Source organism: Oncorhynchus mykiss, chromosome 19 (genome assembly GCF_013265735.2).
Source record: "Oncorhynchus mykiss isolate Arlee chromosome 19, USDA_OmykA_1.1, whole genome shotgun sequence".
Lineage (NCBI taxonomy): Eukaryota > Metazoa > Chordata > Actinopteri > Salmoniformes > Salmonidae > Oncorhynchus > Oncorhynchus mykiss.
The window spans coordinates 38,351,368-38,459,461 of record NC_048583.1 but is presented as its reverse complement, the minus strand read 5'-3'; the positions used below and the strand labels follow the sequence as shown (position 1 = coordinate 38,459,461).

The following is a 108,094-nucleotide window of genomic DNA, read 5'->3' as shown; positions in this document are numbered from 1 at the left end:
GAAGAAGGGTCCTTTAACAAAATGTGAGGGTTGGGTTTATACAAGTCACAGAAAGCTGATCATCTATACATCAACACTAGCAACATAACAAAGTTGTTTTTTGTCCATTTTATTTTGTACAAAGTGGGGAGTCTTACAAGCGAGCATCATCGTCTGCACTGTAGAGTACACAAGTGAGAGTTAAGGCAGATTTTCTGTTCACGTTTGAAAAGTGACATGAGAAATGTCATGTTTTTGTTTAGTTTAGTATTTCTACTCTCTATCAAGATTTTGAATAGGAAGTTGTCATTGCATATCTTAGGCTGTTGACCTAGCCTATTTAATTCCATTAAATGGGTGCTGGATTTTTGCTTTTATTCTTCATCTCTCCCCAATGAAATAGACAGATGAAGTTATTTCCACTTCATTCCTTTAAGTAGCATTTGCAAGACTGACGATGCTGGCACTGGAGGGGTGAATTGGCCTTTCGGTCACAACGATGAAGGCGATATTAAGGTGTGTGTGTGTGTGGTATTGTCGGTATGTTAGGGTGAGGGGGACTATGCGTCAGGGCCACTATGCGTCAAAGGTCTGTGGAAGTGCTTCAAAAATCATAGTTGTGAGTATTTTCAGTTCAACTGTGTTCGCAGCAAAGAATACCTACCCTGACACCTAGTGGCAATTCTTAGCTCCACACAGTTATTTATATTTTACTGAGACGCCTCCAGTCCAACAGACAATTGCAGCAGTGGTCGGCTGAAATCAGTTGAACACACACATGCACACACAGACCCAGACACACATTTCTGCTGTCAGACAGAAGCCCGGCCTGTTTCATTGTCTCAGTTTCAACTGTCTCCAACATCTGTCAAGAACCGCAGACACTACAAGCTTCCAGTTTCAAGGCTATATTTGTCGAAGTATCTCTGGTTCGCATTACATATGGTGATGAGGTCAAGTAAAAGTGAATGAAAGAATGGAAATTATTCCTCATTATCTCTGTTTCCTATGTGATCTCTAATTTTGGTTGAAATCATTGAGGATTAGTCAGTGCAAAATATATTTGTTTGCAAATTAACTGCTACTCTTTGAGTGTGCAGTAGGATGACTGCAAAAGGCTAGGTTGCTGAGTCTGGATAAAATTAAAAAATATATATATACAGTACCAGTCAAAGGTTTGGACATACCTACTCATTCAAGGGTTTTTAAAAAACAATTTTCTACATTGTAGAATATAATAGTGAAGACATCAAAACTATGAAATAACACATATGGAATCATGTAGTAACCAAAAAAGTGTTTAACAAATCAAAACAATGCCTTGATGACAGCTTTGCACACTCTTGGCATTCTCTCAACCAGGTTCATGATGAATGCTTTTACAACAGTCTTGAAGGAGTTCCCACATATGCTGAGCACTTGTTGGCTGCTTTTCCTTCACTCTGTGGTCCAATTCATTCCAAACCGTCTCAATTGGGTTGAGGTCAGGTGATTGTGGAGGCCAGGTCATCTACTCTCCTTGATCAAATAGCCCTTACACAGCCTGGAGATGTATTAGGTCATTGTCCTGTTGAAAAACAAATGATAGTCCCACTAAGCCAAAACTAAATGGGATGGCATATCGCTGCATAATGCTGTGGTAGCCATGCTGGTTAAGTGTGCCTTGAATTCTAAATAAATCACAGACAGTGTCACAAGCAAAGCACACCCACACTATCACACCTCCTCCATGCTTCACGGTGGGAATCACACATGCGGATATCATCCGTTGACCTACTCTGCATCTCACAAAGACATGGTCGGTTGGAACCAAAAATCTCACATTTGGACTCAGACCTAAGGACAGATTTACACCGGTCTCATGTCCATTGCTTGTGTTTTTTGGCCCAAGCAAGTCACTTCTTATTATTGGTGTGCTTTAGTAGTGGTTTCTTTGCAGAAATTCGACCATGAAGGTCTGATTCACACAGTCTTCTCTGAACAGTTGATGTTGAGATGTGTCTGTTACTTGAGCTCTGTGAAGCATTTATTTGGGCTCCAATCTGACATGCAGTTAACTCTAATGGACTTATCCTATGCAACAGAGGTAACTCTGGGTCTTCCTTTCCTGTGGCGGACCTCATGAGAGTCAGTTTCATCATAGCGCTTGATGGTTTTTGCGACTGTACTTGAAGAAATATTCAAAGTTCTTGAAATTTTCCCGATTGACTGATCTTCTGTAATGGACTGTCATTTCTCTTTGCTTACTTGAGCTGTTCTTGCCATGAAATGGACTTGGTCTTTTAACAAATATGGCTTTCTTCTGTATACCACCCCTACATTGTCACAACACAACTGATTGGCTCAAATGCATTAAGAATGAAAGAAATTCCACAAATTAACAGAAACACCTGTTAATTGAAATGCATTCCAGGTGACTACCTACATTTTTTATCCTTTATTTAACTAGGCAAGTCAGTTAAGAAAAAAATTCTTATTTACAATGACGGCCTAGGAACACTGGGTTAACTGCCTTGTTCAAGGGCAGAATGACAGATTTTTACTTTGTCAGCTCGATTTGATCTATAAACCTTTTGGTTACTGGCCCAACGTCTAACCACCAGGCTACCTGCCACTAATGAAGCTGGTAGAGATAATTCCAAGAGTGTGCAAAGCTGTCATCGAGGCGAAGGGCAGCTACTTTTGAAGAATCTCAAATAAAAAATATTTTTTGATTTGTTTAACACTTTTTTGGTTACCAAATGATTCCATATGTGTACCTTCATAGTTTTGATATCTTCACTATTATTCTACAATGTAGAAAATAGTAAAAAAAATGAAGAAAAACCCTTGAATGTGTAGGTGTGTCGAAACCTTTGACTGGTACAGTATATATATTTATTTTTAAGACTGGAAATTCAAGAAAATAATTACTGTGACACAGAATCCTAGTCTTGGCACAGGACAGGCAAAGCCTAAATGCCTGACTACCATGCGGCAGATTGTATTGCAGTGCTTACTTTGAGTCAACAGTCTCTAATCTGAACATTGGTCTCTGGTTCCACCTGCTTGGCATACACAGACACTGGCAAACACTACTGTCATCGGGGAGGAAGTCAAGATAGAGCAGTTGGAACCATACATGGAAGGAGAGAGAATGAATCTCTAAACATCATTTTAGTCAGTGTGTGTGCATGTGCGTGTGTGAGAGAGTACATCATGGAGGGTGGTGAGTCGTTGCTGTGCGTGTCTGCAAATTAAATTTCATGTGTGTGTATGTTTATGTGTGTAACTCTCCCATTTTTGTAATTAAACATGCAACCCATAGCTCTGGCTGGTGTGTGGAATTACACTTCCCATCTGCGTTCAGAGGAAGAGAAAGAGGGTTCAGACCCAAAGGGAAATGGGAGAGATGGAAAAAGAAGTTGGCAAAGAAGCTGGAGATTTTGGCTGGACAGATAAAGCATGAAAATCGAAAGAGCAAATTTTATGTCGACAGAAGTCTATAGGGAGAAATCTTTGCACCAAAAGAAATACTTTTATTTGAACCTGACAAGCAACATGATGCTTTCTAATTTTTCTGTGCAACTGACAAACTTAGAGCCTTTTTGACACCCCCATGTGGTACACTACCCACCAATTTGGCAACATGTACTGTAAGTGCAACTCATTTTGGGTAATAATACATAAGGTTCGTCATTATGTCCCTCAATAGACTCTCAGTCTTTCAGATCACCGAGCACCAACTAGTGTGTGTGGGGGGGGTCTGTTAGTGTCTACCGGCAATATAGACTAGAATGAAGCTAAATATACACTGCCAAAATGTTATAATGCAGACAGATTAACACTTGCAAATGACAACATTTTGAACAGGGTGAAGGACAGGGAAGTGAGATGATTCCCCATATCATAATGTAAATATGACAAAATCTTTGACTCATTAAAGAATTGATTAATTTGTTTCAGTAGTTTGACTTTACAAATAGTTCTACAGTACGTTTGGACCAGTGTTTCCAGAGAATTATCTATGACTGACAAGCAAATTTGATTTAAGAGAGCCAGCTTCCCTTGTCAATGATAAATCCTAGTGCAACATTACGACCCTGAGCACTAGTGACGAAACAATGCTAATGGCTGTGGTCTCAACTCTCGATTGACGCAATCCCTTTGTGGTGTGATAAGCAGCAGTCATATTTTTGCTTCCATGATGAAAGTCACATCATTACCATAACCTTACTGTACACATCAGAGATGTGGCTGAAGATATATCATTATCATCAATATCATTGCGGTATTAAAAATGTAAATACAGCCGTGATGATTACAATTAGAACTACACATCTGATTTTGTCTGACCAGGGGCTTGCAGAGAAGCAAAATAGCCTCCACGTTGGCAGAGATTGCACATTGTCCACAGTTACCCCCCGTCGTTTGCTGGTGAGGTCTCTACCCTGTTGTCCACAAATCAGTGAGTGAGGATAAACTTGAAAATTCTTGTCTTTTATGACCATGAAACCCACTGAAGATGAGCAGTCCAATAGTGCCAAGGTCTCCTTTTATTGTGGAGATATCCCCACTGCTCCACAAGAGAAAGGTTCTGTGACGCAAAGGGGCCCCTGGTATCTCCAGGAATAGAGTGTGCTACAGTCAGAACACAAGGATCTCACCGCTCCTCTTTCTCTTGTTATTATTCCTCAACCTGTGAGGCTCAGAAAATGTCTCCCTCTGATTGTTACCTTCCATTATGAGATGTCTCTTTTTGGTTTCCAGTTCAAAACAAATGTCCTGTCACCCTCAATGGTGGGATGGGGGTTGGAGGTTAGCATTTTGTGCTGGTTATGATCATGCAAAGGTGGGGGGCGGGTGGGGATGACTTTAGCCTGACTTTCTTGCCACATAAAAATGCTACACCTTTCACTTTGGAACAGATTGGCTAGAAATGCTACCTTAGGCCTCTTCCAGCAAACACAAAACTGCTGGTAAATCTATTGGCTTAGCATTGTGGCTTATCAGTCTGACAGTAGAGATCTGACAGAGCATTTGCTTTGGAAGGAAGGGAGAGAGGGGCAGTGTGGGCTAAAGGAATGTGTCTCAAGAGAAAATAACACGTCTGGTCTGGGTTAAAGGTGAATGCCTCCAAGTCCCACTTCCACTGGTCCAGGGGTTATTGTGGTCAGCCTGTGCCGAGTTGTTAAGATTAGGGTGACAAGGCTAGAATTTGGAGTGCTTGTTGGCTGGGAGAGAGGTTCATGGAGTGGAGGAGCGAGGGGCGGATAGTGGAAGGCTAGTGTTGTCAAGAGCTTCAACAGCATACCTCATTCTGTAGGGGAGTTACTGCCATCTGTCTGAGCTGAAATCTGTCTGAGCTGAAAAGGAGAAAGAGGATCCAGAATTAGACATGTTAGATCAGACAAAGGGAATCCCCATTCTACAGATCTATTTTTCAACCAGACATCTCTTTCGCTCAGATCCAATAGATTTACTGCTGCACGCTTGACTAAAGTAACATTAGCGTGTTATCAACCCTGACATCAAGAGTATATCTTCCTTCATGGTTGTACATTTCTGTCAGCACCCTCTCTCAGATCAGGTCAAAAGCTATGGCAGTGGTGAGGGAAACATTGCATCTATGCTGACAAAAAAGGTCATTTTATGTTTGATGAAGAAAAGTCTGTATATTTAAACAATATGATCAAACAGTGCAATTGCCTGCATCAAAATATGCTGCAAAGCAGCACAAACACAAAATACCCTACACAGAGTTAAACCGGACATCTTCATGTTTTCAAGGGCTTTTTGAAAAACTGTCAGACTGTTTGATATTTTTGTGATATTTCCACACCACCCTTAGGGACAGGTACAGGGCAGAGATGATGGGAGGGGGACCACCTTGAGTCCTCAGTAGAGGGCGCCATGAGACCAACCTTTTCTGCCTCATTTGTTCTGATTGCGTATTCGCAGGCACCTCCTCTTTAGCGGCGGCTCCAGCTCAGGGCTCCCTGCCCCTGCTGCCAGGGGAGCGCTGATGCTGCATGACACGATGTCCGTCTTGTCGCTGGGCTTTGGCAGGGGCTGGATGACACAGCCAGCCTTGGGCAGCAGCAGTGCATAGGCGTGGTCGTCATCATCGTCCAGATCCATAAGATTGCCGTTGGCTTCCAGCTTGCCTTCCCAAGTGCCCCCCTGCACTGCCTCCTCACTTGGGCACCTCTTACCTGGTTCCCACTCTGGCACCAAGCAGCTGTTTTCCTTCAGCGCCTCCAGCTCCAGCTCGCAGTTGGCTGGTTCGCCGCAACCTCCCCCTCCTCTCCGGCCAGGGTCAGACAGAGGTGTGGGTAGTGTGCTCCGGCTGGGGCCGTCTGTGTGTTGACTGCTGCCATTTACTATGACATCACAGGGGGCAGGTGGGCTGCAGGGCTGGGTCCGTGGTGTGCCAGGGTGATTTGTTAGCTGGCTATTGTAGGAGTTTTGGTTTGGCTGTGGGGATGGTGATGTGGCCTGGCTACAAGGCAGGAAGCCTGGCTCCAGAGAGTCACTAATGGCCTCCCTGACCTCCTGGCTCATGTCCTCTAGGCTGCTGTCCCCCTTCCCCTGCCCAGATGCATTCAGAGGGGATGGTCCAGAAGGTGGGGGGCTGGTTGAGTCCCCATCTCGTTCCACCTTTACCTGGACACTGGGCACCACCCGCTGGATGACCTGCTGCAGCCGTGATCGCCGGCCCAGAGTCAGGTCGATCACGCCCTCTGGAAGGGAGGCCGTGGTGGAGGCACACCCCGGACTCTCAGTCTTCACGGTCAGGTCCACCACGTCAGTCCTACTCCTCTCAGAGCCAAAGCGGGCCAGATTGTAGCCAGAGAAGCACGGGGAGTGCACCCCGGAACTGGAGGGCCCAAACTTGTGATCCCCTCTGGAGGAACCAGGGGAGAAGGGCCTGTGGTCCTCCCCTGATGCACTGGGAATGGGGTTGTTGTTGTTGCTGGGTTTGTCCTTGGAGGTCTTGGGGTTGAAGGGGAAGGGTATGGGGATAGGGATGGGCACCGGCAGGGGCACGATTACAGGGTAAGGGACCAGCAGGGTTGGCGGGGGAACCAGAGGGGCGAGGGAAGGCATACCAAAATTCATCATGGGTGGCATAAGCATGGGCCCGTTTGGCATCATGTTGGAGTGGAAGGGAAAACCGGGTATGTGTAGGCCTGGATGTGGTGGCATCATCCCTGGGGGGTTCCCTCCCAGGTTGGGGTTGTTAGAGGGATGGTGGTGGGGTGAGAACTGTGTCCTGTGCATAGGGCTGGATGGTGGACCCAGGTTTCTCGGCAGGGGTGGTGGTGGTCCGATGCCAGGGATCATGGGGTTGGACAGGGGGCTATTAGGGCCTGGGCCGTGGGGAGGTGGGCGGAGGAAAGGTGGCCGCATCTGCTGCATCATCTGGTGCTCCATGAAGAAGGGCAGGGGCACTGGTCCCCGGGGCGTCATCACCATTGGGGGGCTACCCAAGGGGACTCCCATGGGAGAGTGCAGAGAGGGGTGTGAGGGAGGGGGTAAGGTGGGGCTCTCGTGGGGTCTGGGCGTGGGGTTTTTGGAGGAAGGGGAGCAGACAGTGCCTGTCTCAGAGGGAGAGGCAGCGGTGGAGCTGGAGGGGACTGGCACAGAGGGGTTTCCCCCAGGGGAAGGGGCTTTGCGACGTAAGTCACCCAAGGGCGTGCCCCAGGACTCGGGGGTGAGGAGCTGCGCCCCGGTGCTGCTCTCCGACTTGCCCTCCACAGGTCCGTGTCCTGGGTTACACAGGCCCCCTGGCAGCGCCGCCTGAGTCTCTTTGTAAAAGATATCCATCTTGTACTGGTTCAGGCATTTGGCACTACAGAACTGCAGCCTCCGTTCACCAGCACCAAAGTCCAGGTACTCCTTGGTGTGGCGGATGTGTTTGCACCAGTCACACACCTGTAACACAAAACACAAGACAAAAGACATCATCAGGTAGAATGCATTAGAGATACAACACATAAGCAGTTAAAAAAAGTCAGTAACATTGCCCTTTTGTCATGTGGTTATTCAAACAACTTTGGTAAGCAGAATGTAATCTCTCAGCCTCATACAGTATCTGCAGATTAGGTACACTAAAACCTGGATTGTAATTAAATTAACTGGTCAAATTTTGTTTTGTTACACCAAGTAAATAAAAGTACATCTGCATGGCATGTTTGTATCCGCATTACTGAAAACCCATCTGTATTTTTGTGCTTCCATTGCATAATGGCACATATATAGTCTATATGTAGTGAGGGAGACAGAGAGATTTTCATACTAACTTCACACTGCTATGACCCTTCAGGTACAGGTAATGTACAACACATGGTAACATCTTGATGAATGATTACAACTTGAGGAAGAAGTAGCTTTCAACTGGCTTTAAACGTGAGTGCAAATCTGGATCGGCGTACTTAAAGCTTTTGAATGAAAAACACTTTGTCCAGACATGTAATTCACATTTACACCTGCCATGGGGTTTCCACCTCTTAAACTTCCTTCATAAGGAGGAACCACTCCGATAAACCTGAATCCACTGAGCCGTGTGTGACAGTGGCCACAGGCACAGCCGCAGGACATAACAGCCTCAAGTAAAAGGTTTTCCCTGTAAGGAATGATCATAAGTGGGGGTAGATGAATGTGGTGGCTGGGTGAGATGGACAGACGGAGACAAGAGAACAAGCTGCCAGTAGGGGGCACGGAAGTGAGAGTGACAGCTGGGTGGAGTTTTACATGTTCTGGTGAAAATGGCTGCTGAGAACCACCTAGGTGGGTGCTATGATGCATCGCTATTTACTACTGGTGTGCAACTTTAATATGAGTGTTTTGGATATTTTTATTGCATAAAAAATATTCTGATTAATGAATTGACTGCATTAAAATGGACATGACTGCATTCAAGTAGAATTGAATGCATTAAAGTGGAATTGACTGTGTTTAAATGGAATGTGATTATCGAACACTACCCCGGGGGCATTACACACAGGGCAGAGGAGCAGCCTGGCACAGCTTGTCAACACTGTGGGATGCCAGGGCCTTGTGATGCCAGGATATTTTTCACTGGCTACAAAAGTTTCCAAAATGCTCACTGTGAATGTTCAATCATCATGTGGCTGTTCGTTTCTATACGGTTAGTTTCATTAGTGTACCTGAGATAATGAACATGACCCTGGTGAGTGGATGGCAATGGGTGGGCCAGGGAGATGGGTACAGCCCGGGCACACAACTCACTCTCCCAGCTCAGAAGGACGTGACAGCGACTCACTGAAGATAATTAAAGCATTAATCAGCTGTCAGACCCACGAACGACGTCCATCCATCACACACACCATAATCCCCCTTGTTGAATGCTAATAAATTGTGGGATGCTACTGGAAGACGATTAGGTTCGGCTCACAGACATACATGTACTGTATGATCCTTATGATCCTAACCATTTGATGTTTCAGAGCTCACATATATGCCTGCCACACTTGAGTCAAAATTAGATTTGAACACGCACACAAGCACGCAAACACACACACGTCATGGCAACTTCAGATTTGGAACGGTCATGGAACCCTCATAATAATATGCTACTCTTGTGTCATCCTCCTCTGAACCCTGGCCTGATTCATTGATTTGTACCTAATTTTTCACTAAACTAGATTTTCCATAAAGTACTTAGATCTCAGTTGATAGGCCACCCTGATTCATTCACTCTTCTTTAATCTCTCTTTTCCATCTCTTCCCGTCTCTCAACTGACAGATCACACATGTCAAAGAGATGGACAAATCAGTCAATGACAATCTCATCCATAATTTGATTTTAATGTTAAACAGAGGTCTCCTCCATCACTAGATTTCAGTCAAATGGCCACTGTTAGAAAGGCTGTCATAATGTAGATATGACCATCAGAGACCATCTCTGTAGTGCTCTTTACTGTTATAGTGGCGCAGCATTACAGGACCAAAGACTAGTGTTCCATATACTGTCAGCCTGGTTTCATAGACTAGACGTAACATAGTAAACAAAAATCTGGTACACTCAAATTAGTATGATATGTTAAGTTTGGTATAGGTACATAAGACAGAAGGTTACCTGTTCAAATCTCATCACAGACAACTTTAGCATTTTAGCAAATTAGAAACTTCGCAACTACTCACTTTGTTTCTCTATATATCATACGAAATGGATAATGGATATCCACAAATTAATGTTACGTCTAGCCCTGAGTCCAGGTTGATACTGTAGCTCGGTACTCGTACAGGTGAGTGATCAATAGTCAGCCCTTTAGCCTTGATATCAGTAGTCTTCTTTTTAAACTGTCCATTTAGTACACAATGAGCCATATATTTTTTTTTAAGTCTGAAAAGTGCTCTGAGAGTTGGGTTCAATGATGGTAAGCCTGGATATTTTAAATTATAAATGTGTTGACATTTTCTTGGGCTAAAAAAGAAGACAGATGGAGAGCAATTAACGACTTTCTGCACTGTGAGTGAAATTTCACTGTGCATTACCCTAATGGAGTTATTTTTTCTCTCTCTCTACTCACTTCCTCTCCTGCACAAAGATGTTTGCAGTTTAATGTAATTATGGTCATTTATTTCAACCACAGCCATCATACTGGCGGTCGCTCTGGCTCGGTTTAACCATTTGCTTTGCTGTAGGTAATACCAAGCTACCTGGGCCTCCCGAGTGGTGCAGTTGTCTAAGGCACTACATTGCAGTGCTAGCTATGCCACTAAAGATTCTGGGTTTGAGTCCAGGCTCTGTCCCAGCTGGCTGTGACCGGGAGACCCATGGGGTGGCGCACAATTGACCCAGCGGTGTCTGGTTAGGGGAGGGTTTGGCCGGGAGGGATGTCCTCACCACAGCGACCCCTGTGGTAGGCTGGGTGCAATGCATGCTGACACGGTTGCCAGGTGTATGGTGTTTCCTTTGACACAATGGTGCAGCTGGCTTCTGGGTTAAGTGGGCATTGTGTCAACAAGCAGTGCGGCTTGGTTGGGTTGTAATACTGATTTCTAGTTTGTCTAGAGAATTTAGGCGTTTTTGAAAACCTGTCCATCTCGCTAACCATCTGGTTAAACACTTAACAAAGTGATCAGCAAGGGAACAGTTTCTGATACTGTGTGTGATAGTATGTGCTGGAGGAACAATATCTGATGGGGTGGAATGTATTATTCAGTAAATTATATTATGGGGACCAGTATCTTGGGGCGGCAGGGTAGTCTAGTGGTTAGAGTGTTGGACTAGTAACCGGAAGGTTGCAAGTTCAAACCCCTGAGCTAACTGCCCTGAACAGGCAGTTAACCCACTGTATCTAGGCCGTCATTGAAAATAAGAATTTGTTCTTAACTGACTTGCCTGGTTAAAAATTATTTTTTTTTAAAAATCTGCTGGGGGTACAATATCTGGATCATGATGATCTTATGAAGCTTGCAAAACAAAGTGTGTATATTCCATCACAAATGCATTCATTGAACCTGATAGGATTCAAATAGCCAATGTTGTAGAGCTGATCTTTACATGTGAACCGCATGTAAAATTCTATTACTGGATTGAAATGTATTGAAATGTCACCAAAAACAATGGTCAAGATAAAATTGGCAGAAAATTCCTCATTATGGATCTATGAAGAGAGAACACAACATCTGAATCTAACACAATGCAAAATGAAAATGAGAAAATAAAACAATTTGAATGAAAAAAGTATGTGATTCACTTTAAATCAATGTAATTGTTTTATACATAACTAAAGTACATTCTCTAAAACCAAACCTCTTTACATTATTCAACACATCAAACAGTCATTAATATCAAAATATGTCATTACATTTCTAGCCATCAAAAACTTAAACTCTATCTTTGTTAAACGTTTTAGTCCTTACAAGCACATCGCTGTTTGTCTTGAAGACAAGCCTGGGCGTATCCTTAGAATAGCTGTGCTGGGGTAATTTCTCACCACGGCCGTCTTCGTCTCTCGCCTGAGGGGAGAAATAACGGCCTCTTTTTACGAACGGACAAAATAAACAGGTGGACAGAAAAGAAGAAGGGAAAACAACAACAAACTTATGAATGGAAAGACACTGACAAAGGTAAAATGGTGAACATGCATTTGGGTTGTGGAATTATATGCAGGTTCTCAGCATCATAAAACAAAGCCATGTGGAAAGTGTGTGTGTGTGTGTGTGTGTGTGTGTGTGTTTGTGTGTAGTAACTATAGTTAATGATTCACATTGACAGCTAAAGAGCCTAGATGTTATGAACTGTGAAAGAGGGGAATTCTATGAGATTGCACATTAATCTAAACATTGTTATCCGGGGAGTAAATGCTGCATTAATCCTATTTAAAGACTTCTAAGGAGAAACAACTGTTTAACAATATCACAAGCAACGTCCCAGTAATAAAGGTTAAAGGAAAGAGGATATGGGATTTAAAATTCACCAGCACCACTGGGTTGACGGGATGCTCTCTCTTTTTACATTGGCACTAGACACTGTGCAGTCTATAAGCATTGAAATTTACACACACACACACACACACACACGCACGCACGCAAGCACACACACACACACACACACACACACACACACACACACACACACACACACACACACACACACACACACACACACACACACACACACACACACACACACACACACACACACACACACACAGATGTGTCATTGTGTCATTATCCAGTCTCCATTTTGTGCTGTGACCCTCTGGTCTGCTGCCAATTCATTTACATATAGTGCTAATGAGGTGCTGGCACAGTGAACGAGGCATGAGGGGCACACACACACATACACAAACAGAGAGAGGGAGAGAGAGAGCGATGGAGAGAGAGATCAACCAGCACCAGACATAGTGTTGGGTGACAGTACAGTCATACAATGGGGACACCACGTCCTTTACTGGGAATCAGGCACAACTGTGTTGTATGACGAGACTGAGAGTATGAAGTAAAACCGACTACCTGGTGATAAACCCACACATTGGCTATGAAAGTGCCTACCCGCCATGGGTAAAACATTTGTCCATCCAGAGAAGTCAAGCTGCATTTTGAAACAACTTTCCTTCCAAAAAATCATATAATCATTGGCCATCATTTCTAATCATCTGTTGCAGTGATTATGGGTGACGATGTCCCACTCTCCACTATTTGGAAGGAAAGCTGTTTCAAAAGTTACTCTTCCTCAAAATACTCCTTGGCTATTAGAAATGTTATTTACGTAAATATTACCAGAGCTTATTCCCCTGGAAAATCCAGTAACACTTTTTATCACAGTCTTATTGTTGGAAACTCTATGACAACTAAATACAGCTGCAGTCTGGCTAAAGTGTCCGGTGTAAACATGGCATCACAGTTCCACACCACCGGTATCTGTGCCCATTGGTGACTAAGATGCCCAGAGGCAGTGGCACACCAGCTGTCACTGTGCAAGCCTCCATCTGGGCATCAGTGCCTGCCCAGGTGTGTGTGCTTTTCACCTGTCAAGAGGTGTGTTTCCCAAAAGGTATACCCTCACATATATACACACACACACATAACCACAGCAACGAGAAACAGACAATCATGGAGACGTCCCATCGCACAAATACACACACATACACACTCACACATTCTCAAACACATCTAGCACAAATTCACAACTTTCCACCCACCTGGGACAACTCACATCTTTGGGCCAACCCCCTCCTTCTGTCCTCTCATTAGATTAACCAGCTAACGGGAAATGTTCCTTGAACATTCTCTTTTGCTCATGTTTGGTTGTGGGATAACAAGCTTGTTAAAGCTTGTCAAGTAACCTATGTACTGCTGTTGTAAAAGTGATCTTCATGTCATTTTACAACGATCTAGAAAGTGAGTGTTTATTTATCTGACTAACATTTGTTCTGTCGGTAGGTGCGCTGATTGGTCCAGCCAGGCCTCTTTGTTGTGATTTCTAATGATCATCAACCTTTACCTAAAAAAGAAATACAAAATCTAAGCCCGAAGCTATCTTAGCAGGGATAGTTAGACTTTGAGAGGAAGAGAGAGCATGATATGACCATGTCTGTGTAGTGCAAGTTCAAGTTCCAGTTTCTTCCCTCAAACTACTCTCTAACTACTCTCCCTTTCCTTTTTTTTTGTATTAATCGCTGTCAGCCATGAAATAATCACCTCCCTCACGAGGCTCTCCTGCTGCGACATGGGGACCTATAGGTTCCCTAGCCAGGACTGAATCACAACGAGGACAGGTAACACACTTCATCAAACACACACACACACACATCTTATTCAGTGTGTCTTCCTTGATACTGGATCCAGATGGTAAAGTAAATTGCAGAGTGTGTCAGAGCAGTGCAGGCAACCGACAGCCTGTGTATAAAAATGTGTGTCTGTTTGAGGTGATGTGACATTACTGGGGTTACGTAAAGAAGCACTTGCCTGGAGGGACCTCAGAGACAAAGACAGAGATGGAATTTTACAGGTCTCTAGAGGTGTAAGGAAAGATTCCTGAGCCATGAAAAAAGATAGACGTATTACATCAGAAATGGGCTGTAAAATACAAGCTAGGGCCTCTTCACTTGGACTTTACCCTCTCTAGTGCTTTTACATGATGTGAGGGGAGGCCTGAGAGTGAGAGTGTGTGTCTATGTTGAATGTCTATGTGAAATAAACCAGACTAGTCATTAGATGAGCTCAAAACTGGATCAAAACTCTTCTACCCCCAGCCACCCTATCACATGGCTGAATGTTGGTATTACTCCTGGTGCACGGGATGGATGGTGTTGTGCAGTGGCAATGGAAGAAACTGAATCCTCCTCACCCGCGCTCGCCATAAGAGGAGATTGGATTACGCGGACGAAGCAGCTGTAGATATTTAGCGAAACATGATGCGTCTCCACTGCCCACCCCTACGCCACCCTACTCGCTATGTCCTGGCTCCCCTTTCAGACACAAACAGACAACATACGTTTTCAGCCATGCCATTTTTTTTTGTTGGAAAAACTGGAAGGTTTGGAGTTGTGGCCAATCTTGTGGGTGCATGAAAAAAGAAACATGTGGATATCACTTACACAAATGGCCTGCATGAATGTGAGAGTGTGAGACATAATATAGAATCTGCACCACCTCAGCAGACAAGGACTTAATGTGCTCTAGCCATGTCTGTTTTCCTAACGTGGGAATTCTGTCCCTGGATAGCTCTTCACATAGGTCCTTACTCACTGAAATACAATATCACTTCAGTTGTTCTTTTGTTTATATATCCACATACAGCACTCAATAAACTTAGACTTTAGTGTGAACTTTCTCTTTAGGACTAGCAATACTTAACACATGTGGGAGAAACCACAGCAGGTACAAGGCAACTCATGCTATGAAAATTGATAATGTGAACAGAAAAAACTGGATTCCCGTACAGTATCTTAAATTATCAGACATACAGTGCCTTGCGAAAATATTCGGCCCCCTTGAACTTTGCGACCTTTTGCCACATTTCAGGCTTCAAACATAAAGATATAAAACTGTATTTTTTTGTGAAAAATCAACAACAAGTGGGACACAATCATGAAGTGGAATGACATTTATTGGATATTTCAAACTTTTTTAACAAATCAAAAACTGAAAAATTGGGCGTGCAAAATTATTCAGCCCCTTTACTTTCAGTGCAGCAAACTCTCTCCAGAAGTTCAGTGAGGATCTCTGAATGATCCAATGTTGACCTAAATGACTAATGATGATAAATACAATCCACCTGTGTGTAATCAAGTCTCCGTATAAATGCACCTGCACTGTGATAGTCTCAGAGGTCCGTCAAAAGCGCAGAGAGCATCATGAAGAACAAGGAACACACCAGGCAGGTCCGAGATACTGTTGTGAAGAAGTTTAAAGCCGGATTTGGATACAAAAAGATTTCCCAAGCTTTAAACATCCCAAAGAGCACTGTGCAAGCGATAATATTGAAATGGAAGGAGTATCAGACCACTGCAAATCTACCAAGACCTGGCCGTCCCTCTAAACTTTCAGCTCATACAAGGAGAGGACTGATCAGAGATGCAGCCAAGAGGCCCATGATCACTCTGGATGAACTGCAGAGATCTACAGCTGAGGTGGGAGACTCTGTCCATAGGACAACAATCAGTCGTATATTGCACAAATCTGGCCTTTATGGAAGAGTGGCAAGAAGAAAGCCGTTTCTTAAAGATATCCATAAAAAGTGTTGTTTAAAGTTTGCCACAAGCCACCTGGGAGACACACCAAACCTGTGGAAGAAGGTGCTCTGGTCAGATGAAACCAAAATTGAACTTTTTGGCAACAATGCAAAACGTTATGTTTGGTGTAAAAGCAACACAGCTCATCACCCTGAACACACCATCCCCACTGTCAAACATGGTGGTGGCAGCATCATGGTTTGGGCCTGCTTTTCTTCAGCAGGGACAGGGAAGATGGTTAAAATTGATGGGAAGATGGATGGACCCAAATACAGGACCATTCTGGAAGAAAACCTGATGGAGTCTGCAAAAGACCTGAGACTGGGAGACACACCTGCGCCACCCGGGAGGCTGTACTGCAGCGCCAGCTGTGTCATCAGAGTCCCTGGGTTCGCGCCCAGGCTCTGTCGTAACCGGGAGGTCCGTGGGGCGCCGCACAATTGGCCTAGCGTCGTCCGGGTTAAGGAGGGATTGGTCGGTAGGGATCTCCTTGTCTCATTGCGCACCAGCGACTCCTGTGGTGGGCCGGGCGCAGTGCGCGCTAGCCAAGGTTGCCAGCCTCCGACACATTGGTGCGGCTGGCTTCCGGGTTGGATGCGCGCTGTGTTAAGAAGCAGTACGGCTGGTTGGGTTGTGTATCGGAGGAAGCATGACATTCAGCCTTCGTCTCTCCCGAGCCCGTACGGGAGTTGTAGCAATGAGACAAGATAGTAGCTACTACAACAATTGGATACCACGAAATTGGGGAGAAAAAGGGGTAAAAAAAAAAAAGACCTGAGACTGGGACAGAGATTTGTCTTCCAACAAGACAATGATCCAAAACATAAAGCAAAATCTACAATGGAATGGTTCAAAAATAAACATATCCAGGTGTTAGAATGGCCAAGTCAAAGTCCAGACCTGAATCCAATCGAGAATCTGTGGAAAGAACTGAAAACTGCTGTTCACAAATGCTCTCCATCCAACCTCACTGAGCTCGAGCTGTTTTGCAAGGAGGAATGGGAAAAAATGTCAGTCTCTCGATGTGCAAAACTGATAGAGACCCAAGCGACTTACAGCTGTAATCGCAGCAAAAGGTGGCGCTACAAAGTATTAACTTAAGGGGGCTGAATAATTTTGCACGCCCAATTTTTCAGTTTTTGATTTGTTAAAAAAGTTTGAAATATCCAATAAATGTCGTTCCACTTCATGATTGTGTCCCACTTGTTGTTGATTCTTCACAAAAAAATACAGTTTTATATCTTTATGTTTGAAGCCTGAAATGTTGCAAAAGGTCGCAAAGTTCAAGGGGGCCGAATACTTTCGCAAGGCACTGTATGTATACTTCCAATTCAACAGCCGGTAGCATACAGAGCTATGCTAAGTGATTATGTTTTGATGAAAAAAGGGAAAGGAATAAAGACATAAATAAAAACATAGCATACTTACACTGTAATTCCTTACATATCCAAGCTTAGGTATAAGAAAGAAAGCAGAATGTTTAACTTCAGAAATCAGGACAAATTAAAACACTATTTACTTTATGGTCTGTCTTTGGAAATATATACTGATAATTGGAACCAATGCATGTTTGAAAGTCAACTGCATAGGGTATGACTGAAACCGTGTTTCTGCATGTTCAATGATGAAACCACAAGCCAAGGATGGATATTAGTTTTGTGTTATTCTACTACAATGGGTACTCAAAAGAAAGGCCAAACTCAGGAGCGAAATATCCAAAGTACCTAAGCTTCTGGGCTCCTCACCCAGCCATCTAGTGGAGATATTGTACAAAGTTGAAAGTTGGTCAATACAATTCCTAAGGACTGACAAGTGTCCTACAGCATCTTAATCTGAGAAATCAGGAAGAGTGGATGTAGGGAGGAAGTGATGTATGTCAGTACATGTATGTACCACATGGTCTCGTGTGCACTTGCATAATTGGTTCATTAATGAGATAGGAGTGTTAAGAAGGAGTTTACCTTGTTTCTCTTGAAGTAGGCTCGGCGGCAGGCGGCAAAGCACTTCTCACTGCAGAAGCTCTTCAGCTCAGTGCCCATGTTGAGGGAATAGCGTTTGACGCCAACCTTCTGACACCATGCACACATGATCTGGACGTTAGACACATCCTCGTCTGGGGGACCACAAACACAAACAGACACAATGTGAGGATAACTGGAGAACACTCCAGCCACCCCCCCCCCCCCTCCTCCACCCACCCAAACAATCTGACAGCCACCTGTCAAATCTCATCATGTGAATGAGTCGAACAACAATGCATCCTGACAGTATTCCCCTTCCAGGCAAAAGAGGACAGTGCTTCCCACCCCAAGGGTTTTTTGCTGCAGTCATGAAGGCAGTTAGAGACATTCTAACTAGACAGAGATGCCCTAAGAAATCGCTGTGGACAAAAATTGTTTGTCGATTTTAAAATGCTTCAGCTGAAGTCTACCTAATTAAATTGCAGAGGGCTTCATTGGAGATTCATTAGAACATGGAAACTAAACACCCTCCATGACATCAAATGGGTCTCTCATCTTAAACAAGGGTTGCTGGGTAATTTACATTGCTTTTTTAGCCCCTCAGTGTTGTACTATGTGGAGAGACTTCTTCCTGGGAGACTCACAATTATCACATTATGACTAAGTGTGTGCAAAGGTGAAAAGAAATGTGCCCATTAGTCTTTCACCTCCCTTATCACACTGTGGTGGGTACTGGGAAGGCTTTTTCCCTCTTGTTAAGCTTAATAGATCTATAGTGCAAATCTGTTTTAAAGGAAGGACATTTTCAATTAAGGGGAATAACTCCCGGGAGGCCCAAAGATAGCACCGTGGCCACAGCATGCATATTTTATGCTCCTTTATGCTCCTGCTGCATGGCCCATATTGAGAGATCTCTGTAGAGGTAGGTGTGAATGGGGGGGTAGAAAATATTCTTGGGGAAGTTGCCCCTCTACATCCCTCCATTATTGCATTGTTTTAGAAAATCTATGTCTAAAGTCCCATGGCAACCTGGCAGTAATTAAATAAAATATTTGGCAACAACAAACAAGTTGAAGTGTGGCAGGTAGCCTGGCGGTTAAGAGCGTTGGGCCAGTAACCGAAAGGTTGCTAGTTCGACTCTAGATGACTAGGTGAAAAATCTGTCGATGTGCTCTTGAGCAAGGCACTTAACCCTAATTGCTCCTGTAATTCGCTCTGGATAAGAGTGTCTACTAAAATGTAAAGTGTTCATTTGAAAGCATCTAATTATTTTTCATACAAAAAGGTCACTTGACGTGGTATGTTTGCATTCAGAATTTTCTGGCCTTTTTCTCGGCTCTCGTTATGCGTTTCCTTATTAATGAAGTCACATCTGCTGGGAGAGAGCCTTGTACTGTAATTATGCAGCGCCCATATTAAATACCTCTATCATCCAGTGTACCTGCACCTCAAAAGCCCCTCTATTGCTCTTGCAGGGCATATGAATAATTCAAAAGGGGTACAAGTTGGATGGGCCAGTGGGAGGGGGAGGGGGAGGGGGAGTGGGGGCGGTTGGTGTTGAGCTGTGAGAGAGGGACCATACCATCTGTTTTTCACCCTGTGCTGTGTGAGGCTGTGAGGCCGCCTCTAGGGTGATGCCATGGCACTCTCCTCTCCCCATGCAGGCTGATGAGCCTCTTGAGTATCACGGCACACTTATGGTTCAATGAAGCCCTCTGTCCATGTACATTTCCACTGAGTTGACCAGGTGATACTGACACTTAAACAGTTGGAGGAGGGGAACCTGGGGTGTCTGTCTATGTATTTACAGACCTTTGTTCCTCATTTATCAAGTGATTGTAAAACTGACAGTGGAGTTGAGCACTGAAATGGCAGTGATTCGTTAGAATCGTACTACACTGTTATGTATACTTGGGATTCGATTGTAGGATCCATTCTGATAGTCTTTAAAGTGCAAGCTTAAACACATGCAGTATGTTTGTTGATTTTTAGGTGTGTGTGAAGTGTTTTACCTGCTGGTGGCTTGATCATGGGGGGTGGGATCAGTGGAACTATGATGGGCATGTTCCCATGCTCCCTGGTGCTGGGTGTGGAGGTGGACGGGGTGGTGGAGGACTCTGTCACTCCGTTCCTCAATGTCGGTGTAGAGTGGGTGCTATTGGCTTGGTTTGGGGAGACATCACTATTCTCCCCCGATCCTCCTGGGATTTTTGGTAAAGAGTTTTCTGAGGGAGACAGAGTGAGTGTGCTGGTCTTTGTGGACTTGCTGTATGTAAAGCAACAGAAATGGACATCATTGATCACTTCAATGAATCCAAACAAATATGCTTTTGACGCAAGATGGGTGTCCTTTGTGTTACCCTGGAAACCATGTTGGCATCTTTGATTAGATAAGGCCCTACTGTATGCTTGCTCAATGCCTGATGTGAATTTCTACAATTTTATCCAACATTATAATCAGGGATCACCATGTAGAGATTCCAGAGACACTTGTTTAATCACCAATAGGAAAGCAAAGTGCAGTTTTCTGCTGAAACATAACTACACCATAATGACTGGATGATGCAACTACAGCAGATTTTGAACTGGATAGCCTAACTGAATTGCCTCATCAATCATGATAAACTACTGCCAAGTTGCAGCAGTACTTTCCCCAGCCTCTGTCCCTGACCCTGCAGAGGGAATTTGCAACTCAGCATAGACAGTAAATGTCACATTTTGCATCAATTGTAATACCACTTGCAAAACCATATTTTTAGATGAAGAAGTATGCTCCTGTGCACAGAACATAGCTTTTTCAATGAATCAACAACTGCAATGACCAGATAAATGAATATCTGTCTCCATGGTTATGCTCACCTTTCAGGACAGAGATGTGTGGATGTGTCTCTCCATCTGGGTAGTTCCGTATGTCGATGTTGTCCTGGTCTCTCAGGTCCACCTTGTCATAGCCATACCAGCCAAGCAGCTCATTCATGGTGTTCTCCGCAAAACTCTGCAAGACAAGAGACACAATATTTGTCATTAGGATTAACAAGCATGAACTCTGTTTCACTATTACATCACGGGGTAATGAGGGGAGCGGTGAGGGATAAAAGGGGTTGTTTGCATATGAACAAGGTTTCCACCCCCAAAACACACAATAAAGGAAATGCTTGTTATATGAAACAAATCTACATGTTTTTTGAATGGGTTGCTCCAATTTCCTGCAATAAGGCTTAATATATTCACAGTAGCAATTATTCACTGATGGAAGGATCCTAACTAGAGATACATGCACACGTATTGGATCAGGACAACTTGACAGCTGACTTATCCCAGACTAGTTTGATCAAGGCCTCAATTTACCAGCACACAATCTAATAGTTTGATCATAGCTTTTTACAGTTAATTTCGAGAAGCAATCCACATGAGTAGCATGTAACATGTCTATACTGATCACAGCACAACAATTCCACATTGTCTACGTATCATACGTTATACAGAATTCCCAACCCATTAAACCATGACTGAGCACGACCGCAGAACATTTTCACTGCACTTCCACTGCAAATCTACACAGGCAGTAATATCCAGTCAACCCCACCTCACATCCTTACATGTAAGGAGCACAATAGTGTTATTCTATTAAGACAGAACCTCTGCCCCTCATACATTAAACTTGAACATCTCAAGACACTCTCATAGTAGAATCGTATGTAGACAGAGTTTGGTCATCTTTAGTGGTGCTACTGTATGTTTGTGTTGAATTTCTAACAGTGCAATTAGCTACCTAATTAGTGAATGCTACATGCTGACCAGATCGGACACGTAGCATGCGCGAGCGTCGTAATTCAATTATTGCACCCACACTGCTCGCGCGCGCCAACGAGCGTCTGCGATGCCAAGGGCTAAAATAGAACTCCTTTCTATTTCTGACGCAGATCGCCCTGAAAGTCCTGCCTCTCCCATCTCCTCATTGGTTTATAGAAGCAGGTGCCCACGTGCCATCTTCTCATTGGTTATACCCAAGTCGGTAATTGAAAGACAAACTGCTTTGCCGGTCGTCGTGGTAATACTATGAAAGTTTAGATGTCGATCACCATATAAGTTCAAAGATGAAAAAGCCTGGAAGGAGGAGAGATGACTAGAAACGATTCGGTTGGCCGTTTTATTTGTGGATTAATTGTCGGAGTAGAGGACCTTGTGCATTTCAGGTAAAATAACAACTCAATGTTTATATCCCATGACAAATTAGTTTGCAACAACAAGCTAGCTAAATAGGACAAATTAGCTAGCAAGTGCAAGCTAACTAGACAAATTGCCATACATGTTTAATGCTTTTCGACCTGTCCCCAAATTATGATGAGAGAAACTATATCTCTCTCATCATTACTCAATGCCTAGGTTTACCTCCAATGTACTCTCTTCCTACCATACCTTTGTCTGTACATTATTCCTTGAATCTATGCTATCGTATCCAAAAACCTGATCCTTTTACTCTCTGTTCCGAACGTGCTAGATGGCCAGTTCTTATAGCCTTTAGCCGTACCCTTATCCTACTTCTCCTCTGGTGATGTAGAGGTTAATCCAGGACCTGCAGTGCCTAGCTCCACTCCTACTCCCCAGGTGCTCTCATTTGTTGACTTCTGTAACCGTAAAAGCCTTGGTTTCATGCATGTTAACATTAGAAGCCTACACCCTAAGTTTGCTTTATTCACTGCTTTAGCACATTCTGCCAACCCGGTTGTCTTAGCCGTGTCTGAATCCTGGCTTAGAAAAACCACCAAAAACCCTGAAATTTCCATCCCTAACTATAAAATTTTCCTACAAGATAGAACTGCCAAAGGGGGCGGAGTTGCAATCTGCAATCTCAGAAAATAGTTATGTCTTACTATCCAGGTCTGTACCAAAACAATTTGAGCTTCTACTTCTAAAAATTCACCTTTCCAGAAAAAAGTCTCTCACTGTTGCCGCTTGCTATAGACCACCCTCTGCCCCCAGCTGTGCCCTGGACACCATATGCGAATTGATTTCCCCCATCTATCTTATGAGCTCGTGCTGCTAGGTGACCTAAACTGGGACATGCTTAACACCCCGAAAGGTTGCAAGATCGAATCCCTGAGCCGACAAGGTACAAATCTGTCGTTCTGCCCCTGAACAAGGCAGTTAACCCACTGTTCCTAGGCCGTCATTGAAAATAAGAATTTGTTCTTAACTGACTTGCCTAGTTAAAAAAAGGTTTTAAAAACGGCCTTCCTATAATCTAAGCTTGATGCCAACAATCTCACACAAATTATCAATGAAACTACCAGGTACAACACCAAATCGGTAAACACGGGCACCCTCATAGATATCATCCTAACTAACTCGCCCTCCAAATACACCTCTGCTGTTTTCAAGATCTCAGCAATCACTGCCTCATTGCCTACATCCGTAATGGGTCTGCGGTCAAACGGCCACCCCTCATCACTGTCAAACACTCCCTAAAACACTTCAGCGAACAGGTCTTTCTAATCGACCTGGCCGGGGTATCCTGGAATGCCATTGACCTCATCCCGTCAGTAGAGGATGCCTGGTTATTCTTTAAAAGTGTCTTCCTCAGCATCTTAAATAAGCATGCTCCATTCAAAACATTTTGAACCAGGAATAGATATAGCCCTTGGTTCACTCCAGACCTGTCTGCCCTTGATCAGCACAAAAACATCCTGTGGCGTACTGCATTAGCATCGAATATCCCCCATGATACGCAACTTTTCAGGGAAGTTAGGAACCAATATACACAGGCAGTTAGGAAAGCAAAGGCTAACTTTTTCAAACAGAAATTTGCATCCTGTAGTACAAACTCAAAAAAGTCCTGGGACACTGTAAAGTCCATGGAGAATAAGAGCACTTCCTCCCAGCTGCCCACTGCACTGAGGCTAGGAAACACTGTCACTACCGATAAATCCACAATAATTGAGAATTTCAATAAGCATTTTTCTACGGCTGGCCATGCTTTCCACCTGGCTACCTCTACCCCGGTCAACAGCTCTGCGCTCCCCACAGCAATTCACCCAAACCTTCCCCACTTCTCCTTCACCTAAATCCAGATTGCTGATCTGGACCCCTACAAATCAGCCGGTCTAGACAATCTGGACCCTCTCTTTCTAAAATGATCTGACGAAATAGTTGCAACACCTAATACTAGCCTGTTCAACCTCTCTTTTGTATCGTCTGAGATTCCCATAGATTGGAAAGCTGCCGCAGTCATTCCCCTCTTCAAAGGGGGAGACACAATAGACCCAAACTGCTACAGACCTATATCTATTCTACCCTGCCTTTCTAGGGTCTTCGAAAGCCAAGTTAACAAACAGATTACCGACCATTTCGAATCTCACCGTACCTTCTCCGCTATGCAATCTGGTTTCAGAGCTGGTCATGGGTGCATCTCAGCCACGCTCAAGGTCCTAAACAATATCATGACCGCCATCGCTAAGAGGCATTACTGTGCAGCCGTATTCATCGACCTGGCTAGGGCTTTCGACTCCGTCAATCACAACATTCTTATCGGCAGACTCAACAGTCTTGGTTTCTCAAATGATTGCCTTGATTGGTTCACCAACTACTTCTCCGATAGAGTTCAGTATGTCAAATCGGAGGGCTTGTTGTCCGGACCTCTGGCAGTCTCTATGGGGGTTCCACAGGGTTCAATTCTCGGGCCGACTCTCTTCTCTGTATACATCAATGATGTCGCTCTCGCTGCTGGTGATTCTTTGATCCACCTCTACGCAGATGACACCATTCTGTATACCTCTGGCCCTTCTTTGGACACTGTGTTAACTAACCTCCAGATGAGCTTCAATGCTATACAACTCTCCTTCCGTGGCCTCCAACTGCTCTTAAATTCAAGTAAAACTAAATGCATGTTCTTCAACCGTTCGCTGCCCGCTCCTGCCCGCCCGTCCAGTATCACTACTCTGGACGGTTCTGACTTAGAATATGTGGACAACTACAAATACCTAGGTGTCTAGTTAGACTGTAAACTCTCCTTCCAGACTCACATTAAACATCTCCAATCCAAAATTAAATCTAGAATCGGCTTCCTATTTCGCAACAAAGCATCCTTCACTCATGCTTCACTCATGCTGCCAAAGCTCATGCTACCCTCGTAAAACTGACCATCCAACCGATCCTCGACTTCGGCGATGTCATTTACAAAATAGCCTCCAACACTCTACTCAACAAATTGGATGCAGTCTATCACAGTGCCATCCGTTTTGTTACCAAAGCCCCATATACTACCCACCACTGCGACCTGTATGCTCTAGTTGGCTGGCCCTCGCTTCATACTCGTCGCCAAACCCACTGGCTCCAGGTCATCTACAAGTCTCTGCTAGGTAAAGCCCCGCCTTATCTCAGCTCACTGGTCACCATAGCAGCACCTACCCATAGCACGCGCTCCAGAAGGTATATCTCACTTGTCACCCCCAAAGCCAATTCTTCCTTTGGCTGCCTCTCCTTCCAGTTCTCTGCTGCCAATGACTGGAACGAACTGCAAAAATCTCTGAAGCTGGAGACTCTTACCTCCCTCACTAGCTTTAAGCACCAGCTGTCAGAGCAGCTCACAGATCACTGCACCTGTACATAGTTCATCTGTAAATAGCCCATCCAATCTACCTCATCCCCATACTGTATTTATTTATTTGTATTGCTCCTTTGCACCCCAGTATCTCTACTTGCACATTCATTTTCTGCACACCCTACCATTCCAGTGTTTAATTGCTATATTGTAATTACTTCGCCACCATGGCCTATTTATTGCCTTACCTCTCTCATCCTACTTAATTTGCACACACTGTATATAGATTTTTCTACTGTATTTTTGACTGTATGTTTTTTTATTCCATGTGTAACTCTGTGTTGATGTATGTGTCGAACAGCTTTGTTTTTATCTTGGCCAGGTGTCAGTTGCAAATGAGAACTTGTTCTCAAGTAGCCTACCTGGTTAAATAAAGGAGAAATAAAAATAAATAAATAAATACATATATATATGGCTCAGAGTAGCACTATTGTCTCGCACGGACAAGGGGGCTCACCATGGAGTAGGGCGGGTTGCCATGGAGATCACCCGCCTTGCCTGCCCATGGGTGGGCCCGCTCAGCCCGAACCTGATGAGACACGAGTCATTTCATTACATTCTGGCATTGAACTGTCAATCAAATAGTACTCAATCAAGCATTTAATTGTCAATTACGGGCTGCCCTGTCAATACCACTGGATCAGGGAGGTAATTTCATTACATGAAAGCGTAATCAACATCAGTTATAACATCAGCTCGGAATCAAAAACTGCAGACGTGGAATCACAAGGCATGACATACAAGTAACATTTAGCCAAAGAAAAAAAGCAATGTTTTAGAAATACAAGCACTGGTAAACTTATATCTTACACCAAGAACAGACTGAGACAAGACTGGGCTAGCTGCTTCACATGCCGATCATGTATATATTCATACCACATCTACTAAAGTGAACATCATGTCAAATCAATAATAATTTTCTTTTCATTATGACATTTGTAATCTATGCCCTAACCGATAAATTGCTTTTCAAAAGTTGCCTAAGTATCCATTGATATTACTGCCAGTCTTTAGCAGGGATGACCGGACCCTTAAGTGAGGTTATTCATAACAATCAGTTGGTCCAACACATTGGTTCAGGGTGAGGTGAGTTACCCCAACATCAAATCGGAGTGCAGCTGCACGAGACCCGATGGTAATGCCTGTGGTAAATTTGGGTTGACTTTGAATATCCCTATGGGGCTAGTTAGGGACCATCTGTAAATTACACAAAGTACATGTTCAAATTCCAATAGCTCCAAATTTCAATGTCTTAACCACCCCCCCAGGACTGAGTTTGGGAAACCCTGTCTTAAAATACCAAATCTAAAATAAGTCAAAATCAGCCGTCCTTAAAAAAATGTTTGCCTTCTGCCCCTCTAGAGCAGTTGAATATTCCAGGCACTGGGTGTCACTAAGGACGCTGAGAGGCATACCCACCACTTCACTGAGACTTCTTAGTCACTACACTCACAACAACATAACATGACAAGACACAATGTCTGAGTTTCATCACCAGTCAATGCTAATACTCATGGAGATCAAAAGATATAAACACATCAATAGTTTGTGAAAACAAAATCTAAGAAATCATGACATCAAACACAAAAGGTCAATTGAAGTTTGCCTGTGACAGGTTCAATGAAAGAGTTTGTAGTCCCTACTATTGTCTCGGTTCGATTCTGCTGCGCTACTTCTTTCAACAACTTCTGAGGTTTTTACATGTTACAGAAGAACATTGACTCTTGCTTGCCCATTGACTAAGTGCGTGTTTGACTCAGATGTGACTGGATCACATTACTCAAACAAAATGAAAGGGTATAAAGCCAGCAACGGTCATCTGTCTATCTCTCTCCGTCATCAAGAAAGTTTGCCCACGTCTTTGCTCCCTGTCCCCTCTGTCACCCTGCCACTTCCAGAAAGAGGGAGTGGTAAAGTGAGTGGAACCCAATCTGTATGGCAGGTCATGAAAGCAGCACACAGGCTTGATGAGGAGGGAGGCAGTGCTATGGTGCTGTCTGGTCACTGATAGTCAACTGTTTATTACAAATGTGCAAACTCTCTGGACTGTACTAAGCCTCTTCTATGGCTATCCAATTTATCAGGCTTGTCCTACAGAGTGTCCTTCAACCCTGGTCCTACAGGACTTTGTTTCTGCCCAGGACTAACACACCTGATTCAACTAATCATCAACCTCTTAATCAGTTGAATCAACAGAGATCAAAAGTGATCAATGTAGAAACAGAAGTATGAACAAACTTTAATATAAGAAATGGTTGCAAAATACCACCATTCAACCCCAATCACAGCTCTGCGAAACACTGACTTGCTGCCAATGCTCAACATTGAACAGAAAAACTTTAGCAGTTTAGAATAATGATATTATTTTAATACAAAAGCTTGTTTCCTTCAGTTAGTAAGAAGTGAAAAGTAGGGGCGAGCAGGGGGAATCCGATACCTTGGGCAGAAACCAGAGTAGGTCACAGTACACCATAATAAAAGTCTCATTGAGTGGGCCCTCCTTCACTCTCCTAGCCCAGACTTTCTCCCACTGCTCCGATTTCATTTCCCCCTACCTTCCTTGATATGTGATCCTGTGCAGACGCTCAGGTTTCAGTTTTTACAGCTTAGGCAGCCTATTGCTGTATACATTCCTTTCTCCCCTGCTCTTACCCTGCACTATCCCCTATTCCACCAAGTATCTCCTTGATTACTTACTGTGGCTTATTTTACCATGGTGCACATTAAAGCAGCACAAGATGAAGGAAACACTGTCAGACTTAGATTTTCTGAGGTATGATCTCTCACAAGGGCACATTGTGTGGTGTTTTTTTCTTTCTTTCTTTTTCAAGCAGACGAGAGACAGAGACGAGGGAGAAAAGAAAGAACGAAAAGTTAAAATGTTTAAAGTAGCAAACAGGCCTTCAGTTTATGGTCAAGGGAGAGAGTTAAACTGTATTATGTTTGGCAGAGAATGTTTAAGATAGTGGCTTTTGAGATAAATACTGTATCTTATGGAAACATGGAACTTGGGCTACTTTTTCATCTGTATCCGCTAGTCTTATTAGTCTTTGTTTAGCAGTAACAATTTTGTCACACTGTGACATACATTGCCTTCAGAAAGTATTCACACCCCCTTGACTTTTTCCACATTGTGTTGTGTTACAGTGTGAATTTAAATGTATTACATTGAAATTTTGTGACACTGGCCTATACACAATACCCCATAATGTCAAAATTGAATTATATATAGTGTACCAGTCGAAAGTGTTGATGGGACTACTCATTTAACTTTTTTTCTTTATTTTTTACTATTTTCTACACCGTAGAATAATATTGAAGACATCAAAACTATGAAATAACACATATGGAATCATGTAGTAACCATATTTTAGATTCTTCAAAGTAGCCACCCTTTGCCTTGATGACAGCTTTGCAAACTCTTGGCATTATCTTAACCAGCTTCACCTGGAATGCTTTTCCAACAGTCTTGAAGGAGTTCCCACATATGCTGAGCACTTGTTGGCTGCTTTTCCTTCACTCTGTGGTCCAACTCATCCCAAACCATTTCAATTGGGTTGAGGTCAGGGGATTGTGGAGGCCAGGTCATCTGATGCAGCACTCCATCACTCTCCTTCTTGGTCAAATAGCCCTTACACAGCCTGAAGGTGTTGGATCATTGTACTGTTGAAAAACAAATGATAGTCCCACTAAGTTCAAACCAGATGAGATGGCGTATTGCTGCAGAATGCTGTGGTAGCCATGCTGGTGAAGTGTGCATTCAATTCTAAATAAATCACAGACAATGTCACCAGCAAAGCGCCCCCACACCATCACACCTCCTCCTCCTTGCGTCATAGTGGGAACCACACATGCAGAGATCATCCATTCACCTACTCTGCATCTCACAGTGGTTGGAACCAAAAATCTCAAATTTGGATTCATCAGACCAAAGGACAGATTTCCACCGATCTCATGTCCATTGCTTGTGTCTCTTGGCCCAAGCAAGTCTATTCTTATTATTGGTTTGCTTTAGTAGTGGTTCCTTTGCAGCAATTCGACCATGAAGGCCTGATTCATGCAGTCTCCTTGGAACAGTTGATTTTGAGATGTGTCTGTTACTGGAACTCTGTGAAGCATTTATTTGGGCTGAAATTTCTGAGGCTGATAACTCTAATGAACTTATCCTCTGCAGCAGAGGTAACTCTGTGTCTTCCTTTCCTGTGGCGATCCTCATGAGAGCCAGTTTAATCATTGCGCTTTATGGTTTTTGCGACTGCACTTGAATAAACTTTCAAAGTGCTTGAAATGTTCCGCATTGACTGACGTTGATGTCTTAAAGTAATGATGGGACTGTTATTTCTCTTTGCTTATTTGAGCTGTTCTTGACATAATATGGACTTAACTTTTAACAAGGCACACCTGTTCATTGAAATACCTCATGAAGCTGGTTGAGAGAATGCCAAGAGTATGCAAAGCTATCATCAAGGCAAAGGGTAGCTACTTTGAAGAATCTCAAATATAAAATAAATACAAATTGTTTAACACTTTTTTGGTTACTACATGATTCCATATGTGTTATTCCATATTGTTGATGTCTTCACTATTATTCTACAATGTAGAAAATAGTACAAAATAAACAAAAACCCTTGAATAAATGAGTAGCTGTGTCCAGACTTTTGACTGGTACTGTATACAGTATATATAGATATATATTTTTTAAATTAAATAATAAAACATGAAAAGATGAAATGTCTTGAGTCAATAAGTATTCAGCCCCTTCGTTACGGCAAGCCGGAATAAGTTCAGGAGTAAAAATGTGCTTAACAAGCCACATAATAAGTTGCATGGACTCACTCTGTGTGCAGTAATAGTGTTTAACATGATATTTGAATAACTACCTCATCTCTGTACCCCACACATACAATTATCTGTAAGGTTCCTCAATCGAGCAGTGAATTTCAAACACAGATTCGACCACAAAGACCAGTGAGGTTTTCCGATGCCTCGCAAGAAGGGCACCTATTGGTAGAAAATTTAAAAACAGACATTGAATATCCCTTTGAGCATGTTGAAGTTATTCATTACACTTTGGATGGTGTATTATTTTTATTTCACCTTTATTTAACCAGGTAGGCCAGTTGAGAACAAGTTCTCATTCACAACTGCGACCTGGCCAATATAAAGCAAAGCAATGCAACAAAAACAACAACACAGAGTTACACATGGGTTAAACAAACCGTAGAAAAATGCTTATTGAGATTCTCGATTATTGTGGATTTATCGGTGGTGACAGTGTTTCCTAGCTTCAGTGCAGTGGGCAGCTGGGAGGAGGTGCTCTTATTCTCTATGGACTTGACAGTGTCCCAAAGTTTTGGGGAATTAGTGCTACAGGATGCAAATTTCTGTTTGAAAAACCTAGCCTTTGCTTTCCTAACTGACTGTGTATATTGGTTCCTGACTTCCCTGAAAAGTTGCATATCGTGGGGGCTATTCAATGCTAATGCAGTACGCCACAGGATGTTTTTGTGCTAGTCAAGAGCAGTCAAGTCTGGAGTGAACCAAGGGCTATATCTGTTCTTAGTTCTACATTTTTTGAACACTTATTTAAGATGGAGAGGAAAGCACTTTTAAAGAACAACTAGGCATCCTCTACTGACGGGATGAGGTCAATATCCTTCCAGGATACCCAGGCCAGGTCGAGTAGAAAGGCATGCTCGCTGAAGTGTTTTAGGGAGTGTTTAACCTTGATGAGGGGTGGTCGTTTGACCGCGGGCCCATTACGGACGCAGGCAATGAGGCAGTGATCACTGAGATCCTGGTTGAAGACAGCAGAGGTCTATTTAGAGGGCAAGTTGGTCAGAATGATATCTATGAAGGTGCCCATGTTTACCGATTTAGGGTTGTACCTGGTAGGTTCCTTGATAATTTGTGTGAGATTGAGGGCATCTAGTTTAGATTGTAAGACGGACGGGGTGTTAAGCATATCCCAGTTTGGGTCACCTAACAGTACGAACTCTGAAGATAGATGGGGGGCAAACAATTAACATTTGGTGTCCAGGGCACAGCTGGGGGCTGAGGGGGGTCTATAACAAGCGGCAACAGTGAGAGACTTATTTCTGGAAAGGAAATACTGTTCCTAGGCCGTCATTGAAAATAAGAATTTGTTCTTAACTGACTTGCCTAGTTAAATAAAGGTAAAATAAAAAAAATACATTAAAAAATAAATAGGCCATAGTGGCAAAATAATTACAATTTAGCATTGACACTGGAGTGAAAGATGTGCAGATGATAATGTGCAAGTAGAGATACTGGGGTGCAAAAGAGCAACAACAACATAAATAACAATATAGGGATGAGGTAGTTGGGTGGGCTATTTACAGATGGGCTGTGTACAGGTACAGTGATCGGTAAGCTGCTCGGACAGCTGATGCTTAAAGTTAGTGCTGGAGATATAAGTCTCCAGCTTCAGTGATTTTTGCAATTCGTTCCAGTCATTGGCAGCAGAGAACTGGAAGGAAAGGCAGCCAAAGGAGGTGTTGGCTTTGGGGATGACCAGTGAAATATAACTGCTGGAGCGCGTGGGTGTTGCTATGGTGACCAGTGAGCTGAGATAAGGTGGGGCTTTACCTAGCAAAGACTTAGAGATGACCTGAAGCCAGTGGGTTTGGCGACGAATATGTAGTGAAAGCCAGCCAAAGAGGGCATACAGGTCGCAGTGGTGGGTAGTATATGAGGCTTTGGTGACAAAACGAATGGCACTGTGATAGACTACATTCAATTTGCTGAGTAGAGTGAGTAGAGTGTATCAATACATCCAGTCACTACAAAGGTACGGGTGTCCATCCTAACTCAATTTCCAGAGCGGAAAGAAACCTCTCAGGGATTTTACCATGAGGCCAATGTTGACTTTAAAACAGTTACAGAGTTTATTGGCTGTGACGGAAGAAAACAGAGGATGGATCAACAACGTTGTAGTTACTCCACAATACTAACCTAAATGACAGAGTGAAAAGAAGAAACTCTGCACAGGATAAAAATATTCCAAAACATGCATCCTGTTTGCAATAAGGCACTAAAGTTAAACTGCCAAAGAAGGTGGCAAAGAAATAAACGTTAAGTCCTGAATACAAAGTGTTATGTTTGGGGCAAATCCAACATAACACATCACTGAGTACCACTTTTCATATTTTCAAGCTTGGTGGTGGCTGCATCATGTTATGTGTGCGCTTGTCATCGGCAAGGACTAAGGAGTTTTTTAGGATAAAAATAATCTAAGCACAGGCAAAATCCAAGAGGAAAACCTGGTTCAGTGTACTTTCCAACGGACACTGGGAGACAAATTCACCTTTCAGCAAGACAAAAACCTAAAACACAAGGCCAAATATACACTGGAATTTCTTACCTAGTTTTGACTTAAATCAGCTTGAAAGTCTATGGCAAGACTTGAAAATGGCTGTCCAGTAATGATCAACAACCAACTTTCAGAGCTTTACGAATTTTTTAAAGAATGCAAATATTGTACAATCAAGGTGTACAAAGCCCTTAGAGACTTACCCAGAAAGACTCACAGCTGTAATTGCTGCCAAAGGTGATTCTAACGTGTATTGACTCTGGTGTATAAATACTTACGTAAATTAGATATTTCTGTATTTAATTTTCAATAAATTTTCTAAAAACAGATTTCCACTTTGTCATTATTGCATTGTGTGTAGGAGGGTGAGATAATTAATTTTGAAGTCAAGCTGTAACACAACAAAATGTGGAATAAGTCAAGGGGTATGAATACTTTCTGAATGCACTGTAAATGGCATACAAAATAAAAATCCATGAACACTTTCATTTAGTACCAGGTGCAAAGTTTAAACCTTGTTTTTCCAGATGGAATTACTGCCTCTCAGTCAGCATAAAGCCAATTGTAATTGTGGCCCCATAAGAGTCTTGATGGTCAGGAACAGCTTGTTGACACTACAGGACATCCTATAGCCACAAACGGGCTAGGAATGCTATTGGATCAGTCTCTAATTCTATTGCCACTTGATAATCACTTATCTGTTAAGGCTGACATAGAACTGGAATTCACAGTAGTAAGTGAAAGATGTACATTGTACTTGATGTAGATTTTTGCTGTTTTCTGGCTACCATCAGCTCTGAATTGGAACTGTGTTCTTCAATGTTGAAGGATTATCAGTTAATCTTATATTTGGTTGTACGGAGACATCCAGAATTCTCTACATATGCTGATAATTATACTGTAGATGTGGCACCAGGCTGACATAGAACTGGAATTCACAGTAGTAAGTGAAAGATGTACATTGTACTTGATGTAGACTTTTGCTGTTTTCTGGCTACCATCAGCTCTGAATTGGAACTGTGTTCTTCAATGCTGAAGGATAATCAGTTAATCTTATATTTGGTTGTACGGAGACATCCAGAATTCTCTACATATGCTGATAATTATACTGTAGATGTGGCACCTTACACACTTTAAACTAAGCTAATTGCTTTAAACTAAGCTCATTGATGAGGAGATGGAACAGAAGGATATGGCAGCTTTGCTCTGAGTAGTTTTTTTACAACTGATGTAAGTCAGTCACTTCAGAGAATGAATATGACGATTGAGTCATTTTCCCAACAGTGCAGACAACTTTGTCTGTCTGACACTATGAAATTAATTAAACACTTGGACAGCATTTCATAATTTGATTGATGGAGACAAAGAAACAAAATCAAATCCACAGAATACCATTATGTGCTTGTCAAAATAATTCCCATTTAGAATGCTTGTTGGTCCATTGTCTCCCACTGGGCACACAACAGTTGAATTGACGTTGTTCTCACGTAATTTACGTTGATATGCCACTCATTTTGTAGAAATTAAAATGAATCAATAAATAAATATGGCATCTTAAATGCAATAGGGATGAATGTAGCACGCATGAGACCAATATTCAAATCCAAATATTGTATGTAGCATGCCTCCACACAATTCACAGCAAGAGAAAAAGGGGTGTTTCTCTGAAACCCAGTACACACACCTCTTAGACGAGAAGAGACATGATGCACACCAAAACGTCTGTAGGCTTTTCTGACAATCTTTGTTCATAATTCCTCTAAATCAATATATACAAAATAAAACCCACACTCTAACAATAAGCCTATATCTGAATATGCGTTGGGAATTATTCTGTATTGGAAATTATTTTTCTCAACCCAGGCATAGAATGTGTACAAACAATGAACACATGATGAAACCCTGAGACAAAGCAGCGATAGGTTCCCTGCATGCCATGCCCTCTTCACGTTTTTTCCCACAATGTACGACAATTCCATCACAGCATGAAAATCTATCTTACTGTTAAATATTTAGATCAATACATGGCATGCATAAGTGTACCATTAGGTAGGCTTATAATGTATGCAGAACAGTATAACGCACGATAAACAATGTGATCTTGTCCGGCGTCTGTAGACACACATCTGGAAGCACACCTCTAGCGCTTCGGCTCGTCCACAGCTGGAAAGGACAGATGTCGTTTGGCTTGAGTTCACGATGCCGTCTAGAGACGATGTCTAGCGTTAATAATTTGCAGTAAGTCAATTTCCTTTCATTGATCAAGATAGTCTCCCCGCGATGTTTTATTTTAAATGCGTAGGCTACGCTCAGTGTTGTTTCTGCGGGAGTAGCGGTAGTAATAGTATAGTGGCACTGTTGACGCCTTGACTGACGCACTGGATTTACCATTTACTTCAATGGAACCATGTGGGCCAAGGAAAACCACACAAATTACTATAATGGGGTCCTAATTCTCCAGAATATGTTTTCCCATTCATTGCCAAAAAGTAAATGTGGGCTACTGGTAGGCCTATGTGGAACAACAAAGACGGTGTAGCCTAGGCTGTATTATAACGCATGGCAAGACATTCTACCCTATCCATTTTTATTCAACCTGCTGTGGACTATGAATGGGTTTAATTAATTCCCAAAAATGTATATGACATTGAACTTATTCGCTATTCATCCAATAAATTGCATCAATGAATCAGGTCTGCTCTAAAATGTGAGAGGATGCTCGCTTTACGCATCCACATATATCACGCGTTTTAATGAGTGCTCTGTTTCCATGCGTAATCACAACCAAGTGGTCCAATGTCGATCACTTACCTTCATTTCTTCGTTGATTTCCCTTTTCACGGGGTGAGCCGGTTTTCTGCTTCTTTTATTTTCGGGGGGTCTGCCCTCTTTTTCCATCTCTGCCATTTTTTATAATAGCTCTGTCAATATTTGCGATTGGGGTAGAGTGGACAAGTGCGAGGCGGGGCCGCTTTAAAGTTGCCCAAAGGCTAATGTCAAGCTGGGGAACAGCCCGGGTGAAGTTGATGATGCCGTTGAGGGCTTGCGTTGCCCTGTTAAGTCAGCCATCTTCTGCCCCTATTTTTCCACGGTCTGTGTGCAAGTTGGTGTGTGTGAGCTGCCTCTGAATCAAATGAGAGGTTGAGTGAGAAAAAAAATCTAGACAGGGGGAGGAGCGTCCCCTGTAACATAATATGACGCTGTTGATCAGAGGTGGGCTATTTCCTCTCGATTTTCCGTAACGTTTTAACTTTGGGCCCTCCTCACCTCACACATGCAATCTTACAACCTAGTCTGTCTGGTAGGCTCTCCCACTTCATGAAGATATTTGCGCCCTATCCTGTCTGCCACTGCGGTACAGTTGTTGGTTATCTGTAGCCATTACAGATTTACAATAGAAATTGTTCAAGCCTCTGACAGGTGGTCCCAGGCAAGTTCTTGACCTCTTCCGTGTGATAGAACCAAGGAGTTTAGGTAGAACTCAGTTGCAACAAAGGCAAAGCTCTAACACACTTGCACAATTTTATGGTGAGAAGAGGCAGATGCCCTCCTACTTAACATATTAGCTCCATGACTTTCCACAGGGTGTATCTACTGTAAGGTGGCTTCCTTCCTTCCTGGTAGGCTATAATACTAACCTCAATGCAGATGAAGGAAAGGAGAGGCATCATCATTAATCCACAGAGGAGTCCCAAAAATGGGAGCTCCTTGTTCTAAAAGAAAATGTCCTTGAAATAATATCCCTGTCTAGTCTCTGTTCAAAAGCAGATAGTGTAACTCAATGAGTGCATTGTCCCGCATATGCATGTGCAAACAGACAGACAGACACACACACAGCCTGCAGTTCGATTTTGTTACATGAATTGAAACATAATAATTATGTTTTTCCTGTAGAATAGTCAACACAAAATGTAATGTAGCACAGCTCCTTCCACTCAACCAGACCCTCCAGACATCTGCAATTGGTAGTTGTGTTATTACACAGGTAGGCTTATATGAGCAACTTGGTATAAAGTGTTATCAAAATATTTAATTAAAGTAAACACATATTTAATGAAATTAACAGTCATATTTAACAGATGTATATTTTTTTCCTGGAGTCCATGCTCAACGGCTGCATTTACACAGGCAGCCCAATTCTGCTCTTTTTTCCAACAATTTTGTCTTTTGAGGTATCAGATTGGACAGTAGATTGGAATTGGGATGTCTGTGTAAACACAGCTAAAGATGCTCTAAGGCTGCATTTACACAGGCAGCCCAATTCTAATTGATGTTTTGTCCAATCAGATCAGCTCTTTTGCCAATAATTGGCCAAAATATCAGAATTGTGCTGCCTGTATAAATGCAGCCAAAGTTCCCTGAATATGAGTGAATTTACAAATGTGACCCATGGTGAAGATCCCACTCTTATAGAGTATGACTTAGATGTAAAAAGTAAACAGCATAGTGGGTCAATTTCCGCAACAACTAACAGCATTGAAGCGCGAAGCTACAACTTCTCCCCTGTTTTGGTGCCCTGGCTACCATGCTGCCAACAACATGTAGCGAACTCGTGCACATGTGCAGATACTGTGTGTGACTGTGAAAGAGCCAAGTCTTGCGTCTCGCTCATCTCAATATCTGCGGTGCTTCTCGTGGCAACGTCATTTCGCGGAGTCTACCTTTAATTAGGCAAACTTTTGGTAGTACACTGGTGCTCCCAACTTTTAAAAGTTAGGAGCACCAAACAATATTTAGGAGAACCAGAAAAATAGTTGAAAACTGAGCTGGTTGAGCATAGGCCTAACTTGAAATGTTTTGCCAATTTCATTTTTTTTGTTGCTTACAATTGCCCTTCCCTGTTGCACACAACAAGCTTCCATTCCCCATGTCACAAGAGGATTTATGGCTGATTTTAGATTAAATCGTAAACCCTTATTTGGCACTTAATAGGCACAAGTATTTTGTTTCTCTTGAGATGTGAAAACGTGTTTTTTATTAAGTTGAACATGTGTTCTGTATGACAGAATGTTAAAATGAGGTGAAATCAACGTTTTTTGTTGTTGAAAAGTCACCAATTGGTGGAACGACCCAAATAGGGCTAAGCAATTTGATAGGCTATAATATATCGACTTAGCTCGCCGCTGATACAAATGTAACAGCAGCAGGAGCGCACCAGACACAAACACAAATGGACAAATTCTAGCCTACATGGTGGTATCATGTCAGCTTAGTTATTCTAAATGACTTTTCAATAATCATATTATATCAAATACACTTCTTCTGAAGGATATCCAAAATCTGAAGAAAAAAAAGCATGTTTTTTATTTCACCGAATGTTGGATCCTTCTCAGTTAGTAAAATTAAACAATGTTTTATGTTTTGTTTTGTCAAGCCTAATATTTTTTTGCTAAATTGCGTGACGGTTTGTACTGAATGACGCGTTTCCCCAAAAACATTCTTCAACGTTCTCGAACAGATTTTGAGGTAGGTTTCTCCGTTAGGTGGGTGTCGCGGGTGTGGCTTGAAGATATCAGTGCCTTATTCAAAGGCCAAACACCACCCATTTCTACAATGTATCTTCTTAAAACCTGTTTTTAAACCTATCCCTAACATTAACCACAACGCTAAGCGTATGCCTAAAATAATATTAAATTAAGACCATAAAGCAAATGTTTGTTCTCATACATACATTTATTTACGATATAGCTAATCGTGGATGTGCTATCTAGTGGAAACATTTTTTCGCACTGAGCGCAGCCCAGGGCACATCAATCAATAACTGTTGTAACGTTTTTGCGACATACCGTATTGCGTTTCGTCAAGATGGCGGCCTCCTGTGTCAATGTTTAACATTTTAGGTCGCGTGTTACGGTATATTTACTGGACATTTTATAGGATACATCAAAGGGTATAAGTATTAAATTAAGTAGGGTGATAACACTATGCATAATACTTATTTTAGTTAATGTGACTGTCGACAGCGAGGATGATATCCATCATAATAACATTAGATTATGTAAATATGGATGGATAGCTAGTTAAGTTACATATCTAATTTAATCGGTTAATGTAATTTTCCTGTCACCGTTTAGTTTATTTATTTAATCGACTTAGCTATATATACTAGCTTGTGTCAAGCTTGGATATAGACCTCTCAAGGGGTTGCTTGATATTTGTTTAAACTTGAATTAGTAAAAGACCTTCAGCTGTAAAGATGACAGTAATTTGGTCTCGGCTCTCGTGCATTGTTTTGCTAAACCGTGGACAGAGGAACATAAGTCTTTTCTCCAACACAACGCCTTCTAATTGGAATAAAGTGGTCTCGGATGCAGAGAAAATCGTGGGTTATCCGACTTCTTTTATGAGCCTACGCTGCTTGCTGAGTGATGAACTAAGTAATGTAGCAATGCACGTGAGGAAACTGGTTGGAACAAAACACCCGTTACTCAACACTGCAAGGTATGGTTTACACACGATCATCTAGTATTGCATACATTACATCATGTTTGTAATGCAAATGTAAAATCTTCCAATACACAATTTCATTATACACAATGCAACTCTATATTGCCTGTAGTTTTAGAAGACCTGATTTTATGTACCTGTCATGGCTATGACGTCAATCATCAGCTTTTTTTTATTTTTTATTTATTTCACCTTTATTTAACCAGGTAGGCCAGTTGAGAACAAGTTCTCATTTACAACTGCGACCTGACCAAGATAAAGCAAAGCAGTGTGACACAAACAACAACACAGAGTTACACATGGAATAAACAAACGTACAGTCAATAACACAATAGAGAAGTCTATATACAGTGTGTGCAAATCTCATAAGGAGGTAAGGCAATAAATAGGCCATAGTAGCGAAGTAATTACAATTCAACAAGTTAACACTGGAGTGATAGATGTGCAAGTAGAAATGCTGGCAATACTGGTGTGCAAAAAGTAAATAAAACAATATGGGGATTAGGTAGGTAGTTGGATGGGCTATTTACAGATGGGCTGTGTACAGCTGCATCGATCGGTAAACTACACAGATAGCTGATTGTTAAAGTTAGTGAGTCTCCAACTTCAGTGATTTTTTTTTTTTTTTTTTGCAAATCTTTCCAGTCATTGGTAGCAGAGAACTGGAAGGAAAGGTGGCCAAATGGGGTGTTTGCTTTTGGGGTGACCAGTGAAATATTCCTGCTGGAGTGGGTGCTACGGGTGGGTGTTGTAATGGTGACCAGTGAGCTGAGATAAGGTGGATCTTTACCTAGCAGAGACTTATAGATGACCTGGAGCCAGCGGCGAATATGTAGGGGGCCAGCTGGCGAGAGCATACAGGTTGCAGTGGTGGGTGGTATATGGGGCTTTGGTGACAAAACGGTTGGCACTGTGATAGACTGCATCTAGTTTTCTGAGTAGAGTGTTGGAGGCTATTTTGTATATGACATCGCCGAAGACTAGGATCGGTTTTAGGGTATGAGGGTATGTTTGGCAGCGTGAGTGAAGGAAGCTTTGTTGTGAAATAGGAAGCTGATTCTAGATTTAATTTTGGATTGGAGATGTTTAATATGAGTCTGGAAGGAGAGTTTACAGTCTAGCCAGACACATAGGTGTTTATTTTTTAGAATTTTTTTTACCCCCTTTTTCTCCCCAATTTCGTGGTATCCAATTGTTAGTAGTTACTGTCTTGTCTCATCGCTACAACTCCCGTACCTCGGGAGAGACAAAGGTCGAGAGTCATGCGTCCTCCAAAACACAACCCAACCAAGCCGCACTGCTTCTTAACACAGCGCGCATCCAATCCGGAAGCCAGCCGCACCAATGTGTCGGAGGAAACACTGTGCACCTAGCGACCTGGTCAGCGTACACTGCACCTGCCACAGAAGTCGCTAGTGCGCGATAAGACAAGGATATCGCTACCGGCCAAACCCTCCCTAACCCGGACGATGCTAGGCCAATTGTGCAACGCCCCATGGACCTCCCGGCTGCGACAGAGCCTGAACCCAGAGTCTCTGGTGGCACACTGCGCCACCCGGGAGGCCCTAAGACACCTAGGTGTTTGTAGTTGTCCGCATAGTCAGAACCATCCAGAGTAGTGATGCTGGGCGGGTGCGGGCAGCGATCGGTTGAAGAGCATGCATTTAGTTTTACTAGCGTTTAAGAGCAGTTGGAGGCCACGGAAGGAGTGTTGTATGGCATTGAAGCTCGTTTGGGGGTTTGATAACACAGTGTCCAAAGAAGCGCCAGATGTATACAGAATGGTGTCGTCTGCATAGAGGTTGATCAAGGAATCACCCGCAGCAAGAGCGACATCGTTAATATATACAGAGAAAAGAGTCGGCCCGAGAATTGGACCCTGTGGTACCCCCATAGAGATTGCAAGAGGTCCGGACAACAGGCCCTCCGATTTGACACACTGAACTCTGTCTGAGAAGTAGTTGGTGAACCAGGCGAGGCAGTCATTTGGGAAACCAAGGCTGTTTTGTCTGCCGATAACAATACGGTGATTGACAGAGTCGAAAGCCTTGGCCAGGTCGATGAAGACAGCTGCACAGTCCTGTCTTTTATCGATGGCAGTTCCTTGTGCGTGGCTGAGGTGCACCCGTGACCAGCTCGGAAACCGGATTGAACAGCGGAGAAGGTACGGGGGCTACCGAAATGGTCAGTGATCCGTTTGTTAACTTGGCTTTCGAAGACTTTAGAAAGGCAGGGCAGGATGGATATAGGTCTGTAACAGCTTGGGTCTAGAGTGTCACCCCCGCATCTTCCTAAGCATAACTGCTGATAGAGCTGACTCAACCAACTTCTGCCTTCTCAACTGACAAGTTCACAACCACAACAATGCCCCAAAATGTAGGCGCACTAAAGGGCCTACTTTCTTTCACGTAGGTCTGTCGCAGCTGGCACCATGTGCCGTCGGGCCACTAGAGCTCACTTTTAGTGACCCAAGCCATGCTGCGTTACTGGGTACCAGTCTGTGTGTGCCATCACTCCTTGTCATGGAAGTTGACATGAATGCAAACAGATCTGGGACCAGGCAATGCTGCAGTTAGTTACGAAATGTGGTGATGAATTATGTAGACAATGCCATGCACATTTACATAGAAAAATGCAAAACGTCCCTTGTCTGTCACGAATGTTGAATACAATTATATTTAAACTTACTCTGCCAATTGTCTGTGGTGTTGGTGTTCAGTCTCTGGTCGAAATCTGAGAGAAAATATCCACAGGAAAGTATTATTAAACCTACTTCAAAAAGTGGGCCTATGGGCCTCCCGAGTGGCACTGCATCACAGTGCTTGAGGTGTTACTACAGACCCGGGTTGATCCCAGGCTGTGGCACAGCCAGACATGACCAAGAGACCCATGAGGCGGCACACAATTGGCCCAGCGTTGTCCGGGTTAGGAGAGGGTTTGGCAGGTCGGGATTTCCTTGTCCCATCACTCTCTAGTGACTCCTTGAGGCGGGCTAGGCGCATGCAAGCTGACTCGGTTGCCAGCTGGACAGTGTTTCCTATGGCACATTGATGCGGCTGACTTCCGGGTTAATTGAGCAGTGTGTCATGCACACTAACCGAAGTCTCACAGGTGTTTACATGGTTTTGTTTAAATTTTGAGCAGCTGAAGGACCAACACTACGGACAATCGGGCAGAGTGTAAGTTCAAATATCATTTTATTTAACATTCTTGCTTGCAGAGAACCTGAGAGGACCAATCCATGATCCTATATTTGGTGCACCTACTCTGTCATGTTAGGTTGTATTTTGAGTGGAAAATTCCTTTTAATTTATCATAATTACATTTCATTAGAAAACCCATTGTTTCTGGCGCCTCAGTACAGTCTACACCAGGGGTATTCCATTCTTACCCTTCAAGGTCCAGAGCCTGCTGTTTCTCTGTACTACCTGATAATTAATTGCAGCCACCTTGTGTCCCAGGTCTAAATCAGTCACTGATTAAAGGGGAACACTAAAAAATTGCAGTGGAACTGTCTTCTACGCTATAGGCGAGGTGTGTCAAAGATGCTGGTATTGAGAGCAAGTGTGATTGACTGGATGGTTGTCACAGGCAAAGCCCCATAATTAACCATCCTTATGTATCAGAAAAGTTTGAATTTCTTATTTTATTTCATGGTTGCTTTTACTGCTCCCAGAGTAAGATGCTGGTGTGTCTTCTTGTTTCTCTGAGCTGAGGAGGAGTGAGCTGGGTACAGTGGCTACCCCCTTGTGGCTTGTACTGGCAATTTAAATATTCTCCTCGTACAGTGCCTGCTGGTATTGGCTGCAAAGTTGTGTAGACTAGAGTAACCTCCTCTGACAAATAGTGTCATCCAGTAAATGTAACAAAGCCCCAAAAATAGCCTGAGATTAAATGTAAACATAACAAAACATATTGGCTAAGTTGCTTCGAAAAACAGCCTACAGTAAATCAAACGGATGATTTAAATATAATAAAAAGACGCAATGATGCAATGTGGATCACGGTATGACAACTAAAAGAAAGCCAATTTTGGTGAATTTCCTTCAGTGAATTGTAGTCTACTAAAAGGTGAAACAAAATAAACTTCTTGTTTTATTATTCCATCTCTCTAAATGTGTTTAATTTAAATGACAAGTCCCATGGAATCTGTGCTGTTTAGATTGTTAAATGATTAACCCCAAATTAGTGTGTGACATTGACAGAGTGACATTAACTGATCTAAACATTTGACCTCTGTTAGATGTTAAAACTTTGGTTTTGTAGTACACCTATCACTTAGTTCAAATTAATTAATTACAAAGCCTCATAGCTGAATTTGACCAAATGACCCCTTAAGCATTTACCCTCCCACCCTCCCACCCCCTCAACAAAGGTATTGCATATCTTATTTTTTACCTCTCTCAACTATCAGCTAGATAGAGTGCATTCGGAAAGTATTCAGACCCCTTGACTTACAGCCTTATTATAGAATGTATTACATTTCCCCCTCATCAATCTACACATACTACCCCATAATGACAAAGCAAAAAAGGTTTTTAGAAATGTTTGCTAATTTATACATAAGTATTCAGACATTGTTGAAGCACCTTGGGCAGCGATTACAGCCTAGAGTCTCCTTGGGTATGATGCCTCAAGCTTGGCACACCTGTATTTGGGGAGTTTCTCCCATTCTTCTCTGCAGATCCTCTCAAGCGCTGTCAGGTGGGATGTGGAGCGTCACTGCACAGCTATTTTCGGGTCTCTCCAGAGATGTTCGATCGTGTTCAAGTCCGGGCTCTGGCTGGGCCACTCAAGGTCAAGGACATTGAGAGACTTGACCCGTAGCCACTCCTGCGTTGTCTTGACTGTGCTTAGGGTCATGGTCCTGTTGGAAGGTGAACCTTCACCCCAGTCTGAGGTCCTGAGCACTCTGGATCAGGTTTCCATCACGGTTCTCTCTGTACTTTGCTTGGTTAATCTTTTCCTCGATCCTGACCAGTCTCTCAGTCCCTGCCACTGAAAAACATCACCACAGCATGATGCTGCCACCACGCTTCACCGTGGAGATAGTGCCAGGTTTCCTCTAGACGTGACACTTGGCATTCATGCCAAAGAGTTCAATCTTGGTTTCATCAGACCGGAGAATCTTGTTTCTCATGGTCTGCGAGGCCTTAGGTGCCTTTTGGCAAACTCCAAGCGGGCTGTCGTGCTTTTTACTGAGGAGTGGCTTCCGTCTGGCTCCTCTACTATAAAGGCCTAATTGGTGCAGTGTTGCAGTGATGGTTGTCCTTCTGGAAGGTTCTCCCATCTCCACAGAGGAGCTCTGGAGCTCTGTCAGAGTAACCATCGGGTTCTTGGTCACCTCCCTGACCATGGCCCTTTCCCCCCAATTGCTCAGTTTGGCCAGGCGGCCAGCTATAAGAAGCTGGTGGTTCCAAACGTATTCAATTTAAGAATGGAGGCCACTGTGTTCTTGGGGACCTTCAATGCTGCGGAAATGTTTTTGAACCCTTCCCCAGATCTGTGCCTCGACCCAATCCGGTCTCGGCGCTCCACAGACAACTCCCTCGACCTCTTGGTTTGATTTTTTTCAACTGTGGGACCTTTTTATATAGACAGATGTGTGCCTTTCCAAATCATGTCCAATCAATTTAATTTACCACAAGTTGACTCAAGTTGTAGAAACATCTCAAGGATGATCAATGGAAACAGAATGCACCTGAGCTAAATTTCGAGTCTCATAGCAAATTGTCTGAATTCTTATGTAAATAAGGTATTTTTGTTTTTATTTTTAATGCATTTGCAAATATGTCTAAACCTGTTTTCTTAGTCAATATGGGGTATTGTGTTTAGGATTGATGAAGGGGGAAAACGTATTTATTACATTTTCAAATATGTCTGTAACGTAACAAAATGTGGATAAAGGGGTCTGAATACTTTCCGAATGCACTATAGTTGGATTACCCTCCAGTGCCATCTCTCTTCATTGGGGATGAATGGCTCCTCACTGTAAGAAATAAGGAAAGGGACATGGAATGATAGTGCTGGAATCCAATCCCGCCATTGCAGACGAGTGTGTTGGTAACTGTAGCTCAAGGGTGTAATAACCTATACACCTAAATCTGATATGACAATCCATTTGGGTGTTGTAGTGCGGGGGTGAAGTGGACCTCTGACAGTCTGACTCCTCACTGTCAGCTTGGGTTGGCTGGTTCCTATTTCCTACTGTGTCTCTGCCCAAGACGCGGCGCAGATAAAAATATCCACAATAGCAGACAGGCAGACCCTTGTGGAGTTGTGTTTCGGTTTTCCCTTTCCTTTCATTCTAAAAAATGCAGCTCAGCTAACTTTGCCCAAAGTCTGGAGTTAGTGTGGCCATGCAGGAAAAATTAACTTTCACTTTGTAACAGGAAAAGACCTTGACACAGTTTGACTTTTCTCATCAAGTGGCTTCCATTGTTTTTGACTGAGTTTTGTCCTGCTTTTTTTGTCACATTTAGGGTTTCAGGAAATATTTAGAGGTAGATGTCAAATCCTATTTTTGTACACTAAGAGTTTATCCAAATGTTACTTTTAAGTGCTTAAGGCTTCAGTGGTTGTGCACTCACTTAAGAAATGGTTATTGCTGCTTTACCCCAAAAATGGGCCACTAGGCCTACATGCGATACATTTGAATAATTGTGCAGGTCTAGGTAGAGGACCGGTAGATAAGATTCAGAGAGCACTGTAATAAATGGTGGCTAACATGTAGTCCTACCCATTAAAATGACATTGACCCATCTCTCTCCCAGCACTCATCCCAGCCCCCTTTGCAGGAGGGTGATTATGATTGATTGATTTGCCATGGTGTAGAGACTGGCATGCATATTAATCATTTGTCATCTTCAGGCTGCAGACTTGGCCAGTCGCCATAGGCAGACATTTTTGGTGTGGTTGCCGTTGTTTAATTGAAAGCTATAGGAATTCCAGTGTAATTTCACCCCTCGTAATGTCAGTTTTTACCTTTGAATACATATTTTTTGGTTACATAAAGTGCTTCTAGAGGCTAGTCAAAGACCATATCACCTCCTCTCTTGCCAATGCACTCAACCCTCTCCAATTTGCCTACCGCCTTGACAGATCCACGGACAACAGAATCGTCATTGCACTGCCCTTACCCACCTGGACAAAAGGAATGCATATGTGAGAATGCTGTTCATTGACTACATCTCAGCCTTCAATACCTTAGTACCCTATAAGCGCTTTACAAAGCTCACAGCCCTGGGTCTGAACTTCTCCCTATGCAACTAGGTCCTGGACTTCCTGACGGGCCCCACCCATGGGGTGAAGGTAGGCAACATTACCTCCTCAACACATTCTCAACACGGGTGCCCCACAAGGGTGCATGCTCAGTCGCTTCCTGTACTCCATGTATACCCACGACTGCATGGCCTCCCACAGTTCCAACTCCATCATGAAGTTCGCTGACGACATGACAGTAGTAGGCCTGATTACCAACAGCGATGAGGCGGCCTACAGAGAGGAGGTAGGCACTCTGACGGCTTGGTGCCAGGTAAACAACCTCTCCCTCAATGTCAGCAAGGAGCTGATTGTGAACTTCAGGAGGATCCAGGCTGGACACGCCCCCATCAACACCAGGTGTCGCAGGAAGGCCAAGAAGATCATCAGGGATCACAGCCACCCAAACCATGCCCTGTTCTCCCCGCTTCAATCGATCAGACGCGGGTAGTACAGGAGCATCATGACAAAAACTGGAAGACTGACTAATAGTTTCTACCATCAGGCTGCTGAATAGCCAACCCTAGTCAGCCACCCCCCCCCCCTCCCCCCACCAAACTGACTTTCACTCTGCTCCCACCTCAATGACATTCATCACTGTTAATATGTATATTAGAGTAAAACATAAAAAATGTTTAATCATTTTTGTTTTTATTTCACTTGGTCCTGCATGTTGAAGCTCGGGCCTAAAATGTTCACTGTACTCTGCAATCACACCTGAAACCCTGTACATGTGACTATTAACTCAATCTCTGAATCTGTTGTGGTTCACCTAGGCTACATGCTGTTCTTTTTGTTACCATTACGAACACTGGAAAGTATCAGACCAGAACTTACATTATTTCATGTGATGGTTTTCGTTAGGGTCCATTGGATTTAACAGATCTAATTAGACGTGTCACTTTCCTCGCTTATCTATTGCACTTACCATATCTCCTATCATCTCCCTTTTTTTATTTCTCTCCATTCCCCTCTCCCTGCCCGTCTCTCTCTTCCTCCACCTCTCTCTCCCGCTCTCTCTTCTTCCTCTGCCGTTTGCTCTCCCTTCATTTTCTGTCTGTGTCTTTCTTCCCCTCTGCCTCGCTCCCTCTCCCCATCTCTCTCCCCTCCCTGTGGTGCAGGGCTGGGTCAGGGGGAGGGAGACTGTCTTGTGGACGCTGGTGTCTGGGCTCGAGCAGAGTGGGCGGTGCTCGGTGTCTACTCGGGGCTCTAACGAGAGTGTGATTCATGGCACAGGGGGCACCCTGGGGACAGGATTAGATGTGCTCTGTCTAAGCGCTCCCCCGGGACCACAGATATTTTATCTCCAGAGTGGCAAGACCAGTGCTAGACTTGCAGCTCTGCTTGAACTGCATGTTGTGCCACAGCTGATCAATATGGTTTGGTCTTTTAATGAATCAGTAGTCTCTTTTTTTTATTTAACCTTTATTTAACCAGGTAGGCCAGTTGAGAACAAATTCTCATTTACAACTGCGACCAAACGTACAGTCAATAACACAATAGAAAAATCTATATACAGTGTGTGCAAATGTAGTAAAATTAGGGAGGTTAGACAATAAATAGGCCATAGTGGCGAAATAATTACAAATGAGCATTAATACTGGAGTGATAGATATGCAGATGATGATGTGCAAGTAGAGATACTGGGGTGCAAAAGGGATGGGGGGGGGATGAGGTAGTTGGGTGGGCTATTTACAGATGGGCTGTGTACAGGTGCAGTAAGCTGCTCTGACAGCTGATGCTTCAAGTTAGTGAGGGAGATATAAGACTCCAGCTTTAGTGACTTTTGCCATTCGTTCCAGTCATTGGCGGCAGAGAACTGGAAGGATAGGTGGCCAAAGTAGGTGTTGGCTTTGGGGATGACCAGTGAAATATACCTGTTGGAGCACGTGCTACGGGTGGGTGTTGTTATGGTGACCAGTGAGATGAGATAAGGCAGGGCTTTACCTAGCAAAGACTTATAGATGACCTGGAGCCAGTGGGTTTGGTGATGGATATTTTTATTTTATTTAACTAGGCAAGTCAGTTAAAAACAAATTCTTATTTTCAATGACGGCCTAGGAACAGTGGGTTAACTGCCTTGTTCAGGGGCAGAATGACAGATTTTTACCTTGTCAGCTCAGGGATTCGATCTTGCAACCTTTTGGTTACTAGTCCAACACTAACCACTAGGCTACCCGCCGCCACAATGTAGTGAGGACCAGCCAACGAGAGCATACAGGTCGCAGTGGTGGGTAGTATATGGGGATTTAGTGATAAAATGGATGGCACTGTGATAGACTACATCCAATTTGCTGAGTAGAGTGTTGGAGGCTATTTTGTAAATGACATCGAAGCTTGCTTATTTAAAGCTACTCTGTGAGATGTATATTTGTTTCCATCAAAGAGTGGGGTCCACCAACAAACATGGAGTAGTGGAGCAATATTCTAAGGTCCATTCAATTACATACATTTTCACAAATGGCAAATCAAGTTCTTCCTTCGCCTCCCCATAGCTGTGCTCTCAGGTAGACACTTTCCCCTAGCAATTAAAAAAAGTTTGTCTGGCATTTCAGCTACTGAAAATGTTTATCTAATGCAGAGCTCTTGACTGAATAAAAAGCCCCTCCACTATTTGCAATGATGTAGCCCAAATACCCTTTGGCAATGCAGCTGAATTAATGATCTTGAAAAGCAGTTGTCTTCATGAGTGTGTTGACCTTTCTCTATGCGTCACCCCCATGAAGCAGCAATTAGCCATTTTGTTTGCTTAGCCATGATGTGAGAGGGAATAAAGGGATTTTTGGGGCACCCCTGGAGAGAGGTGGTGAAAGCTACACACAGTCTCATTAGCATAGTTGCACCACATCTCATTTCCATACAATTACTGGCCATTTTCTTTGTCATTGTTAAGAGGTTGCTTACTTAGCCTGCCATCCCAAGTCAATTCCCTGCTTGTCAGAATGGATTTTTTGAATGATGAAAATATATGTAAAAAAAAAAAATCTTACTCCTGAAGGACATTTCTTTAAATGTGTGGGAACGAACAAATGTTCAATTTATTCAAAGTCTAGATTTGGCACAAGGGCTGCCTGTTTTATGGATTTGTGTATGAAACAGTGTATTCCCACATTTTCTAAATCCTTACCCAACAATAAATGTGTAATTGATGCTTGTCCCTCTTCTCAGGGGCTTCGTCTATGACAGTAGAAACAACCTTCAGATGAGGGGTCTGGTCGTCCTACTGATGTCCAAGGCAGCCGGTCCCAGCCAGCACACAGCCTCAGACCTCCTCCCCCAGGACATGGTCAGTGGCATCTACCCCAGGTAAACACGCCTCTCTGGGGCTTTGTCTTCACATTCCTCTATCTTCCTTTCCTTAACTCCTTTCCTTTATTACCACTGACTTGGTGAAAAGACAGGAAAATGCTTGTCATTGCTCCTGATCTGACAGCACCCACACACACCAGCTCCAATTTATGTATTTTTTTCTGATGATGACATTCACTCACACTCACTCACACAAGCACACTGCACATACACAGAATGTTGCCCAGAAGAGGGAATTCTGTGTGAAGATCACTCTACAACCTTGCCAGGTGGTTACCAGAAGTCGCTGTTGTGTTTGGCAGGTGATGCGCTGGGTGTCTGAATGGCCCCTTTTCTCCTAGCTGGCAAGCAGCACTGCCTCTACTATAGGATCAGTGAGGGAGTCTGTCGAGCAGGGCGGGTGGAGAGGATATTGTGGGGTGGCTGAAATTAATATGCTTACAGTCTGACTTGTCCATGGTTAATCATTTGGTAAGATTAAGGCACCAGCTATTGACATGACCAACTATTCAGATTAAAGAGAATGAACGGCATCTTGAAACTACTGTATTTAAAAAAATATATGTTTTGGACTCGACGTGGCAATGTAGGGTTCATACATGCATAGTACACCATTTATTTTTTCCTGGCGGAGAAAACCTAGCAGTACATTGAATGCATAAAATATTTGGAGTGGCTACGGTTCCTGATTTTCTGGAACCTGGATGTTTTGGACTAAAGAGATTTCTGCGCATGTGCAGGATCTGCTGCGCGCTTCCTTCAGTCCATTCAGCTGTGCTCACTCACTCTGACTCCCCTGCCGCCTGTTCGAAGAAACGTATTTCTTTGTCTGTTGTAACAGTGATCAAATCAAACATTTTTATTTTAACTAGGCAAGTCTGTTAAGAACAAATTCTTATTTACAATGACGGCCTACACCGGCCAAACCCGGACGACGCTGGGCCAATTGTGCGCTGCCCTATGGACTCCCAAACTGCCTGGAATCGATCCAGGGTGTCTGTAGTGACACCTCTAGCACTCAGATGCAGAGCCTTAGACCGCTGTGCCACTCGGGGAGCGCAAGCATGACACAACAGGCAGTCTAGAGATTTCATGTATTTTTTTCAGAAGGGGAGTTAGCCTACATGCAGCTATATACAAAGTATATTAACAAGTAAGACAGAGTCAATAGCGATTTTAATGGGCAACCATTGGCTATTGGGAGGCAGAGTTTTTTTTTCAGCAACTCTGGCAATATAACTATAAAGATTACATCACAAACGCTGATAGTTTTGCCCCAATATCTGTTAAAATACAAATAGCCTTCATATATATTTTTGGGAAGGTTCGTTCAAATCACCACCAATTTTTATTTTATTTTAGCTGTTCAGAAATACAGTACCAGTCAAAAGCACCTACTCATTCAAGAGTTTTTGTTTTTCTTTATTTTTATTATTTTCTACATTGTGGAATAATAGTGAAGACATCCAAACTATGAAATAACACATGGAATCATGTGGAAACTAAAAGTGTTAAACAAATCAAAATATATTTGAGTTTCTTCAAAGTAGCCACCCTTTGCCTTGATGACAGCTTTGCACACTCTTGGCATTCTCTCAACCAGCTTCATGAGGAATGCTTTTCCAATAGTCTTGAAGGTGTTCGCACATATGCTGAGCACTTGTTGGCTGCTTGTCATTGTCTTGTTGAAAAACAAATGTTAGTCCCACTAAGTGCAAACCAGATGGGATGGCGTATCTCTGCAAGATGCTGTGGAAGCCATGCGGGTAAGTGTGCCTTGAATTCTTAATAAATCACTGACAGTGCCACCAGAAAAGCACCAACACACCACCACCTACTATCACACCACCTGGAGATCATCCGTTCACCTACTCTGTCTCACAAAGACATGGCAGTTGGAACCAAAAATCTCAAATTTGGACTCATTAGACCAAAGGACAGATTTCCACCGGTCTAATGTCCATTGCTCGTGTTTCTTGGCCCAAGCAAGTCTCCCCTTCTTATTGGTGTCCTTTAGTAGTGGTTTCTTTGCAGCAATTTGACCATGAAGGCCTGATTCACGCAGTCTCTGAACAGTTGATGTTGAGATGTGTCTGTTACTTGAACGCTGTGACGCATTCATTTGGACTGTAATATGAACATATCCTCTGCAGCAGAGGTAACTCTGGATCTTTCCTATGGCAGTCCTCATGAGAGAGTTTCATCATAGCGCTTGATGGTTTTTGCGACTGCACTTGAAACTTTCAAAGTTCTTGAAATGTTCTGGATTGACTGACCTTCATGTCTTAAAGTAATGATGAACGGTCATTTCTCTTTGCTTATTTGAGCTGTTCTTGCTATAATATAGACTTGGTCGTTAACCAAATAGCCATATCTTCTGTATACCACCCCTAACTTTTCACAACACAACTGATTGGCTCAAACAGATTAAGAACAATAAATTCCACAAATTAATTTTTAATGAGGCACAACTGTTAATTGAAATGCATTCCAGGTGACTACCTCATGATGCTGGTTGAGAGAATGCCAAGTGTGTGCAAAGCTGTCATCAAGGCTGTCATTGTGGCGGCAGCGTAGCCTAGTGGTTAGAGCGTTGGCCTAGTAATCGAAAGGTTGCAAGATTGAATCCCCGAGTTGACAAGGTACAAATCTGTCATTCTGCCCCTGAACAAGGCAGTTAACCCACTGTTTCTAGGCTGTCATTGAAAGTAAGAATTTGTTCTTAACTGACTTGCCTAGTAAAATAAAGGTCAAATAAAAAGGCAAAGGGTGGCAACTTTGAAGAATCTCAAATATAAAATATATTTTGATTTAACACTTTTGGCTACTACATGATTCCATATGTGTTATTTCATAGTTTTGATGTATAAAATAGTAAAAATAAAGAAATCCTGAAATGAGAAAGTGTCAAGTTTTTACTGGTACAGTATGATGAAAGGACACAGGCTACAAATTGGTAGAGTGGTTCAGAAAAGGATGAGTAAAGCATCGAGTAAAGAGAGTAACTTGAACGTGTGTTCTTTTGAGAAAGTAGTTTCTAGAGGGGCAGGCGGGCGGGAGAACTCTGTAATCGTAGCCTTGGTTTAAAATATTTTGTGATTGTGAGTTGTGCGCTCGTCGCTTTCATTGTGAAACTGCACGTACAAATTCGTAACATACTGTATTGTACGCATTGGAATTCGTAACAAATCATGCGAATTGGAGGACGTAACATATCAATCATACGAAATGAATAATGGACATCCACAAATGCATATGTAACATATCAAAATAAATGGAGTGACAAAAATGTATTGTCAACACGATCAGAAACACTCTGCTCACGACCGTTTCTTTTAAATTGTGTCGCTGGCGTGTTAAAAAAAAGGAATATAAATTGCGCAGTAGGCTTTTAAACAGGCGCGAGTCGTTCTTTATCCTGTTGGCACAACACTAAGTTTTTACGCGCTCGAGAAATCTATGGTGAATCAAACGTTGACCCACTTTTTAGATAACAAAAAGTTAGGTCAATATTTTCTTATCATGTCAACCATCCATCAAAATCAAATAATTACATGTGTCCGTCCGCCTTTTGTCTTTATAAACATTCACACACGTATTCCATGATATTGGGTAATCTGGGCAACATTAACTGTTGATTGCCAGTGATAATCATTCATCACGTAATGTAATCATGCTATATATAACCAATACTCAACTTCCAAGGAAATAGTGTATTTGATGCAAATATAAGTATAATTTTCCATTGTATAAATTTACATTAAATTATTAATAGATACAAAGTGCTTTTATTTCTAAACGGTAAAACAAAGTTGTATGAAAATACCTTCAAATAAAAGGTCACATTCTGTACTGTTGCCTCAGATGAAACATTTGATTTCAAATCCAAAGTGAGTATAGAGCCAAATTAAACATTTTAGCTACACTTTCCAAATAAATACAGAGGGGAGTGTATGTTCGCTGTCAGTTGGTGGCTACTATAGGGAAGTTACAATCTAATGAATTATTTTGTTAAATAACAAATTATTTTAGTCCAGATGGTCCTGCTTTTACAAAAAAAAAAAAGTGTTTCTCCTTTAAAATGGAAGATTAACATTAGGAAGTGTAGCTGGCTACATTCCTTCTATGATTAACATAATTATAATTGCCATGCATTGTTTTTACAAAAATACAAATTAACTGACTGACATCTGTCTGTCATTTGATGAACATATTTTTTTTGCTGAAATGTGTTTCACAAAATGAAAAGATGAAATGTCTTGAGTCAATAAGTATTCAACCCTTTTGTTATGGCACGCCTAAATAACTGTGGTCAACAAGTCACATAAGTTGCATGGACTCTGTGTGCAATAATTGTTTTTAACATGATTTTTAAATGACTATCCCATGTCTGTACCCCACACATACAATTATCTGTGAGATCCCTCAGTTGAACAGTGAATTTCAAGCACAGATTCAAGCACAAAAACCAGGGAGGTTTTCCAATGTTTCGCAAAGAAGGGCACCTATTGATAGATGAGTAAAACAAATAAAAAAGCAGACATTGAATATCCCTTTGAGCATGATGCAGTTGTTAATTCACTTTGGATGATATCAATACACCCAGTCACTACAAAGATATAGGCACCCTTCCTAAATCAGTAGCAAAAAAAAATAAAAAATAATTATATATATATATATATATATATATATATGGAAACCACTAAGGGATTCCACCCTGAGGCCAATGGTGTTTTTAAAACCGTTAGTTTAGTGGCTGTGATAGGAGATTATTAGAGGTCGACCGATTATGATTTTTCAACGCCGATACCGATTAATCGGCCAATTTTAATATAAATTAATAATGATAAAAAATATGTATTTGTAATAATGACAATTACAACAATACTGAATGAACCCTTATTTTAACTTAATAAAATACATCATAAATAATTAATCATGTTCAATTTGGTTTAAATAATGCAAAAACAAAGTGTTGGAGAAGAAAGTAAAAGTGCAATATGTGCCATGTAAGAAAGCTAACGTTTACAGTGCCTTGCGAAAGTATTCGGCCCTCTTGAACTTTGCGACCTTTTGCCACATTTCAGGCTTCAAACATAAAGATATAAAACTGTATTTTTTTTTGTGAAGAATCAACAACAAGTGGGACACAATCATGAAGTGGAATGACATTTATTGGATATTTCAAACATTTTTAACAAATCAAAAACTGAAAAATTGGGCGTGCAAAATTATTCAGCCCCTTTACTTTCAGTGCAGCAAACTCTCTCCAGAAGTTCAGTGAGGATCTCTGAATGATCCAATGTTGACCTAAATGACTAATGATGATAAAAACAATCCACCTGTGTGTAATCAAGTCTCCGTATAAATGCACCTGCACTGTGATAGTCTCAGAGGTCCGTTAAAAGCGCAGAGAGCATCATGAAGAACAAGGAACACACCAGGCAGGTCCGAGATACTGTTGTGAAGAAGTTTAAAGCCGGATTTGGATACAAAAAGATTTCCCAAGCTTTAAACATCCCAAGGAGCACTGTGCAAGCGATAATATTGAAATGGAAGGAGTATCAGACCACTGCAAATCTACCAAGACCTGGCCGTCCCTCTAAACTTTCAGCTCATACAAGGAGAAGACTGATCAGAGATGCAGCCAAGAGGCCCATGATCACTCTGGATGAACTGCAGAGATCTACAGCTGAGGTGGGAGACTCTGTCCATAGGACAACAATCAGTCGTATATTGCACAAATCTGGCCTTTATGGAAGAGTGGCAAGAAGAAAGCCATTTCTTAAAGATATCCATAAAAAGTGTTGTTTAAAGTTTGCCACAAGCCACCTGGGAGACATGTGGAAGAAGGTGCTCTGGTCAGATGAAACCAAAATTGAACTTTTTGGCAACAATGCAAAACGTTATGTTTGGCGTAAAAGCAACACAGCTGAACACACCATCCCCACTGTCAAACATGGTGGTGGCAGCATCATGGTTTGGGCCTGCTTTTCATCAGCAGGGACAGGGAAGATGGTTAAAATTGATGGGAAGATGGATGGAGCCAAATACAGGACCATTCTGGAAGAAAACCTGATGGAGTCTGCAAAAGACCTGAGACTGGGACGGAGATTTGTCTTCCAACAAGACAATGATCCAAAACATAAAGCAAAATCTACAATGGAATGGTTCAAAAATAAACACATCCAGGTGTTAGAATGGCCAAGTCAAAGTCCAGACCTGAATACAATCGAGAATCTGTGGAAAGAACTGAAAACTGCTGTTCACAAATGCTCTCCCTCCAACCTCACTGAGCTCGAGCTGTTTTGCAAGGAGGAATGTGAAAATAATTCAGTCTCTCGATGTGCAAAACTGATAGAGACATACCCCAAGCGACTTACAGCTGTAATCGCAGCAAAAGGTGGCGCTACAAAGTATTAACTTAAGGGGGCTGAATAATTTTGCACGCCCAATTTCTCAGTTTTTGATTTGTTAAAAACGTTTGAAATATCCAATAAATGTCGTTCCACTTCATGATTGTGTCCCACTTGTTGTTGATTCTTCACAAAAATATACAGTTTTATATCTTTATGTTTGAAGCCTGAAATGTGGCAAAAGGTCGCAAAGTTCAAGGGGGCCGAATACTTTCGCAAGGCACTGTAAGTTCCTTGCTCAGAACATGAGAACATATGAAAGCTGGTGGTTCCTTTTAACATGAGTCTTCAATATTCCCAGGTAAGAAGTTTTAGGTTGTAGTTATTATAGGAATTATAGGACTATTTCTCTCATTATCATTTGTATTTCATATACCTTTGACTATTGGATGTTCTTATAGGCACTTTAGCATTGCCAGTGTAACAGTATAGCTTCCGTCCCGCTCCTCGCTCCTCCTTGGGCTCGAACCAGGAACACAACAACAGCCACCCTCGAAGCAGCGTTACCTATGCAGAGCAAGGGGAACAACCACTCCAAGTCTCAGAGCGAGTGACGTTTGAAACGCTATTAGCGCGCACCCCACTAACTAGCTAGCCATATCACATTGGTTATACCAGCCTAATCTCAGGAGTTGATAGGCTTGAAGTCATAAACAGCGCGATGCTTGACGCACAACGAAGAGCTGCTGGCAAAACGCACGAAAGTGCTGTTTGAATGAATGCTTATGAGCCTGCTGCTGCCTACCACTTTCAGTGAAATACGGAACCGTAAGGGGTGGCATCCATTAGTCTAAATATTCCTGTTACATTGCACAACCTTCAATGTTATGTAATAATTACGTAAAATTCTGGCAAATTAGGCAGCCCAAACTGTTGCATATACACTGACTCTGCGTGCAATGAACGCAAGAGAAGTGACACAATTTCACCTGGTTAATATTGCCTGCTAACCTGGATTTCTTTTAGCTAAATATGCAGGTTTAAAAATATATACTTCTGTGTATTGATTTTAAGAAAGGCATTGATGTTCATGGTTAGGTACACATTGGAGCAAAGATACGCACCGCATCAGGACACGCTAGATAAACTAGTAATATCATCAACCATGTGTAGTTAACTAGTGATTATGATTGATAGTTTTTTATAAGATAAGTTTAATGCTAGCTAGCAACTTACCTTGGCCTACTGCATTCGCGTAACAGGCAGTCTCCTCATGGAGTGTAATGAGAGACAGGTGGTTAGAGCGTTGGACTAGTTAACTGTAAGGTTGCAAGATTGAATCCCCTGAGCTGACAAGGTGAAAATCTATCGTTCTGCCCCTGAACAAGGCAGTTAACCCACCTTTCCTCGCCCGTCATTGAAAATAAGAATGTGTTCTTAACTGACTTGCCTAGTTAAATAAAGATTAAATAAAGGTGTAAAAAAAATGGCCAAATCGGTGTCCAAAAATACCGATTTCCGATTGTTATGAAAACTTGAAAATCGGCCCTAATTAAATCGGCCATTCCGATTAATCGTTCGACCTCTATAGGGGATAACTGAGGATGGAACAACATTGTAGTTTCTCCACAATATATAAAATAAATATATAATACAAATATTAAACCATGCATACTGTTTCCAATATGACAAAAATATGAACTTTTTGTCCAGAATACAAAGCATTATGTTTGGGGCATATCTAACACAACACATCACAGAGAACATATTTTCAAGCATGGTGGTGGCTGCATCATGTTATGGGTATGCTTATCATTGGCAAGGACTATGGAGTTTTTTTAGGATAAAAAGAAACAGAATGGAGCTAAGTACAGGCAAAATCCTAGAGAAAAAAAACATGGCAGAATTGCAAAGAAAAATCCATATTTCAGACTGTTCAATAAAAATAAAAGATAGGCAAAAGAACAGACACTGGACAGAGGAACTCATCCTAGAAGGCCAGCATCCCGAGGTCGCCTCTTCACTGTTGACGTTGTGACTGGTGTTTTGTGGGTACTATTTAATGAATCTGCCAGTTGAGGACTTATGAGGCGTCTGTTTCTCAAACTAGACACTCTAAAGTACTTGACCTCTTGCTCAGTTGTGCACCGGGGCCTCCCACTCTTTCTATTCTTGTTAGAGCCCGTTTGTGCTGTTCTGTGAAGGGAGTAGTACACAGCGTTGAACGGTAGTGTATGCTCCTGAGTGGCCTAGTTACAGTTTTGACTTAAATTGTCCTGAAAATCTTCAGCAAGACTTGAGGCTGTCTAGCAATGATCAACAACCAACTTGACAGTGCTTGAATTCTTTTTTTATTTATTTATTTCACCTTTATTTAACCAGGTAGGCAAGTTGAGAACAAGTTCTCATTTACAATTGCGACCTGGCCAAGATAAAGCAAAGCAGTTCGACACATACAACGACACAGAGTTACACATGGAGTAAAACAAACATGCAGTCAATAATACAGTATAAACAAGTCTATATACGATGTGAGCAAATGAGGTGAGATAAGGGAGGTAAAGGCAAAAAGGCCATGGTGGCAAAGTAAATACAATATAGCAAGTAAAACACTGGAATGGTAGATTTGCAATGGGAGAATGTGCAAAGTAGAAATAAAAATAATGGGGTGCAAAGGAGCAAAATAAATAAATACATTTAAATACAGTAGGGAAAGAGGTAGTTGTTTGGGCTAAATTATAGGTGGTCTATGTACAGGTGCAGTAATCTGTGAGCTGCTCTGACAGTTGGTGCTTAAAGCTAGTGAGGGAGATAAGTGTTTCCAGTTTCAGAGATTTTTGTAGTTCGTTCCAGTCATTGGCAGCAGAGAACTGGAAGGAGAGGCGGCCAAAGAAAGAATTGGTTTTGGGGGTGACTAGAGAGATATACCTGCTGGAGCGTGTGCTACAGGTGGGAGATGCAATGGTGACCAGCGAGCTGAGATAAGGGGGGACTTTACCTAGCAGGGTCTTGTAGATGACATGGAGCCAGTGGGTTTGGCGACAAGTATGAAGCGAGGGCCAGCCAACGAGAGCGTACAGGTCGCAATGGTGGGTAGTATATGGGGCTTTGGTGACAAAACGGATTGCACTGTGATATCTTTAAGTAATATTGGGCAAATATTGTACAATCCAAGCTCATAGACTTATCCAGAAAGACTCACAGCTGTAATTGCTGCCAAAGGTGATTTTAACATGTATTGACTCGGCGGTTTTAATCGTTATCTAAGCAAGAGATTGTATATTAGTTTTATTTTCCATACATTTTGTTAAAAAAAATGTCCACTTTCACATTAGAGTATTTTGTGTAGATCATTGACAAGAAACTACAATGAAATCCATTTGAATCACACTAACCCCAAAAAATGTGGAAAAAGTCATGGGGTGTGAATACTTTCTGAAGGCACTGTATGTGACATCGTGCGCACTGTTCAGATACCCTTTTTGGCTCTTGAGTACTACTTTTAAAGCTACTGGCTTAAAGTATACACAACCTCTACATCACTCTTTTTTTTAAGTTACACTACTCATAATGCAAGATGTTGCATCCAGTTTCATGACCTCGTGCCTTCTATGTCATGTGTCGTGACTCATGATGACTAACTATTGTATTGTACTCACTGACCTTTGCATTTGCATACACAATCATATGTGTGTAGACACACACACTAAACCTAACCCTAGCTCCTAACCCCAACACTAATTCTAACCTTAACCCTAAACCCCCTAGAAATAGCATTGTGGGGACTAACAAAATGTCCCCAGTTGGTCAAATTAGTGTTTGTTTACTATTCTTGTGGGGACACGTCCACACACACGCACACTCAGAGAAATCTCTGCTGGGTCACCTCATTTGCTCCTTTCACTCTTTCTGTACCACAACCCCCCTTTTCCTCTCTCTCCTTCTGTCTCACCCCCGCTTCCCTGTCAGAGGATGGGCTCATTAGCACCTGGGCCGGAGCACTGATGGGGGGGATTGATTGATACCTCTAGGGGAATGTTCTCCCCCCCTTCTGACAGCCAGCATTTGTAAAATGTCTCCCACTCCAGTGCCCAATACTGATGGCTCACCAGGGAACTAAACACAGAGAGCGGGCCAGAGCTGTACAGAATCGGAGAGATGGAGAGAGAAAGACAGAAGCAGAGAGAGTGATAAAGACCGACCGAGAGAGAGAGAGGCCAGATACACAGCTGTATTGCAGGGTAATGGGGACCCTGTAGAGGGAGGAAAATGGAACAGAACACTCAGGACAATGGGCGTGTTAGGGGCGGGAATGCCTCAGCGAGATGGCATCAGTTGCTATGCAACCGGGTGCCGAAGCTATTTATACACAAGTCCTCTTTTTCCTCTCCTGGCGAAGACGCTGCTTATCATGAGTTGTAGATCTAAGGCATAGAAGGGGCGAGGATTCTGTAGGGGTCCTAGGGTGGGGTGGGAGGAGTGGTGAATATCGTCAGAATAGCTCCTAGTGCCAACGTTATTATTTAGCTGCATTGGTACAGGATGTACTCAATATCCTGCTTTTTTCTTTTGCTGCAGTAACAATGTGTTTGGTATTTGTCTGATATATTTGTACCAAGGTTATTATTTGATGTAGGGAGTATGAACATATAAATGATTAAACTGTTTTAAAATGTTGAATCCAATAATCAAATAGGCCTATTTTGAATGTAAGGACTTTAATTACATCTTGTTAAATTAGATCAATTGTTCAACATTTAGGCTGTCATTTTCATCCCTAACTTGAATTGTCTGTTAAAACGTTTACAGCAACACAATTGAATCCTGTGTGTGTTAACAATAACATCAATGCAGTGTCAGGGATTGAAATGAAAGACATTGCCAAATTTTCTCCTCTCCACAGAAGGGGGACAATAGATATGATTGAGCAGAGAAATAAATTACATTATTGCATTTTAATAACAACTCTCTCTGAGCAACTGTAGAACATGCAATTACCTGCTGTTAGACAAAGCACGTATGTGTCAGGCTATACGGCGTAGTATGGGCAGGAACAACTAGAATTGACAGACTGGAATTGAAATGTCTTATCAGGACTGTTTCACACTGGCTGAAAGATGGTCCTAAGTGGCCATCAGTGCACCCATCCCTGGCTCCCTCCACAGACAGATCCCCCTGTCTGTCTCGTCCTGGCAGGCTCAGCCCATATGGAGAGGGACGTAATTATCCACCCGCAATGAATGAATCAACATTTGATTATAGGCTTCCTCAGGCCAAGTTCAAAAGCTCCGTTGAAAAACCAGTTGAGCATCTTTATGGTAATCAAGAATAGCACTGAGTTAAGGCTTATTTTTTTCTCAATAATGGTAATATTTTTTTCTCCAGGTTATATAAAATCTATTTAAAAATAATCTCTGAAAAATTGAGGATTTTACATTTTGTGGTTGTCTTCAAAGTTGTTGGTTGTATCAGCGGGTCGAAAAAACGAACATTATCATGACAGAGCTAAATTAAATGAAAGACTTTGAAAATAAAAAGCTTTCTTATACGCTCAGAGTTAAATTTGTTTTTGTGAGAAACCTTGAAAACTAACAGGAATTTCAAATTAATATACTAAAATACTACGTCATGTCTCAAAATCGATATCCTTCCCTTTCGAGAAGAAATATGACGAGTTCAATGCGAAAGTGAGCCTGTCAGGTAGCCAGTAACCTTAATACTAGCACATAATCCAGCCTGACACGATGTCATTTCCCTGATAATTCATTTTTACCATTTTTGTCCCCCATCTGACCTCTATTGATTTAGTCACCCTAATTCTGGCCATGCGGTCTGGACCATTGGTTTTCTTAGAGGATTGTCTACACAATTAGTCATTGGTGTGTTCTTGATTAGACACCCTATAATTTGCACGTTTGATCTTTACCATTGTTGATACATGCTTTTGTAGAAGTGAATGTGAAATATAATGAGCTTCAAAAGTATTGGGAAAGTGACACATTTTGTTGTTTTGGATTTGAAATAATACAATGACTGAGGTTAAAGTACAGACCGTCAGCCACTCCTCAGCTTTAGAAATGTAGAAATTACAGCATTTTTTTTTTTTCATAGTCCCCCCCCCCCCCCCCCCCCCCCCCCCGCCCATTTTAGGGGACTGAAAGTATTGGAACAAATTCACTTATGTGTATTAAAGTAGTATTTGGTCCCATATTCCTTGCACGCAATGACTACATAAATATTGACTATATTGGTTGGATGTTTGTTTTGGTTGTGTTTCTGATTGTTTTGTGCCCAATAGAAATGAATGGTAAATAATGTATTGTCATTTGAGTCACTTTTATTGTAAATAAGAATATAATATGTTTCTAAACACTTCTACATGGATGTGGAAGCTACTCTGATTTTAAATAATTCTGAGTGAGAAAGTTAGACGCACAAATATATATGCTAACCTCCCCTCTTATTGTAATGGTGAGAGGTTAGGATGTTTTGGGGGTATGATATGTGTGGCTGTAACTTTTGGTCCCCTAAAATGGGGGGACAATGTACAAAGAGTACTGTAATTTCTTAATGGTTCACCCGATATGGATGAAAATACCCTCAAATCAAAGCAGATACCCACAGACATCTAGTCATTGCTCTAACGCTAGTTAGTATTGGCTCATGAAACTACCTTTAACTTGCTTCATACTGGAGACATAAAAATGGTATCCCCTAGTTCATCTGACTAGGGAAGTAGATAAGGGCCTCAATGCCAAAATCCCAAAGTATCCTTTTAACCTCGTATCATATTTACATCCAAATTGCTGGAGTACAGAGTCAAAACAACAAAATGTGTCACTGTCCAATACCTTTGGAGCTCACTGTATGTGTTAAATTGGATGTTTTATTGATGTCATAAAATGTGTTTTTCTCCTCTGCAGCCAGCGGAACCTGGCTGAAATCACAGAGCTCATCCACACGGCTTTCCTGGTGCACCGTGGGATTGTCAACCTCAAGGAGTGGACCAACTCAGACGGACCCCTGAAGGACATGCAGTTTGGAAACAAGATGGCCGTTCTCAGTGGGGACTTCTTGCTCGCTAACGCCTGCACCGGACTGGCCCAGCTAAACAATACTAAGGTATGAAATAGTCATCATATAACAAATTCTGTTGGAGATAGAAAGATTTCTTGCCCTGGAGCTTTTTTGTTCAGCCTTCAAATGAGTCTTCCAAAATGCAATCTGAATTCCGCATTTATATGTCTGAGGTCTCAATAGTTTTTCAGTGAGATGAAATGATACTTGACGATGTTGAGATCGCTGCAGTATGGCTAACGATATTGATGAGAACACAAACCGTCTAAGCGGAGGAGTTTAAACACCACTCAATTTTTCCTGGCTGTTGTGGATTGATTTGAATCAACAAATCTATTCTCTCACTTAGACCTCTGGCTGGCAGGCAGGCAGACAGATACTCACACACATAGAAAAATAAAAATATGTTTGGGTGGGAATAATGCACTCACATATACACACTATGTAGAAGAGGTTGCGTTCTCTTACTGCCTTCTACTTATTCTTACCAAGCACTTCTGCAGATTATGTGTGTCTGTGCCCCTGTCTGGGTGCAGGCATGGGTGTCACAGATTGCTTCCAGTGTGTATGCTGGCAACCCATTGCTGACAATCTGTGACCAAGCTCAACTGTCAGATTATGGCTGCACAAAATAATCGAAATAACCTATTTTCTCTCTGCTTTGCAATCTTAAAAAATTCTCCTCCCTGCATCAGCTCAGATGGTTCATGCTCAGATAGAAAAACGGGCATTTAAAATACCACCTCAGGTCATGGTGATCATGATCAAAGGGATAGTGGATGTACTTCCTCAAATACATTTGGGCATATTACAGCAAAAACATCTGGCAGCTTTCAGAGGTTGTCAGTGACAGTAAACATAGGCATTATTAAACCTTCACCTTATTACACTTTCATTATTAAACCTTCACCTTATTACACTTTCATGTGTTTTGCAGTGTTCTTAATAGCTTATTTTTCACCATTTCATCACATTCTAGAGCTCCCCCTGCTGGACAGACATGCATGACAAAAATATGTTTAGGTGGGAATAATGCAAGTACCCACTCTTCCCCTCAAATGAAATCAAATCAAATGTTATTGGTCACATACAGATATTTAGCAGATGTTAACACAGGTGCATCAAAATGCTTATGTTTATAGCTCAAGGTGCAGTATACCTAACAATATACCTAAATTAAAGAATGTGAAATGTCAGAATAATAGTAGAGAGACTCTTTTTTTTTCTTTCTTAGATCACATTCCCAGTGGGTCAGAAGTTTACATACTAATTGGGTGTATTTGGTAGCATTGCCATTAAATTGTTTAAACGTTTCAGGTAGTCTTCCACAAGCTTCCCACAATAAGTTGGGTGAATTTTGCCCTATTCCTCCTGACCGTTCTGGTGTAACTGAGTCAGGTTTTTAGGCCTTCTTGCTCGCACACGCTTTTCAGTTCTGCCCACATATTTTCTATAGGATTTAGGTCAGAATTTTGTGATGGCCACTCCAATACCTTGACTTTGTTGTCCTTAAGCCATTTTGCCACAACTTTGGAAGTATGCTTGGGGTCATTATCCATTTGCGACCAAGCTTTAACTTCTTGACTGATGTCTTGAGATTTTGCTTCAATATATCCACATAATTTTCCATCCTCATGATGCCATCTATTTTGTGAAGTGCGCCAGTCCCTCCTGCAGCAAAGCACCCCCACAACATGATGCTGCCACCCACGTGCTTCACGGTTGGGATGGTGTTCTTTGGCTTGCAAGCCTCCCCCTTTTTCCTCCAAACATAACGATGCTCATTATGGCCAAACAGTTATATATATTTTTTCATCAGACCAGAGAACATTTCTCCAAAAAGTAGGATCTTTGTCCCCATGTGCAGTTGCAAACCGTAGTCTGGCTTTTTTATTGACAGTTTTGGAGCAGTGGCTTCTTCTTTGCTGAGCGGACTTTCAGGTTATGTCGATATAGGACTTGTTTTACTGTGGATATAGATACTTTTGTAACTGTTTGCACCAAAGTACGTTAATCTTTTGGAGAAAGAACACGCCTCTTCTTCCTGAGCGGTATGACTGCTGCGTGGTCCCATGGTGTTTATACTTGCGTACTATTGTTTGTACAGATGAACGTGGTACCTTCAGGCATTTGGAAATTGTTCCCAAGGATGAACCAGACTTGTGGAGGTCTACAATTTTTTTCTGAGTGGTTTTCTTTTTGATTTTCCCATGATGTCAGGCAAAGAGGCACTGAATTTGAAGGTAGGCCTTGAAATACATCCACAGGTACACCTCCAATTGACTCAAATTATGTCAATTAGCCTATCAGAAGCTTCTAAAGCCATTACACAATTTTCTGGAATTTTCCAAGCTGCTTAAAGGCACAGTCAATGTATGTAAACTTCTGACCCACTGGAATTGTGATACAGTGAAATAATCTTGTATTTTTAAATAATTGTGTCGGTACAGATCTGGGGAAGGGTACCAAAACTTTTCTGGAGCACTGAAGTTCCCCCAAAAACACAGTGACCTCCTCCATTCCTAGAGCTGGCTGCCTGGCCAAACTGAGCAGTCGTGGGAAAAGGGCCTTTGTCAGGGAGGTGACCGTAGAGCTCCGAAACAGGATTATGTCGAGGCACAGAGCTAGAAAAGGGTACCAGATCTGTGCCTCCCCAAGAACATAGTGGCCTCCAACATTCTTAAATGGAAAAAGTTTGGAACCACCAATACTCTTCCTAGCGCTGGCCAAACTGAGCAATCGGGGGAGAAGGGCCTTGGTCAGGGAACAATCTCTGTATCACTCCACCAAACAGGCTTCATGGTAGTGTCCAAATGGAAGCCACTCCCCAGTATAATGCACATGACAGCCCGGTTGGAGTTTGCCAAAAAGGCACCTGACCATAAGAAATGCATCTCTGGACTTTTGAAACCAAGATTGAACCCCTTGGCCTGAATGCCAAGTGTCCTGTCTGGAGGAAACCTGGCACCATCCCTATGGTGAATCATGGTGGTGGCAGCATCATGCTGTGGGGATGTTTCTCAATGACTGGTCAGGATTGTGGCAAAGATGAATGGAGCAAAGTACGGAGAGATCCTTAATGATAACCTCATCCAAAGCTCTGTCTGCCCTCAGACTGGGGTGAAGGTTCACCTTCCAACAGGACAACAACCCTAAGCACACACCAAGACAACGCAGGTGTGGCTTCGGGACATCTCCTGAATGTCCTTGACTGGCCCAGCCAGGGCCCGGACTTGAACCCGACCGGAGAGACCTGAAAATAGCTGTGCAGCAACGCTCCCCATCCATCCTGACAGAGCTTGAGAGGATCTGCAGAGAAGAATGGGAGAAACTCCCCGCAAATACAAGCGTGCCAAGCTTGTAGCATCATACCCAAAAAGACTCAAGGCTGTAATCGCTGACAAAGGTGCTTCAACAAAGTACTGAGTAAAGGGTCTGAATACTTATGTAAATGTGATTTTGGTTGACTTTCTTTTTTTTTTCTTCCTAAAAACCTGTTTTTGCTTTGTCAAAATGGGTTAGTGTGTAGGTTAATGAGGGGAAAAATGAATTAATTTTAGATTAAGGCTTTAACGTAACAAAATGTAGAAAAAGACAAGGGGTATGAATAATTTCCGATGGCACTGTATGTTGTGGGTAAAACAGTATGTAAACATTATTAAAGTGACCAGTGTTCAATGACTATGTACATAGTGCAGCAGGGCAGAGTACTGGGTGGTAGCTGGCTAGTAACAGTTACTAAGTTCAGGGCAGGGTACTGGGCAGAGGCTGGCTTGTGGTGACTATTTAACAGTCTAATAGCCTGGAGATAGAAGCTGTTTCTCTCTGTCCCAGCTTTGATGCACCTGTACCGTCTCCGCAGTCTAGATGCTAGCAGGGTGAACAGGCCGGGTGGCTGAGGTCCTTGATGATCTTCTTGGTCTTCCTGTGATACCGGGTACTGTAGATGTCCTGAAGGGCAGGCAGTGTGCCCCCTGTGATGCATTGGGCTGACTGCATCAACCTTTGGAGAGCCCTACGGTTGTGGACAGTGCAGTTGCCATAACAGGCGGTGATACAGGCCGACAGGATTCCCTCAATGGTGCATCTGTAGAAATGTGTTTGTCTTAGAGACCAAGCCAATTCTCTACAGCCTCCAAAAGGTTGAAGATGCACTGTTGTGTCTTCATCACCACACTGTCTGTGTGGATGGACCATTTCAGGTTGTCAGTGATGTGCACACTGAGGAACTTGAAGCGTTTCACCCTCTTCACTGCAGCCCTGTGGATGGGGGAGGGGGGGGTGCTTCCTCTGCTGTCTCCTGAAGTCCATGATCAGCTTCATTTTGTTGAGGGAGAGGTTATTTTTCTTAAACCACTCCCCCAGGGCCCTCACCTCCTCCTGGTAGGCTGTGTCATCGTGGTTGGTGATTAGGCCTACCACGTTTTGTCTTCAGCAAACTTCATGATTGAGTTGGAGACGTGAGTGGCCATGCACTCTTGGGTTAACAGGGAGTACTGGATGTAAAAGTTTCACAAGCATGGGAAAGCATAGCCTAGGTGAAATGTTGAAATCAAATTTTATTGGTCACATACACATTTTGCAGATGTTATTGCGGGTGTAGCGAAATGCCTGTGTTCCTAGCTCTAACAATACACACATCTAAAAGTAAAAGAAAGGAATTAAGAAATATCATTTATTTAACTAGGCAAGTCGGTTAAGAACAAATTCTTATTTTCAATGACGGCCTAGGAACAGCGGGTTAACTGCCTGTTCTGGGGCAGAACGAGAGATTTGTACCTTGTCAGCTCGGGGGTTTGAACTTGCAACCTTCCGGTTACTAGTCCAACGCTCTAACCACTAGGCTACCCTGCCATAGATTGAGCAATAAGTAAAGCAGTATGTAAACATTATTAAAGTGGCCAGTGAGTCTGTATGGAAGGCAGCAGCCTCTAACGTGCAGGGTTGCGTAACCTGGTGGAAGCCGGCTAGTGATGGCTACTTAACAGTCTGATGGCCTTGAGATAGAAGCTGTTTTTCAGTCTCTCGGTCCCAGCTTTGATGCACCTGTACTAACCTCGCCTTCTGGATGATAGCGGGGTGAACAGGCCGTGGCTCGTGTGGTTGATCTCCTTGATAATCTTTTTGGCCTTTCTCTGACATGGGGTGCTGTAGATGTCATGGAGGGAAGGTAGTTTGCCCCCGGTGATGCATTGGGGAGACCACACCACCCTCTGGAGAGCCCTGCATTTGAAGTTGCCATACCAGGCAGTGATGCAGCCCGACAGGATGCTCTCAATTGTGCATCTGTAAACGTTTTAAGGGCCAAGCCAAATTTCTTCAGCCTCCTGAGGTTGTAGAGGCTCTGTTGCACCTTCTTCACCATACTGTCTGTGTGGGTGGATGATTTCAGATCGTCAGTGATGTGTACGCCAAGGAACATGAAGCTTTCCACCTTCTCCACTGCGGTCTGGTCGATGTGAATAGGGGCGTTCTCCCTCTGCTGTTTCCTGAATTCCACCATCAGCTCGTTTTGTTGAGTGAGAGGTTATTTTCTTGGCACCACTCTCCCAGGGCCCTCACCACCTCCCTGTAGGCTGTCTCATCATTGTTGGTAATCAGGCCTACTACTGTTGTGTCGTCTGCAAACTTGATGATTGAGTTGGAGGCGTGGGTGAACACTGAGTACAGGTGGGGGCTGAGCACGCACCCTTTTAGGACCCCTGTGTTGAGGATCAGTTACCTTTGCTGGGATAGGGGAGAGATTGAATATGTCCGTACACTCCAGTCAGCTGCTCTGTGCATGCTCTGAGGCTAGGGATTCTGTCTGAACCGGCAGCCTTGAGAGGGTTAACACGCTTAAATGTCTTACTCACGTCAGCCATGGAGAAGGAAAGCCCACAGCAATACACTTGGTAGCGGGCCATGTCAGTGGCACTGTGTTATCCTCAAAGCGGTCAAAGAAGGTGTTTAGCTTGTCCGGAAGCAAGACGTCGGTGTCCACGACGTGGGTGGTTTTCCCTTTGTAGTCTGTGATTGTCTGTAGACCCTGTCACATGTGTCTCGTGTTTGAGCCGTTTGATTGCGACTCCACTGTGTGTCTGTACTGACATTTGGCTCTTTTTTTTTATTGCCTTACGGAGGGAATAACTACACTGTTTGTTTGTATTTGGCATATTCCCAGTCACCTTACCATTGTTAAATGCGGTGGTTCAGTTTTGCATGAATGCTGCCATCTATCCAGGGTTTCTGGTTTGGGTAGGTTTTAAGTCAGTGGGTACAACATCTCCTACACATTTCCTGAAACTCAGTCACCATATCCGTGTATTCGTCAATGTTAATCTCAGAGGCTACCCGGAACATATCAAAACAATTAGTACTCACACTTGTGTCTAAACTATGTTCATGACACTGCCTATTAAACCAAAAGACAATGACAAATAGAGAACCCTATTCAATCCTTAATGGAGAATAAAATGTTTTGAACTCACCAATTGCTTGATTTGTAATGATGTTAAATTGTATTTTTTTGTTTTGTGTGTCACCAAGACAGACATAACTGTAGTAGCAGTCGTAGCATTAGCACTGTGGTTTTGCAAAATATATTTTTTTAGGAGAGCAATTCATCTGGATTATGTGTCCTGGCTTTGAGAGGAATCCTAGGCCGGTACTTGTATAAATGGTAAAGTGATCTCAGAGCCCAGCTCCGGTTTCTCTCCCTCACAGACCTGTCGGCAAAACACGATCCGCCTAGATTTGGGAATAGAGTAAGGGGGAGGCGGGGACTTATCTGATACTTTCCCCCAAAATGTTCCTCATAGCCAGCTAGCACATCTGGTAGCACTTTAGAGGCATTGTCCTTTTGGGCCTTTTGTGAGGCTTGTTACCCAGAGGTCACTACTAAGACTAGAGACAGACAGTGCAACCACTTTTAAATTATGAAAAAACGACTTGAATGTATTGAGGGAGTACAACGTATGAATCATTTTTTTCTTATCATCTACGTAGACATGTAAATGTTTGCCCATACACTGTCCTTTATGAAATTGGTTGTGAAAGAAGATAAAGCTAACCTTTTGTAAAAATCATGGATTGAGATTTAAATAAGGTGTCTGATTGAATTTACTTTGGATGATTAGTATCACATGTGTGAGCAAGGGTGCTATTTAAAATGTAGTCATGGATGCCCCCTGCAAGAGGGATATTGCAACTGCAGACGGAAGACACAAAAGTTTAGTGGAGCTTAATGAGACAAAGCTGTTCAGCCCCCCCAAAATATTTAACTTGGCATCCCAAAGATCACACTTTTACATGGGGCAAGTTGAATCCTAAATAAGAAAAAACTAATGAAGTAAGAAGAACCTTTTTAAAATTTTGGAACATTTATTCCACTACATGCCCGCACACCTGGACCAAGTAGAATTCCTTGAAGGCGAGAGAGGGTGCTAGTGAAGAACATACGATACCACCCAGCAACACTGTTGAACAGAGTGAAGTTATATCTAAAACAAGAAGAAGGTATCAATACCGAGTTGGGTTCTTAATGACAAAGATCCACAGCAACAGATGTCAGACCACTGCTCAAGAGCCTCATCAACCCCCACAGCCCCCATGACATTTCCTGATTTCTGCCTTGCCATCTGCCTTCCAGCTCCTCAGACTTGACACCTGATAAAGCCTCATAATAATTCACATTAAACTGGAGGTCGCTATAAATAAAATAAAAATTGAAAAAGCTCAGTCTGTGTGTACTTAAAGAAAACAGCAGGCAGTCCTCAGCCAGTCCACACTGGTCTGATAATGTGATAATGTTAGATCTGGTCAATTCACAGCCCAGACACCCACACACTCAACCCTTATGTTTACAGCCACCCCTTAGTCTAGAGGATGGGAATCCTCTATACCAAGGATTAACAACTAAATTCAGCCGTGGGACAATTTTCTTCTTGAGATGATGGTCAGGGCACCGGGAACATAATTCCAAATCATTTGTAGACTGCACATTTTCTGCAAGAAGCCCAAACAGATTTAATATTTGGGTAACACTTTACCTGACACCCAGCGTCATAACACATATATTTACATCTGTGACATATTGCATTATTTTATGGCTGGTTTTGACACCTGCATAAGTGTCAAAGCGCACATTTATTCAAATGTGTTTTTTCCCTTGTGCGCAATTACAATTTAATATGGTAAATTTCATGAAATGTTGTGCAACATAAACGTACTGTTGACATGTAGGCTATGGTGTAATGGAATATTTTGCATTGTGTGGTAGGTTTTTGACACTTATGAAGATGTCATAACCAGCCGTAAAATAATGCAATATGTCACGACAGTGTTATGACGCTGGGTGTCAAGTAAAGTGTTACCCAATGACTAAAACATAATCATTTCAAACCTTGCTTACATTTGTATAAGAGCACACATCTCTTTATGCGTGGGAATACTTTGGGGAACAGATTTCCAGCATTAAAACACCAGCTCCAAGTGATTTTAGTCTTATGTCCAACAATAAAAATGTAAAAAATACATATACAGTACCAGTCAAACATTTGGACACGCCTACTCATTCAAGGGTTTTTAATTTTTACTATTTTCTACATTGCAGAATAATAGTGAAGACATCAAAACTATGAAATAACACATGGAATCATGTGGTAATCGAAATACATTCTCTCAACCGGCTTCACCTGGAATGCCTTTCAACAGTCTTGAAGGAGTTCCCACATATGCTGAGCACTTGTTGGCTGCTTTTCTTTCACTCTGCGGTCCAACTCATCCCAAACCATCTCAATTGTTTTGATGTCAGGTGGTTGTGGAAGCCAGGTAATTCGATGCAGCACTCCATCACTCTCCTTCTTAGTCAAATAGCCCTTACACAGCCTGGAGGTGTGTTGGGTCAATTGTCCTGTTGAAAAAAAAATTATAGTCTCACTAAGCCAAAACCAGATGGGATGGCATATTGCTGCAGAATGCTGTGGTAGCCACACAGGCTAAGTGTGCCTTGAATTCTAAATAAATCACGAGATCTTCCGTTCACCTACTCTGTGCCTCACAAAGACACAGTGGTTGGAACCAAAAATAAAATATTTGGTTTCATCAGACCAAAGGACAGATTTCCACCAGTCTAATGTCCATTGCTTATGTTTCTTTGCCCAAGCAAGTCTCTTCTTCATATTGGTGTCCTTTAGTAGTGGTTTCTTTGCAGCAATTCGACCATGAAGGCCTGATTCACACAGTTGATGTTGAGATGTGAATGTTACTTGAACACTGAAGCATTTATTTGGGCCTCAATTTCTGAGGCTGGTAACGCTAATGAACTCTGGGTCTTTCTTTCCTGTGGCGGTCCTCATGTACTTTAGATTTGTGTGTGTTGTTGTGAAATTGTTAGATATTACTGCACTGTTAGAGCTAGAAACACAAGCATTTCATATCATCTGCTAAACACGTATGTGAAATGAAATTTGATTTGAGAGCCAGTTTCATCATAGAGCTGGATGATTTTTGCGACTGCACTTGAAGAAGCATTCAAAGTTTTTCAAATGTTTCGCATTGATGTCGTAATGTCGTAAAGTAATGATTGTCATTTCTCTTTGCTCTTTTTTTTTTTTTTTGTGTGGAATTTTTACCCCTTTTTCTCCCCAATTTCGTGGTGTCCAATTGTTTAGTAGCTACTATCTTGTCTCATCGCTACAACTCCCATTCGGGCTCGGGAGAGCCGAAGGTTGAAAGTCATGCGTCCTCCGATACACAACCCAACCTAGTCGCACTGCTTCTTAATACAGTGCGCATCCAACACGGAAGCCAGCCGCACCAATGTGTCGGAGGAAACACTGTGCACCTGGCAACCTTGGCTAGTGCGCACTGCGCCCGGCCCGCCACAGGAGTCGCTGGTGCGCGATGAGATAAGGACATCCCTACCGACCAAGCCCTCCCTAACCCGGACGACGCTAGGCCAATTGTGCGTCGCCCCATGGACGGTGGGGCCCGGTTACGGGCGCGAACCCAGAGTCTCTGATGACGCCCTTAACCACTGCGCCACCCGGGGGGCCAGTTGAGCTGTTCGGACTTAGCCCTATTTGGTAAATTACCATCTTCTGTATACCACCCCTACCATGTCACAACACAGCTGATTGGCTCAAAGGCATTAAGAAATTCCACAAATTAACTTAAGGCACACCTGTTAATTGAAATGCATTCCAGGTGGCTACCTCATGACTGGTTGAGAATGCCAGGAGTGTGCAAAGCTGTAATCAAGGCAAAGGGTGGCTACTTTGAAGAATCTCAATATAAAATAAATACAAATTGTTAACTTTTTTGTTTTCTACATGATTCCATATGTGTTATTTAATAGTTTTGTCTTCACTATTATTCTACAATGTAGAACATCATAAAAAGTAAAATCCTTGAATGAGTAGGTGTGCCCAAACTTTTGACTGGTATTGTATATAGATTATTTTTACTGTTGTTGCTCAGAAAACTTGGGGTCCAAATACAATCCTGTTGGGGAACCCTGCCCTATACCATCTCTCTTTAGAGCAATTTCAATACTACATAAAGTGCTTTCATGGTGGTTAACAAAAGCTTTTTTATTTTGTGTTTGACAGGTTGTGGAGTTGATCTCAAGTGCCATTGGTGACTTAGTGCAGGGAATCTACCATGAGATGCCCAACAGTTTGGAGGTAAGACCATTTCCATACCAGGGACAGTGTAACTAGTTAGCTGTAAACTCACCTAAACAAACTGCACTGTCAATTTAGGAGTCTACAATCTCACCATGTTCAACCTGCAGATCGATGTGCCTCACAGAGTGGAGTCTTAACATACGCTACATCAATGGGCCACGCAGTGCATTCTGGGACAAGGAACGCTCTCCTTCAAGGAGTGAATGGGTGTCTATTGGGCGCTAGCTCAAAGACCCAACATTAGCTCGAATTTCGTCAACAAGAAGTACAACATTACAAATCCTTTCTGAGATGTTAGATAATTAACTTGCTCTCTGTAATATCGAATAGCTTTGGAATCATGACATTACGTACTTTCAAGGAACATAGGCACGTTTCTTCGCCATATACACCGACTTTGAAAAGGGATTGCGTAACAATTAGCTTAGCAACCACGTGAAATATATGATTTACATAAGTCTTCAGCCCCTTTAGATATGAGACTTGAAATTGAGCTCAGGTTCATCCTGTTTCCATTGATCATCCTTGATGTTTCTACAACTTGATTGGAGTCCACCTGTGGTAAATTCAATTGATTGGACATGATTTGGAAAGGCACTAATTTAATCCTTTTTAGAATAAGGCTGTAACAAAATGTGGAAAAAGTCAAGGGGTCTGAATACACTGTAAGAAGGGCCTTCGTCAGGGAGGTGACCAAGAACCCAATGGACACTCATATAGAGCTCCAGAGTTCCTCTGTGGAGATGGGAGAACCTTCCACAAGGACAACCATCTCTGTAGCACTCCACCAATCAAGCCTTTATGGTAGAATGCCCAGACGGAAGCCACTCCTCAGTAAAAGACATGACAGCCCACTTGGAGTTTGTCAAGTCACCTAAAGGACTCTGACCATAAAAAAAAAGATTCTCTGGGTGCCAAACGTCACGTCTGGAGGAAACCTGGCACCATCCCTACGGTGAAGCATGGGGGTGGCAGCATCATGCTGTGGGGATATTTTTCAGCGGCAGGGACTGGGAGACTGCTCTTTGCCTCGATGCTGACTAAAGTACATAGAGATCTTTGATGAAAATCTGCTCCAGACCGCTCAGGACCTCAGACTGGTTCGAATGTTCACCTTGCAACAGGACAACAACTCTAAGCACACAGCCAAGACAACGCAGGAGTGGCTTCGGGACAAGTCTCTGAATGTCCTTGAGTGGCCCAGCCAGAGCCTGGACTTGAACCCAATCTAACATCTCTGGAGAGACCTGAAAATAGCTGTGCAGTGACGCTCCCCATCTAATTTGAGAGGATCTGCAGAGAAGAATGGGAGAAACTCCCCAAATACAGGTGTGCCAAGCTTGTAGCATCATACCCAAGAAGACACAAGGCTATAATCGCTGCTAAAAGGTGCTTCAACAAAGTACGAAGTAAAGGGTCTGAATACTTACATACATTTATATTTTTGTTTTTTTATTTCTAATAAATTTGCAAACATTGTTTGCAGAAGGTGTTCATACCCCTTGACTTATTCCACATTTTGTGGATTCAAAATTGATCAAATAGATTTGGGATAGGCCTCCCGGGTGGGGCAGTGGTCTAGGGCACTTCATCGCAGTGCTAGCTGTGCCACCAGAGACCCTGTCGCAGCCGGCCGCGACCGGTAGGTCCTTGGCCAGTAGGGATATCCTTGTCTCATCGCGCTCTAGCGACTCCTGTGGCGGGCCGGGCGCAGTGCACGCTAACCAGGTCGCCAGGTGCACGGTGTTTCCTCCGACACATTGGTGCGGCTTGGTTGGGTTGTGTTTCGGAGGATGCATGACTCTCGACCTTCATCTCTCCCGAGCCCGTACGGGAGTTGTAGCGATGAGACAAGATAGTAACTACTAACAATTGGATACCACAAAAAGGGGGTAAAAAAATAAAATAGATTTAATAGGATGAGTTGGCTGCAGAGTAAAGGAAAAGCAGCCAACAAGTACTCAGCATATTTGAGAACTCATTTTAGGCTGTTGGAAGAGCTACCTCATGCAGCTGGTTGAGAGAATGCCAAGAGTGTGCAAAGCTGTCATCAAGGCATAGGGTGGCTACTTTGAAGAATCTCAAATATATTTTGATTTGTTTAACACCTTTTTGGTTACTAAATGATTCCAAGTGGGTTGTTTTATAGTTTGTCTTCACTATTATTGTAAAAATTAAGAAAAACCCTTGAATGAGTAGGTGTCCAAACTTTTGACTGGTAGTGTGTGTGTGTGTGTGTGTAATGTACTGTATGTATGTACAGTGCCTTGCGAAAGTATTCGGCCCCCTTGAACTTTGACCTTTTGCCACATTTCAGGCTTCAAACATAAAGATATAAAACTGTATTTTTTTGTGAAGAATCAACAACAAGTGGGACACAATCATGAAGTGGAACGACATTTATTGGATATTTCAAACTTTTTTAACAAATCAAAAACTGAAAAATTGGGCGTGCAAAATTATTCAGCCCCCTTAAGTTAATACTGTGTAGCGCCACCTTTTGCTGCGATTACAGCTGTAAGTCGCTTGGGGTATGTCTCTATCAGTTTTGCACATCGAGAGACTGACATTTTTTCCCATTCCTCCTTGCAAAACAGCTCGAGCTCAGTGAGGTTGGATGAAGAGCATTTGTGAACAGCAGTTTTCAGTTCTTTCCACAGATTCTCGATTGGATTCAGGTCTGGACTTTGACTTGGCCATTCTAACACCTGGAAATGTTTATTTTTGAACCATTCCATTGTAGATTTTGCTTTATGTTTTGGATCATTGTCTTGTTGGAAGACATCTCCGTCCCAGTCTCAGGTCTTTTGCAGACTCCATCAGGTTTTCTTCCAGAATGGTCCTGTATTTGGCTCCATCCATCTTCCCATCAATTTTAACCATCTTCCCTGTCCCTGCTGAAGAAAAGCAGGCCCAAACCATGATGCTGCCACCACCATGTTTGACAGTGGGGATGGTGTGTTCAGCTGTGTTGCTTTTACGCCAAACATAACGTTTTGCATTTTTGTCAAAAAGTTCAATTTTGGTTTCATCTGACCAGAGCACCTTCTTCCACATGTTTGGTGTGTCTCCCAGGTGGCTTGTAGCAAACTTTAAACAACACTTTTTATGGATATCTTTAAGAAATGGCTTTCTTCTTGCCACTCTTCCATAAAGGCCAGATTTGTGCAATACTGATTGTTGTCCTATGGACAGAGTCTCCCACCTCAGCTGTAGATCTCTGCAGTTCATCCAGAGTGATCATGGGCCTCTTGGCTGCATCTCTGATCAGTCTTCTCCTTGTATGAGCTGAAAGTTTAGAGGGACGGCCAGGTCTTGGTAGATTTGCAGTGGTCTGATACTCATTCCATTTCAATATTATCGCTTGCACAGTGCTCCTTGGGATGTTTAAAGCTTGGGAAATCTTTTTGTATCCAAATCTGGCTTTAAACTTCTTCACAACAGTATCTCGGACCTGCCTGGTGTGTTCCTTGTTCTTCATGATGCTCTCTGCGCTTTTAACGGACCTCTGAGACTATCACAGTGCAGGTGCATTTATACGGAGACTTGATTACACACAGGTGGATTGTATTTATCATCATTAGTCATTTAGGTCAACATTGGATCATTCAGAGATCCTCACTGAACTTCTGGAGAGAGTTTGCTGCACTGAAAGTAAAGGGGCTGAATAATTTTGCGCGCCCAATTTTTCAGTTTTTGATTTGTTAAAAAAGTTTGAAATATCCAATAAATGTCGTTCCACTTCATGATTGTGTCCCACTTGTTGTTGATTCTTCACAAAAAAATACAGTTTTATATCTTTATGTTTGAAGTCTGAAATGTGGCAAAAGGTCGCAAAGTTCAAGGGGGCCGAATACTTTCGCAAGGCACTGTATTAACAGTAACATATCTGATGTATTTTCCAAACATGTAAACATGAGTGATGGGAAAGGTCATACGATTTTGCACCAAAATCATCACAAATCAAGAGATTGCAAAAACAACAAGTGGTACAGGAGGCATAAATAGCCTACATTGTCACCAGTTTGAGTAAATATAATATACAATAGGCACAATGAGAGATGCGCATAGTAATATGTTGTATGGCTTCTTCGGGAATATGAACTCAGCCAGAAAAGGTAAGGAATTTATTCCGCAAAGTTTGGACACCTACTCGTTCAAGGGTTTTCTTAATTTTTACAGTAATAGTGAAGACACCAAAGCTATGAAATATCACACATGGAATCATGTATTAACCATTAGTGTTAAACAAATCAAAATATTTTATATTTGAGATTCTTCAAAGTAGCCACCCTTTGACTTAATGACAGTCTTGGTATTCTCTCAACCAGCTTCACCTGGAATGCTTTTCCAACAGTCTTGAAGGAGTTCCCACATATACTGAGCACTTGTTGGCTGCTTTCCCTTCACTCTGCGGTCCAACTCATCCCAAACCATCTCAATTGGGTTGAGATCGGGTGATTTGTGGAGCACAGGTCATCTGATGCAGCACTCCATCACTCTCCTTAGTTAAATAGCACTTACACAGCCTGGAAGTGTGTTTTGGGTCATTGTCCTGTTGAAAAACAAATGATAGTGAGACTAAGCGCAAACCAGATGGGATGGTGTATCACTGCAAAATGCTGTGGTAGCCATGCTGGTTAAGTGTGCCTTGAATTCTAAATAAATCACTGACAGTGTCACCAGCAAAGCACCCTCACGCCACCACCTCCATGGTAAGAACCACACATGTGAAGATATTCCGTTCACCTACTCTGCGTCTCACAGACACTGTGCTTCGAACCAAAAATATCAATTTGGACTTGGAATTTAGACCAAACAACAGAATTCCACCAGTCTAATGTCCATTGCTTGTGTTTCTTGGCCCCAAGCAAGTCTCTTCTTATTATTGGTGTTCTTTAGTAGTGGTTTCTTTGCAGCTGGATGGAAGGTGGTCTACTAAGCTAACATATGGAATTATTTAAAGATTTTCGGGATAGTCTGATTAACACTGCTGTAGCTCGGCCACCTTCCACCGCAGATGCGGAAGGCCAACATAAACGGATGCGATGGTTTGAGACGCAGCCCATGCAAAACAAATATTTTTAGCTTAAATGGACATTTTATTTTATTATGTTACTTAGATTGACGCACAGGTGCATCAAGACTCTTAAGGATTTTAAACTGCGCTTCGGATCGTATCAAATAGAGCAAAATACTTGAAAATACTTGAAATAGCTTATCTATTTACTACGGTGAAGTGTGTCCAATTAAATGAATGATAGGACGAATGGTAGCCTATCCTAACTTGTTCTACGCTTAGAGGCTATTTCGCCAATAGGAAACCATCACAGAAAAGGTGAGATATTTATTCTGCAATGTTCATGGAAATAAAATAAATAATAAGAAATAGATGCCTATTTCTAATTATTTTAGAATGCAAAGATGAAAATGTTTTTGCTCTTTCACTAACAGCAAATGATTGCATCTTATTCTATTAAGCAACTTGTTTTTTTTGTCATGAATAAGAGTCATTATATATTCCTGCAAAAGGCTACTACTGGGATAAAAATGTACATCCACACAATGGGAACAGTCAGAACTGAATACATAACGTTTGATGTAAACTTTCAGGACAAGAGCCTGACTGATGACATCAACATGGTTACGTGGGAGGAGCAGAGGTTCTTGTCCCATGGTGCCTTGCTGGCAAAAAGCTGTCAGGCAGCGATGGAGCTCGCCAAACATGACAAAGATGCCCAAGGACTGGCCTACAAATACGGCAAGCATCTATCACTGGGCCACAAGGCAAGTACTGCATATTATGACTCGTGGGTTTTGTCTTTAAAATAATTCAATAATGACGAGACAGAAGGGGCCTCCTGAGTGGCACAGCGGTCTGAGACCGTGCTAGAGGCATCACTACAGACCCGGGTTCGATCCCAGGCTGTCATACAAAGCGCCGTGATTGGGCGGCGCACAATTGACCCAGCCACATCCGGGTTAGGGGAGGGTTTGGCCGGGGGGGCTTTACTTGGGTCATCGTGCTCTTGCGACTCCTTGTGGTGGGCCGGCGCATGCAGGCTGACCTTGGTCTTCAGGTGAGCGGTGTTTCCTCCGACACATTGGTGCAGTTGGCAAGCGGCTTAAGCGGGCGGGTGTTAAGAAGCGTGGTTTGGCGGGTCATGTTTCGGGGGATGCATGACTCGACTTTTGCCGCCCAAGCCCATTGGGGAGTTGCAGAGATGAGACAAGATCGAACTGGGGATGGGCAAAAAATTATGAGACCGAAGACAGGAATCAGTTCAACCATTATCTAGAACAGGGATGGGCAACTTTTAAAGAGTGGTGCGGGCCACTCATCATGAGGGTCTGCAGTGGCTCGGGGGTTTGTGTATCCGTACACACACATGCAGTCAGAGCCGACCCTAGCCTTTTGGGGGCCCTCCCTCCCCCACCTAGAGGAGCAAAACGTTTTAGCTGCCCCCGTCTTGAGAGCGGAGGTCATTTAAAAAAAAATTGAGTTCATTTCCTGCAATTCTACTCATTTTGCCATGGGGCGGAGAGAACATGTTTGCAGTGTAATATCTGAGTATCTTTTTGTAGAGGGTACTATGCTGCATACAGACCCTGCTGTGCACTCAATGTTGCGGGGAAACTGAAGTGAGCTTTAACCTATTGTCTGTTTGTTTGAGTCTTTTATAAAAAAAGAAAATGTAACATTGTCTATTTGCTGCTTTTCAATCAATCATGTAGCTGTTCTTTAGGCGGTTGCCTAAGATAAATGTGTTCATACGGGCAGAATATTATATTTTGTAGCGTAAGCTACTGAATTTATGAAAATAACCAGTTCATGTGAAAATATTCGGATCTGGTAAAAGGCTGACAATTGGTTGTTTCAATAAAATAAAAAAGACTGTCACATGACACTAGAAATGGAAACTGATTTTAGAGACAAAGTAATAATAGCCTCTACAATTAAAGGGGTCAGAGTCCATCTTATTGGGCTCTTACCATTATTTATATCTTTCAAATTCACCAAACAATTTTATTTAAAAGCCCACTAGGCTACTCATTTGTTGCATTAAATGTTTTTGGATAATAGGAAGGAAAATGCTGTTGGGTGTTAATGCAATAGCCTATCCTACACAATTGCACACAGTACCCTACTGTACCCGGTGTCCAATCCGATACACAGAAACATATGAAAACATAACCTTATGCTTTCTCTGTTAAATCTTCTAGACCCTTCTGTAACTCAAGCAGACGAGCAGATAATCAACAAATGTAGGGGTATTGGATTGGATCCAACACGGATCATAACTGCCTTCGCTGGCGCAACAAACGAGACATCAACATATTCTGGACATTCTTCTCAACGCTGTTTTGGCATCATGTGCTGTGTCACTTGACTGTCATTCAGAAACGTATTTTCTGGATCAGCTGATGATGGCCTAACTAAACAGCTGGATGTTAAATGTGCATCCAACAAGTTGGTCTAGCCTACCATAGCCTATGGAAGAACCACGAAAGTTAGGTGACTTTTGGTTAGAAGCATTCGATTTTGCAACCGCATTCATCACTTTGGATTTACCAAGTTTTATTTATTCTGTCTAAGAGGAATGCAACACATTTTTATTTATACAATATTCTACCCATATTTTTATTTTAGTGCATAAGGGAGCCAATAAATGAGAACCTTCAGACTGGTTTCAACATGTTTCCTCATGGGAGCCATTGCATTTGATTTATTTTACTCAATATTCTGCCCATATGAATTAATTTATATAAAATATTTTGCCCATTTTAACGAATTTATTTTCGGGCATAAGTGAACCAATATACGAGAGCCTTCAGACTGGTTTACACCAGTGGCAGGTCTAGACCATTTCAACTGGGGAGGGCCAAGCTGGGGCCAGTTGTACTGTTAGAGGGGCCAGTTATATTAGACGTTATTGTTTTCTTCACTGCATTGCAGGCAAAAGACCATGTTCATAATAATCATTGTTGCCACTGTCTAATAACGGATGTAAAAAAAGAACGATAGCAAAAATTATTTCATACTCCACATTTAGGGGGGCCACAAGGGGGTCCAAAATTGTCACAGGGGCACTGGGCAATGACTGTAGCAGGAACCCACTTTTGGTCCGTTGAGGTAGTTTCTCCAGGATTGAAAGCTCTGTCTTTTGTTCTCAGTTCACAACGTTCGACTTGACTCTCCTGTTGACGTCACACTCCTTTTCCTTCTCAGGTTTGAGTAGGTCGAAGCTTGTGCTTAGCACCCTCTTCATGAGTAGCAAAGCAGGGAAGCCTTGTTTGTTGCATGAGGCTTGTTCCTTTAGGATAGTAGGACGCTGTTCAAGCGTTGGTACAACGTCCCTTGACCATAACACTTTCAATTCATTTTTCATGGTCTGTATGAACCTCAACGCAAGCCAGTTTATAGATGGATGATACGGGGCGGGCCTGATGTGCTATACGCCATTCACCTGTAGGAATGTAGCCATTTATTGGGACACTAGGTGTGGTCCGTTGTCGCCAACGAGTAGGAGTGGTGATCCGAACAGACTACACTTCCCCAAGTTTCTCGATGGTGTTCTCTGCAGTAGTAGACCTCATGATGGTAACATCTGGCTACTTGCTATGAGCATCCACAACCACAAGAAACATGGTCTTCAAATGGACCTGCGAAGATGCGTTGCCACGCCTCTGGCCAATCCCACGGATGAAGAGGTGCAATTTGAGGTATATTTGCGAACCTTCTGACATAAGGAACACGCTTTTTCCTCCATCCAGTCCATCAGAGGTAGCTTTGTGCTATTTCCTTCGTTAAAAAAACATTCCACAATTACCTGAGTGTAGCTGGTGCATTTTCCACTTGTCTGGAGTAGAAGTCCACTTGGCGGGACTCTGGCTTGACCACATGTAGTGGTAACCTGGAAGAACTGCAATGCAGATGGATTTAACTTGCGGCTTTTGATGTCCTTGGCAGCAAGTGACTGAATCCCAGTATGCGGTCCAAAGATGCTCGTCAGCGGACGATGATCTGTAAAAAGGGTGAACTTACTCCTGTACAGCTACGGGTGACATTTACGCCCTCCAAAAACAAATGCCTAGGGATCTGTGCATAGTTAGTTAGTTTTGGCTTCGTTTAATGTCCTTGACGTGAAAGCGATATACTTCACCTGAAGGCATGATATGGGACAGGATTGCTTCCGCACTATAGGTACTAGCATCACAAGCTAGTTGGATGGGCAATGACGGGTCGAACGAAGTGCATCAGATTTCAGAAGTGTTTCCTTGGTTTTCACGAATGCTTCCTCGGATTGTTCTGTCCATTTCCATGTTTTGTCTTGACAAAACAACTAATGCAGCGGCTTCAGCTTCATTGCTAAGCTCGGAATAAATCGTCGTTAGTAATTCAGTAACCCCAGGAAAGAACATAGTTGGTTTACGTTCTGAGGAGCTGGGGTCCAAGATAGTCTTGACATTAGACGGAGCCTTGTGAAGGCCCATTGCATTGATGACAAGTCCAAGGTATTCAACCGGTGATTGGAAGAATGCACTTTTTCCCCTCATCAATCTGCACACAATACCCCATAATGACAAAGAAAAAACAGGTTTTTAAAAATGTATTCAACAAAAAACGATACCTTTTTTTATACATAAGTATTCAAACCCTTTGTGATGAGACTCTAAATTGAGCTCAGGTGCATCCTGTTTGCATTATTCATCCTTGATGAAAACTGGGAGTCCACCTGTGGTAAATTTCAATTGATTGGACATAATTTGGAAAGCACACCTGTCTATATAAGGTTCCATAGTTGACAGTGCATGTCAGAGCAAAAACAAAGCCATGATTTAGAAGGAATTGTCCGTAGAGCTCCGAGACAGGATTGCATCGAGGCACAGAGCTGGGGAAGGGTACCAGATCTGTGCGTCCCCAAGAACACAGTGGCCTCCATCATTATTGAATGGAAAAAGTTTGGAACCACCAAGACTCTTCCTAGAGCTGTCGGACGGCCAAACTGAGCAATCGGGGGAGAAGGGCCTTGGTCAGGGTACCATCTCTGTAGCACTCCACCAAACAGGCTTTCATGGTAGTGTCCAAACAGAAGCCATTCCTCAGTAAAATGCACCTGACAGCCCTGTTGGAGTTTGCCAAAAAGGCACCTAAAGGACTCTCAGACCATGACAAACAAGATTCTCTCGTCTGATGAAACCAATATTGAACTCTTTAGCCTGAACGCCAAGCATCACGTCTGGAAGAAACCTGGCACCATCCCTACGGTGAAGCATGGTGGCAGCATCATGCTGTGGGAATGTTTTCAGCGGCAAGGACTGGGAGACAAGTCAAGATCGAGTGAAAGATGAACGGAACAAAGTACAGAGAGATCCTTGATGAAGACCTGCTCCAGAGCACTCGGGACCTGAGACTGAGGTGAAGGTTCACCTTCCAACAGGACAATGACCCTAAGCACACAGCCAAGACAACGCAGGATTGGCTTCGGGTCAAGTCTCTCAATGTCCTTGACCTTGAGGGGCTCAGCCAGAGCCCAGATTTAAACCCAAACGAACATCTGGAGAAACCTGAAAATAGCTGTGAAGCGACGCTCTGCATCCAACCTGACAGAGCTTGAGTGGATCTGCAGAAGAAAATGGAGAGAACTCTCCAAATACAGGTGTGCCACACTTGTAGCGTCATACTCGAGGCTGTAATTATTGTCAATGGGGCTTCAAAGTACTGAGTAAAGAGTCCGAAGACTTATGTAATAATTTTTTATAAAGTAAAAACTGTTTTTTAGATTTTGTCATTATGGGTTGTTATTTGTAGCTTGATGAAGACAAAAACAAATACATTTTAGCATGAGGCTGTTAAGTAACAATGTGGGAAAAGTCAAGGGGTCTGAATGCACTGTATATACAAAACTAGGTGGACATCCGGCTATTTCAGCCACACCCGTTGCTGACGGGTGTATAAAATCGAGCACACAGCCATGCAATCTCCATCGTCAAACATTGGCAGGAGAATGGCCTTACTGAAGAGCTCAGACTTTCAACATGGCGCCGTCATAGGATGCCACCTTTCCAATAAGTCAGTTAGTCAAATTTCTGCCCTGTTAGGCCACACAAGCTCACATAATGGGACCGCCGAGTGCTAAATTGTGTAGTGCGTAAGAACCGTACATCTTCAGTTGCAACACACACTACCGAGTTCCAAACTGCATATGGAAGCAACGTCAACACGAGAAATGTTTGTGGCCGAGCTGCCTCACATGAGACTAAGATCACCATGCGCAATGCCAAGTGTCGGCTGGAGTGGTGTAAAGCTCGCTGCCATTGGATTGTGGAGCAGTTGAAACACGTTCTCTGTAGTGATGAATCACGCTTCATCTGGCAGTCTGACGGACAAATCTTGGTTTGGCAGATGCCAGGAGAATGCTACCTGCCCCAATGCAGTGTCAAATGTAAAGTTTGATGGTGGAGGAATAATGGTCTGGGGCTGTTTTTCATGGTTCGTGCTAGGCCCCCTGTTCCAGTGAAGGGAAATCTTAATGCAACAGCATACAATTACATTCTAAACGATTCTGGGAATCCAACTTTGTAGCACCAGTTGGAAGGTCCTTTCCTGTTTCAGCAGTGCCCAGGTGCACAAAGTGGGGTCCATACAGAAATGGTTTGTCAAGATTGGTGTGGAAGAACATGACTGGCCTGCACAGAGCTCTGACCTCAACCCCATCAAACACCTTTGAGTTGAATTGAACCACCGACTGCGAGGTAGACCTAATCGCTCAACATCAGTGCCCGACCTCACTAATGCTTGTGTGGCTGAATGGAAGCAAGTCCCCACAGCAATGTTCCAACCTCTAGTGGAAAAACCTTCCCAGAAGAGTGGAGGCTATTGTTGGGGACCAACTCCATATTAATGCCCATGATTTTGGAATGAGATGGTCAACGAGCAGGTGTCCACATGCTTTTGATTATGTAGTATATTAAGTTCTTACGAACTTGTCTGTAATGCAGTGTATGTCCTTACGAACTCCTAGTCCGTAGTCCTTCAATCTCTGTAAGGTCGTATCCAAGTTCAGGAGATGGTCTTCTTCGTCTTTCCCGGTAACGAGGTATCATCCAGGTAGCATTGTACTCCTGGCAAGATCTTGTCATTCACTCTCTAGAACAGCGCTGGCGCACTTGGGATTCCAATTGGTAGATGAGAGTACTTGAAGAGGCTCTTGTGTGTCACGATGGTCAGAAGCTCCTTTGACTTTTCATCCATGTGCATCTGCAAGTAGGCCTGGCAGAGGTCGATCTTGCTGAACTTTTGAAGATAATCCTGTGAAAATTTTGTATGTGTGGTAGCAGATTCTACTTAGTGGACAACACAGGGTTAACGGTAAAGTTAGTCTCCACATATCCTAATTCATACACCTTTTTTAAAGGACTGGTATGATGGGTGTTGCCCATTCACTTACGCTGACCGGCTACAGTATTTTGTTCTTGACTACAGTGTCCAAGTCAGCCTTGACTTTTGGTCTTATAGCATAAGGTACGAGTCGTGCTTTCAGGAATGTTGGTGTGCTGTCTAGCTTAATGCGAAGCTTCAATCTAATGTATTTCATGCTACATAACTCTCCATTAAAGACCTCTGATTTTTCAGTTGCAACTCCCTGCACTTTTCCTGATGAACTCAACTACTGAGCATCTTTAGCAGCTAGTTCCATGGACACACGGACTTCAATGTCCTTTGCCAGTGTCAGATTACATGCAGTCAATAGTCTCTTTTGTGTAGCTTCATGCCATAGCCCACATACTATGTCTCTAATGGTGTCATTTAGAATATCATTAAACTCAGTACTCTGATAGCTTCTTTAACGAAGCAGCAAACATTATCACTGATTCTCCCTCTTGCTGATTTCTTCTGTGGAACCTAAACTTTTCAGCGAAAAGTGTCCTTTCAGTATATCCCCATATGTCTTATCTGGCCTGTGTGGCTGTAGCAGACCGCATAGTCAATTAAATGTCTTTAGCCCCATTAAACAAAAAAATGTAGGCACAATTGTCCTCATCAATGTCATTTGCAAGAAATAAATATTCAAACCGTTCTGTATATGAGCTCCACACTTTCATTAAACTGTCCAATGTTCTCAACAATTCTAGCAATTTTTCATTTCTCAATTGGCTCCTGATTGTCACTTACTTTAATATTTTCCTCATCCACTTCACTTGACGTTTCATCCTTAACTTCTCTAGGGTAGGGGGCAGCATTTGGAATTTTGGATGAAAAGCGTGCCCAAATTAAACTGCCTTCTACTCAGGGCCAGAAGATAGGATATGCATATAATTGGATAGAAAACCATAACAGTTTCACATAACAGTTTCACAAACTGTTAAAATAGTGTCTGAGTATAAAATAACTGATTTGGCAGTCGAAAACCTGAGAGAAATCCATTCAGGAAGTGGGATTTTTTGTTGTTGTAGTTTTATTTAATGCCATTACAGTATCTATTGACTTTGGACTCAAATTGCAGTTCCTATGCCTTACACTAGATGTCAACAGTCTTAGAAATTGTTTCAGGCTTGTATTCTGAAAAATGAGGTAGTAAGAGCAGTCAATGCGTGGACCCTGCCGTGTCAGAGCTTTTTCATGCACGCGACCGAGAGAGTGCCTTTCTTGTTTTCTTTTTATATTGACGAGGTTATTGTCCGGTTGAAATATTATCGATTTATTTAGGCTAAAAACAACCTGAGGATTGATTATGAACATCATTTGAAATGTTTCTACGAACTTTATGGATACTATTTGGATTTTGTGACTGCGTTTGAGACTGTGGATTACTGAAGAAAACTGAGGTTTTTGGATATAAAGAGACTTTATCGAACAAAAGGAACATTTTATTGAATAAATTGTCTTCTGAGTGCAACCATATGAAGATCATCAAAGGTAAATTATTAATTTTATCTCTTTCTGACTTGTGTAACTCTTCTTTGTATGTAATGATTTGTCTGCTGGGCTATGTTCTCAGATAATAGTAAGGTATGCTTTCGCCGTAGAAGTTAATCTTGAAACCTATGTAAAATAGTTGTATCTTTTCTGAATTATTATAATAAGTATTTCTGTATTAGAATTTGGCGCTCTGCAATCTCACTGGATGTTGGCCAGGTGGGACGCTAGCGTTCCACATACCCTAGAGGTTAATTTCTCCAGTTCTTCTTCGCATGCCTATTCCTCCCTTTCTAATCACTTTGTTTCCTCGCTTCGACGTCCGTCTCAAATCCTTTTCTGCCATCCATGACAATGCAAACTCTCTCTCTCTTAGCTAGCTCGACTATGCACTTGCCTCTACTAGCAAAACATTGTCCTAACGTTAGCCTTAAACTTGTTAAAACCGACTTCTTCCAGACAGAATAGTTCCCATAGGTTCAGTCTCATTGCCAATGTTTAGTTGTTTCATAATGAGAATGGAATCAATTCAACCATTTATCTAGAACATGCTCAGTCTCAACACATAAAGCCCCATGATACTATGCGGCACAACCCCAATACACCACACTGCAGGAAACCTGAAAGATTGGCTTTGCTGAAAAGGAATCATGCTGAAATGTGAAAAGGACATAATTGTACAGCTGATTCAAATAGTCAACTCCTCATCAAGCGGTGATTATTTTAATCAGCTGGGTAACACAACATGCACTCCTTGGGGTCCCTAGGACCAAGTTTGGGAAACGCTGTAGTTGGTGAGATATAACATGTAAGGATTATGATTAGGCTGTCATGACTGACTAATGCTGTCATTTCCCACTCTTTAGTTGAACTCTGACCTGCAGCCATTTGTGAAGAACAGTTCAGCAGGCCCAGTAACATTCAGTTTGAACTCTGCTCCTGTGGTTTTCCACCGGCAGATTGTGGGGCAGGAGAGATGGCGTTATCAGCTGCAACAGGTACTGAACCACTTATCCCGTGCCATTACTTTTTCCCTGACAGTTTAATTGGTCTGTCTGTCTGTCTGTCTGTACACACACACACACACACACACACAGTGGGGCAAAAAATTATTTAGTCAGCCACCAATTGTGCAAGTTCTCCCACTTAAAAAGATGAGAGGCCTGTAATTTATCATATGTACACTTCAACTATGACAGACAAAATGAGAAAATAAAAATCACATTGTAGGATTTGTAATGAATTTATTTGCAAATTATGGTGGAAAATAAGTATTTGGTCACCTACAAACAAGCAAGATTTCTGGCTCTCACAGACCTGTAACTTAATCTTTAAGAGGCTCCTCTGTCCTCCACTCGTTACCTGTATTAATGGCACCTGTTTGAACTTGTTATCAGTATAAAAGACACCTGTCCACAACCTCAAACAGTCACACTCCAAACTCCACTATGGCCAAGACCAAAGAGCTGTCAAAGGACACCAGAAACAACATTATAGATCTGCACCAGGCTGGGAAGACTGAATCTGCAATAGGTAAGCAGCTTGGTTTGAAGAAATCAACTGTGGGAGCAATTATTAGGAAATGGAAGACATACAAGACCACTGATAATCTCCCTCGATCTGGGGCTCCACGCAAGATCTCACCCCGTGGGGTCGAAATGATCACAAGAACGGTGAGCAAAACAAAGCCTACCATCAGTAACACACTACGCCGCCAGGGACTCAAATCCTGCAGTGCCAGACGTGTCCCCCTGCTTAAGCCAGTACATGTCCAGGTCCATCTGAAGTTTGCTAGAGAGCATTTGGATGATCCAGAAGAAGATTGGGAGAATGTCATGTGGACAGATGAAACCAAAATATAACTTTTTGGTAACTCAACTCGTCGTGTTTGGAGGACAAAGACTGCTGAGTTGCATCCAAAGAACACCATACCTACTGTGAATCATGGGGGTGGAAACATCATGCTTTGGGGCTGTTTTTCTGCAAAGGGACCAGGACGACTGATCCGTGTAAAAGAAAGGATGAATGGGGCCATGTATCGTGAGATTTTGAGTTTAAACCTTCCATCAGCAAGGGCATTGAAGATGAAACGTGGCTGGGTCGTTCAGCATGACAATGATCCCCAACACACCGCCCGGGCAACGAAGGAGTGGCTTCGTAAGAAGCATTTCAAGGTCCTGGAGTGGCCTAGCCAGTCTCCAGATCTCAACCACATAGAAAATCTTTGGAGGGAGTTGAAAGTCCGTGTTGCCCAGCAACAGCCCCAAAACATCACTGCTCTAGAGGAGATCTGCATGGAGGAATGGGCCAAAATACCAGCAACAGTGTGTGAAAACCTTGTGAAGACTTACAGAAAACAGTTGAACTCTGTCATTGCCAACAAAGGGTATATAAAAGTATTGAGAAACTTTTGTTATTGACCAAATACTTATTTTCCACCATAATTTGCAAATAAATTCATTAAAAATACTACAATGTGATTTTCTGGATTTTTTTTCTCATTTTGTCTGTCATAGTTGAAGTGTACCTATTATGAAAATTACAGGCCTCATCTTTAAGTGGGAGAACTTGCACAATTGGTGGCTGACTAAATACTTTTTTGCCCCACTGTGTGTGTGTGTGTATGTATGTATGTATGTATGTATGTATGTATGTGTGTGTATAAATAAATAAAATCTCTCCACAAGGTAAAGATCTACACCGAGTGTACAAAACATTAGGAACATCTTCCTAATATTGAATTGCACCTCCCTTTTGCCCTCAGAACAGCCTCAATTCGTCAGGGCATGGTCTCTACAAGGTGTCAAGCGTTCCACAGGGATGCTGGCCCATATTGTCTCCAATGCTTCCCACAGTTGTCAAGTTGGCTGGATGTCCTTTGGGTGGTGGACCATTCTTGAAACATACGGGAAACTGTTGAGTGTGAAAAACCCAGCAGCGTTGCAGTTCTTGACACAAACTGGTGCGCCTGGCACCTACTAACATACCACGTTCAAAGGCCCTTAAGTCTTTTGTTTTGCCCATTCAACTTGTACACATACACAATCAATGTCTCAAGGTTTAAAAATCTTTATTTAACCTGTCTCCTCCCCTTCATCTACACTGTTGAAGTGGATGTCACAAGTGACATCATTAAGGGATCATAGCTTTCACCAGGTCAGTCTGTCATGGAAAGAGCATGTTTATACTCACTGTATACTTAAATGTCTTTCCCTTTTTCTTGCTCTGTGAACAGGCAAAAACTATTGGAACTATTGACCATACAAAGGTAAGCAGGGTGGATGTACATACATACAGTGGATGTTTATTATTGTGGTATGGTAGCAAGGTGGGTTGCAAGACTAAGATGCTTAAACGGTTGCCATCCGCTCTAACCAATTTTAAGTTTGAAATTTCCTTCCCAAAGTCAGTTGGAGGGAAAGGAGGGGACAGACTGGGCGCAGGAAGAAACAAAGGTGGTGGTGGTGGGGGGGGGGATCTCTGATCACGTCTGAAACCAGATCGTGGGGGATTAGGTACCTAGGACTATTTGTGGAGGAGACAGCGACAGTGGCATTGTCAGAATCTCCTTCATAAGGACAGGAGGGGGGATATGGAGAGAATGTATCCTTATCCGCACCCCAGTTATTATAGTTACTCTAACTTCCATTTCCATATAGATTAGTACTTAGAATAAAATAAATTTGTTCTGCCTGCCTGGGCTTTTACTCTGAAATGTATATTGTGTCAAACACTAGGTGTACCCTGTGCACTGCTCCTCTTAGTCTTAATGTAATGCAGTCTGAAACCATGAAGATGGTCAGACCAAATTTTGGAAATATCTGCCACCTGTTGTTCGACATAGGAAAGAAAGTGGTGGACAGAGGACAGGGCCTTTCTGGGAAGTAATGGAGTGTGGAGAAGACCCTTGGAGTGTGCTGTGTCCCTGTGTTGAAACTGACGAGTGTGCACACATTAGCGCAGTGGAGCAACGCTCCTTGCCTGCTGTTTTTTTAAGCGAAGGCCCACAGGGGCTTTTCAGTCTCAGAATTCATTAGGTAGAACGCCCTGAGCAACAAATATGTCCTGACAGAGCTAGAGCAGCAGGGGGGAAAAGACACCTAAGATTACTCAGTGTGTCCGGGATGAGGGGTTCTAATGACCAATGTACCGTTTTGTTATGACCACTGCACGTTCTGTCCTCCGCAGTCACAATAGGCTGCTCATTTCAACATTTGCTTACATAAAAAAATGCTGTCGTCCTATGGTCTCTTCCTGCAACAGCTGCGGTCCATGATCAAGTTGGAGGAAGGTGTCACCTCAACAATGGACCTGTGTCGTTACCACGGCAACAAAGCTCTGGAGTCCATCCAGTGTTTCCCTTCCTCTGAGGCACGCTCAGCTTTGGAGAACATCGCTAGCACTGTCACAAAGTTCTGACCCGCCCATTACCCTGTGTCCTCAGGATGAATTGCACAAACACACAAAAACAATCTTTGTTCTATTTAAGCCAATCAGTGAGCAGAACTCAGTCCTATAGACGTTTACCAGAAATGAAACTACAGATTGCCCTTTTCAAAACGCCATTTAACTGTTTGCTATTAAAACAGTTCCCATCCAGTCGTCTTGAGTTGTTTTGTGTTTGCTACTATTACAACTTTGATATGTCACTGTGCAATAGCAAAATAAAATCTAGGTGGGGAAAAATGTCAAAGCTTTCCTTGTCCCTGCCACGAGAAGCACACTTGAAGCTCCGCAAGCAGTAATTATTAATGAGGTCCAATCCCGTGACCTGCAGCAAATGGACAGGAAATGCAAGGGTATTGATTGGGCCGCTGTGCGCTGCGGGCTGGCGCCAGGGTGGTGGCCTGTGGTTTCCCAGGCACTCTCGGCTGGGACAGCTAAGGTGTGAAACTGGGTGGAGGAGCGTCACCACTACCAACCGTGTCTGTCACAGGCGGCCCGGCCTGAAGGGCACACGGCACAGGGAAAGGAGGGGGAAAGATCTGAGGCTGATCCAGGAATGCAGAGGGAATTTCAAATACAAATTTGGATCTCAGTCGATGGTAGTTTGTGTCCACTTCCGCTATGTTTTTGGCTCTGTTAGGTTCCTTCATTCAGTGTGTACAAGGGCAAGCCTCCGGCCATTGATGAAATATTCATCCATGCTGTGCGCCGACAGGAGGAAAGAAACATGGGAAGATAAAGGTACCTGCTTTGGGTCTTCTTCAAATAACTAAAACTAAGAATATCTTTGACTGAGAACATTTACCTGTTCTTGAGATCCTTGCCACAGGGCTACAGGGCCTGAATTACATGTGTGGATCTCTAGTTAGAATTGGGTCCTTACAGATTAGTGATCTAACTTCAAGGCAGGGAGGTTGCATTTTAGAAGGCTCCATACAGAGACACAGCTCCATGTACAGTATCGTACATCTGAAACCCAAGACTGCTATTATTCATAGAGATGATTTTTGTGGTTTGCCGTCTGTCACACCCAGACTGCTCGGCTGTCAAGAGGGCTGAGGTTACATAAAATGTTGGAGGGGGCATCAGCTACCCCCTGTGGGTGGGTGTCTGTGTGTTGTAATTACAGATGGGGCGCAGTGGAGAGCTAGCCAGCGCAGCAAAACAGATTCCATTACAGCGTCCCCACATCATGCTCCTACAGATAGAGGACAATACCACTTCAAAGTCCACAAAACAGAGAGACTTCAGACTTCAATGAGTGTGTCTTAGAGGGGCAGAATCTTCAAATGCCACTCAAATAAAGATGAGTACTCTGGCCTTGTCTACTAACGTCACAGCATATTTGAAGGAAACCTCTACTCTCTGACAGGAGTGTCCCAAAAGGGTGGGGGGGGGGGGGACATCCATCGATTGGTTTGCATGCATTCTAGACCAAATGAATTCTACCCCTTTGCCTTGAATTTATTTTTATATTTTGTGTGCATTGAAAACATGATACGTAAAAAGAAATCTGATCCATAATAGTGGGATATTAAGACTTAATTAGTATATATGAACACCTGTTAATAACATCACATGGTTGACTGATGGATGAAATCACTCAATAGGAGCAATATGCTATTCTCTCTTCTACAGAAATGAGCATATTGTCCAAAAATTGCATTTTAATGAGCACTTCTCAGTGTTAAGTGCTGAATCCCAGACCCTCTTTGCAAGCCTTCGCTTCAGTGATCCCCGACTCTGCTTTCCAGCACAGGTCTCGCTCTTATTGGCTGACAGATCAGACTGCGGCGCCACACGCTGCCACTGAACCAGCTCATTACCCAAATAATGACTGTCGCACCATCTCGGTTGCAGTGTCTTATTATATACCCAACAGACACATTTGTGACCAGTCAGTGCTAGAACATTGGGTACTAGAGTGCGTGGATGTTAGATATGATATGTTCTCTACAGAAAGAGATCAAGTTGTGCTCCCTACATTGTGACGGCACCAATTAATTACATTGCTTTGTTAACTTGCAGAATCCATTTGTAATGCCATGGAATTTGGGTCTGGGATTTGGAACCTGTCCAATATGGTCATTTCTGGACAATTATTTATATCCATTAGGTGACCCATTTTGCCTCGAGCAACCCAGGAGCGATAGGTTCTTATGGGGAGATTAATTGGTATTGCTTGCCTCTTCATCTCGCCTCCTTTTGAAGAAGGTCAAAGGTAATCGAGGGGAGGAGAGGAAACGTAGAAACAAAAGCACTTGTGTTAAATTACTCCTTGTCCGCTAGCGCATCCATCAGGCAAATTACTTTTTTACAGAGAAGGAATCCCAAAATATGAGTAGTGGTCAAAATAAATAGTTGTGCCAGACATTTTATAGATTAAAAATGATAAGTACCCTATATTTGTTAACATGCACATGCTTTTCTAATCCGATATAACAACCGCTGTTTCAAAGGGGGTGAGGTAGATTTCAAAACTCTTCCGCATAGGATACACTTGTGCATCCTCCGCCAGAGGAGGTAATTGCCTATTAATGAATTTACACTTCTACATATAGTTTCCGGGTAACGGAGGATGGAGGAGTCTAGGAGAGGATGGACTTTTATCCAATTGAGAATCTCCCAAACCTCCTCTTGTATATCCTCTTTAGCTTAAAAGGGCAGTTCAAATCACTTAAAATTGTAGAATAGTAGTTGCCTTTGTCTACATAATGACTTAGGGCTCTATTTGATCTGAAGCGTTATAGATTCCGCTATAGAAAATTAAAGCCAGTGTTTACTGTGAATGCAGTCGCCGCTAAAACAGGAACATTGCCTTTAAAATTCAAATCACAGATTTTAGTGATGCGGATTGAATAGAACCCTTAAAGCCTCTAGTCCTCAGACAGGTTGCTGTCCACATGCATGAATGACCTTACAAAACTGGATTTGTCTTGTTAGATGCTGACATATTCCTTAGATCAAAGGGTTATGATGGTTGGATTTCGGGCATTTTAAGCGTGAAATAAATAAGTTAAAAAACAGCACATATCCCTGACCTAACAAGTATAATAAGATATTTAAGTTTGGCTGACTTAAAGGGCCAAGGGAATCTAACGTGGACCCCATAGAACCATTTCATTACCTCCACCCTCTGTACAATTCTGTTTTAAAACCACAGTAGGGTCACAAACCATATAGTAATGTTACTTTTTATGTTCAATTTGCAAGTGGAGCTGAAAAGGGGGTTGTTGATTGCAGTGTGTATTAAAGGGGTTTATAAATCAATGTCATGTATGTTTTCATTGTCATAGAATGGTGCATTCGATCACAAATGTTTAGGTAGGCTATATAGTATCATGGAATGTCATTTCATAAGAACACTATAATTAACTTTGTGCTGGTGAAAATGTCATGGGATGCATTTTCTCCATTGTTTACATTTAGTTTGTGGCCCACTCTGTGAATGAAATGGTGTTTAACAGTTTTTAATAGACCCCCTCAGAAAATAGTAGTAATCGAATACGTCAGCCACTCACACAGTATAGACTTCCGATCACTGTCCATGGTGCTGAAATTGTTACTTCTATGTGGCTGCTTATCGAACTGATGATAGGCTTTCTGTGGTGCCAGGGCATGTAGCCTATATCTTTTCTTTAGCTGATGGATAATTGTTTATTGGTAGGCCTATTTGGTCGTCATTTTCTTATGTTAAGCCTAACATTTCAAGAAGCTATTCACGGTGTCGTAATGCTGACATTTAGAATGCTGGCTGGCGGCAATAATGTAATTACTTGTTTAGTAATTAAAGTTGGATTTTTGTTTCATTTTTTGCACTTTTTACACCTTTTCCTCCCCAATTTTCGTGATATCCAATTGGTAGTTACAGTTTTGTCCCATCGCTTCAACTCCTGTACGGACTAGGGAGAGGCGAAGGTCAAGAGCCATGCCTCCAAAATACAACCCTGCCAAGCCACACTGCTCGCTTAACCCAGAAGCCAGCCGCACCAATGTGTCAGAGGAAAAACAGCACAACTGGTGAACGTATTAGCGTGCATGCGCCCGGATGCTAGAGCGCGATGGGACAAGGACATCCCGACCGGCCAAACCCTCCCCTAACCAGGATGACGCTGGGAAAATTGCGCGTCGCCTCATGGGTCTCCCGGTCGCGGCCGGCTGCAACACAGCCCGGGATCGAACCCGGATCTATAGTGACGCCTCAAGCACTGCGACGCAGTGCCTTAGACCACTGTGCCTCTCGGGAGGCCCATAAAGTTGGAAATTCAAACAAAACAGATTGTAAAATACATTTGATGCAACAGCATACTAATCAGCTACTGTACCAATTGTACTGTATAGCATATCTGAACCTGCATGACATGAGATGTCCTCGCACTCTCGCCCATAGAAAGTTGTGGTGCGTAAAACCAGTCTAATGCCAATTAATAGTCAGTCCACCCTCAAAGCACTAACTTGCTAGGGATTGTTTCATTATGCAGTGTAGCCTACTATCTATATAGCTATATAAAGTATTAAGCTGCTATATAAAAAATTACACATCAAATAGCCTAACAATTCTCTTGAAGTTTATTTTTGTTGCTTCTTTCTCTTAGAAATACATTTCTCTGTGTCTGTGCTCCTCTTTGTTTTCTACGTGGAGGGCAATAGTAGCTACAGTATGCGACTGCATTGCCTTAAATTTTTCTGTGCAAATGTTTTCACCTCGGCCAGTAGGCCTAGGTTGCGGTCCCAACTGTTTTCTATAACAAGTATTGATAACTCTTTCCTGAGACACTATGCATTATATTGTGCATGACTCTACAAGGTGTCAAGTGTTCCACAGGGTTGCTGGCCCATGTTGACTCCAATGCTTCCCACAGTTGTGTCAAGTTGGCTGGATGTCCTTTAGGTGGTGGACCATTCTTGATACACATGAAACTGTTGAGCATGAAAAACCAGCAGTGTCTGGCTCCTACCATACCCCGTTCAAAAGGCACTTAAATCTTTTGTCTTGCCCATTCACCCTCAATGTCACATATACACAATCCATGCCTCAACTGTCTCAAGGCTTAACAATCTCTCTTTAACCTGTCTCCTCCCCTTCATCTACACTGATTTAACAAGTGACATCAATAAGGGATCAAAGCTTTCACCTGGTCAGTCTGTCACGGAAAGAATAGGTGCTCATAAGGTTTTGCATACTCGGTGCATGTCCATTGCGCTGCACACAAGTTATGCATGCTAAGATATACCAGAGACGGTTGATATTACAACCACACAACTCAAGCGCCGGTTCACCAGTATGAACGAAATATGAAGCTGCTTGTTTTGTTTGAGCCCTCAACTGTTGTCCACTAAACATGATCATCTGTTTGCATCTGCCACTTTATTGGCTGCCCAGTATCCAGACGACCTGTCCACAGAGCTTCCTATACAGTTCATCGGTTTCTGTAACGTGGTGAGGCTGGCAATTAAGGATAATGAGAGGCTCAATTAAAGATGTTTCAGAACTGCTTATTCGAAGCACCACTCCCCTCTGCCAAGTTCCCCTGATGTTGCTATGGCAATCATGCTGTTTTTAACCATCCCTGTAACTTGCTTCTGCGGCGAGATAATTTTCTCTACTAAAACTTTAAGAACTAGGCCTACCTAAGAAGCATTAGGCTTTCGATCTGATATGCACTTTTGTATTGCTGCCACTCAGAAACCAATATTTTTTTATATAATTATTACGAAATAATTCTCATTATGAGAAACAACACTATTTCGAGAAAGATGTCATAACGAAATAATCTGGTTGCATGTCATGAGAAATAGCCTTTAATGCTGAAACGGTAGCATAGGGTACTTGGCAAGCCAGGCATCCTCTCATGCACAGGTTGACATTATGGCTGGTTTGCTTGAGTTGATCAACTTTTATTTTCTCCTCCGTTTGAGGCATTGGGAGATATTCGTGTCGTTGAGCAATATAGATGGTGTTGTAATTAGTTTACGGAGAATTCTGAGTTCGAGGCTCTACAGCAGACGGGAAAAAATAATCTGACCTCCTTGACCGACATGGGAAGCTTCATGGATACAAACTGATGCGGTTACCCAGACTGCAGTCTGGTGTTTACGTCATATTCTAGACCCCCATGAAGTGCGCATTTGGGCGGAAGTCTTACTTTCACAATCATGATGACATAGAGGAACATCTAAGGTAGGTGTCCTTTTTGTCTTTTAATTTCACATTTGGAAGGAGCATTGAAATAATTAGCTAGCATGATATAATTTCTAGAACAGACATATTTAGCTAGCAAGCTATATGAATGATGCACTGAAATGAACTACTCGAGGGGGATCAATATGATAGCTATTCTCAAGAACAAGCTACCTGAGAAGCATGTCCTCAATGCATTGAGTAGAATATCAAAAAGTGAATTATAGTGGCTTGGAAATAAAATTACATTGCAAAAGGAGGCATAAAATGAGTAAGAAAACCTTTTGACATTGTCAGATTGACAGTATAACTAACCCAAGATTAGACCACAGCCTGTAATTTCCAATGTGAACAAATGGGTCATAGTAGACAGAACAAGCAAGGAGGGGTGCAGAGACGTGCACGAGCTAGCGAGAGCCTATTGATGCATCCGTTAGGGAACGCCTACTCTGAAGTGAGTGTGTGCATTAAATCAATTAACCCTTGCACTCCTAAACAACTTAAATAATTTTATTTTGGCAAAGGGTCAAATATGGTCCACTCTGTAACAGATTATTGTGTTGGGAAAGGAAAACGGTATTAAGATCAAATGTTTCATCAATGAGAAAATTAGCATAATGCCAGCCAAAATCCATCATGCTCCATCTTCTCCCACTGCCGCCCACTGGGCTTCCTCTCACCACCATATACAGTGGGGCAAAAAAGTATTTAGTCAGCCACCAATTGTGACAGTTCTCCCACTTAGATGAGAGGCCTGTAATTTTCATCATAGGTACACTTCAACTATGACAGACAAAATGAGAGAAAAAAAATCCAGAAAAGAGTTTATTTGCAAATTATGCTGGAAAATAAGTATTTGGTCAATAACAAAAGTTTCTCAATACTTTTATATACCCTTTGTTAGCAATGACAGAGGTCAAATGTTTTCTGTAAGTCTTCACAAGGTTTTCACACACTGTTGCTGGTATTTTGGGCCTATTCCTCCATGCAGAGCTCCTCTAGAGCAGTGATGTTTTGGGGCTGTTGCTGGGCAACACAGACTTTTAACTCCCTCCAAAGATTTTCTATGGGGTTGAGATCTGGAGACTGGCTAGGCCACTACAGGACCTTGAAATGCTTCTTACGAAGCCACTCCTTCATTGCCCGGGCGGTGTGTTTGGGATCATTGTCATGCTGAACGACCCAGCCACTTTTCATCTTCAATGCCCTTGCTGATGGGAGGTTTTCACTCAAAATTTCACGATACACGGCCCCATTCATCCTTTCCTTTACACGGATCAGTCGTCCTGGTCCCTTTGCAGAAAAACAGCCCCAAAGCATGATGTTTCCACCCCCATGCTTCACAGTAGGTATGGTGTTCTTTGGATGCAACTCAGCATTCTTTGTCCTCCAAACACGACGAGTTGAGTTTTTACCAAAAAGTTATATTTTGGTTTCATCTGACCACATGACATTCTCCCAATCTTCTTCTGGATCATCCAAATGCTCTCTAGCAAACTTCAGACGGGCCTGGACATGTACTGGCTTAAGCAGGGGGACATGTCTGGCACTGCAGGATTTGAGTCCCTGGCGGCGTAGTGTGTTACTGATGGTAGGCTTTGTTTTGCTCACCGTTCTTGTGATCATTTTGACCCCACGGGTTGAGATCTTGCGTGGAGCCCCAGATTGAGGGAGATTATCAGTGGTCTTGTATGTCTTCCATTTCCTAATAATTGCTCCCACAGTTGATTTCTTCAAACCAAGCTGCTTACCTATTGCAGATTCAGTCTTCCCAGCCTGGTGCAGATCTACAATGTTGTTTCTGGTGTCCTTTGACAGCTCTTTGGTCTTGGCCATAGTGGAGTTTGGAGTGTGACTGTTTGAGGTTGTGGACAGGTGTCTTTTATACTGATAACAAGTTCAAACAGGTGCCATTAATACAGGTAACGAGTAGAGGACAGAGGAGCCTCTTAAAGAAGAAGTTACAGGTCTGTGAGAGCCAGAAATCTTGCTTGTTTGTAGGTGACCAAATACCTAATTTCCACCATAATTTGCAAATAAATTCATAAAAAATCCTACAATGTGATTTTCTGGATTTTTTTCCCCCTCATTTTGTCTGTCATAGTTGAAGTGTACCTATGATGAAAATTACAGGCCTCTCATCTTTTTAAGTGGGAGAACTTGCACAATTGGTGGCTGAGTAAATACTTTTTTGCCCCACTGCCCCACTGTAGTTGCTTCAGAGTTTGTTTCGATATTTCAACATGCGTCCTGATGTGTCCTGATCGCGTCTGGTGTGAATGGACAAAATCAACATACGGACGCGAACGCTCGCCCAGTCTAGTCTAGTCTCATGTAATGAAGCCTGTTCCTTTGATGTTTTTTGTCCTCAGATATGGAAAGCTGTGAGACTGTTTGCAGTTCAAGAGTTAAGAAAATATTTACCAAATAGAAATGATTTCACTTTTGCTTAAGTAACACAATAACACAACAATAATGAGGCTATATACAGGGGGTACCAGTACAGAGTCAGTGTGCGGGGGTACAGGTTAGTTGAAGTAATTTGTATATGTAGGTGGGGGGAAGTGACTATGCATAGATAATAAACAGCGAGTAGCAGCAGTGTACAAAACAAATGGGGGGGGGTCAATGTAAATGGTCCTGTGGCCAGTTGATTAATTTTTCAGCAGTCAAATGGCTTGGGGGTAGAAGCTGTTAAGGAGCCTTTTGGTCCTAGACCTGCCGTTTTGGTACCGCTTGCGCTGCGGTAGCAGAGAAAACATTCTACGACTTGGGTGACGGGAGTCTCTGACGATTTTATGTGCTGTCTTCTGACACCGCCTATTAAATAAATCCTGGATGGCAGGAAGCTTGGCCCCACTGATATACTGGGCCGTACGCACTACCCTCTGTAGCACGTTATGGTCAGATGCCGAGCAGTTGTCATACCAGGCGGTGATGCAACTGATCAGGATGCTCTCGATGGTGCAGCTGTATAACTTTTTGAGGATCTGGGGACCCATGCCAAATCTTTTCTGTCTCCCGAGGGGTAAAAGGTTTTGTTGTGCCGTCTTCACAACTGTCTTGGTGTGTTTGGATCATGATAGTTTGTTGGTGATGTGGACACCAAGGAACTTAAAACTCTCGACCCGCTCCACTACAGCCCCGTCGATGAGAATGTGGGCATGCCCGGTCCTCCTTTTCCTGTAGTCCACAATCATCTCCTTTGTCTTAATCGCGATGAGGGAGAGGTTGTTGTCCTTGCACCAAACGGTCAGGTCTCTGATCTCCTCCCTATAGGCTGTCTCATCGTTGACGGTGATCAGGCCTTCCACTGTTGTGTCATCAGCAAACTTAATGATGATGTTGGAGTTGTGCCTGGCCGTGCAGTCATGAGTGAACAGGGAGTACAGGAGGGGACTGAGCACGCATCCCTGAGGGGCCCCTGTGTTGAGAATCAGCTTGGCGGATGTGTTGTTACTTACCCTTACCACCTGGGGGCATCCCGTCAGGAAGTCCAGGATCCAGTTGCAGAGGGAGGTGTTTAGTCCCAGGGTCTTTAGCTTAGTGATGAGACTTGAGGGCACTATGGTGTTGAACTCTGAGCTGTAGTCAATGAATAGCATTCTCACATAGGTGTTCCTTTTGTCCAGGTGGGAAAGGGCAGTGTGGAGTGCAATAGAGATTTTATCATCTGTGGATCTGTTGGTGCTGTATGCACATTGGAGTGGGTCTAGGGTTTCTGGAATAATGATGTTGATGTGGGCCATGACCAGACTTTCAAAACATTTCATGGCTACCGATGTGAGTGCTACGGGTCGGTAGTCATTTAGGCAGGTTACCTTTATGTTCATGGGCACAGGGACTATGGTGGTCTGCTTAAAACAAGATGGTATTACAGACTCAGACAAGGAGAGGTTGAAAATGTCAGTGAAAACACTTTCCAGTTGGTCAGCGCATGCTCGGAGTACACAACCTGCTAATCTGTCTGGTTCAGCTGGTTTGTGAATGTTGACCTGTTTAAAGGTCTTACATCGGCTGCGGAGAGCGTGATCAGTCGTCCGGAACAGCTGATGCTCTCATGCATGTTTCAGTGTTACTTGCCTCGAAGCGAGCATATAAGTTATTTAGCTTGTCTGGTGGGCTTGTGTCACTGGGCAGCTCTCAGCTGTGCTTCCCTTTGAAGTCTGTAATAGTTTGCAAGCCCTGCCACATCCAATGAGCGTCGGGGCCGGTGTAGTACGATTAGATCTTAGTCCTGTATTGATGCTTTGCCTGTTTGATGGTTTGACCAACTGCCAAGTGTCTTCTTATAAGCTTCCGGTTTAGAGTCCCGCTCCTTGAAAGCAGCAGCTCTACCCTTTAGCTCAGTGAGAATGTTGTCCATGGATTCTGGTTGGGGCATGTACGTACTATTTCTTATTGTTGTTGCCTTGTCAAGAAGGAACCTGCAAGTAAGCATTTCGTTGGATGATGTATCCCATACATACTAGTAAAATAACTTGCGCAATTTAGGCCATCGTTTCTCGGTCATCATGCAAACGGCCACCTTTGTGACGCTAACCACAATAAATATAAATCACAATAATGGAATTTGCAGTTCGCCTTCTAAATAAAAGTCCCCTTTGAAACGGATCCAAATAGTGGAATAATGCTAAACAAGGTTGGAATGTTATATAACTTAAATGGATACAATAATTAATTAATTTCACAAGAAACTGTAAACAACGTTCAAATCCCACTGTGACTGCATAATTGCATTGGGGGCATAGTTATTCAATATACAGCCTAACCCTCAAACTCAAGGTGGCATTCTGCCTTACCCCTACAGTTTTCATCCATTAGCTTTTCCCACGACTACAATCCCAACACTGTATTTTAACGTTTAGAAATACCAATAATCGTTGCTTGCGATACGGCTTTAGAAACATATGGGCCTCATCTTTCATCAGAAAGAATCCTTTAAATAAAAATGATTAACTTACTGTAGTAGTTTTGCACATATCCATAAAGCTATGGGTACCTCCATCCGACGAAACTACGCTTCTACTACACTTCCCGAGTTATGTTTACACACGGGTGTTCGGAGCATGCTAGATATGTAATTAGCGCAGGTGGTAGTTCGCCTCATGTCTTCCGTAAACAAGCATTGTAAACATGAAAATATGCCCGTGTGGGAACACTAACCCTATCAAGGTGTGTATCAATTTAACTTTTTTTTAAATATAATTTCTCGCTGATATGGAATATAAAGTCCTTATGCTTCCAAAACCGTACCGCAAGCGACAGTTGTTAATGTTCAGATTGAGTGTTGGGGCTCTTAACAAAACTCCCCGTACAAAAGACGCCTTCGTCCAATGACTCTTATGTGAAACGTAATGGAACTGAGAGTCATATCAAGGGCTATGTGCAGCCTTAACTATGGAAATTAGGTATCAGTTTTGTCAGTGACACACACAGATTACAATCCCAAAGAGTTTACACAAATATTAGCGTCATAGTTTATTGCATGATTTTGACCCTGGGAAATCACCTCCCCAGTTAGTCTATTGCGTTGTTGAACATTAATATTGGACAGTACTATGGAGTGCACACCAATGAAATGGGGTGTGCAAATTCCTCTTTTGTGGCTAATCCTTATTGTCGCTAGCTTCACAGGCCACACAAGACACATCCACAGCTGTGCGGAAATGACACTGCAGGCGCGCGCCCCGACACGTCACGCGAGACGACACAGACCCCCCTTCCAAAAAAGGAGAAACACGAACAGTGTGAAATTCCCACGGCAGAGATGTTGACCACGTCTTCCATTACTGCAAAGGACTACATTAAACCGTAAAGGTGAGTTCGAGCTAAAGCATCTGTGTTTTCATTTGGACAATTCCACGAAGAGTGGGGAAAACTCGTACAAGGATACACACTGACGCGTCACGAAATGATAAGCTAGCTGTAATGCAAAGTAGAAATATGTATTTTCTGTGTATTCAAATACATGTCATAGCGTTTTTTAATTGCCACGAAAGGCTGAAGTTTTTATTTTCAGTGGGAAAAGTTAAACAGTTGTGTGTGTGTTTGTGTGTGTGTTCATGTTTTGGTTCATGGGCTTCTAGTGTAGAAGAATGAGGAAGTGGATGGGACAGAAACCGAAGGGGGCGAGTGAAGCAAATCATATAAAGCCTCCACAGACTGAGTCCTCTTGCATCAGAGAACACAAAACTCACACACTGTTAGAAGTTAAACAATAGAGCACAAGTTAGTGTCTTATATTTAATTGCAAAATGAACGTAGCTTACTGCGAATTTTCGTTAAGTAAACATGCGCCCAAACAGCTGATCAAATGGCACGGGTTCAGAATATCATCCATGTATGCCTATGAACATATAAAGCGATGCAGTAGACAAGGGCCTGATTTGATTATAACACTATTACATCAAATGCTTTACTTTTTCTATGGAACAACAATCACAATTGTTGTTGAAGCATATCATGTGACTTTTAATTTGAAAGATAAAGTCTCCAACAATATAACAACATTAGGACAATGCAATCAAAGTAATGCGTCTATTTAGAAAAATTACAACAGTCAAGGTTACTTACCAGTGCAGTGAGAGTGGAATTCTGAAAATGGCATAAACAGTGATGTTACAGGTTTTATTTATTTTGATTCTATTGTTTTACTATAGGATATGAATTCCTCTGACCATAGGGAAAACACAGATGGCGAAATGCTGGAGATAGGTAATTATAAACCATTTAATATTATACTGTTATTGCAACTATTCACTTCCAAACTGTTTGGATTTAGCAACAGCTAAAGTGGGGAAATCTAATCAAGCTGTATATTGGAAATAACATAACAATGATTTGAAATGTTTATTTTCTGCAGAGCGAGAACCCATTCAAGACATCAAGACGGAGACAGATGAATGTTCTATTAGTGAGACAACTGAAGGACCCCGAAGATGGTACCTTGGAACTAGTGAGGCCACCAGGAAACGTACTGCCAAGGACATGGGCTGTGACTCACACAATTCTAAACTGCTCCAGTCTACCAGCAGCAAAAGAGTCAGGGTCTCTAGTGAGGTAAATTAGTGAAATGGCATAATCTAACTTCATTTGGTAAATAGACAAATGTCATCAAATAGACACAGACTTGCTTATTCCTGTTTTTATTTACAGGACATTAAAAATACATTGTTTATTTTATTTGAGATAAGAAATGCATAATGTTGTTGTTGTCTCTGTGTAGGCAGGGCGACGCTTGCTGAGGAGATTGTCTGAAGAGTCCACAAGGCCACAATCTCTCTGCCTGACATCTGCAGAGAAGGACCCTGCCCAGGAGAAGACTATAGCCTCTTACAGAAAGCCTCTCTACAGCATCTCTCACAGAATCACAGAGAAGAAGCACATATCAAGCCTGGACCAGCAGGCTCAGCATGAGGGAGGAGTGCAGCTAAGCTACAGCAATATCTTATCCCCTCAACTGGTCAATACAGGGGAGCACAGCCGAAGTGAACCCCTCTCTGCCCTGGGGGCAGCAGGGTCCATGTCTTCAACAGACTCTAATCTATACTCCCTCATTGAGAAGATGTTTTTCATCCTCAATACGCTTAACTCAAGCATGACCCAACTGCACAGCAAGGTGGATCTACTTTCCCTGGAGGTCACTCGCATCAAAAAACAGGTCAAACCCTCAGAGATGGCAACTGAGTTCCAGCCTCCTCCAGAATACCTGTTAACAAGTGAGGAGCTGAGTCAACTGATGGAGCAGACATCAAATGCTGGCGAGTTGGGTTGTCGACTGCTAGTACATCTCTTCCCAGAACTTTTTAAAGCCAAGGAGTGCACTCCTGGTTGTATTGCCAACAAGAGAACGTTGGATTCCCTACAGCTGCAGCTAATACGCAACTATGTGAAGGTGTGTTTTCCTCTGGTAAAGAATAACAACATTTGGCAGGATGAATGCCTATTACAGATTAATAACTTCTTTAACCGCTTCTGGGCTCAGAAGGATATGGAGAGCGGGCCACAGTCATGTGGGAGACAGACTATTACAGACTTTGGTTTAAAAGCTGAACGGAACCAGCCCTGCCATTTTATAAATGAGGAGGGGCAAGAAGTGCACCTCGACTTAGACTCCAATAGTGACCACACCAACAATAAAGTAGTAGTGCCAGACCTTGTGTTTGACACTCAGGAGGTTGGAGAGGATCTTGATAAGCTCTCCTCCCCTGAAGACTTTATGTTTCTTGTAAACAGAGTTTTCCCAGAGGTTTTTGAGGAGGGGAAATTACTAGAGGGTAGTGTGGGAAAGATGATCCTGGACTCGGACAGGATAGAGATTATCCGTAAGTACATGGAAGCTAATTTTCCTGACGTCCCAGAGGATAGTTGGCTGCATGTGTGTGTGCAGCGCATAGAAGATGCAATAGAGGGTTATCACAGTAACAGTAATGGCAGTGAGCCTGAGAACATGAACGATGAGAGCTATGGCTCCACAAGCCTCCCTGATGATGTCTCTATCATCAAGATCAGTGACATGTGTGACTACGAGAGACCAGGTCATAGGTCAAAAAAGTCGTTGCTTGTGCCAGTCGATTTTGAACAACTTGAGATCCCCCTACCAGATTTCAGTGTGCCTCAAGAGTATCTGCTCTCTAGGGAGCAACTGAGGAACAACTATGACTGTAGCTTGTCAATTGGGAACTTTGCCTCTCGCCTCTTGGTACTTACATTCCCTGAGCTCTTCACCTACGAGAACACACGGAAGCATTACAACTGTAGTGGCTCTCTCGGGAAGAAACAGCTTGATCCTGTGCGGGTCAACCTTATTCGCCACTATGTAGAGCTACTATATCCACAGGCCAAGAATGACAGAGTGTGGACCCTGGAATTTGTGGGTAAACTGGACGAGCGGTGCAGGCGACGAGACACGGAACAACGGAGGTCGTACCAGCAGCAACCCAAAGTCTATGCTCCTGAGTTGGAGCAAGGGCCTGTGGACTTTGTGGCTGCTTGCCAAGTGAACCAGCTCAACACAGAGCACTTGAAGGAGGACTTTGAGATCCCTCCACTACCCCCTGAAAAAAGTAGCAAAGACTTCTGCATGATCCCCCTGGAGGAATTGAAGGTGTCGATTCCAGACTTCCCAGTGCCTTTGGTCTACTTGCTCTCAGACACTGAGGTGCGAGAGATTGTCCAGCAGAGCCTTTCAGTGGGAAACTTTGCCGCCCGCCTACTGGTGCGCCTCTTCCCTGAGCTCTTCACTCAGGAGAACCTGCGGCTTCAGTATAACCATTCAGGCGCCTGCAACAAGAAACAGCTGGATCCAGTGCGTCTCAGGCTCATCCGCCACTATGTAGAAGCCGTGTACCCAGTT

The 108,094-nt window shown here is 42.7% G+C and overlaps 3 protein-coding genes across 11 annotated transcripts in view; 2 read left to right on the top strand and 1 right to left on the bottom strand.

Annotated features, from left to right (window-relative positions):
- Window positions 1-2,742: 2,742 nt before the first annotated feature.
- On the bottom strand, window positions 2,743-36,217 carry sobpa (sine oculis binding protein homolog (Drosophila) a). Of its 8 annotated transcripts, none has more exons than XM_021574132.2 (9): window positions 35,881-36,216; window positions 26,194-26,265; window positions 20,996-21,131; window positions 20,149-20,361; window positions 18,137-18,288; window positions 17,604-17,627; window positions 11,857-11,952; window positions 6,174-7,896; window positions 2,743-5,324 (listed from the first exon to the last, which is right to left on the bottom strand). In XM_021574132.2, exons 1-9 carry the CDS (start codon window positions 35,974-35,976, stop codon window positions 5,290-5,292), a joined length of 2,547 nt encoding a protein of 848 aa, XP_021429807.1. In that variant the 5' UTR covers window positions 35,977-36,216; the 3' UTR covers window positions 2,743-5,289. The 8 variants fall into 8 exon arrangements, with proteins under 8 accessions (XP_021429807.1, XP_021429801.1, XP_036810641.1 ...); XM_021574126.2 differs by having other exon boundaries at window positions 5,883-7,896; window positions 35,881-36,215; XM_036954746.1 differs by lacking the exon at window positions 35,881-36,216 and adding an exon at window positions 27,380-27,630 and having other exon boundaries at window positions 5,883-7,896.
- LOC110497775 (decaprenyl-diphosphate synthase subunit 2) lies at window positions 35,158-92,711 on the top strand. 2 transcript variants are annotated; one of them, XM_021574135.2, is made up of 8 exons: window positions 35,158-35,307; window positions 49,945-50,082; window positions 63,365-63,563; window positions 74,111-74,185; window positions 79,802-79,975; window positions 88,976-89,107; window positions 91,345-91,377; window positions 92,373-92,711. In XM_021574135.2, the coding sequence occupies exons 1-8, from the start codon at window positions 35,246-35,248 to the stop codon at window positions 92,526-92,528; spliced, it is 969 nt and encodes a 322-aa protein (XP_021429810.1). In that variant the 5' UTR covers window positions 35,158-35,245; the 3' UTR covers window positions 92,529-92,711. The 2 variants fall into 2 exon arrangements, with proteins under 2 accessions (XP_021429810.1, XP_021429809.1); XM_021574134.2 differs by lacking the exon at window positions 35,158-35,307 and adding an exon at window positions 38,845-39,510.
- A 10,300-nt stretch (window positions 92,712-103,011) lies between these two features.
- LOC110497773 (BEN domain-containing protein 3) overlaps window positions 103,012-108,094 on the top strand; it is a 5,641-nt gene continuing 558 nt past the window's right edge. Inside the window, exons 1-5 of the mRNA XM_021574125.2 lie at window positions 103,012-103,911; window positions 104,366-104,556; window positions 105,399-105,453; window positions 105,602-105,798; window positions 105,965-108,094. The exon at window positions 105,965-108,094 is cut by the window's right edge and continues 558 nt beyond it. Coding sequence (XP_021429800.1) covers window positions 105,402-105,453; window positions 105,602-105,798; window positions 105,965-108,094 — 2,379 coding nt within the window. The 5' untranslated portion in view covers window positions 103,012-103,911; window positions 104,366-104,556; window positions 105,399-105,401. The remainder of the gene's footprint in view (window positions 103,912-104,365; window positions 104,557-105,398; window positions 105,454-105,601; window positions 105,799-105,964) is intronic.

Bases quoted from the DNA above. Each gene is read 5' to 3' on its own strand.
- sobpa (XM_021574126.2), bottom strand. From the start codon at position 35,976: ATGGCAGAGATGGAAAAAGAGGGCAGACCCCCCGAAAATAAAAGAAGC. The intron at 21,132-26,193 runs GTGAGCCCCCTT...CTTGTCTTGCAG, and splicing joins GCAACCCGCCCTACTCCATG to AGTTTTGCGGAGAACACCAT. The intron at 17,628-18,136 runs GTAAACTCCTTC...CTTATACCTAAG, and splicing joins CCTACTTCAAGAGAAACAAG to CTTGGATATGTAAGGAATTA.
- LOC110497775 (XM_021574134.2), top strand. From the start codon at position 39,266: ATGACAGTAATTTGGTCTCGGCTCTCGTGCATTGTTTTGCTAAACCGT. The intron at 74,186-79,801 runs GTAAGACCATTT...GTAAACTTTCAG, and splicing joins AGATGCCCAACAGTTTGGAG to GACAAGAGCCTGACTGATGA. The intron at 91,378-92,372 runs GTAAGCAGGGTG...TTCCTGCAACAG, and splicing joins GAACTATTGACCATACAAAG to CTGCGGTCCATGATCAAGTT.